This window comes from Thalassophryne amazonica, chromosome 16 (genome assembly GCF_902500255.1).
Source record: "Thalassophryne amazonica chromosome 16, fThaAma1.1, whole genome shotgun sequence".
NCBI classification, from domain to species: Eukaryota; Metazoa; Chordata; class Actinopteri; order Batrachoidiformes; family Batrachoididae; genus Thalassophryne; species Thalassophryne amazonica.
Window position 1 is genome coordinate 55,516,179 of NC_047118.1, and position 144,179 is coordinate 55,660,357.

Here is a 144,179-nt window from a genome sequence, read left to right on the forward strand (position 1 = left end):
GAGTGGGAGGAAACTGGAGTCAACGTCTGTGACCGAACTGTAAGAAACCGCCTAAAGGAAATGGGATTTACATACAGAAAAGCTAAACAAAAGCCATCATTAACACCTAAACAGAAAAAAACAAGGTTACAATGGGCTAAGGAAAAGCAATTGTGGACTGTGGATGACTGGGTGAAAGTCATATTCAGTGATGAATCTCAAATCTGCATTGGGCAAGGTGATGATGCTGGAACTTTTGTTTGGTGCCGTTCCAATGAGATTTATAAAGATGACTGCCTGAAGAGAACATGTAAATTTCCACAGTCATTGATGATATGGGGCTGCATGTCAGGTAAAGGCACTGGGGAGATGGCTGTCATTACATCATCAATAAATGCACAAGTTTACGTTGATATTTTGGACACTTTTCTTATCCCATCAACTGAAAGGATGTTTGGGGATGATGAAATCATTTTTCAAGATGATAATGCATCTTGCCATAGAGCAAAACTGTGAAAACATTCCTTGCAAAAAGACACATAGGGTCAAAAAATAGTCCGGATCTTAATCCAATTGAAAATCTTTGGTGGAAGTTGAAGAAAATGGTCCATGACAAGGATCCAACCTGCAAAGCTGATCTGGCAACAGCAATCAGAGAAAGTTGGAGCCAGATTGATGAAGAGTACTGTTTGTCACTCATTAAGTCCATGCCTCAGAGACTGCAAGCTGTTATAAAAGCCAGAGGTGGTGCAACAAAATACTAGTGATGTGTTGGAGCTTTCTTTTGTTTTTCATGATTCCATAATTTTTTCCTCAGAATTGAGTGATTCCATATTTTTTCCCTCTGCTTGGTCTAAAAAAGTAACCGTTAGTGACTGCCACAATTTTTTTTCCTGATTTCTTATAGTGTTTCTTAAAGCCAGAAAGTTGCCATTTGAAATGACTTTAGTTTTGTGTCATGTCTGTGATCTGCTTTTTTTCTACAAAATTAAACAACTGAATGAACATCCTCCGAGGCCGGTGATTCCATAATTTTTGCCAGGGGTTGTAGACAACTTGCCGTGATGTAAGCAAATGCTAAGAACTCGCATCTCTTCCAGCGGCCTGCAACGACCTGAAGGCAGGAAACGCCCATGTTTACTCCTCTGCACATTCCTGCGAGGCATTTATGTGCAGCACTACTTCTTGCGTGGCATGAAAGAGCTGGCGGTGCAAGTCTTCGAAGTGTACTGTAGTTTCTGGAGTATAAGCTACACCACGGTTGGGCAACTTGTTCCAGAAAGGGCCAAGAGGGTGTAGGTTTTCTTTGCACCCACTGACTCCACCAGGTGATTTCACTGATTAATATCACTTTGAACACATGGAATCAGTTAATCAGTGAAATCATCTGGTGGAGTCAGTGGCTGCAAAGAAAACCTACACCCTCTTGGCCCTTTCTGGAACAAGTTTCTCACCCCTGAGCTACACCAATGTGTAAGGTACAGGACCTCCCAACCTAGTCGCTGGACCTTCCAAAATATAGTAGTTCTACAGAACGGCCCAGATCAGGTTAAGCTTGCTCAGGTCGCTTTCAGCTCCAGTTGTTAACTGGTAAAACAGCTGATGAGGAACTAATGAGGTTCTGCTCTGATACATGGGCCCTGCAGTCCAGCCTGAATGTGGCACACATCAGGATCATTATCACAATATTGAAGGTGACTTAACCTGTTTATACCCAGATTTTTTTTTTTTATAAGTGGAAAAAGTTGCATTAGTACCTTTCGGATTTTTTATTGTGAGTAGAAAATGACAGTGATACGCTTCGGCAAAAATTGTTGCCAGTGGGGCAAAACGAGTTAACAGGGCTTCGGTTCATCCTCTTTATTAACTGTTAAAAATCCTGCCAAAACCAACATTCCCACTGTAGGACCCAAACACACATCTGTCAGGCAAAACGTTACATTGGCCATGGCACTACATACGCTAACCAATGTTCTTCCACATGACATAGGTCAGCGCAGAAGCAAAGAAATTGTATTCTATATAGGGTTGGCACAACAGAAGAATTTCAAACAATAAAATGTACTGATACTTGTATCTCAGTGCTGCGTTTGACATCGTTGATCACCATATTCTACTTGATAGGTTGGAAAATCATTTTGGGATTACTGGAACTGCCCTTGCGTGGTTGATGTCTTATCTGTCTGGTCATTCCCACTGTGTTTTGTGCAATGACACTACCTCTGATTTTAAGGGAATGAAGTTTGGGGTTCCGCAGGGATCCGTTCCGGGCCCCCTGCTTTTTTCCCCGTATATAGCACCCCTTGGGAACATATTGCGGCATTTTGGGAATGCTTTTCATTGCTATGCTGATGACACTCAATTATACATGCCGATAACTGCTGGAAATCTTTTCCACATAAAATCTTTAGAAGATTGCCTTGCAGCAGTGAGAAGTTGGATGTCTATTAACTTTCTACTTTTGAACTCTGATAAGACTGAAATGATGGTTCTTGGTCCAGCAAGACATCAGCATCAATTTGATCAGCCTAGGTTCATGTGTTATACATCATACTGACAAAGTGAGAAACCTTGGGGTAATTTTTTGATCCTACATTGTCCTTTGACCTCCACATTAGGGACATTACGAGGACTGCTTTCTTCCATCTAAGAAGTATAGTGAAGATTCGCCCCATCCTATCTATGGCTGATGCTGAAACTCTGATTAATCCTTTTATTTCTTCCAGATTGGACTATTGTAATATTCTGTTTTCTGGTTTACCGAAGTCCAGCATCAGGGGTCTTCAACTAGTTCAAAATGCTGCTGCCAGACTTCTGACACAAAGCAGAAGGTTTGACCACATTATGCCGTCCCTTCACTGGCTTCCGGTCTCTTTGAGATCGGATTTTAAAGTGTTATTATTGGCCTACAAAATTGTTCACGGACTGGCACCCACCTACCTAGCCGGCCTGGTTAAGCCCTATGTACCGGGTGCAGGCCTACTATGCATCCCTAGGGTGAATAAAAAGTCATCGGGTTACAGAGCCTTGTCCCACCACGCCCCAGCTCTGTATAATGATCTGCCTGTGCAGATCTGACAATCAGACTCCGTGGAGATTTTAAGGCTAGATTGAAGACGCACTTTTTTCCCTGTTTTATCATTAGCATTTTATATGATTGTGTGTCTTCTTTTATTCCTTTTACTTATTTATGTTTTACATTTTTATATTGTGTTTTTAATCTTTATTTCATTTTAATTTTCATTTTTATTTTGAATTTTGAATTTGATACGTGGGAAAATACTCAATGTCCTATATAATTTTCAACACCATGAAATTACAAAAAAGTGTATTTTTAAATTAAAGATCATGATGAAACAGCAACAACACTACCTTCTAACTTGTCCAATGTAGTGCCAAAAAAGTGCACCCCCCTTCCTTAAAGGGGGTGCACTATGTTTTCAGAGTTCATCAAGTGAACACGGTTTTCAGAAGGTTCCAACTTGGGTCTTCAGAGCCATGTTGAATGCAGACTTGGCATGACTCAAGTATGAAGTTGATAGCGGACCTGGGAGTTCTGCTGTCGCCGACCGAATGGTCCCCCCCTAAAAATCAGTCCCCCCTAAAAATCGGTCCGCCTTTTGCATCTGTGCATGCGTTATTCATGAATTAAAACCTTGTTTCTGCTTCAAACTGCACTCCAGTCATCATCTATCTCAGTGACAGATATTTGAAGCTTTTGTACAACAATCATTTCCACATAAATTCAGCTTTATTTCATCATAAAAGGTGGTGGAAGCAATCAGAGTGCCGTGGCTAAACGAGCTGCTAGCTGATGTGTTCACTACATGTCGTCATTTCAAAGCGCCATGGATTTTCGCAGAGTTTCTGCTTAAAACATCCCCATTTCTGCTTAAAACTGACTTTAGAATGATTTAAGAGGTTTTACCTTTATCATCTGATGGTTAATAATCCCATTAATCCATTAAATCACTTTGGGTGAAGAGACTGTCTCAGACGTGCTGCTGTGGTCCAAAATGACGCATGTGCAAATGTAAAAGGTGGGCCGATTTTTAGGGGTGGACCGTTCAGTCTGCGACACCGGCATCCACACCAAACAACACTTTGAACTGAATGAACTATTCCATAATAGTTTCTTTCAAAAAAGAAGTACTTAAGTGCACTTGAGGTGGTGATACTTTTCATAACAAGTGAACACGGCCCATGGGGGAACTCGGCCCGGGTTAAAAACTTAGGCATAGGAGTAGGTTTAGCCAACCAGTTCACACCTGGGTACCGAGTTTGCATCAGGCCAAGGTCTCCTGTGTCGATATGTTTTGTAGAGCAGTTATGCAGTGGTGCCACTGACGTCAAAGTGTCGAAATGAAACCACACCTGCAGAGGGGGAAAAAAAAACAAGAATCCAGTAATAAGATAGTTCTTTGTCTGTCTGTTGCCCTACACCTCCAAGGCCATTTGACCTTGGAGTCCTTAGTCCTTCCACCAAACTTGGCATGAGAACAGCCAACCCCAGAATTCCCCTTAAAGGGTCTCCTTTGATATGAACAATCAAAATTTTTGATTCCAATGCCCCTTCTGTTTCTTGTGCTCAACAACCTTCACAGACACATGTAGGCACTTCAATCTTGGAACTGTCCAGGGTTTGAACAGAGAATCTTCTGCACTGGAAACAAGTGCACTTCATCACTTGGCCAGTGCCAGGCAAAAATCATCACACATTCACAGGCAACAGCACTGACAAGTACTCAGTTCAGGACTGATTGACTCGCCAAAAACTTACCTCAGAAAGAAAGAAATTCCTGTGCATGACCAAGCATCAGAGATTATGAGCCACTTAATAGACAAAGCAAAAGACTGCCTTGTGCAGTGATCCAGGGTTTTATGCGACACAGAAACCTAAGCAAATTTAGAATGTTTTTATTCACTATTTCAATAATACCCCTCATGTCTCCCCCTTGAAGAGTTTTATGGTATGCTTCCCAAACTCAGAGAAAGCCCAGTTATCTCCTGGGTAAGATTGAACAAGGCAGTCAAACCCGCTCTTGAGGACCTGCATGGACAAGGGAAGATGACAGAGAACATAACTGATGACATGGCTCTCATGTTTGTCAAATGCTGCCCTCACCCACAGCTGTCCTACAGCCTAAAGTGTAAACCCCTTCATGAGCGGGCCTGATGTTGTCCCACTGAAAAATATTGTCAGAGACACTTTCGTTCCAGTGGCAGAACTGCTAGTGCTTGACAGTTGAACAGTCATATTACCTCAGTTACCCCTGAGCAACAATGTACACTATCAACAAAGCAACTAACCCCCCAACAAGACCACAGGTCAAGTATCGCGTCTTCCCCTCTTCAATTCCAGCATCATGTGTGCCATCTGCCTTGCCCAAATCCTGCCCCTGTTCAAGATAATTTCAGCCATATTGCAAGCAGTTCCTATGTACCGGTGATGCTGACCAAACGGCCCCCTCTAAAAATTTGTCACTGCGCATGCGTCATTTCGGACCACAGCAGCACGTCTGAGACTGACTCTCTGAGTCTGACTCCCTACACCCAAAGCAATCAAAGGGAATAATGTGATTATTAACTATCAGATGACAAATTTAAAACCTAAAATCATTCTGAAGTCAGTTTTATGCAGAAACTAGGTGATAATTGGTGAGTTGCTACTGACACACTGAAATGACGTAGGCACAGCAACACGTTAGACTCAGACGTGCTGCTGTGGCGCTCTGATCGGTCCACCATCTTTTATTATGAAATAATGCTGAATTTATGTGGAAATGATTGTTGTACAAAAGTTTCAGTTATCTTTCACTAAGATAGATGACAACTGTAGTGCAGTTTTAAGCAGAAAAGAGGTGTTAATCGGTGGTTATGGGTAGGTCAGTGAATCCAAGTGCCATGTTAGACATTGCATTGATGGCATTCAGCATCAATGGGAAGACAGAGAAAATACTGAGAGAAGCAGGAGTGATAAATGACCAGAAACAGATTGATGTGAATGTTAGTCTTGTCGGATGTCATGGACTGTGCGTTAAATCCAAGTGTACTTTTGATGTGGAAAAGAAAATGTATGCTACAAATTGTTGGTTCCTATGCAGCATGCTGTCCAGGGACAGCATGATGACTTGATACTGGGGATCAATGTTGTGAAGAATATTCTCTGTCAATCTAAGTCATGTGAATCCTATTGAAGTACTGCGTCCAACACTTACCCAAACAAAGAACCTGAAACCAAACATTTCCTGTCTATAGTATCTGGTTTGAACCCCTGGAGGGATGGAGATGTGCCCAGCAAGGTTGGTACCATCAGGTATAACTCGGCTATCTGCCTTAAGCCTGGTTGTGAATACCTCATTTTGGGAAAGGTACCCAAGAACACTGTAATTTCCTCAGGCATTACTATGTTGATGATGTCCATGTCGCCCCACTCAGCTCCCAGAGGTGTTTTAGTTGCCAAGATTGTAACGCCACTGCTGGGGCACCAGTGGCCCCCACTAAAGCTCAGTAATACATCTGACCGGCCTGTGTTTTTGAGGTGGAGTGCAAAGCTGGCTGTTATTTACTCCTGCATTGCACTTGAAGACTTGGATACTGAGCAGTCCATTGTTCTGGTCAGCTGCACACACTCTCAAATAGTGCAGCAGATAAGTGAATATTTACTGAGGGATCCTTCAAATGGTGATGCAAGCACCAAATTTGGCACACATACTCCTTAGACATTACTCTTTTAAAAATGCTGGGTACCCATGTGAACTTTCAATAGGCGGCCAAGAAGGGGTCAATTGAAGTATTACACAGGGGTCAACATTTAAAAATGCTAGAATCATATTGAAATGTATTCCATATTATTTGTCTGATCATAAAGATTCCAAAAAGGTATAGTTTGGACTATCTGTGAATGAATGTTCCAGAGTTATGGTGTAAAAACAGCAAGAACAGTGACAAAGGTCAATTTCAGTTTGTACAGGGGTCAAAAGTTAAAGTTGCTCCAATTTTGGTAAAAAGTGATGCAAATTATTAGTTGGGTGAATACGGTTTTAAAAAGGAATAGTTTGCATCATGTATGATGCTTAGTTATCATGTTACAGGGTAACATATGTCACATGTCATAGAATCCAATGGATGCTGATATTGTTTAACCTTTACTTTGCAAACCAAGCATGCAACACAGTCAAAACTATTCCATTTATTAATCCTATTAGCTCAGCCAGTAATTTGCACCACTTTTTACCAAAATTGGAGCAACTTTAACTTTTGACCCCTGTACAAACTGAAATTGACTTTTCTCAGTGTTCTTGCTGTTTTTACCCCATAACTCCGGAACATTCATTCACAGATAGTCCAAACTATACCTTTTTGGAATCTTTATGATCAGACAAATAATATGGAATACCTTTCAATATGATTGGAGCATTTTTAAGTTTTGACCCCTGTGTAATACTTCAATTGACCCCTTCTTGGCCGCTTATTGAAAGTTCACGTGGGTACCCAGCATTTTTAAAAGAGTAATGTCTAAGGAGTATGTGTGCCAAATTTGGTGCTTGCATCACCATTTGAAGCATTTTTTTCAGTTATCCGCTGCACTAAAATGTCATCCGTTGCCGATGTAACTTCTGTAACAGTGACACTGATGTTGAGTCATGTGAAGCATCTGTGGAATGTATGAGGAAGTTGGCTGACCTTGCTTTTCAGAATATGTTGAACACTTTTTTCACACCACCATCTTGACTGTGGAGACAAAAAAGGCTTTGTGCACCACATACACCTTTCAGACAAAAGACCATTCAGGCTTCCCTTCAGGTGAGTGCCCCCTGGTCAGTATCAAAAGTTGTGCTAGGTACTGAGTGAGATGGAAGAAAAGTAAGCTATCAGAAAGGCTACAAGTTAATATGCATCACCTTTAGAAATAAAAAAAAGATATTGCTTCACATCCCACTTTTGCTAGGTGACAAAGAAGATGGTTTCTTGGTGAATTCACAGATGGGAAGGTGGACATAGCAATGACTGAACTTTAAGGACATTGGTGGGAGGATTCCATCCTCTTCCTCTATAGCTAAGCCCCTGGCCTGCACAGTCTATGAGCAGAAAGAATGAAGAACTGTTATGATCCAGCCCTTTAGGGCCAGTTGTTATAGTTCTGGACCTCTTTCTGTTCTCATGCTCTGAGCCTTCAGTGATTTTATTTATGTCTTGTCATGTCTGTCATGGTCATGCTCATCTTATCATTGGTTTTGTTTGGTCACTTAGTCATTCCAGTCTTAGTTTTATTGTGTTTATCACATTTATTGTATCATGCTTTAGTCACAGGTTTTTGTTATTTTCAGTGTTGCTTATCTGATTTTGTTCCATATGTTATTTATTGCATTTTCTGTCATCTTGTTTTATTTATTGCATTATTTTGTAGTCACTGGGTTTGTTTAGTCTCTGTTTGCATATAGGTTGTTTTGCCACCTGGTTATCTTTTATTCCTTCCTGTAGTCATGATTTGTTTCCATGTTAGTTTTGTTCTTATTCTGATGATTCACTTTTCTGTTCATATGTCCATGCTTAGTTCGTTCCTGGTCGAAGTTGTTTTGCATTCTGTCTTCAGTTTCTGATTTATCTTTGTTCTCAGTTTTTGCCCTTCTTATTTGACTGCCCCTGCTAGTCAAGTATCGGCCCTTGTCTTTGTCTCTTTCATCACTCCACTCTGTTTTCCTGCCTTCACTATCTTGCCCCATGCATATCTTTGTTCACTAGCCATGCCCCCTTCGAGAACTTTCACTGACACCTGCATCTTGTTTCACTAATTGCACCACCAGTTATTTAAGCCCTCACAGTCTCACAGCTCACAACCAGATCATTGATTTTGTGTCACTTTCCAGCCCTGTTCCTCACTCTGTTTTTGCCTGCATGTATTTTGACTCTGCCTTGTTTTTTGACCTTGATTTTGCATTACACTGTGTTTTTTGACCTGTGCCTGTTTATTGTACCTCGTCTCAGCCTCTCGCCTTTTTGCTACCTTTGCCTCGCTGCTGGACCACCCGTGTACCGAACCCCTGCCTGTTATTAAACCATTTCAACTTTATTAGTCTTGTGAGCTTGCATTTGTGTCCATCCAGTTTGTGCCACGCCTGATAACTTGTGTATTTATGTTGACTTGATTGACAGATAAGGTTTTATCCATGCTTTTATCTTGTGACATCCTCAAGAAAAGACTGCACATTTAGAAAAAAAAAGAAAAACATGAATATTTTAAAAATAAGTATAAAACAATTCCAGAATATGACTTCTTTAATAAGTTGCATGTTTCTTAATGGGATAAAGTTCGTGACCCCATGTGCCCTCTGTCACATTTGCAATATCTGCATTTCTACCTGGATCTGGACAAAACTGTACTGCATTGGTGTTTTGCAGGACTTTTTTTTTTTTTTAAATGATGAAAACAAAGAAAATGTTAACTCCTCACATCATCATGTTGCTAACAAACTGAGAAGAAGGGAAAAAATCTATTTTTCTTAACAAGCATAAACCAAACTGCTGAGGCAGGTTTATTACAGCAGAACATGTCAATCGTTTACAGGTCACCTGCTCAAAACGGTGGATGTTTCTCAGAGATCAGTAATTTTACTGCGAAAGTGGCCTCTCGTGTTTGTCACGGTTGGAGACAAAGGTCAACTAATCTTCTTGCACTCTGCCACAAACACTTAGGATGCTGAAAACTCCAGACATGCTGCTCCTCTTCCTTCTCGTTGGGGCGGCAAACGCCCTGTTCAAGCAGTGGATTCCTGACAACAACTATGAGAACAAAACCAACTGGGACAAGGGATATGTTCCATGCGGTAATGACAAAGTTCAGTTTCCACTCCAACGAAAGACGTCCGTGTTCGTGGAGACTGCGCACGCTGTGCGGGAGTTGACGTTGCCACTTGATGGAGAATTCATTCTGAATCCAAAAGCTGGATTTTATGTCACAGATGTACCGGATCCAAACTGCGGACAAGGTGTCACAGCTCAATTCAAAGATTCTGGGTCCCTAATGTGGTTCAACCCCAATCTGTGGCAAGTGGCGGCAACTCAGGAAGACTTGCAGATGGAGAACTTCCTGTTCTCAGTACATGAAGAGAGTGTGCCTTGCCAATATGATGACGTGGTTTTCAAAGCCCAGTCCTCCTTCAGCGTGGACACCACATCCAACCAGCAAAGTATTGCTGTGAAAAGTGTGTCAGTATTTGGGAAGATACTCAGCGGGCTCGACTTCGCCTTGTACCTACAATCAGCCTCAGGACGACTGCAGTTCCACGGATCCTCAAAGGTCACTCCTTTAGGTGTGGTCTGCGATGATCCTTCTGGCTGTGTCTGTGAGAATTCTGTCAACAAAAACCGGATCTGTAGCAGCGTCACATGTCCCTCACTGAAGTGTTTGAAGCCTCTTCAACCTTTAGGTCACTGCTGTGAGGTCTGTGGCGCCATTGTTACCATCTCCTACAGCCAGGGCTTTGACCTGAACTTTTACAGAGAACTGATCAAGCTCAGGTTTCTTGGACAGCCAATGTATAAATCCATTCAGATGGGCATGTCAAAAGTTGTCAAACCCACACGGTTCATGGGGATCCCGTTCGGAACCTCAGCACAGATCCAGGTGGTCCTCGTGGATGGAGACGGACAGTCGCAATCAGCCAAACTCGCCCGTGATATTACAAAACACGCACACTCTGAAGGCCAATACTTGGGAATTACTGGAACTGAATTTCAAGCCTCATCTGGAGAAATCAGCATTGATCCAGGACCCAATGTTGGCATGATAGTTGGAGTTGTGATTGGGGTACTCACTGTAATTACACTCGTTCTAATGATAGTTGTCCTGATTCATAAGGGTATTGTTCAAATTCCGCCTCTGAGGATCTTGAGGAAAACCAGTGATTTTGTGGACCTTGATGGGCCTCTGGACCATGGCTTTGAAAATCCCATGTTTGACAAACCTACCATGTTCCCACATATTCCTGGTCTGTCCAGCAATGACATGAAAAATTCAATCTCCTTGACTCAGACAGGTGTGTACTTTATAAATCCAGTTTATGATGACAGTGAAACTGATTTTAATGCCTAAGATCGACTGAAACAAACTTTAGGTTTGTTAATCATTTCCAACAAATGAATTAAATCTTTGAATTAAAGGCAAAGACAAACTTGATGATTTACAATGCTGTGAAGTGTAAGAATAGCATAACTTTATGAAAACTCAACATGTTCAAGAAATGTCTGGCAGATACTGATAAATTTTAAAACTTAAGACAAAGAGACAATTTTGAAAAATTCTGGAAGAAATTGTACTTTTAGCTTCCATGTCTCTCAAATTAAAGACAAATACAACTGTGATCAAATCCATATATATATTATCTCTACCAAACAGGTTCTGAAGTTCAGCAGGTTTAAACTTTAACAACCAGGACCAATGATCAGAAATCAGGAATTAAGATAAGGATCACAGATCAAAATAGAAAATCTGTAATCAGGATGTAGATCACGATCAAAGCTCAGAGATCTGGATCAACAGTCAGTGGTCAGGTTCAAAGAAAGGCTAAATCCAATAGAGAGAATGTAAACAGAGGGATGTTGGGTCTTGGCAGTGCCCTGCTGCTCGTCTAACACTAAATTATTACAGGGATTTTGCACGACTGTAAATTTAATCTTCTATGACTCGTATATGGAAGACAAATTGTGCCAAACCGTCTATTGTTTACAATGTTATGTAACTCCAATAAAACATTTATGAGTCACACTGCCTGGGATATGAATGACATATTCTGCAGCATCACACAGGTAAACATCATCAGTTCACATTGACCAAACAAACTACACTGTCTTTCTTTGACAGCCAGGCGCTGATGTACAACGGTTCCATAAAGTCAACTTCATACTTCTGCAGAAGCCTCATAGCTCCGCCCACATCATAGAATGCAACACAGCTTCTGCAAAAGTCAACAAACATACCAATTCTTTGGATATTTGTGACTTCCAAGGTTGTCTCCTGTGCAGCATGTCAAGCAGAGACACCTTGGCTGATTCTTCCCACAGACCATGAAAAGTCACTCCCAGTGATGCAGTCAACGCTTTGCTCTGACTTACGATCAATGCTCTTGTACGTGATGCCAACATACACCTCTTTGCCGCTCAGCTCTGTTTGAACATAATGTTGCCCGATGTAAAGGCTCTCTGATGTTAGCGCCTGGCGCCAACGCAGGGCTCTCTGGATAGCTGTGCTGCCAGGGGCTGGTGTTTGTCAACTTCCTGTTGTTATCTGTCAACCATAGGGCAGTGTCTGGGTCAAAGGTCAAACTCTTCGCATCTAAAGCACAATGAAAACATATTTTTAGTGCTGATAAAAACAAGAAGCATTATAGGACGTTATGTGAATGTCAAGAAGAGTATTTACAGTTCAAAAAGTCTTGTGTTTCAGGATCAGACTGGAACATTGGCTGAATTTCTGGTATCTGGACTGTAGCACCTGGGTGATCAATTTTGAAAAAAACGTTAATCTCCATTTTTGGTGAAGCATTGCAGTTTCTACAGTTATACTAAAATACGAAATGTAATGAAATGGAGTGAAATGGGGGCTGATGATTATGAAATGTGGTTACAATGTAACAAAATGGAGCAATATGGGTTGTGACGGTTTACCCAAACTGACCCCAACTGACTGACTCCAAATATGAGTAAATGAAGTACTTTTATTTATTTTATTTTTTTTTTGGTGACATTTTGGAAATGTGCTCTTTACTCAAAAAGGGCAGGTGTGCCATCTAGTGTCCAAGAGATGAAACTTCAGCCACTGACCCAACAATGGACTCATTTACATGAACATAAAATTTCAATTCATTTCATTATATTTTACCCCATTTCATAATTAGCAGTCCCCATTTCATTCAATTTCACCCATTTCGTATTTTAGAATGGTCCCAGTTTCTACAAAGTACAAAAACAAATTAGTGATAGCACTTGTATCATGCAGGTTATATTTTCACTTTTGTCTCTTTGTAGGTTTGTCAGATTAGCAGATTAAACCAATGACTTCACCTAGAATACAAACTATTACATTTTTGGGCATATCCATATAAATGAGTTGCATCTTCAATCTTATCACCTACAGTTTGCCCTTAAATGCTTCCAGTAGGTATAGAATTACAGTTGTATGGGAAGGGGTTATTCAGTCCAGACCCTGAGCCTGCAGGACCAGATGATTGTCTTCTAGGCCTGATGTTAATTCCATCCACCCAGGTTTGATATCTGAATTTTCATCTCCTAGACAGGCTGTTGTCTTAATCTTCACACCTTATCTGTGCCAATCACTCACCATACACTTACTTAATCTGTCACAGCCACTCCACAACATGCACACTTGCTAGACAGGTAATGCTGTCAACCTCAGGCATATCAGAAGCACTTTTTAGAAGTTGGACTCCCATTTCTGGGCCAATTTTGATATATAAATAGATGGAGTTATGAACCTTTGCAAACAATTCTCCCATATTCTGTAACATGTATATGTCACGGACGTGACGAGCGAAGCTCTTCAGCATCTGACCATGTCATTTAGGTCCTTCAGACTTTTTTTGAGTAAATGCTTCAGTGGATCGTGAGCATGGCTAAAACCTTTCAGCGTCACCTTTTAAATTATTATTATTATGCCTTTCAGCTTCTGGGGGGGGGGGGGCTACCCAGAATCGTTTTTCTTTTTTGCCTACAATATGGCCAAATTATCATATTGCAATATTGTCATATCAATATGATATAAGATATGACTATGATTTCACACAAAGTGCAGCAAGAGTGAAAATTAAACATTCTTAAACAAACAGTAATAATACCACACTCATTTTGTACTCATCATCTTAGGAATACAGGGGCCTCCAAAAGTATTGGAACACTTGGTATTTCACACATATTATGTTACAAAGATTAAAAAAGAAAATAAGATTATAAAATCAAACCTTCACTGTGCCTTGTGATAGAATCACTACGATGACTGCTCCAAGATGGCGGCCGCATTTCTTGCACCACAGCAACCAATGTTAGTACAGCAGGTAACTAAAAATAGTTCAAATCCGGTTACAAGCACCAAAATTTGACTGTGTATACCTTTTGGTACATATTGTAGAAAAATAACTTTAGCCATTTGAATTTTCAATAGGGGGTCAAGTAGCAATTGAAGAATTGCACAGGGGTCAAAATTAAAAAATGTTCCAATCATATTGAAAGTGATACCACATTATGTGTCTGATCACACAGATTAAAAAAAATGAATACTTTGGACTATCTGTGAATGAGTGTTCTGGAGTTATGGGGCAAAAACAGCAAGAATGGTGACAAAGGTCAGTTTCAGTTTGTACAGGCATCAAAAGTTAAAGTTGCTCCAGTTTTGGCAAAACGTGGTGCAAATTATTGGTTGAGCTAATAGGACTGATTAACAAATGGAATAGTTCTGACTGTGCTGAATGTTTTGTCTCCAAAGTAAAGGTCAAACAATGTCGACGTCCATTGGATTCTATGACATGTGACATATGTTACCCCGTAATATAACTAAGCATGACACATGGTGCAAACTATTCCTTTTTAAAACCCTATTAACTCAACCAATAAATTGCATCATGTTTTACCATAACTGGAGCAACTTTAACTTTTGACCCCTGTACAAACTGAAAGTGACCTTTGTCGCCATGCTTGCTGTTTTTACCCCATAACTCCATAGCATTCAGTCACAGATAGTCCAAACTATACCTTTTTGGAATCTTTGTGATCAGACACATAATGTGGTATCACTTTCAATATGACTGGAACATTTTTATTTTGACCCCTATGCAGTTCTTCAATTGACCCCTACTTGGTCCCCTATTGAAAATTCAAATGGCTAACATTATTTTTCTAAAATATGTACCAAAAGGTATACACAGTCAAATCTTGGTGCTTGTAACCGGATTTAAAGGATTCCTCTGCAAATATTCTGTTATCTGCTGAACTATGTGGCAATGTCTACTCTTCTTTATAATGTCTATTTTCATCGGCTTGTGGCTTTTTACAACAATGGTGTGTGGCTTTTTCCCCACTGCGGAGATTTTTTGTGCCATTTCCGGTTTGTGCCTTCGTCTACCAAAGAGCGAGCCTCGCACCGCTGTTTGGGCATGTTTGAAGTAGCTTACATTGTATTTTGCCCTGGTATGCATCGGAGGGCTGATACAAACCCTGTGAGCTGTGGACACTAGGATATATTCATGTTTAATAAACAAACTTTTTGTTAGTTAATATAAACTTTATGGTGCCTTTACACATAGCAGGACGCGTTACGAATGTCATATTTGCGTCATTCTTGGCACATTCCTGACATTCTTAATGTGACTTAATGCATCTGAATAGGTTTCTTAATAGTGCATGTTGGTGCGTGATATTCATGATTTTCGTGGAGCATGTTTTTGGCTGTCAAAAAATCTTCCACAAATGTCACGCACCACCCTCATTTCGCCTCATGTTGCGAAGGTCTCAACTAAGTGTGTTGATCCATCTTGATTAGTGGTGATCCTTAATAGATTGTAACAGCGTTCTTCTTTGACGTGCACACAATTAAACTGCACCGCATTTAGTTTCATTGCTACAGTATGCTGAAGAAGGATGCCAAGTCAGCTAAAAGCCGCGTTCCAATGCTCATCAGCTCACTCCTGCAGGTGTTCCACCTGCAGCACCTGCCTGATGTTTGGGAAAATGCGCTAGACGAGAGCCACGTGTAGCCACACATCTGGCTCTCTCGCCATCTCCTCCTCCTCTCTGTGCCACTCCATGGCACAGAGCCCAACTAAGCATGCAGTCACAAAGTTCTTCTGGTGTGGATTTTGAGGAGCAAACTGGAGCAATCTGAATTGTTCAGCAGCTGATGGATGAATATGGGTGTGTGTGTGGAGACAATTCGCTTCATTCACAACGTGACAGAACGTAATGATGTGCTGTTTCGCGCAACAGCGCGGAACATTATTTTTGACCGTGCATAATGGTTCCTGATAATTCTCCAGCAACACGTGCCATTAATCCTAACGCGTGGTAGCAGGTTGCAGCAGTTCCTGAGGACACTTGACGCCTCTGTCTCAAATCATCACATTCGTGATCAGCGGCCAAGAATGTATACTTCGTGGCATTTGTGACTTGTCATCGTTATGTGTAAACACAGCATTAGCTCATATCTGTAGTGCTATTGGTTGCGGTGATATATCATGAAATATGTTTTTGTGTCTTGAAGCTTCATTACCAACAACGACTTTTAAACAAAGTATTCCAGTAAGCGTGTTCAGTATTTTTCCCTGCGTCATTCCATTTTATTTTGCATAACTTAGTTTCTGTACTTATTTAGTTTGGTTTATTTGCATCTATAGATTACTTGGGTTGTTACCGACATCTGGTGAAAATTTCATGTCAGTAGCACATTTAGAAATATATTTACTGAGAAAAATGTTGAGCAAACACTTATTTTACCAGATGTACTGTATAACCTGCTGAGGATGTACTTGAAGATTCAACCTGAAGCTCATATCACCACATACCACCAGCAGCAGATTTGTACATCCGGCTGAGTTTTTGACTGGAGGTGTGGATGAGACGTGACTCCTTTTCTCTGATCCGTGATCCTTTTCTGCAAAATATTTGTATGCTGGCACGTTGTCACTGTGTACACTGTCAACATGCTGCAACACAAAACATTCTGTAGTCATACCATTACATTGCATTGGGCTGCATTTCTGACTTCATCAATAACTTCACCTAAAAATTTATGTAATTTTACCTGCAGAAAGTCAATACTGGACTTGCTCCTGGACAGTGTGTTCAGCTGATCCAATCCTTCTCTCAGCTGTGTCATCCTCTGCTCCAGATGTGCCTGTATCCCTTCTGTTTGCCTGAGAGCATGTTTCTGCTGTCCTTCTAAAATCTCCACTGCTCCTCTCTTGACCTCCTCCACACTCCTCTGCAGCCTGTTAAACTGCTGGTCAATGACAGCAAAAATGTCCTCCACCAAAGACTGCAGAGGACGAACAGATCAAAGTGACAACGAGAAGGGACACTCACTGAGTGCAATGCCGTGTGTTTGATACGGAGACAGGCACATTCGGTGATTCCATATTATATGATGCCTAAATAGATTTATCCCATTGCATTTGTGAGGTCACTAGTGTGCATTTTTGTACTAGTTACTGTGCATTTTTCTCCCTTCTGTTTCACTCTACTGCACGGCTCCACTGGGTTTTCGTAAAAATATTTCCACAATGTGAGGAAGCTAAGTCCAGCAGCCACAGTGTGCATGGGGACATCTTTAGTGGCTGCAGAAGCTCTTTTTTGCAAGATTCTGGGAAGCAGACATGTTTCCACAGATATCACTGAGCTCTTCAGTGCTGTAGGCTGTGTCCTGTTGGCTCCCTTGCCTACCGGCCGGAGTGCACTACTGATAGGACACAAAGCCTACTCTACATACATACATACATATAATAATAATCATAATAATAATAATAATAATACATTTTATTTAAGGATGCCTTTCATGGAACTCAAGGTCACCTTACAACACATACATTAAAACATACATTAAAATAACAGCAATAAAATCAAAACATTACAAAGTATACAGATCTATACAATGGATCAAACAGAATATGCAACACGAAATAAATGTGTTTTGAGACCGGACTGAACAGGGGAAGTGACCTAGTGTTGCAGAGGTCAGGAGGGAGTGAGTTCCAATTGAATGCTTTGCTCCCCATGGTAACAAGGCAACCAGATGGAACAGTCAGATAGATAGAAAAGGAAGATATATATATATATATATATATATATATATATATATATATATATATATATATATATATATATATATATATATATATATACACAATGTACAGAGACATCCTGGATGAAAACCTGCTCCAGAGCGCTCTTGACCTCAAACTGTGGTGATGGTTCATCTTTCAGCAGGACAATTACCCTACGCACACAGCTAAGATATCAAAGGAGTGGCTTCAGGGCAACTCTCTGAATGTCCTTGAGTGGCCCAGCCAGAGCCCAGACCTGAATCCGACTGAACATCTCTGGAGAGATCTAAAAAAGGCTGTGCACCAACGCTCCCCATCCAACCTGATGAAGCTTGAGAGGTACTGCAAAGAGGAATGGGCAAAACTGCCCAATGCTAGATGCATCAAGCTTGTGGCATCATATTCAAGAAAACCTGAGGCTGTAATTGATGCCAAAGGGGCATCAACAAAGTACTGAGCAAAAGATGTGAGTACTCATGTAAGTAAGTATTCACACAGTGCTTTCCAAATCACATTCAATCAACTGAATTTACCCAGGTGGGCTCCAGTTAAGCTGTAGAAACATGTCAAGAATGATCAGTGGAACCAGGATGCACCACAGCTCAATTTTGAGCTTCATGACAAAGGCTGTGAATACTTTTTTTTATCATCAATAAATTTGCAAAAATGCAAAAAACAAAACAAAACAACAACAACAACAATTTTATGTTGTCATTATGGGGCATTGTGAGGAGAATTTTGAGAGAGAGAAAAAAAAAGAATTTCATCCATTTTGGAAAAAGCCTGTAACATAACAAAATGTGGAAAAAGTAAAGCACTGTGAATACTTTCTGGATGCACGGTGTATTTGTGCTACTTACTTTAATTATTTTTTGGTTGATTTGCAGTTTTTCTATCATCTTTTTGGTTGCTGAGGCGCTCTGACTCATCTTGTCTCGTAAATTCTGCACTTCAGTCTGCAGGTAGTAGCAGAGAAACATCACCATAACAAATGCTTGCACCAGTTATTCAGAAATGTGAAAATAACACTGCAGCGACTGGCCATGGCCCATTCAAAATGGTATTAATCAGCTCGATTAGTGTTGAGCAAGTTAATCTGACAGTCTAATAATGTTGATTTAACACAACAAGAGAGTTTGCTAAATCAAAATTCCAACATTGATAGGATTAGTATTTTTGGAGAAACCACACATACGTATTAGCTAACAACACTGAACAATGGATGTTGATAATTACATTCTGGACTCACGCCATTCCAGCCGGGGCAGTAAATCATCTATATATTAAAAGCCAAGTCGCATCTGTGCATGTGTATGCATGTGTGGGTGATTTTATTTAGTAAATTCAATATAAGTACATAATATAATTGTAAATACATGAAAAATACATGGATGACACAAGAAAGTGAAAGCACGTATTGCCATTGTGGTGCATTTAAAAAGCAAACAGCAAAACAGAATTTAAAAATAAAATAAAATAATAACAATAATAATAATCACAAGAGCAATTAGAGATTTCTGACGTCTGCCAATCTGGATCCGGATCACCTCTAAAATTCAGTGGCGCCTTCGTGGCCTAATATCTATCTGTGGTGGAAATTTGGTGAAAATCCGTAAAGTAGTTTTGACGTAATCCTTCAAAGCCTATATAATGTGAAACTTGATCCAGAATCTGGATCTGGATCACCTCCAAAATTTAATGGAGTCTTCTATTGCCTAATATCTGTCTGTGGTGAAAATCTTGGCAAAATCCCTGCAGTAGGTTTGACGTAATCTTGCTAACAGACAGACAGACAAATACATAAATAAATAAATGCCCATGATTTTATTACGTCCTTAGCAGACGTAATAACAATGTGTATATATAATAACAAGAACCTAAACAATTTATAAATACATTAAGACAGTAAATTTAAAAAAATTCTGTACTTAACAGGAAATAAAAGAGCTGAGTTCTTCTAAAAACTGTTGAGGTATAAGGTTCAAAAAACATTCTGGACTCACACGCCATTCCAACTCATTATAGAAATTTTGCTGAATTTATTGCCATCCTTGAAAAATGTCAGCTACCTTTTTAATAAACACTACTACATGCATAACAATCTGTGCTGTGATGCAAAACACATTGCAGACATTAATCACACTTTTCAACCTTTAACAGAATAAAAAAAGATTATGTCTACACCAACGCGCACATGATGCATGACAGCAAATTCCCAACTTTGGGAAAACAGGTTTCCTTTAAACTGCTGCAAGCTGCAGCTGACTGGTTTTGGACTGGGGAATTTGCATGTGAGGTGCATCTCAAAAGCCATTCGAAACATCTTACGTGCACAGTCATGCATGGTGGTTAGTGCACATTCTTCACTGCTTACACATAGCGGTTACAACAGGTGCGAAAAGATGCAATATTCACATACATGCTTATCCAACTGGTAATGCAACATCCAGCATTTTTTCACTTCTACCCACTGTGTGCATGTTGCGTGCACAAATTGTTCTCTCAGGAGAAAACCACTCAGTTCTGTGTTTGGCTTTTCAAAAGCAATGCTCTAGCTTTTAAAGGGGATCACAGGATTGATGAGAACATTTTCTGATATGGCTACAAAACAGTTTGTGCTGACATACAGTGGGGCAAAAAAGTATTTAGTCAGTCGCTGATTGTGCAAGTTCTCCTACTTAGAAAGATGAGAGAGGTCTGTAATTTTCATCATTGGTACACTTCAACTGTGAGAGACAAAATGAGGAAAAAAATCCAGGAAATCACATTGTAGGATTTTTAAAGAATTTATTTGTAAATTATGGTGGAAAATAAGTATTTGGTCAATAACAAAAGTTCAACTCAGTGCTTTGTAACATAATCGTTGTTGGCAGTGACAGAGGTCAAACGTTTCCTGTAAGTCTTCACCAGGTTTGCACACACTGTAGCTGGTATTTTGGCCCATTCCTCCATGCAGATCTCCTCTAGAGCAGTGATGTTTTGGGGCTGTCACTGGGCAACATGGACTTTCAACTACCTCAACAAATTTTCTATGGGGTTGAGGTCTGGAGACTGGCTAGGCCACTCCAGGACCTTGAAATGCTTTTACGGAGCCACTCCTTTGTTGCCTGAGCAGTGTATTTGGGATCATTGTCGTGCTGGAAGACCCAGCTACGTTGCATCTTCAATGCTCTCACTGATGGAAGGAGGTTTTGGCTTAAAATCTCACAATACATGGCCACATTCATTCTTCCTTTAACACGGATTAGTTGTCCAGTTCCCTTTGCAGAAAAACAGCCCCAAAGCATGATGTTTCCACCCCCCATGCTTCACAGTAGGTTTGATGTTTGAAGACATTATCTTAGGAATGTACAACAAAATCAACAGAAATAAGCATTTATTTGTCTGTGGAGATTTCAATATAGATTTTTTTAAACCCTCACAATCATCCACAAATTACCTCATTTATAAACACCGTGTACTGTTTAGGACTGTTTCCAACCATCATTCATCCTAGCAGAATAACTATGGATACAACAACTCTCATTGACAATATTTTAACTAACGTTATATCCGGTAATCTTAGTGGGGGACTACTGGTCAGTGATATCAGTGATCACTTGCCAGTTTTCTCAGTCTTTGCATTGGAGGGATGTTGTATGTGATGATGTTGACAGGTCATATGATGCATTCATTTCCATTTTTTCCAGTTTGTATAATAAACACTGTCCATTTGTTGACAAAATATATAGAAATCAATATAGCAACAAACCATGGATAACTAAAGGGCTTCAGAGGGCATGTAAAAAGAAAAACGTACTATATAAACATTTCATAAAACTACGAACTAAGAAAGCTGAAAGTAAGTATAAAACATATAAGAATAAGTTAATCAATATCATGAGACTCAGTAAAAAAAAAAATATTATAATGAGTTACTTGTCAAAAACAGAAATAACATCAAAAACACATGGAACATATTAAATGAAATAGTAAAAAAGAATAGAGTAACTAGAGATTATCCTTCATTTTTTCAGAGTAACAACTACATCACGATTGATAACGATGAGTCTATTGCTGAACACTTTAATGAATACTTCGTTAATGTGGGTAAAAATCTTGCCAGTAAAATTGACTCAACTAATCACTTCTGGGTAAATAATTCAACGTTTAACAAATCTGTTTCAATGTTCATTGGTGGTACTCATGAAAGGGAAATACTTGATCTGGTTCATGGTTCAAAAAGTAAGAAATCGACTGATTTTAATAATTTGGATATGGCTTTATTAAAAAAAGTTATTGATTGTATAGTAAAACCATTCAATTATATTTGCAATATGTCACTAAGTACGGGTAAATTTCTGTTGTGGCTGGGGTGCCTGGCGTGCCTGGCTGGCTTTTGTTTCTGTCTTCTGTTTTCTGTTTTTCCTTCCAGGTGGCATGCGTTCAGGACTGAGTGGCTGTGTGGCTGAGTTATTAGGACCTCACCCTGATCACCTGAGGCTGGTCATGTGCAGCTCGTCAGGACTCACAGCTGTGGTGCATCTATATGGATTGGGGCATGGTTGCATTTAAGTCTGGAGTACACAGTGTGTATTTGCCAGAGACTCGACCTTGTGACCAGACGGGTGAGATCGACGTTTAGAGAACCATCTCATCATCATGGACGCAGAGACTGTACCAGGTTTGATGCCATGGTCTGTGAAAGAGGAGGGGGTGAGGTCTCACGCTCGTCAGCACACTTCCTGAGGTACTTTAGGTTTTGTGACTAACATGAGTACAGTCAGTAAATGTGGTGTCCCTCACACCTTATTATATTGAGCTGTTATGTTAGTCATTTAATCAGCTTCCACTGCAGTGGAGAATTGAACTGGGTGTTCCATGCCTGCAGGGTGGGAAGCTGATTGGTGATTAAGCCAGGAAGTGTTTGCTGTTTATGTACACCTTTGAGTGGTCTCTCTGTGTGTGGAGTGGTGGACTCACATGATGGTTTCTTCTTTCACAGACTCGGTTGGTCGTGGCCACCTGGGGGGTGTCGGCGGGGTCCTTGGGTCCGAACTGTTCTGGCTCCGGACCGTTTGTGCTGCTGGGAGCGCACCGTTCTTCCACCTCGCCAGACCGCGCACTTATTTGTTATTAATTAAGCACTCACTGTTATGTCATTAAATTCTGTTATCTTTTGAACTGTGCTCTGTTTCCTTTATGCTGGGACCTACTTCAAACGCTGGTCGGTACTCCGACTGCGTCCGACACATAACAAATTTCCTTCTCAAATGAAAATAGCCAAAGTAATTCCTCTGTTTAAAACTGGTGACAAACACACATTTTCTAATTATAGACCTATATCACTCCTGCCACAATTTTCCAAAATTTTGGAAAAAATATTTGCTAAAAGATTAAATGATTATTTACTGAAGCATAACATCATTTGTGAAGAACAATATGGATTCAGAAGGTCTCGAACTACATCACATGCTTTGATGGACTTTGTGGAAAGTATAGCAACTGCAATTGACAATAAACAATACACAATAGGTGTTTTTTTTTTATTTACAGAAAGCGTTTGACACAATTAACCATGGAATACTATTAATTAAACTGCAGAAATATGGAATCAGAGGTCTGGCATATGAATGGATAGCTAGTTATTTACAAGGCAGATTTCAGTATGTTCAATTCAATAATACAAATTCTGAACTCAGGGATGTCACATGTGGGGTGCCGCAGGGCTCAGTGCTGGGTCCTTTGTTGTTTATAATCTATATAAATGATATAAGTTGGGTGTCGAGTTCACTGAGATGTGTCCTTTTTGCGGATGATACAACTGTGTTCTGTAGCGGTGAAAAGGTGTTATAATTGATAATAAACTTAGCTGGAAACCACATATAAATTATGTGAAATCAAAATTGTCAAAAACTATAGCCATTTTGTATAAAGCCAAAGACCTACTGCCGCAAGAAGGGTTACTTACTTTATATCATTCTGTGATGGTACCATATATGACATATTGTGTTGAGTCATGGGGAAACACTTACAAATCAAATACCAATCCAATATTCCTTTTGCAAAAACGAGCCATACGAATCATCTGCAATAAACAATATCGTGAACCAACTCATTCTCTATTTGTGTCTTTAAATTTATTAAAATTCATAGATTTGGTCGATTACATTACAATTCAAACTTTATTTCGAGCGAAAAACCAAGCCTTACCGAGACATGTCCAGAGTCTGTTCCGATTGAGGGAATCCAGATATAGTTTAAGAGGTTGTGCAATTTTTATGAAACCACCAGTAAGAACAAATGTAAAGGGTTTTTGTGTGTCTGTGGTTGGGGTGAGGAAATGGAACAAATGTTCAACAGAGGTTAGAATGAGTAGTACCTTAGTAAGATTTAAGAAACTACTCAAAAAGAACATCATGTCTAAGTATCATAAAGAAGCAAATATAATTTGATTTATATGGAATGTTCAATTTATAAGTGGGACTTATTGTATATTTGAATGTGTGGGTATGTATATGCGTATGTAGATATATAGATATGGGTAGGTGTATATGTATATAAGTGACTGTGTATATGTATGTATATATTTATGTTTGTAAAGTATATACATATGTATATAGGTATATATGGCACAGCCCAAGCAGAGGGTCACCCCCAAGAGCCTGGTCTGCTTGAGGTTTCTTCCTTATAGGGAGTTTTTCCTCACCACAGTTGCCTAGTGCTCGCTCTGGGGGTTGGTAAGGTTAGTCCTTACTGGCGTAAAGTGCCTTGATTCGACTTTCTTGTGATCTGGTACTATATAAATATAATTATAAGTGAATAGTATATTGATGTGTATGTCTGTGTGTCGACATGTAGTAGTGAATTTGTATTTATGTAAATATGACTGATTAGAATTGTTGGACTTGTACTAGCAGGGGTGGGCGCTAATAAGCTTTGCTTCAGCCCACACCCTTTCGGACTCACTAGTTTTGTCTGTGTTTGTTTGTGGAATTGTTCATTTTTTTCTATTTGAATATTTTGTGTGCCGAATAAAAAACTTTGTCACTTTGTCATGTTCTTGGAATGCAAGTCAGCATTCTTCTTCCTCCAAACATGAGGAGTTGCATTTTTACCAAAATGTTCTATTTTGGTTTCATCTGACTACATGATATTCTCCCAGTCCTCTTCTGGATCATCCACATGCTCTCTGGCAAACTTCAGACGGGCCTGGACACGTACTGGCTTAAGCAGGGGGACATGCCTGGCACTGCAGGATTTGAGTCCCTCTCTGTGTAGTGTGTAGCCTTTGTTACTTTGGTCCCAGCTCTCTGCAAGTCATTCATCAGGTCCCTCTGTGTAGTTCTGGGATTTTTGTTCACCGTTCTCATGATCATTTTGAACCCACGGGATGACATATTGCGTGGAGCCCCAGATCGAGGGAGATTACCAATGGTCTTGTATGTCTTCCATTTTCTTACAGTTGCTCCCACAGTTGATTTATTAACACCAACCTGCTTGACTATTGTAGATTCACTCTTCCCAGCCTGGTGCACATCTACAATTTTCTTCCTGGTGTCCTTTGACAGCTCTTTGGTCTTGGCCATGGTTGAGTTTGGAGTCTGACTGTTTGAGGCTGTGGACAGGTGACTTTTATACAGATAACGAGTTCAAACAGGTGCCATTAATACAGGTAACAGGTGGAGGACAGAAGAGCTTCTTAAAGAAGAAGTTACAGGTCTGTGAGAGCCAGAAATCTTGCTTGTTTGTGGGTGACCAAATACTTATTTTCCACTATAATTTACAAATAAATTATTTAAAAATCCTACAATGGGATTTCCTGAATTTTTTTTTTCTCTCATTTTGTCTCTCATAGTTGAAGTGTACCTATGATGAAAATTACAGACCTCTCTCATCTTTCTAAGTAAGAGAACTTGCACAGTCAGGGGCTGACTAAATACTTTTTTACCCCACTGTATCCAGTTGCTTCAATACAGTTTTTGCCGATTGCTTTCACACATTTTGCAAAATTTGGCTCGCTGTGTCAAAACTCTACACACAAGCAAGATAAGACACAACACGTGTTGTAAAACACCTCACAACTCTGTAATGATCCCCTACAATCAAAACCTAACAATCCCTTCTAAAAATGTCATTCTAGCAACAAAATGATACACACATGCACCATTTTGAAACACTTTCAAATCAACAGCATCACACTGATGTGTTTTACATAAAACACTGAAGTCAATATATTTTATTTACTTTTCTCAAACAAGAGTTGAACGCTACAGTAGTTGGCAATAAAAGTGTTATTTTCCTGTGGTTTATTTTTCATTTACAAAGAAACAGAAATTTCTTACGAATACCTAAAGAAAGACAGACTGCAGTTTACATACATGGTACAGTAACATCAGAATATGATATTGCACTTGACAGTACTACCCACTGTGTGGCGGCTGAAGTTTGAGTTAACCCTTTGTCCACACTAAAAAAATGAACCACTGTCTCAATGAGAAATGTGATGTAACAATTTGCATAGATTTTCTTACAGTTTTTCTCAATTGCTAAGACACATTTCTCTAAATCTACTCTCCTTTTCTCTAAACTGTGAATACAAAACCCAATTTTCAAGCTACAGTGAGGAAAATAAGTATTTGAACACCCTGCGATTTTGCAAGTTCTGCCACTTAGAAATCATGGAGGGGTCTGAACTTTTCATCTTAGGTGCATGTCCACTGTGAGAGACATAATCAAAAAAAAAAAAAAAAAAAAAAAAATCTGGAAATCACAATGTATGATTTTTTAATAATTTATTTGTATGTTACTGCTGCAAATAAGTATTTGACCCCTACCAACCAACAAGAATTCTGGCTCTCACAGACCTGTTAATTTTTCTTTAAGAAGCCCTCTTATTCTGCACACTTTACCTGTATTAATTGCACCTGTTTGAACTTGTTACCTGTATAAAAGACACCTGTTCACACACTCAATCACACTCCAACCTGTCCACCATAGCCAAGACCAAAGAGCTGTCTAAGGACACCAGGGACAAAACTGTAGACCTGCACAAGGCTGAGATGGACTACAGGACAACAGGCAAGCAGCTTGGTAGAAGACAACTGTTATGATTATTTATTAGAAAGTGGAAGAAACACAAGATGACTGTCAGTCTCCCTCGGTCAGGGATTCCATGCAAGATCTCACATTGTGGGGTAAGGATGATTCTGAGAAAGCTCAGAACTACACAGGAGGACCTGGTCAATGACCTGAAGAGAGCTGGGACCACAGTCACAAAGATTACATTAATAACACATGATGCTGTCATGGTTTAAAATCCTGCAGCACAGCAAGGTCCCCCTGCTCCATCCAGCACATGTTCAGGCCCGTTTGAAGTTCACCAGTGACCATCTGGATGATCCAGAGGAGGCATGGGAGAAGGTCATGTGGTCAGATGAGACCAGAATAGAGCTTTTTGGAATCAACGCCACTTACCATGTTTAGAGGATGAGAACAACCCCAAGAAAATCTACTCTGCAAATCATTTATTATGTATTAGGATTTCGGTAATGGATTCGGGATTTGACGCACATTAGTGGAAATACCCTGGATCTGGTTCTCGCACGTGTTATTGCTGTCACAAATATTTACATCATGCCTCTTACATCAGTGGTGTCTGATCACTCACTTATTAAGTTTACAGTTTCGCTGCCGTGTTTAGTGGAACAACCTTATATATCTTTACGGCGATGCATCAACTCCTCAACTAAGACTGAACTCAAAGCTAGACGCTAGACTGCCTGATGTCTTAGCTTCACATTTGACAAATACCCAGTCAGTAGACAGACTTGTGGATGGTTTAAACTCAGTGCTCAAAACTACACTCAACATGATTGCACCACCTGTGTTAAAACCGCGCTCCCCCAAATCACAGTCACCTTGGTTCAATGATTATCTGCATGACCTGAAGCATAAAGCAAGAGGTCTAGAACGGAAATGGCGTCGTTCAAAATTAGAAGTATTTCACCTTGCGTGGCGTAATGCTATCTTAGACTATAAGCATGCATTATTGGCTACAAAGCGGACTTACTACTCTGATTTGATCAACAAAAACAAGCATAACTCAAAGTTCTTGTTCGACACGGTGGCAACACTTTTGCATGGACAACCACCTGTAGTTTGTTCTCCTTTTACAGCACAAGATTTCCTGGATTACTTTGGGAAGAAAAAAGATGACATCACGTTAAACATATCCCGGCATGCCTTAATCCAGCCACTACACCCTGCTATTGGTGTGAGCGCCACTACTGAGGTATTACCTAGATTTACAGAATTTGACAGTATCTCACTAGGCATGCTGACAAAACTTGTAATGTCAACAAAAAGCACAACCTGTTTATTTGATCCTATACCAACAAAACTGTTTAAGGACCTGTGGCCCACTCTTGGGTCAACTGTGCTGGAAATGATTAATCTTTCTTTAACTTCTGGATCTGTTCCTAAATGTTTCAAATCTGCAGTGATTAAAGCATTACGTAAGAAACCTAATCTTGACCCTAGTGTATTGACAAACTATCGGCCGATATCAAATCTATCATTTTTTTCTAAAATTCTGGAAAAAAGTGGTGTCACGGCAGCTCGTAGACTATCTTACTGAGAATAATCTCTTTGAGCCACTGCAGTCTGCTTTTAGAAAATATCATTCCACAGAGACGGCTCTCACTAAAGTGATGAATGATCTTCTGCTTACAATGGATTCGGACACCACTACGGTTCTGTTGCTGTTAGATCTCAGTGCTGCATTTGATACAGTGGATCATCATATTCTACTTGATAGGCTGGAAAATCATTTTGGGATTACTGGGAGTGCCCTTGCATGGCTGACGTCATACTTGACCAGTCGTTCTCACTGTGTTTTGTACAGTAACACTACCTCTAACCTTAGTGACATGAAATTTGGGGTTCCACAGGGGTCTGTCTTAGGCCCCCTGCTTTTCTCCCTTTATATGGCACCCCTTGGGCACATATTGCGGCGTTTTGGGATTACCTTTCACTGCTATGCAGATGATACTCAGTTATACATGCTGATAACTGCTGGTAATCTCGTTCACATAAAATCCTTAGAAGATTGCCTTGCAGCAGTGAGAAGATGGATGTCTAGAAACTTTCTACTTTTAAACTCTGATAAGACTGAAATGATGGTTCTTGGTCCAGTGAGACATCTGCATCAATTTGACCAGTTAACGCTCAGCCTCGGCTTGTGTGTCATACATCACACTGACAAAGTGAGGAACCTTGGGGTAATTTTGGATCCTTCGTTGTCCTTTGGCCTCCACATTAGAAATATTACTAGGACTGCTTTCTTCCACCTGCGAAATATAGCAAAGATTCGTCCCATCCTGTCTATGGCTGATGCTGAGACCCTGATCCATGCATTTATCTCTTCTAGATTGGACTACTGCAATGTTCTATTTTCTGGTTTACCGCAGTCTAGCATCAGGGGTCTCCAATTGGTTCAAAATGCTGCAGCCAGACTTTTGACACGAAGCAGAAAGTTCGACCACATTACACCCATTTTGGCATCCCTTCACTGGCTTCCTGTCCCAGTGAGATGAGATTTTAAGGTTCTGCTACTAACCTATAAAATTATTCATGGACTGGCGCCTTCCTACCTAGCTGACCTAATTAAACCTTACGTACCGGCCCGGGCTTTACGTTCTGAGGGTGCAGGACTACTTTGTGTCCCTAAGGTGAATAAGAAGTCTGCGGGTCACAGAGCTTTCTCTTATCGTGCCCCTGTTCTGTGGAATGATCTCCCTGCGTCAATAAAACAGTCAGATTCTGTGGAGACTTTCAAGTCCAGACTTAAGACGCACTTATTTTCCCTTTCATATGGCTAGCATACTGGTACAGTTTTGTTTTTCTTTTTACTCTTTTAATTCATCTTATTAGTAATTGGAGCGGGCCGCGTCCTCAACTTTACCTAAATTCTGGGTCTTTTAGTGAAGTTTAGGGCTAGTGGCCGGCGATCACCTTAGTATTTCTCTGTTTTTCTTGTTGTTTAATGCTGACAAATTATATAGTATTTTTTGTCTTTCTGATGCCTGATTCTGTTTTTTCTCTCTGTTTAAGGTGCAGCTCCATCCAGAGATGGGATTTGTGTTCGTGTTGGCGATCCTCCTGTCCTGTGCGCCAGTTGCATTTCTTGTATATTTGTCCATGAATTTTTCTGTGAATTGTTTTGTAATTTATGTTTGTAGCATGGCCCAACAGAGAGTCACCCCCTTGAGTCTGGTCTGCTTGAGGTTTCTTCCTCAGAGGGAGTTTTTCCTTACCACTGTTGCTCTGGGGGTTGGTAAGGTTAGACCTTACCTGTGTGAAGTGCTTTGAGGCAACTCTGTTGTGATTTTGCGCTATACAAATGAAAATAAATTGAAATTGAAAAACAGAGGATGAGAACAACCCCAAGAAAACCATCCTAACCGTGAAGCATGGGGGTGGAAACATTATACTCTGGGGGTGCTCTTCTGCAAAGGGGACAGGACGACTGCACCGTATTGAAGGGAGGATGGATGGGGTCATGTATTGCGAGAGTTTGGCAAACAACCTCCTTCCCTCATTAAGGGCATTGAAGATGGGTCATGGCTGGGTCTTAAAGCATGACAATGACCCCAAACACAGAGCCAGGGCAACTAAGGAGGGGCTTTGTAAGAAGCATTTCAAGGTCCTGGAGTGGCCTGGCCAGTCTCCAGACCTGAACTCAATAGAAAATCTTTGGAGGGAGCTGAAACTCCAAACCTGAAAGATCTAGAGAAGATCTGTATGGAGGAGTGGACCAAAATCCCTGCTGCAGTGTGTGCAAACCTGGTGAAAAACTACAGGAAACGTTTGACCTCTGTAATTGCAAACAAAGGCTATTGTACCAAATATTAACATTGATTTTCACAGGTGTTCAAATACTTATTTGCAGCAGTAACATACAAATAAATTATAAAAAAAATCATACATTGTGATTTCCGGATTTTTTTTTTTTAGATTATGTCTCTCACAGTGGACATACACCTAAGATGAAAATTTCAGACCCCTCCATGATTTCTAAGTGGGAGAACTTGCAAAATCGAGGGTGTTTAAAAACTTATTTTCCTTTTGTACATTCACAAAATCCCTGCCTCTTCTTGCAAAACCAAACTTTCACCTCAAAACAGTTCAATATGTGCTCAAAACTGAACTATGTTGTCAAATCGTGCCCAAGCCAATCAAAATGAAAAACACTACTGACCAGTCTCTAAACATTACATAGAAAAATAGAAAATACAATGCTCAGGACATGAAGCTGTAGAAATAAATGTTTATTGTTCACTGTAGGCTAAAATGCATGTTGCAAAACAAAAAACCTATATAGTAAAAAAAAAGTACAAATAACAGAAATCCTGTGTATTCACACGTAGCAGTTGTACAGTACAAAAACACAGAAATCATGTGCATTTAGCACTTGTATGCAGTAAGCCTACGTAAAAATAAAGTACAAAAATATACATGGAATACTAGGCCATAAAAACAGTTATACGAACCCTCCATTACAATACTACAGTACACTGGCACAGTGTGTACTGAAACATGTATTTACTTACAGTATTCTGTGGTACAGTATATAGTATAGTCATACAGTAATTCATGTCAACATTTACATAGTATAATGTCAGAAAGGTAATTACCTGTTCTCTTCTCTAAATCTTCGGATTCTGGTGGACACAGTGAATCTACTGATGTTTGGTTGGATTTCATCAGATATGACTGTTCTTTGTCTTTGCTGACCACTTCGACCACCTCTCACATGAACGCCTCCTTTGAGATTTCTATCCATTGTGGTGCCTCACAAACCAGTGCTCTCTGAACTGGCTTATATATGTTCCCTCACATCATTGGCCACAAGTGTGAGTGTGAGTTGTGTTCAACCGGTGACACGAGTGCTTTAACTGTGTTTGACTTTTGCCACTTGTGCTCACCATTATGCAACACAGGTACTGTACATTACAATGAAAATGTGTTGGCAAGTTGTGTCTAAACAGGTGAAAAGTTCTTTTGGTTTTGTCAAAAGAGTGACTGATTCAATCAGTGGGTTCAAGCATCTGAGCATTTGGTTCAGACAATCGGGTTTATAATGTTTTAGCAATTGAGAAATGGTGTAAGGTAACTTTACTACATAAAGTTATTTCAACTTACATAACTTGAGAAGTCTTGTGGCATTATGAAATAACTAAATTGAAATAAAAGAAAAAAATATATGTAAATTGTTACATCAATTTTTCTCATTGAGACAGCACCTTTTTTAGAGTGCAGCTTCCCTCAGTGTGAGGCTGTGGTTGATCACATGGTCCACCAAAGTTGCTTGAATTTCATCAGAAACATTTCTCCTTCTTGCTCTTCTTTGTCCATGTCCACTTATCTCTCTTTGTCTTCCTTGTCCTCTTTCTCTTTTCTGGGTCATATTGTGTACATGATTGCAGATTTGGCAAAATGTCTTACCTGAGCTCTATTTGTAGTGCCAAAGGTCAGACTGATTGGTGGTGAGTTTTCTGTGTAAGTGTTTTCAGATGTGTGCATAAGTGTTTCCAGTTGCCAGATGTGTTTTGCATTTTTATTAAAAGTGTTTTCCCAACGATAACAAGGTATTTTATCTTTGAGTTCACTGTCTAATGTAGGAGACTCTGTGTAATGCTCTGCAACAACTGTGTTGAAGAATTGCAAGCAAAGTGCAAAGCAGAAAATGTGTTTAAGGTATTGTCACATTGTGTTTTAGCTATTGTTACAAGACGTTTAGGATTTGAAGTTTTAGTCTAAGCATTTGTTTTGGCTGCTGCTCGTCTGTTGCCGCGTCAAATTTTTGTTTTGGTTCTGATCGTGTGTGCTGTTATATTAGCTTTGACAGGCAGCGGTTGTGTCTGTGCTCTAAGGACTTACGACCGCAGCTCTCTTTTCAAAATTAAAGAGTCAGTGGAATGCCTCTTTAATGACTGGGATCGCTACAAACAAACTTTTCCTCCCCCGTTCGTCTGCCCTCCTTCCTCCCAGGAATACCTGATGTTGTTGCGATGTCCAGGTAATCCTAAAAGGAGGAGAAGAAGAGGCTGCAGAGCAGGCGTCCAGGTTCGGGTCAGGCGTAAAGTATGGGCGGCGGCCCGTATACATCGGAGGTGTAGATGGCTGCGCCCGGTCCTCCTCCTGCAGGATATGGCTGGCTGTGCTGCCCTGTTTACACATCCCACCACCCATCTGCATAACGAGGTTCGGCCTGTACGTCCCTGGATTCCTGATGGATGTGCCTGGACTTCGGGTTCATCTTGGCTCTCTGTGTGTACATCCACGGAGCAACGTCGGTCCTGCTGGTACAAACCAAATATTATTACCAAATATCGAAAACATGTACAACAAAATGGATTTAAACTAATGTACAGGCACAGGCAATGCAGGCACATGAAGTGGTAGAATTTACCCCACAGGGGTGAACATGTTCAGGAGACACCGGGCGTCCCCACAATCAAATCTTTCAGGTTCATCATGAGTTGGTTGACATTCACCTTGGGTGTCCAGGAGTTACCAGGAGAGGTAAACGAAAAATTCCTTCTTGTTCATACGTGACATTCAATCCATTTTGGTGCACTGATGACCGCACAGATGATCACCAACAACTATCTGCAAAACAGAATAATGACAAGAGAAGAAATTCAGTTTCTAAAACATAATGCTTTTTGCATGAATATCGACAGTGTGGTGGCCAAGCGGTTAACATGCTTGTTTCCAGAGTAAATGGTTCCCAGTTCAAGGCCACTTGTGCCCATTATCCATTACTCTGGAGTTGCATATGGTGTAAAACCTGTGCCAAATCAACATGCCCATCCATACTAGATCTGCTGTGGTCAGCCAACGTGGACAAGGGGAGAACCCGAAAGAATTGACTTCATCACACAATATCCCCCGATGGCAAATACTGCTTTGGTGCAAGGGATGGCTACTTTCTGATAACGTTTCAAGGACTTGTACTAGTTTTTACGAAATTCATCCTAAATATGTGAGGAGTTGATAACAGAATGCAGACACCAACTCATGAAACTGACAGGGTCTAGGTTTGTTAATCAAGGGCCATAATTTTGCCAAAATGTGTCAATATTGTACAATATTACAATATGCATATAATCAACCTATAACAAAGATTTGTACAAAGTTACATGAAATTCCATCTAAAAGTGTGAGAGGAGTTGATCTCAAAACGCTTATACCCTTTTGGGACGGATGGACAGACAGGAGTAAAACAGTAGTCAGATAGTGCCAGTTATTACCAAGGTCCAACAGTCCCCTGTTTCTGTTGACATTTTCCTTTGATCTCTTTTTTTTTTCATTATGAAAGTGATCAAGTAGGCTGAGTTGAGCAACTGGACTTGTTTTGTTCCTTGAAAACATTTCACTGTTCAACAGAAAAGCTTCACCATTTCTAAGTTACAGTAGTCAGAAGCTGAAATATTCATCCTCTGTTGGGTCACTGATGTCACAGTGATACAAAGAAAGGTGTTGAGCCATTGGTCACCAGAGATCACTTGGTTCAGGCTTTTTTGTAAGAAGAGCAAAACCTTTTGAAGGAATAAAGCAGTTCCAGCTGAGCTGACTCATCCTACTTGAATACCATGAACTGGATGACTCAAAAGTTCCAAAGACATTCAAAGAGTTATTCCTTTGATCACATGTCAAGCATTCTTTGATCCTGATTTCTCATCTGTGATCCTTATCTTTGTTCCTGATCATTCATCTTTGATTAATGAATCTTTGATCTTGACCTTTGATCATGATTACATGTCTTTGAACCTTACCAAATTGGTTATGTTACTGTGTTTTTTGTCTGTCTTATTAGACCCTTTGATCAGAGGAATCAGAACAAAGTTACAAATCCTTGACTTTTATCCTTATCATTAGACATGGATGCTGATGGCTGACTGCCGTGATCCTGCAATCAGGATCATCACACATAGGATCAAAGTCAAGATCACAATCAAAGAAATAAGAATTAAAATCAATGATCAGTGCAAGAACCAGCTATTAAGCCAGATTATGCCAAAATTACTATCCAAATTCAATAAAATTTGTTCATGTCCTTTTGAGATAATCTGCTGCCTAACTAACTGAGTCATAAACTAAATAACTAACAGACAGTGAATTAACTCACAACTTCCCCTGTGGAGGCAACTAAAGCTCCAAGTCAACACTCTGACCTCTTGTTTCTACAATCCTTCATTTGGAGATATAAAAGAGCAACAGTTATGTCGAGATCTCAGTAATGTACACGTACACACTGCAACGTATAATTGAATTAAGTCAACACTTACAGTTCTGTGTCTTCAATACAGTCGGGGTCTTCTATGGTCTCCAAGTGTCTCTTACAGGCATCTAAGATCTTTTTCCTTGGTCCTAAGGGGATGTGGATGCTCTTCAGGTCATGGTCAGAGCACAGCAATAGTGCTTCCAAATCAATTTTCTCCCTCCTGAAGATGGTTAAAAAGTCGCTTATGCTCTGCGTGGCCAAGAAAACTTCCAGAGGGCTCGTCTCTGGCTCATCATCATCATCAAGCCCTAATTCTATCTCTTCCCACGGTAGCTCCTGGATGTTACTCTCCTGCAGGCTGCGTGCACTGCCGATGCTATCTTCATCTATATTTGGGTACTGCTGCAGCCTACTGCTCAAACGCACAGTATTGCTGGTCCGGTCCACACTGGCTTCATCTCGTCCAGCAAGGTCAAACATCCCCCCACTGACATAGTTCCTCCTGAAAACCATAGTGCCAAGACCTGGACAGTTGAACAAGGAATCATGTCCTGAGTCCGTGCTGATCTCAGAATAGTCCACATCAGGACCGTGGAGGTCCGGTTCACTCATGGCACGTGAAATGGCATCATCATTGTCTCCAGAAAACATGTGGCGAATGTTACGGCAGTCACGATCCTTTGGGTTCACGTAAGTCCCCTGTTTGACAAACATGACATCATTTCCCAGCTGAAGGCCAGACAGGGAGCGCACGCTTTTCCTCCCATCCTCATAGATTTTAAAGGTCCCATCTCCTTGTTTTCTCCTCTCCAGCTTCTTCTGGATTTTTGTCTTCCCTCGGTTTGTGGCATGGAGAGTAGCCTAGGCACAAGAAATCATACGATCAAATGTTAAGAGCTGTTCATTTGTGTTTGAAACTGATTGTGTTTCCTTATCTTCTAAATTATTTCTAGTTTCAAAGATAGAATTTTTATGGTGATTAGTGTAGAATAATTAGACATTTTTAAAGTGCATATGGTACATCCCTCATAGGATTCTTCTATGTGAGACTTAAGCATACTACACTGTACATGTACAAGACAAATCCCTTGTAACATCACCCAGAGGTTTTCTAAAGCTCAAACGTGGCAGCTCTAAATGTCGCCATCTTGGCAGTTCCTCCCTCTATCTCTGAACCAATCCATGGGCAAAGAGGTGGCATGTGGGCAAGACTGTCGTGACCTGGGAATGAAGCCTGAACATGTCCCCATCAGGTAGTTACCAGCTAAATAAGCTAAGGCTAACATGCTAACTTTGATTTGGGTGTTTGATAATGCATATTTTTGTGGACTGGGTGGTGGTTGGGTTTAGGTACTTGACAACCTGCTTGTCCATCTCCGAAAGGTGTTGCTTGCTGCCTTAATGCCTTTGAGCGATGTTTTGATTTCGATTGTATTACTGGATTGGATTAGTGTAAAAACTCCAACAGCAACAAATGTGTTTTTTTTATAGTTTACTAACATTTTTGACCATTAAATTTTGAACAAAAACATGTTAGCTGATTTAACGATAGCAGATGCTAATTGGTCCGCAAATGGTTTTCAAAGTTAGCTGAAAGGCTAATCCATTAAAGGTAGATTTGCTTATTCGCTGACAGCATTTTTGAAAAGGTAGACAAAAGAATTTTGCGTATTCGTGTTGTGACTCGTGTTGCTCACCTCGATCTGACTGCGAGCGTCCTCCAGCGATGCACTCACGTGCCCGCTATGTTCCTGGTTGTTGCAGTCTGGACACACACAGCAGCCGTCTGTCAAACAGAAGCGCTCGAGAGGAAGGCGATGAACCTCACAGGTCTGACGGCTGAAGTCATGGAGTGGATCCACCAGACGATGCTTTGCTGGGCTTGTAAAAGCTTCCGTTTAAACAAAGTCTTGAGAATCCTCCTTCCTGTTTTCCCCCTGAGATGTAGATGAGTGCATAAGGAAACAATTCTGAACTACGCCTCAGACTTTTTATAGTCATCCTGCTGAAGGGTTCTTGTTTTTCCAGCCATCCCCTGTTTTGTCTTTTCCTTGAGACAGAAACCAGATGGAACATTGAGCAGATGTGGTCAAGCCAGGGAGGGAAATCACTTTTTAACCCCTTAACGCCTATTGTCGCATATATGCTACAATATTTGACTCAAATATACAACATACCAAATTGACCAGTATGCCTGTTGTCACAAAAACATACCATTATTATTATTATTATAACATTATAACATAAAGTCATTACCAAAATACCAAAATTACTATTTTTTTTTATTTTTTTTTGCAAAAGTGAAATTAATAATCTCAACATTATTTACCATCTACTTAAAGGCAAAAACACACACAAAACATTTTTTTATATACAGCTATATAAATTCAGGCGTTAAGGAGTTAAAAGCTTTATTCTGACATCTATTTTGACATTAAGCAGGTGTATATGTCAGTACATTTTGTGAATAATCTATTTTTGGGATGTTTATTTGTTTTTTTTTCCTGAGACCATTAGGATCCATGTGGGAGAGGTGGATACCATTTCCGTTTGATAACACAGGAACTCTCAGATGACGCGTGACGTTTCCAGACCGTCAACATCACCTCTTCCTGACTTCACATCCTGCTGTAACACAAGACTGACGCTTCTCAGAAATCTACGCACGGAACATTGTCACACCAAAACAAATCAGTTTCTGCTCTCTGTCTCATTCAGAGACGCCAAATTATTAGCAAGCAGGATAAAAATAAGTGCATTAAAATATGATTACAGGCAAATACAAGATATGATTGTTTTGGTTTTTTTTTTTTTACATTTTTGATAAATATATTCGCTGTTTTGCAGTTGTGAATCTCACGCCGTCTCGTGGGCCGTGACTCATGCAAGAGGTACCGGTTTAGGGCACAATGTAAAAACCCCTCGTTAAGTATGCACAACAAAAATCGGTCCGCCTGCCTTCACTGCACATGCGTCATTTCGGACCACAGCAGCACGTCTGAGACGGAGTTTCTCACCCAAAGCGATCAAATGAATTGATGGGATATTAACCATCAGATGATAAAGGTAAAACCTTTTAAATCATTCTAAAGTCAGTTTTAAGCAGAAATGAGGCCATTTTAAGCGGAAACTCTGCAAAACTCCGTGATGCTTTGAAATGATCGACGTGCAGTGAACACATCAGCTAGCAGCTTATGTAGCTGCAGCATTCTGATCGCTTCATCCATCTTTTATAATGAAATAATGCAGAATTTATGTGAAAGTGATTGTTGTACCAAAGCTTCAGATATCTGTCACTGAGATAAATGATGACCGGAGTGCAGTTTGAAGCAGAAACGAGGTGTTAATCCATGAATCGCGGCTAATGACACATGCGCAGTGAAGGCAGACAGGGACGATTTTTTGGGGGGGTGCATTCAGTCGGCGACACCGGAACTCTGCTGGCGCTGTGGTGCATTCTGGGAAGCGCAGGGGAATTATGGGAAACGTTAAAGTACCGAATTAAAGAGTATCCAGTCTGCTCTGTGTCAGCCTGATCCCATCAGGTCTCAGACGCTAAGCAGAGCAGGATCTGGTTAGCACTTGGATGGGAGACCTCTTTGGAACACCAGCGGCTGTGTGTGTTTCTCCAGGTGAAACTGGAGTTGCATCACGAAGGGCATCCAGCGTAAAAGTTGTGCCAATTACCAATGCGGATCTGGCTGTATCCGCTGTGGTGACCCCGAACAAAAACCGGGAGCAGCCGAATGAACAACAATAACAACATTTAGCTTATAACGGCACATCTCACAATATAGTGATAAGTATTATAAAGTTGTCTGGGAGCATGCACTGATCCCGTACTTCGCCGCATCCACAACACCACAGAATCACCTATCCCAGCAACGACTGTTGGGATAGGCTCCAGCTCCCCGTAACCCTTAATTGGAGTAAGCGGGGAGAGACTGTGGATGGATGGATGTGAACATCGTTGGTTTGTTGGTGAGCAGTGTGGCTTTGTGGTTAGTGCTGTTGCCTCACAGCAAGAAGGTCCCAGGGTTGCTTCTGACCTGGTCCTTTCTGTATGGAGTTCGCATGGGTTCCCTCCAGGTGTTCCGTCTTCCTCCCACATCCAAAGGCCTACCACCCAGTGACCCCTGGGATAAGCTTCAGCTCCCACTCCCGCAGGTGACCCTGAATGGGAATAAGCAGGTTCAGAAAATGAATGGATGCTTTGTTTGTCTGTTTGGTCCTCTACTCCTGCCAAATTCTTTGGCCGTTTTTCACCTATCTTGGTGTGTGGTGGAAGTGCCCAGATTAGTGCCCCAACCAGTCCCAGCAGAAGACTGCCCCTCCCTGAGCCTGGTTCTGCTGGAGGTTTCTTCCTGTTAAAAGGGAGTTTTTCCTTCCCACTGTAGCCAAGTGCTTGCTCACAGGGGGTCGTTTTGACCGTTGGGGTTTTACATAATTATTGTATGGCCTTGCCTTACAATATAAAGCGCCTTGGGGCAACTGTTTGTTGTGATTTGGCGCTATATAAAAAAAAATTGATTGATTGATTGATTGATTAGGACAGATTTTCCAGTGGTCAAACACGAGGGCAAAGGTCAAAGTTTTGGTCTGTCATTAAGTCCTTCTTTGTTGGGTTCCTCCTTTCAAATTCTTTCTACCAATTTTGAGAAGTGCATGATGGGAGATAATGGAATGACCCTTAAAGGGTGAATCTGAGTAGCTGGGGTGAAGGATTAGTATTTCTGGCTTTCATTTTCTTATTTTGTTTTCTTTATCTTTTGTTTTATTACATTATTTTATTTTTATTTGTGATTTTTTAAACACAATTAAATAAAAAAAATGAAGCAAATTGATTTTCAACAGTTTTAGAACCATACTTGGCAGAGATAGGTAGGTGGATTCTACAATTGCCCAGACAAAATCAGCCAAAGGTCAGTTATTTTGGACAAGGTCAATGTCATTGAGGTCAAGGTCACTAGAATCAAAGATGACATTCCTAGCAGGTAATGAATTGTCAAAAATCAAAATGGACATTGGTGGAATGTTATAGTATCAAGGTGCACAGGTGATCCATGTCAGTGGGTCTAATACACTAGTTCATACATAAAAAGACGCTGAACCCAGAACTCAACACCGAGCCAGACTCTATGCCCTGCACTGAAGTGGAGTAATGCAGTGACCAAGAAGAAGATATGAAAATGAAAACTGACTACACACCAGTCGTGATTCTTTTGGGCAATTCAATGTGACTATTATATATCTAAATTTGCAAAAATCTAAAAAAACAAAAAAAAAAAAAAAAAAAAAAACCTTTTTTCACATTGTCATTATGGGGTATTGTGTGCAGAATTTTGAGGGAAAAAATTTAATTTCAGCCACTTTGGAATAAGGCTATAACATAACAAAATGCAGAAAAACTGAAGCGCTGTGAATACTGACAGTTTGTTGTGGTCTAAAAGCATGATGTCATATTTCCTCACTGTTTGTGCGCCAGGCCATCAAACAACTATGCTGCACCTCTCCTCACTGAGAGAGAGTGAGAGAGAGACTGAGCTGCATGTTCTGGCTCAGTTGGTCCTTTCTTCACTTTGAAAAAAATCTGACTACTGGAATGAAATCTGATTACTCTGTTATTGGATTATTGTGGTTATGTAAATGGACCAGTTTGGTGATATTTTATAGATAAAACAGTATAGCTTTATGATACACTCTCGTGTGGATTGAATAGTGAAGCAACATCAACATATTCAATTATCTGTTTTATTTGTAAAATACAATTTCATTTTTTTTTTCATTTATTATGGAAGGGTAGGGATAAATAAGCTGATGCTTCACCCTACCCCTTTTCGGACATGTTGGGTACACAGTAGTAACTTTTTGTTGTTGTCTTTACTGATCTATCTTGTAATTGTTGTTGTATCAAATGTTCGAAATAAACAGTTTTCATTCATTCATTCAAGGTTCACATTAAATTAAAAACTACTGAAAACGCAAACTGTTGTAAGACTTTCATCATAATGCTGTATATGTGAACATTTTCAGACAATTCACATTTGTATAAAGTTTAATCTACTATAAATTACAACACAATTAAATGTTTTTGTTCAGGAATGTGACAAACAATTGGCCGGCACTGTCAGTGATTGAGAAAAAAATATTGAAATTTACAAAAGCATCACTGATGTAAATGTTGAAATCAATATCGAAAACATGTACAACAAAATGGATTTAAACTAATGTACAGGCACAGGCAATGCAGGCACATGAAGTGGTAGAATTTACCCCACAGGGGTGAACATGTTCAGGAGACACCGGGCGTCCCCACAATCAAATCTTTCAGGTTCATCATGAGTTGGTTGACATTCACCTTGGGTGTCCAGGAGTTACCAGGAGAGGTAAACGAAAAATTCCTTCTTGTTCATACGTGACATTCAATCCATTTTGGTGCACTGATGACCGCACAGATGATCACCAACAACTATCTGCAAAACAGAATAATGACAAGAGAAGAAATTCAGTTTCTAAAACATAATGCTTTTTGCATGAATATCGACAGTGTGGTGGCCAAGCGGTTAACATGCTTGTTTCCAGAGTAAATGGTTCCCAGTTCAAGGCCACTTGTGCCCATTATCCATTACTCTGGAGTTGCATATGGTGTAAAACCTGTGCCAAATCAACATGCCCATCCATACTAGATCTGCTGTGGTCAGCCAACGTGGACAAGGGGAGAACCCGAAAGAATTGACTTCATCACACAATATCCCCCGATGGCAAATACTGCTTTGGTGCAAGGGATGGCTACTTTCTGATAACGTTTCAAGGACTTGTACTAGTTTTTACGAAATTCATCCTAAATATGTGAGGAGTTGATTTCAGAATGCAGACACCAACTCATGAAACTGACAGGGTCTAGGTTTGTTAATCAAGGGCCATAACTTTGCCAAAATGTGTCAATATTGTACAATATTACAATATGCATATAATCAACCTATAACAAAGATTTGTACAAAGTTACATGAAATTCCATCTAAAAGTGTGAGAGGAGTTGATCTCAAAACGCTTATACCCTTTTGGGACGGATGGACAGACAGGAGTAAAACAGTAGTCAGATAGTGCCAGTTATTACCAAGGTCCAACAGTCCCCTGTTTCTGTTGACATTTTCCTTTGATCTCTTTTTTTTTTCATTATGAAAGTGATCAAGTAGGCTGAGTTGAGCAACTGGACTTGTTTTGTTCCTTGAAAACATTTCACTGTTCAACAGAAAAGCTTCACCATTTCTAAGTTACAGTAGTCAGAAGCTGAAATATTCATCCTCTGTTGGGTCACTGATGTCACAGTGATACAAAGAAAGGTGTTGAGCCATTGGTCACCAGAGATCACTTGGTTCAGGCTTTTTTGTAAGAAGAGCAAAACCTTTTGAAGGAATAAAGCAGTTCCAGCTGAGCTGACTCATCCTACTTGAATACCATGAACTGGATGACTCAAAAGTTCCAAAGACATTCAAAGAGTTATTCCTTTGATCACATGTCAAGCATTCTTTGATCCTGATTTCTCATCTGTGATCCTTATCTTTGTTCCTGATCATTCATCTTTGATTAATGAATCTTTGATCTTGACCTTTGATCATGATTACATGTCTTTGAACCTTACCAAATTGGTTATGTTACTGTGTTTTTTGTCTGTCTTATTAGACCCTTTGATCAGAGGAATCAGAACAAAGTTACAAATCCTTGACTTTTATCCTTATCATTAGACATGGATGCTGATGGCTGACTGCCGTGATCCTGCAATCAGGATCATCACACATAGGATCAATGTCAAGATCACAATCAAAGAAATAAGAATTAAAATCAATGATCAGTGCAAGAACCAGCTATTAAGCCAGATTATGCCAAAATTACTATTCAAATTCAATAAAATTTGTTCATGTCCTTTTGAGATAATCTGCTGCCTAACTAACTGAGTCATAAACTAAATAACTAACTGACAGTGAATTAACTCATAACTTCCCCTGTGGAGGCAACTAAAGCTCCAAGTCAACATTCTGACCTCTTGTTTCTACAATCCTTCATTTGGAGATATAAAAGAGCAACAGTTATGTCGAGATCTAAGTAATGTACACGTACACACTGCAACGTATAATTGAATTAAGTCAACACTTACAGTTCTGTGTCTTCAATACAGTCGGGGTCTTCTATGGTCTCCAAGTGTCTCTTACAGGCATCTAAGATCTTTTTCCTTGGTCCTAAGGGGATGTGGATGCTCTTCAGGTCATGGTCAGAGCACAGCAATAGTGCTTCCAAATCAATTTTCTCCCTCCTGAAGATGGTTAAAAAGTCGCTTATGCTCTGCGTGGCCAAGAAAACTTCCAGAGGGCTCGTCTCTGGCTCATCATCATCATCAAGCCCTAATTCTATCTCTTCCCACGGTAGCTCCTGGATGTTTCTCTCCTGCAGGCTGCGTGCACTGCCGATGCTATCTTCATCTATATTTGGGTACTGCTGCAGCCTACTGCTCAAACGCACAGTATTGCTGGTCCGGTCCACACTGGCTTCATCTCGTCCAGCAAGGTCAAACATCCCCCCACTGACATAGTTCCTCCTAAAAACCATAGTGCCAAGACCTGGACGGTTGAACAAGGAATCATGTCCTGAGTCCGTGCTGATCTCAGAATAGTCCACATCAGGACCGTGGAGGTCCGGTTCACTCATGGCACGTGAAATGGCATCATCATTGTCTCCAGAAAACATGTGGCGAATGTTACGGCGGTCCTTTGGGTTCACGTAAGTCCCCTGTTTGACAAACATGACATCATTTCCCAGCTGAAGGCCAGACAGGGAGCGCACGCTTTTCCTCCCATCCTCATAGATTTTAAAGGTCCCATCTCCTTGTTTTCTCCTCTCCAGCTTCTTCTGGATTTTTGTCTTCCCTCGGTTTGTGGCATGGAGAGTAGCCTAGGCACAAGAAATCATACGATCAAATGTTAAGAGCTGTTCCTTTGTGTTTGAAACTGATTAATGTGTTTCCTTATCTTCTAAATTATTTCTAGTTTCAAAGATAGAATTTTTATGGTGATTAGTGTAGAATAATTAGAAATTTTTAAAGTGCATATGGTACATCCCTCATAGGATTCTTCTATGTGAGACTTAAGTATACTACACTGTACATGTACAAGACAAATCCCTTGTAACATCACCCAGAGGTTTTCTAAAGCTCAAACGTGGCAGCTCTAAATGTCGCCATCTTGGCAGTTCCTCCCTCTATCTCTGAACCAATCCATGGGCAAAGAGGTGGCATGTGGGCAAGACTGTCGTGACCTGGGAATGAAGCCTGAACATGTCCCCATCAGGTAGTTACCAGCTAAATAAGCTAAGGCTAACATGCTAACTTTGATTTGGGTGTTTGATAATGCATATTTTTGTGGACTGGGTGGTGGTTGGGTCCAGGTACTAAAAGCAGGATGGACGTATTGCCTTAGTAATCATTGCTCCATCAGTGAACCTAATGCCACCAAGCTACCTGGTAATTAATGCCAACCTGCTGCTAACACATTAATTAAATAACACTAAAATTTCACTCAAAATACCAGACGACTGACTTCTTTGATGGTCTGTAAGGACATACAGTCAACTCAACCGGGTGGAGTCCATAGTAGCTAGCAGCCCAGCTATCACTCAATGCAACCATGTACCTAATTATTCCTAACTTTATTTGTTTTTGTACCAATCTGTAAACATGTTACATTTTGAAAAAGAAACATTTTCATATGGGGGGGTCAGGGAATAGTGACTTGCTTTTGGAGCCAGTGTCAAGCTGCCATTCAAGGAATTGCTGTTTATTCCTTTTCAGGTTAGGCTTCATTTTAGATGACCGGAGGTGTTTGGACTATGGGGAGTGAGCTGCTTTTGGAACCAATCTGAAGTGGCCATTCAAGGAAGTGCAAGATTTACTCTTTCTGCTTTGGCTTAAGTTCTCAGTACCGCAATTTACTTCTTGGATTTAAGATATTAAGACATTTGTGAAGAAATCAAATAGTTTCGTGTAATAACAACGTTGCTTCTCAGAAGGTAAGTCATAAAGGTTAGATTTTCCTCAAAGGTACTTGCTTTCGGCAGTCGACAGCTTTCCTGGTCTGAATCAATAACAGGTTTGACAAAGGTAAATGTGACTATTCATAGTAATGTTACAGGAACAACCTCATCGAGAAAGTTGCACAAGTCAAGTTGATGGCAAGTTCTAGCATGAAAACAACCAAATGACGAGCCGTAAGGTAGGAAGAACAGACAAGGGATGGATCACAACTGCATGTGTAATGATGGGCCAACAGCCTGGGATCTTGTTAGAAATGAAAACAGATTATTTCACTAATGAGTACCACATTAATAGGGCAGCACGGTTATGTTTGAACCCCTGCGTGATATTGCGGGATTTGACCACATCCGGGAACAGCTGGCATGAACACGGCAGAGACTAATCCCCGGGCGGAGTGTGGGAGTTTCAGCACAAACCATTCGGCCCAGCTTGGTAAACTTTAAAGCATACTTGCCATCGTTTAAGACGTCCCGATTTAAGATAGTTTGCGCTGAAACCCCCATCCTCCGAATAGTTAGCGCTGACACTCCCACACTCGGTCTAGTATTAGTCTGTCCCCACAAACAGCGTCACTTCTAACGGAAAAATGGTGTACTTTTTGGTTTTCGGCTGCAATCACCAGTCGCAAAAAGTGCAGTTTTTTTCAGTTGCCAGTGGAGGAGGGAAGATGAGGCAAATGGGAGAGGTTGTGGCAGTAAGTGTTAGCCTACACAGCTAACCAGAATAGTTCGCTTGCTTGCACAACCGCCTCGACATGTTTGAGCTCTGGTGTCACAGACTGAACGGTCCGTCTCTAAAAATTGGTCCGCCCTGCCTTCACTGTGCATGCGTCATTTCCAAACTGAGCCACTCGTCTAAGACAGTCTCTTCACCCAAAGCGATCAAATGGATTAATGTGATTATTAACCATCAGATGATAAAGGTAAAGCCTCTTAAATCATTCTAAGGTCAGCTGCAAGCAGAAACGAGGTCGTTTTAAGCAGAAACAAGGCGATACTCTGTGATGCGTTGAAATGAGCGACACGCAATGAACGCATCAGCTAGCAGCTCATGTAGCCGCGGCGCTCTGATCGCTTCCTCTTTTATGATGAAATAATACTGAATTTATGTGGAAATGATTGTTGTACAAAAGCTTCAGATATTTGTCGCTGAGATAGATGATGACTGGAGTGCAGTTTGAAGCAGAAACGAGGTGACAATCTGTGAACCGCGGGTAATGACGCATGTGCAGCGAAGGCAGGGCGGACCGACTTTTAGGGGGGACCGTTTGGTCTGCGAAACCGTAACACGTCCACTTTCCACTGCATCGTCACTTTTTCTTTGCATTTTCACTTTGTTTGTGTGTAATTTGGTCAAAAAATTGCACCATATATGCGTCATATTTTACCCCTTTAGTGCCCGCCCTCAAACGAGACTGTGCTGCTCAATTCATCAAGTAATTCACCAGCTGGGGTACTTTCCTACATTGAACAGGTTACTAATTTGCTGTGAAACCGTGCATAGCGCATGGCCTTCATGGAACATACTTGGCAACCCTTCTCTCAGAAACATAATCCTGTTTTTTTTTTTTAATGTTTGACAGCATCCTGAAGATGATTGAAATGGACTGAAACCAAACCCAAAGAAAACACATGAATATGAAAACTCCTGACCTGAGAATATGGCACGCTGACAGTGGCTGCATTGAAGTTGTGCAACTTGTGGCTAAGAGAGCTGCTGCTGTAACTGGAAAAACTGACAACGTCTGATACAGAAGCTTCAGACGCCTCCTTCTGAAACTTCCGCTCCATACGTTTACGGTGCTTCTTCTGCAGCTTCATGCACTCTTTTATTCGCCGCTCAGCCTCATGGAACGCCCTGTCCTTCAACTTGCTGACCAGCTTGGAGTTGAGACCCGTCTGCTTGACAGCAATGGAATCCAGGTAGCGGACACAGTCCATGTGATTCTTTGTGGCAGCCATGTCCAATGGCGTGTGGTAGTCGTTGTCCAGACACCATATGTTGGCACCAAAAGACACCAGGAAGAAAAGGCAGTTAAGGTGACCATTGGCAGCTGCTAGATGGAGTGGCGTGTTCCCCCACATATCACACTGGTCAGGGTTCCCTCTGTGTGGAAACAAACAATTTCACTTTGAGAACATGTATGATGATACAAGATACAAGAGATTGATGAAATAAATTGCTTGTTCATTGCAAAGATTAAGTTGACTACAAGCATGTCTGTGATTTATGTACTTGAACTTGGAAAGGTTGTGTTTTACATTTTAGTGTGGACGGTTTAACCCTTTAGCAGTTTATGCTGTTCTGTGAGTTAATTTTTAAATAGGAAATAGTAAATTAGTTTTTTTTTATCATTAAGAAATTTACTACTATGTGCAGTAATTAACTAAGGTAACACAGGTCTCCCAGCAGGGAAACATAAAAAAAACATCCGTCAGTAAGTTAATGGGGGAGGGTATGAATTTTTTTTCTTTTTTCTGACTTAAAAACTGGCGTTTTGACCATACAAGCATAGGCAATGAGTTGCGCTTGAATATACTGCAAATATACTCAGAATTCCTAATCTGTCATACTTTCTTTGGGGGGAAAAGTGTATTTTTATGAACAAAAGTCTTATTATCCATTCACCAGCTGCTACAGTACTTGAATATCAACAGTGAAATGAAACTCCTTCAGAATAGCGAACACAAATTCTGACCTATGGTATCTTTGATCAGCCTTGGTCTTGTGTCCATATAGTTATTTTTATTTTCTGTCAGATAATTGCTGTGAGGACACTAAAAAAAAAAAATGCTTAATCCCGGTGCTTCACCTCAATGCTTTAGGATTTGATTTCATGACAAACAACTCATTTCATTTCATTTATTTGTTTATTTGACAGAGACAACATAGATCAAACAATATCTGTGACTGATGCAATGCACAAAGAGTTTATAGCTTCAACCAATTCACAACTTTTGTCCCTGGTTGGGCCTTTCTACAAATTACATGATTCATAATTCTACAATTTACATCATTTGTAATTCTAAAATTTTATTAAATAATTAACAACCTCATTCATCATTTCATTTGCTCATCGACCCACATTCTCCCATGTAAAAATTTCTTACATTTCCATACCTTCCAACACACATCCATAATTTACAACGACTTAAGAACTGAATTTCTGTGGGTTAGCACACTCACTCCTCCATTCAATCCTTCCTTGACCCACTTTTTTACTCACAATGCTATGTCTGCACATGGGGGCAACATTGGTGACTTTTAAGACAAAACTTGAGCCTCTGGTGACTCTACCTCCACTTGGTCTCTGAACAAATGAACTGAGTGGCTCGGGTGCTTGATTATTAATACATTTAAATAACAATTTCATGACAAGCTTCTAATGCATATAGTGATAAAAGCACTCACCCTCAGCTGGAACACAGAGTCTATCCAAACTGCTATCACAGAGGCTTTTATGTTTTTATTGTGACAGATTTTGGACGGCAAAAGCAATCGTAATGGTTGCCTGAGAAGACAGTGCAGTGATGACAGTGCCATTCTGAAAAGTTTAAAGATTTTCAACTTAAAACACTTGGAGTGGTCGCAGAAAAAAGCTGACAAGCTCTGAAGAAAAAGCATTACACACGGTGGTGCTTCTCTAAGTGGCTGCATGCATTCCATTCACATTAAGAACAACTGAAGAAAGATGCTGGCATTAAGGAACAAATGTTATATGGACACGCAGCAGGTGACTGATAGTTTCCAGTTAATAATTCCACACTTGAGTGTGCGTGGTGTAAAATAAGATGGGGGAAAGTCCACATACCAGCCAAAACAACAGCCTTGTGTGAGCCATGCAACAATTGCAATGACTGGGAGTGAAATGGAGCAATGCACCTGCGACATGGCCTACCTGGTCTGATTAAAAAAACACTCTCCACTTCCTATTGTTCAGTACATGTGCTGAGTTCACCCCAGTGTGTTTAATGGCTCCCAACAATATGACAAGGAAACAATATATATTTTTATCATGCTAACATACCAACACAAATGGAAGAATAAAGGGTATCACTTTACAATAACACTACCCTTGTAAAGGATTTATAAATCCTACATATAAAGCTCTTTGTCTGTTGTCTGTCTGTCTCTCTCTCTCTTTGTGTATTTTGGGGTCCACAGCCCATATATGGATAAAGAGGTGGCGCATGGGTGAGATTTTATGGCCTGGGCAGGTGAAGTGAAACCCAAACAACAAGCTCAGCTAACAGGCTAACCTTGGGGTGTTTATTAAATTTTTCATATTTTTTAAGGGGGCACATCCTTTTCTTTAATGTGGCCATTAAAAACTATGACCTGCTTTATTTCCCAGCAGTCGTGGATTAACTTGACCCTTCACCGAATGTCTTCAAGCTAATGAAAGCTGCTTCAAATGCTAACACCATGAGAATCTTCCTGACAAGCTCAGTTAACCCTCTGGGGTCCGAGGGCATTTTTTTGGACAGTTGACTCACCTGGCATAAATGTTTTATTATTACTGTTAACAGCTCTCCCTGCATCTCACAATCAAGTTTTATGTCTCTTTTTTTCAGGACCTCTGCTTTCATAATATATATGCTTTTGTTGTGTTTTATAAGTGTAATAAAGGTTTACAATCAGAAATAAGAAAGGAAAAAATAAAGCGGATAATAATTTTCCACACACATTTATTCAAAACACACAGCAAACTATAATAAACAACTGTTTTGACACTTTATAAAGGTCATTTGAGGTCTTGTGTGAAAGACTGTACAACAAAAAGGTTCAAACAATAAACACAAATGCACATTTTGAACAATATATACAAAATGGTCTATGCATTTTGTTTGTCTCATCTCAAAGCAATTTCTGTCTGCTATTACACAAAGGCTACATCACAAACTTCTACTTCTGCTGTGTTTTGGAGTGTTCTGTGCTGCAGCTTTCATTCACACTTTGGCCCACTTTGGCTCCTTACAGTCTGAGGAGCGGCCCTCCTCCTTGCTCCATTGATATGGTAAACAGTGCTTTACGCCGAGAAAGCAACAGAGTTATCCAGTAACATTCACATGCAAACTAGTGGAGCAATCCTGATAGATACACACTCTTTGTTTGAGCACGTGAGATTGCTATCAGAGGCACTCTGTCTGCTCTGTATTCTTTCACTGATCACTGTGCGTAATGGCGCAGGGCGCATAGAGCCCAATAGTATGTACTCATTGGAGCACCCAGGGGGCTATTCAAATTGGGCCAACTAGTAACATATCACTCCTGAAAACGATCTTTGGCTTTTCACGTGAGGTAAATCTGCCCTATGATTGGATTTTGGAAAACCATGTGACAGTGAACCAATTCCGATTGGACACTCACATTGCACACATCATCACACAGCTTCTATGAGGAGTACAAAGATGGCTGATGGTTGGCTCCAAAGTCCGCGGAGTTAACTTTTCAGCAAAAAAAAAAGTAAGTTTCTATCTCATATCATTAAAAAGTTATTTATAATTTAGTGAAGCTTGGTCTTAGCTGTCGTATACAATGGTGTCGGCCCCAGAGGGTTAACAGGGTGACCTCAGGTCAGGTGTTGTTACATCCTATTTTCGGGGGCATCCATAGTAGCTGCAGCCTGAATCTCTAGCCAATCACAGTGTCAACATTAGCCCACAACCGGCCCGGTTATGAATTGGCTCGGATACTGGACTCCATTTTGGAGTGAGATTTCCCACTCCAAAACGACCAATAGGAAAGCAGCGCTCGCACCACACCCCCAAACTTAACCAAAGTGAGGCTGACCAATGCTGACGTCAGCGTCTCGGCCGCCAGCCAATCACAGGCTAGGAGAGAGAGGTCAGTATCTGACCCAATTCAGGGCCGGTTGTCGGGCTATGTCAACACAGGAGCTGTCATGCAAAGTGGCCACACCCTTAATGTGCTAGGATAACTTTAGTGAATGTGATAATGAACAATGATCATACACGTACTTTGATACAAGATGTATTCATTTCTTCAAGCTTCTGTTTTCTCAAAAAGACATGACAGCATTCATAGCCAGTGTTTACAGTCTTTTGCAATCTGTTCAGTCTCTGACTAATATAACGTGGTCACCCCATTAAATTATTTTTTTATTAATATGTATGTGTTGCAGACATGAACAAGTGAAGCTCTTCAACATTTCACCATGTCATTTAGGTCCTTCAGACTTTTTTTGAGCAAATACTACAGGGGAGCATTAGCATGGCTAAAACCTTTCAGCTTCTGGGGAGCTCCCCCCCCCCCCGACACCCCACCTTTTAAGCATTTTAATTTTTTTGCCTTTCAGCTTCTGGTGGGGGCTCCACCCCCCCAAGACCCCCCGAATTACAGGGGCCTATCAGTCAATATGTGTCACTGATTTCAAAATGCAGCTCTTTTCAACCAGATGTGTGGTGCAGTGACATGTCAATCATCTGTGTCCAATCAGATTTCAGGGGAGTCCAGTGCAACCCTGACCTCCGCTCTAGCATTACCCATGCTAGGAAGTGTTCAACATTTGACATTTCATGTTTCACTGTGGACTCAAAATTTGGCACTTCCTGTTTCAGTGTGAACTTGCCACTGTATTACAAGATTCCATGAGATCTCGTCTGTCAATACAGGAAGTGTCAATCCAGAAAGTGTTTGATATTTTACATTTCCTGTTTCACTGTGGACTCAAAATTGGGCACTTAGTGTTTGGGACTCCCTGTACCATGAGCTCGCTTCGCGCCGCTGCGCATCGCTTCGTGCCGCTGCGCATCACTTTCGCTAGTATTATTATTTTTTTTGCATTAAGCATTTCAACGCTTTGACCAGTCAGCTAAAAACTGGGCTCTGGCCTAAGTGGCTAGAGTATCCTTGGGCTATCAGGGGAGTGCAGCCTATTGACTATGACATGCACAGTGACTCCTGCTGGCCTCTATTGTATAAAAAAAAAATTATGACCAATATACTGCCTACATAACCACGACAACACAAGTGGACCTAACGTCACTAAGTTATTTATTCCTGCTAATTACTTCTAGTCATGCTAACATACAAATTACATAATACAAAAATTTCATTCAATGCAAATACTGGAGCACAGACTTCTTAGATAATCTGTTAGTACAGTCAACAGTTATCCATATTATGTCCGATATTTGTAATGAAACACCCAGATAGGACAAGGACGGTTGTATCCACAGCAGCTAGCAACCTCTTCTAGTGGAACCCTGGACCCACAGCAGACTAACTGGCACTCGGCATGACCATGTTCCAAATTATACATGATTTTATGGCTTAAAATTGCTTAAACTGATAAATTATATAAAAATTGATCCCCATACAGTTGTCATGAATAGGAAAACTACAGAAACCAAAGCCTTTTTTTGGTACCATGTGTATATATTTTGATGTAAAGTTTGACATTTTAACATGCACTTGTATGGGAAGTGGCTCACTTTTGGAGACAGTTTAAAGTGGCCATTCAACGCCAATTTTTGGCACTTCTGCATTTGCTTCATTTTTTCAGCCCTGGAGGTTGATGCTTGCTTGTAATGTGGAGAACAATTGTTGCATACTTATGACTTTATAATATCTTTAACTGCCAAAAGGTAACTTTATTGTAAAGTGTACAAAGGACACTGGCAGATGGAAAAGACAACTTTACAAAGATATGTACTTTTTGAAATATGGAGGTAAAATGAAAAATAACTGTCGCAGTGTTCACCCTTTCACTCAGACTGCAACTGATGTTAGAGTGACCTTTACATGTGCTGCACTGTTGCTTTTTTTCTGTAATATGACCACAGGCTTAGCAACACCACTAGCTGTATCCAGTTTCAGGAGATGAATAACAGGTTCAGATTGAGAAGCACAAACACACACAGCAACAAACAAAAACGTATATAACAAAACCCATTCTACACACACACAAAGGGCAGCCAAAGATGGAGTTTCACTTTCTTCAACATCATATCATTATACTACAACCCCAATTCCAATGAAGTTAGGACATTGTGTTAAATGTAAATTAAAACAGAATACAATGATTTGCAAATCCTCTTCAACCTATATTCAGTTGAATACACCACAAAGAAAAGATATTTAATGTTCAAACTGATAAACGTTATTGTTTTTGTGCAAATATTTGATCATTTTGAAATGGATGCCTGCAACATGTTTCAAAAAAGCTGGGACAGTGGTATGTTTACCACTGTGTTACATCACCATTCCTCCTAACAACAATCAATAAGTGTTTGGGAACTGAGGACACTCGTGATTGGGTATAAAAGGAGCATCCCCAAACTCTGAGCCATTCACAAGCAAAGCACTGTTACATTGTTTTGCACTGTTACATCACCCCTTTGTGAACAACTGCGTGAAAAGATCATCCAACAGTTTTAGAACAATATTTCTTAAGATTCAACTGCAAGGAATTTAGGAATTCCATCATCTACAGTCCATAATATAATCAGAAGATTCAGAGAATCTGGAGAACTTTCTACACATAAGCGGCAAGGCCGAAAACCAACATTGAATGCCCGTGACCGTCGATCCCTCCCTGCATTAAAAACCGACATCATTGTGTAAAGGATCTTACCACGTGGGCTCAGGAACACTTCAGAAAACCATTGTCAGTTAACACAGTTCGTCGCTACATCTACAAGTGCAAGTTAAAACTCTACCATGCAAAGCGAAAACCATACATCAACAACATCCAGAAACACCGCCACCTTCTCTGGGCCTGAGCTCATTTGAAATGGACAGACACAAAGTGGAAAAGTGTGCTGTGGTCTGACGAGTCCACATTTCAAATTGTTTTTGGAAATCATGGATGTCGTGTCCTCCTGACAAAAGAGGAAAAAGACCATCCAGATTGTTACCAGTGCAAAGTTCATAAGCCAGCATCTGTGATGGTATGGGGGTGTGTTAGTGCCCATGGCATGGGCAACTTACACATCTGTGATGGCACCATCGATGATGAAAGGTACATCCAGGTTTTGGAGCAACACATGGTGCGATCCAAGCAACGTCTTTTTCAGGGATGTCCCTGCTTATTTCAGCAAGACAACGCCAAGCCACATTCTGCACGTGTTACAACAGTGTGGCTTCGTAGTAAAAGAGTACGGGTACTAGACTGGCCTGCCTGCAGTCCAGACCTGTCACCTGTTGAAAATGTGTGGCGCATTATGAAGCACAAAATAGGACAACAGAGACCCCGGACTGTTGAACAACTGGAGTTGTACATCAAGCAAGAATGGGAAAGAATTCCACCTACAAAGCTTCAACAATTAGTGTCCTCAGTTCCCAAACACTTATTGAGTGTTGTTAGAAGGAAAGGTGATGTAACACAGTGGTAAACATACCACTGTCCCAGCTTTTTTGAAACATGTTGCAGGCATCCATTTCAAAATGAGCAAATATTTGCACAAAAACAATTAAGTTTATCAGTTTGAACATTAAATATCTTGTCTTTGTGGTGTATTCAATTGAATATAGGTTGAAGAGGATTTGCAAATCATTGTATTCTGTTTTTATTTACATTTTATACAACGTCCCAACTCCATTGGAACTGGGGTTGTATCATTGCAGTCAATTTATCATTGTGTGCTTTACACTGCATGATGAAAATATGTCTGTTCTGGTATTTTTGTTGCTGTATGACTTCTCTGTGAGTTTATTATGAAGTCATTCATACCAGTTGACCACAAATATTCTGCTGAGCAATATGTGCTTCCGATTGTTCATTTAGATTTCTTGGATTTGAGACACACAAAAAAAAGAAGGTGTTTTTGGACCATGTTTTCCTTGGCCTTTGATTAGACTGTGATGGCATCACAACAATGGTTTTAATCTATGAGTTTGTGACAGCGGGGCAGCACGGTGACTTAATGGTTATCACTCACAGCAAGAAGGTCATGGGATCGATTCCCACCTGTGTGGACTTTGCATGCTCTCCCCGTGTTTGTGTGGGTTCCCTGCTCCAGCTTCCTCCCACATCCAAAGACATGCAGGTTAGATAAACTGGAAACATTAAATTGTCCGGAAATGTGAATGTGTTTGTTTGTCTGTATGTGATGCTGTGACAGATTGGTGTCCTGTACAGGATGTGCTGATGAGTGTTGTTAGAAGGAAAGGTGATGTAACACAGTGGTAAACATACCACTGTCCCAGCTTTTTTGAAATGTGTTGCAGGCATCCATTTCAAAATGAGCAAGTATTTGCACAAAACAATGAAGTTTATCAGTTTGAACATTAAATATCTTGTCTTTGTGGTGTATTCAATTGAATATAGGTTGAAGAGGATTTGTAAATCATTGTATTCTGTTTATATTTACATTTTACACGATGTCCCAACTTCATTGGAATTGGTGTTGTATACACATGAAATACACAAAGGTTTTTATTCAAATTCCTCTGCTCCAGTATTTATATATCAGACCCAAAATGCAGTGACATCTATTCCAACTTTCACAACAAGTTTTATTAAAATTGGTTCTATCATGTTTGTTTTACAAAAACAACAACAACAACAAAAAACCCCAACCACATAAACAACATAATAATAAAAATAATAATAATTCTGACATTTCTAATCCACACTAAAATGTAATAGTATCTCTCCAAAATGTAGTAATAGTAAGACCCTTCGGCTGCTCCCTTGTTTGCACTCGGGGTCGCCACAGCAAATCCAAGGTGGATCTGCATGTTGAATTGGCACAAGTTTTACACCGGATGCCCTTCCTGACTAGAGTTGCCAACCGTCCCTTGAAAAACGGAATCATCCCTTATTTGGAAATAAAAGTGTGCGTTCCGTATTGACCTGAAACGGGACGCAGTTTGTCCCGTATTTCTGTGAGAATCAAAAAGTCTGTAAAATGTCAATGGAATTGACCGGCACTTTATATGGAAACTTAGAGTAAATTTGATCCCAGCCTCTCTCCTGCTTTTCACCAATGAGCTGACAGACACAAGTTGACAATACAGAATCACTCTTATCTCATTGGTCGAGGGACATGAAGCTCGCAAGAAGATAACGGCGTCATGAGCCGACGACGGTCGCTGGACGACAATAACAAATCAGCATGGCTGATATCGATGCAGACACCGACACTGGCACTGCAGATAAGCCTACGGACAGCAATATCTGTAACGTCGTCACTACTCCTCCTAAAAAAACAAACAAAAAAGAATGCAAAAATACAGGGGAGAATGAGAAAAGGAAAATGGCTGGGTGGAAAAGGTGTGCGACAACAGCTAGTATTGTAAGTATTGTTTACTTTTCAGACTTTATTTTTTTGCACTTTTTATTACACTAAATGTGTAAATGTGCACTGTTACATTGTTTTGCACTGTTACATTGTTTTGGATGATGCAAATTTTCAATTGTTTTTTTGTTAATTTATACAATTTTAAGTTAAGCAATAGCACTACAGAGAGATTTATTTTTAAATAATTTTTTTAATTTGATGCATTGAAGCAGGACAGAATGCTCATATTGAAATTGTGAGTGAAAATTTATTTTGCACTAAAAATAAATTGCTAAATAATAATTTGTTTTCCACGTGTTCATATCAGAACAAATGCATGTATGCATCTACTTAAATTCAGGGTCAAGTCAACAGTCAAATGGTTAAAAATCATTTCACACAGACGCTGGGAAGGGTGAAAGCAATGGTCAGTCGGCCGGCCAGCGGTGAGGTGTCCCTTATTTATTTTTCAGAGAGTTGGCAACCCTATTCCTGACACAACTCCACATTACATGGAGAAATGTGGCAGGGGTGGGATTTGAACCGGGAACCTTCTGCACTGAAACCAAGTGTATTAACCACTTGGCTACCACCCCTGCATCTCTCCAAAATGTAGTAATATCTTGCAGTAATTCCCAAACTGTGGGCCTCGGCACCATGGTGAGCCTCAAAGTTACTGCAGGCCGGCTATGATGAAATAGATGAAAATACCTTTGATTTTTCATTTTTAAATAAAGTCTAAAATGACCCCAAATGTATTTATGATTATTTAAAAAAAATGTAAACAAGTAATAAAACAAAAACCATGGAATTTAAATTTTTGTGCATTTCTGCATAGAAATAAACTGTTATTTTCTGATTATTTAACAGCGGCCAACATTCTAGAAATCAAATAACATGGTGCTAAATTCATAGAATCCTGCAGCTTCTCTCCGATATGTGTGTGCGCGTTTGAAGTTACATGTAACTGTTTGTTGTAAAGTGGTTTTATGTAATCCTGCCAATAAAAAACAAAAAGAGGCGGTAAAAATGTTATTACAAACATCTTAACTCAATACTGAACAACTTGAAACTAGATAGGAACACAAACAAGTGCAAAGCCGAATGAAAGAATGTCGCATTCAAAGTCATACACAGTGAAATGTGATGGTATGCCAACCAGCCAGCCAGGAGCTGTTCATCAGTATGTCTGGTATTTATATGATTTTCAAACTGTTTTTTTTTTTTACTTTCACTTTTGATACTTTGTGTGCTTCTTACCCTGTATGCTGCCATACAATGCTGCTGAAACCTCAATTTCCCTGAGGGAGTCTTCCCAAAGGATCAAAAAAATTCTATCTAATCTAATTTAATCTAATCTAATCTCTAATGTTTTGAAAGGCCACATTTGACTTCCTATTTGTTTCTAATGTCTCTGATTCTTGATTTAAAAACCTTAGAAAAACCCTGCTTACTTTTTACTACTGTTAAGGCCCCTTCATACATAGTGCGAAGTTTGGCCAAATACAGCGAAACAGTTCGAATTAGCGCACCACAAAACATTACGCCGACGGGCAGGCTTGCACGGGTTTGTGCACGTGACAGTGTCTTTCGAGCAGGAACACAGTGCGAGGTGCACCACATTGTGCCGCTGATGTGGAATAAATAAAAAATTAAAACCAGCTGACACGTGTGGAACCACATCGCGCCACTTACGTGGAATATATAAAACATCAAAATCAGCTGGTACCTGTGGCACCACATCGCGCCGCTGTTGTGGATTAAATAGAAAATAAAAACCAGCTGGTATGTGTGGAACCACATCGCGCCGCTGATGTGGAATAAATAAAAAAGAAAAACCAGCTGGTATGTGTGGAACCACTGCGCCGCTTATGTGGAATAAATAAAACATAAAAACCAGCTGGTACCTGTGGCACTACGTTGCACCGTTGTTGTGGAATTAAAAACAAAAAAACATATCTCCCACGGGATTCATACCTGCACTGACTGCCAGCCCGAAACTTTACCACTGAGCTACTGTCACTGGCCTGTAAAGATTGCGGGGAAAATTCCTGAAATCAACAAAGAGATGGAGGTATTAAAAAAAAAAAAAATCATTAAAAAAAAAACAGCATTTTATACTGAATCCCTCTTATCAAGTGGGCAATACAAATATGATACGTCTGTTCCTCTGTTGATAACCCATGGTCACAGACATACAGTAGTGTTCAGAATAATAGTAGTGCTATGTGACTAAAAAGATTAATCCAGGTTTTGAGTATATTTCTTGTTACATGGGAAACAAGGTATCAGTATATTCAGTAGATTCTCACAAATCCAACAAGACCAAGCATTCATGATATGCACACTCTTAAGGCTATGAAATTGGGCTATTAGTAAAAAATGTAGAAAAGGGGGTGTTCACAATAATAGTAGCATCTGCTGTTGACGCTACAAACTCAAAACTATTATGTTCAAACTGCTTTTTTAGCAATCCTGTGAATCACTAAACTGGTATTTAGTTGTATAACCACAGTTTTTCATGATTTCTCCACATCTGCGAGGCATTAATTTTGTTGGTTTGGAACCAAGATTTTGCATGTTTACTAGTGTGCTTGGGATCATGGTCTTGTTGAAACACCCATTTCAAGGGCATGTCCTCTTCAGCATAAGGCAACATGACCTCTTCAAGTATTCTGACATATCCAAACTGATCCATGATACCTGGTATGCGATATATAGGCCCAACACCATAGTAGGAGAAACATGCCCATATCATGATGCTTGCACCACCATGCTTCACTGTCTTCACTGTGAACTGTGGCTTGAATTCAGAGTTTGGGGGTCGTCTCACAACCTGTCTGCGGCCCTTGGACCCAAAAAGAACATTTTTACTCTTATCAGTCCACAAAATATTCCTCTATTTCTCTTTAGGCCAGTTGATGTGTTCTTTGGCAAATTGTAACCTCTTCTGCACGTCTTATTTAACAGAGGGACTTTGTGGGGATTCTTGCAAATAAATTAGCTTCACACAGGCATCTTCTAACTGTCACAGCACTTACAGGTAACTCCAGACTGTCTTTGATCATCCTGGAGCTGATCAGTGGGTGAGCCTTTGCCATTCTGGTTATTTTTCTATCCATTTTGATGGTTGTTTTCTGTTTTCTTCCACGCGTCTTTGTCCATTTTAAAGCATTGAAGATCATTGTAGATGAACAGCCTATAATTTTTTGGACCTGCGTATAAGTTTTCCCCTCTCCAATCAACTTTTTAATCAAACTATGCTGTTCTTCTGAACAATGTCTTGAACGTCCCATTTTCCTCAGGCTTTCAAAGAGAAAAGAATGAGCAACAGGTGCTGGTTTCATCCTTAAATAGGGGACACCTGATTCACACCTGTTTGTTCCACAAAATTGACAAACTCACTGACTGAATGCCACACTACTATTGTGAACACCCCCTTTTTCTACGTTTTTTACTAATAGCCCAATTTCATAGCCTTAAGAGTGTGCATATCATGAATGCTTGGTCTTGTTGGATTTATGAGAATCTACTGAATCTACTGGTACCTTGTCTCCCATGTAACAACAAGAAATATACTCAAAACCTGGATTAATTTTTTTAGTCACATAGCACTACTATTATTTTGAACACTACTGTACAGTCATGAAATGACATGAATGAGAAGCAGTTCGCTTTTGTCATGTCCACATCTGCTGGCGCGTGTCCTGCCAGCCCACGTCCATGTCCTGCCCAACACGCGTGCCTTGTGGACGGCGTGCCTGACACTGCGTCATATTGAACAGAGCTCACATGGGTGATGTGAAAGTCAGATCACCCGCTGTGTGTTCTGGTCTGATGGTTCGTTTCAGCCTGGGGGCAGCCTATCAATTGGCAGTGAGGGCGCATGCACATGCTGCTGCTCACAGTATATATTGCCACAACGATATATATTTTTATTTATGTCCACGTGATGACAACAAGCAGACACACGCGTGTCACAGTGGCCAGTTGTTAGTCCATGTCTGTCCAAACATAGTACATGTTGATCAGCTGGGATGTCCAGAATGACAGCTCTCCACAGCCGAAACAGTGGGCGGACACACCTCCTGTCAGTTCAGCGCACACACCAAACCCACACTCGTGGGGAACTTAGACAAATTTCACTGCCAGCACGACAGTGATTGTCTGCAGACTGTTGTCATGCCATGAGTGTGAATGGCCACACATTTTCTAAGTGCCAAATGAGCGGTGTTAGATGTCCGTGCGTGTCAACTGGAATTTGGCAGACACCTGCCTTGAAAGGAATCGATGGGTTTGCACAGCGCACACTCTGTCTTTCAGCCACTGGTGTGTGCAAATAGTTGTAGCAACAGGTGTACACGGCATTCAAGGCAGGCGTGATTTTACACGTTTTGCACATGATTCCTTCTTCATGCGCACTTCGACCAACTTTGCACTATGTGTGAAGTGGCCCTTAGTGTGTAGTTTTTGTGTCCTCCTCAAAAGCAGTCACCAACATGCTGATAAATATTTGATAAGTTGGATGTGACGTTGTTGCTGAACTGCAGATGCATTATTGATAGGCAGCGTTGTGAGGTTTTCACAGCTCATGTGGGACAGATCTGCCAGATCCGAATGGGACAGCAACTAACACCATTCAAATGTGATTTCCAACCTGACGTCAGAGGAAAAAACAGCTTTCAGAGGAATCATAGTCTCAACAATCATATATACTTAAGAATATGGCACTATTTTCTGATTTACATGCACTTGGCTGCACAAAGTAACATCATGATGATGTCACATACAATTCAGCACATAGCAATCTGATTTGCGACTGATATGTACTTGAGATGAGCTTTCTAGGTCTCTTTGAGTCAAAGGTATTGAGGAAAAAGTGATTTTTACCCGAGGCCATCAAATATAGCCATCAGGTATTGCTAGGGTTGCCAACTCTCTGAAAAATAAATAAGGGACACCTCACCACCAGGGCCGACCGACCATTGCCTTCACCCTTCTCAGCGTCTGTGTGAAATGATTTTTAACCATTTGACTGTTGACTTGACCCTGAATTTAAGTAGATGCATACATGCATTTGTTCTGATATGAACACGTGGAAAACAAATTATTATTTAGCAATTTATTTTTAGTGCAAAATAAATTTTCACTCACAATTTCAATATGAACATTCTGTCCTGCTTCAAAGCATAAAATTAAATAAATTATTTAAAAATAAATCTCTCTGTAGTGCTATTGCTTAACTTAAAATTGTATAAATTAACAAAAAAAAAAACAATTGAAAATTTGCATCATCCAAAACAATGTAACAGTGCACATTTACACATTTAGTGTAATAAAAAGTGCAAAAAATAAAGTCTGAAAAGTAAACAATACTTACAATACTTATAGCTGTTGTCGCACACCTTTTCCACCCAGCCATTTTCCTTTTCTCATTCTCCCCTGTATTTTTGCATTCTTTTTTGTTAGTTTTTTTTTTTAGGAGGAGTAGTAACGACGTTACAGACATTGCTGTCCGTAGGCTTATCTGCAGTGCCAGTGTCGGTGTCTGCATCGATATCAGCCATGCTGATTTGTTATTGTCGTCCAGCGACCGTCGTCGGCTCATGACGCTGGTATCTTCTTGCGAGCTTCATGTCCCTCGACCAATGAGATAAGAGTGATTCTGTATTGTCAACTCGTGTCTGTCAGCTCATTGCTGAAAAGCAGGAGAGAGGCTGGGATCAAATTTACCGTAAGTTTCCATATAAAGCGCCAGTCAATTCCATTGACATTTTACAGACTTTTTGATTCTCACAGAAATACGGGTACGAAGGTTTTGCATCCATTTGTGCGTCCGTCTGCCAGAGTCTTCAAATTCACAGGGAACATTCTTGGGACACAGACCTTGGACAAGTTCAAAGATGGCTAACCGTGACCTATTTTAAGAGGTATTTTAAGATGTTAAAAAGTCACATTCTGTTTCAATCTGTTCTTTTTTTTTTTTTTTTGAGTGGCAGGAGTGACAGCCAATCAGAGTAGAGCTGTACTGCGACATCAGTGGCTGGTCTCTCCAAAACAGCTTTGTTTTTTGAGTTTATATACAGGTTTCTCATATATTATGTAAAAGTTAGTGAGAAATAAACACTTCTACAACTGAAAACTCTGTTTTTGGAACATGATAACACCTCTGAAGAGATTTACAAGACATTTTGCGGACATTAGCATGGTGACGTCACAGGCTAGCTGCAAACCTTTTGTTTGTGTGCAAATGTAACCTCTTTACCATATATTATGTAAAGGCTACCGAGAAATAAACACTTCTAAAACTGATAATGCTGTTTTTGTAACCTGATAGCACCTCTGAAGAGATTTACAAGACATTTTGCGGACATTAGCATGGTGACGTCACAGGCTAGCTGCAAACCTTTTGTTTGTGTGCAAATGTAACCTCTTTACCATATATTATGTAAAGGCTACCGAGAAATAAACACTTCTAAAACTGATAATGCTGTTTGTGTAACCTGATAGCACCTCTGAAGAGATTTACAAGACATTTTGCGGACATTAGCATGGTGACGTCACAGGCTAGCTGCAAACCTTTTGTTTGTGTGCAAATGTAACCTCTTTACCATATATTATGTAAAGGCTACCGAGAAATAAACACTTCTAAAACTGATAATGCTGTTTTTGTAACCTGATAGCACCTCTGGAGCGATTTAGAAGACATGCTGTGGACGTCAGGATGCACGCTGATTTCCGCAAACTGAAAGCTAACTTCCACGCTTCTCAAAAGCTGATAAACGTAAATACTGTTTATGATTGACTGATTGATTGATAGAGGAGCTTTACTGAACAAGTACAAATTGTAAGTAAGTGAATAGAATGTTAATAATTAATGTAAATAACAAATATATATATATATATATATATATATATATATATATATATATATATATACGAGGGCTGTCAATAAAGTTACGGTCCTTTTTATTTTTTTCAAAAACTATATGGATTTCATTCATATGTTTTTACGTCAGACATGCTTGAACCCTCGTGCGCATGCGTGAGTTTTTCCACGCCTGTCGGTGACGTCATTCGCCTGTGAGCACTCCTTGTGGGAGGAGTCGTCTAGCCCCTCGTCGGAATTCCTTTGTCTGAGAAGTTGCTGAGAGACTGGCGCGTTGTTTGATTAGAATTTTTTCTAAACCTGTGAGACACATCGAAGTGGACACGGTTCGAAAAATTAAGCTGGTTTTCAGTGAAAATTTTAACAGCTGATGAGAGATTTTGAGGTGATTCTGTCGCTTTAAGGACTTTTCACGGTGCGAGATGTCGTGCAGCGCTCTCAGGCGGCGTCATCAGCCTGTTCAAGCTGAAAACCTCCACATTTCAGGCTCTATTGATCCAGGACGTCGTGAGAGAACAGAGAAGTTTCAGAAGAAGTCGGTTTCAGCATTTTATCCGGATATTCCACTGTTAAAGGAGATTTTTTTAATGAAAGACGTGCGGGCGGGTCCGCGCGTCGGGACGCAGCCGACGCGGTGCGGCGGCACAGGAAAAACACCTCCGTGTTGATAACCATTTGTAAAATCCAGGCGGCTTTTGATGGCTTTCAGTGGAGTGAGTATATGAGAAATTGTTTAACAGGCAGGACATGTTCCAACTTGTCCTTAAGGCTTTCAACAGAGGTGTTTTTCCTGTGGCGGAGCGTCGCGGCGGCTGCGTCCCGACGCGCGGACCCGTCCGCACGTCTTTCATTAAAAAAATCTCCTTTAACAGTGGAATATCCGGATAAAATGCTGAAACCGACTTCTTCTGAAACTTCTCTGTTCTCTCACGACGTCCTGGATCAATAGAGCCTGAAATGTGGATGTTTTCAGCTTGAACAGGCTGACGACGCCGCCTGAGAGCGCAGCGCGACGTCTCGCACCGTGAAAAGTCCTTAAAGCGACAGAATCACCTCAAAATCTCTCATCAGCCGTTAAAATTTTCACTGAAAACCAGCTTAATTTTTCGAACCGTGTCCACTTCGATGTGTCTCACAGGTTTAGAAAAAATTTTGATCAAACAACGCGCCAGTCTCTCAGCAACTTCTCAGACAAAGGAATTCCGACGAGGGGCTGGACGACTCCTCCCACAAGGAGTGCTCACAGGCGAATGACGTCACCGACAGGCGTGGAAAAACTCACGCACGCGCACGAGGGTTCAAGCATGTCTGACGTAAAAACATATGAATGAAATCCATATAGTTTTTGAAAAAAATAAAAAGGACCGTAACTTTATTGACAGCCCTCGTATATATATATATACACACACATGCACACACTTTGCACTGGGATACCAATTAAACAACTGCAAATTATAAAGAAGACAATGCCCATACAGCCGAGGGTATTTTAGCATTGCGTTATTTTTTAAACACTGGAAATCTTCTGAGGACAGTGACTTCCATTAAATGAACTGAACTGTGCACTGTAGTAATTATTCTGCATACAACAGATTTATTTCCTATATTTTATCACACCTTTGATCAGCAACTCTGGGATTGGGGATGGGGTGGGTTTGCAACCCCTTCAACCTCTCACTGATGAGTTTGTCGAGTTCACCAGTGACCAAGGCAGAGAACACCGTTAACCCCACACTGAAATAAATGAGAAATCATAAAAGAACTGAACGTAAGAGATAAACAGTCATCAACAGAACAGCACATTAAAATTTTATTTCCAGATGACGTACGTATTTATCACAGTCTGAAACTCAAAAGATACAATATGCTTGTCATAGATTGGAGCCATGGAACTTGAATCTTTAATGTTTCATAATTTATATCTTTCCTCATAACATTCTGACCAAAGTAGCAACTGGTCACCTCATATTTTTTCCCCTCCCATGGTTGCTTTTTTAAAAATCACATTGTGAGCTACACACTCACTAACACCATACACTTCAACACGACATCGTTCCCATGAAACTGTCCGGCATCATTAAACGTGTCTTGATTGCCTGTGTGTCTGTGAAATATTATGGCAGCTTTTAATCATTTTAAATCCACATGTCAATCAGGATCAGTTTTCTGCTATCTGCAGCAGAATACTTCACTCTCCAGTGTTTGTTCATTCCGTGGGAAGTTGTGGGTTTATTTATTTATTTTTTGAGACATAGGAAGTCTTCCTTGATTTGTTGCGTGTCTGAAACTTCACTCTGTTAAGCAGATTGTCACAAAGGGCCCATTTATCTGCCGGCTGTGCAAACAGTCCAGCCAGAAGATGTGCTGGAAAAATGAGCTTCGACCTGTTTCGTTGTCACATTTTTTAAATCTGATCCATCTGTGTCTCATTGTGATGTTGCAGAATTAGACCCGAAGTAATTAAATGATTATCCCATTTGTCAATCAACAGAAAACTGAGGAAACAGAGAACCGCCTCGGGCAAACACCCAGGTGACTGTGATCCAGGTGTGCTCAATCATAGCCAGAGGAATGTGCCACATGGCCAAAATGTCATAGCTGCCTCAAAGTCATTCCAACTGTCCCCAAGAACCCTATGAAGGCACCCAGTACCAAAAACATCAGCGTGTTGCCTTTGGTCACTGGTTGGTATCCAAGTATGACAACGGTACAGTGAAACAGGAAGCACCCGGCCCATGAAGACTTGGACCTTCATTCTTTGGTTTTTCCAAACACCTCTGTCCTGGCACCTTGTAGCTCCATCATCTCTTCCCAGGCTTCTCTCAAAGGCAGAGGACCCAAAGACCTTGCTCTGTTTTACATCACTGTAAAAAGTAGTTTGCTGATGTTCAGACAAAAGAAACAATTTATACACTTGCACTGGACTGGGCAACTGTGGACAATTTAAAGATACGCAACTCATCTTCAACTGCTTATCTGGGATCAGGTCACGGGGACAACAGCTCCAGTAGGAGACCCCAAAATGAACTCCTTCACTTGGGACAAGACTGCATTCCCTACCTATTGTGATGTACAATTTAAAGATGACGTAATTTATCAATCAAAGGTATCAAAGGGCTGATGATGGTCTAGTGGTTAAATGTTAGGCTTGAGACCAGAGGATCCTTAGTTCAAAACCCTGTCAGATTGGAAAATCACTTAGGCAAGGTCCATTATCACCCAGTTGCTCCCGGTGTGCAGTTCAGTGCCTTGCATGGCAACACTCTGATGTGTGTGAATGTGAGGCATCATTGTAAACTCATTGGTGCTTCTGATTCAGATGGAATGCACAACCCCAATTCAAATGAAGTTGGGATGTTGTATAAAATGTAAATAAAAACAGAATACAATGATTTGTAAATCCTCTTCAACCTACATTCAATTGAATACACCACAAAGACAAGATATTTAATATTCAAACTGATAAACTTTATTGTTTTTGTCAAAATATTTGCTCATTTTGAAATGGATGCCTGCAACACGTTTCAAAAAAACTGGGGCAGTGGTATGTTTACCATTGTGTTACATCACCTTTCCTTTTAACAACACTCAATAAGTGTTTGGGAACTGAGGACACTAATTGTGAGTGTCATGATTGGGTATAAAAGCAGCATCCCCAAAAGGCTCAACTGTTCACAAGCAAAGATGAGGTGAGGATCACCACTTTGTGAACAACTGCACGAAAAAGACAGTCCAACAGTTTAAGAGCAATGTTTCTCAACTTTCAATTGCAATGAATTTAGGGATTCCATCATCTACAGTCCATAATATAATCATAAGATTAAAAGAATCTGGAGAACTTTCTACACGTAAGCGGCAAGGCTGAAAACCAACACTGAATGCCCGTGACCTTCGATCCCTCAGCTGGCACTGCATTAAAAACTGACATCATTGTGTAAAGGATCTTACCACGTGGGCTCAGGAACACTTCAGAAAACCATTTTCAGTTACCACAGTTCGTTGCTACATCTACAAGTGCAAGTTAAAACTCTACCATGCAAAGTAAAAGCCATACATCAACAACATCCAGAAATGTCGCTGCCTTCTCTGGGCCCGAACTCATTTGAAATGGACAGACACAAAGTGGAAAAGTGTGTTGTGGTCTGATGAGGCCACATTTCAAATTGGTTTTGGAAATTATGGACGTCGTGTCCTCTGGACAAAAGAGGAAAAAGACCATCCAGATTGTTACCAGCACAAAGTTCATAAGCCAGCATCTGTGATGGTATGGGGGTGTGTTAGTGCCCATGGCATGGGCAACTTACACATCTGTGACGGCACCATCAATGCTGAAAGGTACATCCAGGTTTTGGAGCAACACATGCTGCCGTCAAAACGTCTTTTTCAAGGACGCCCCTGCTTATCTCAGCAAGATGATGCCAAGCCACATTCTGCACGTGTTACAACAGCGTGGCTTTGTAGTAAAAGAGTGCGGGTACTAGACTGGCCTGCCTGCAATCCAGACCTGTCACCCACTGAAAATGTGTGGCGCATTATGAAGCGCAAAATATGACAACGGCGACCCCGGACTGTTGAACAACTGGAGTTATACATCAAGCAAGAATGGGAAAGAATTCCACCTACAAAGCTTCAACAATTAGTGTCCTCAGTTCCCAAACACTTACTGAGTGTTGTTAGAAGGAAAGGTGATGTAACACAGTGGTAAACATACCACTGTCCCAGCTTTTTTGAAACATGTTGCAGGCATCCATTTCAAAATGAGCAAATATTTGCACAAAAACAATTAAGTTTATCAGTTTGAACATTAAATATCTTGTCTTTGTGGTGTATTCAATTGAATATAGGTTGAAGAGGATTTGCAAATCATTGTATTCTGTTTTTATTTACATTTTATACAACGTCCCAACTCCATTGGAACTGGGGTTGTATCATTGCAGTCAATTTATCATTGTGTGCTTTACACTGCATGATGAAAATATGTCTGTTCTGGTATTTTTGTTGCTGTATGACTTCTCTGTGAGTTTATTATGAAGTCATTCATACCAGTTGACCACAAATATTCTGCTGAGCAATATGTGCTTCCGATTGTTCATTTAGATTTCTTGGATTTGAGACACACAAAAAAAAGAAGGTGTTTTTGGACCATGTTTTCCTTGGCCTTTGATTAGACTGTGATGGCATCACAATAATGGTTTTAATCTATGAGTTTGTGACAGCGGGGCAGCACGGTGACTTAATGGTTATCACTCACAGCAAGAAGGTCATGGGATCAATTCCCACCTGTGTGGACTTTGCATGCTCTCCCCGTGTTTGTGTGGGTTCCCTGCTCCAGCTTCCTCCCACATCCAAAGACATGCAGGTTAGATAAACTGGAAACATTAAATTGTCCGGAAATGTGAATGTGTTTGTTTGTCTGTATGTGATGCTGTGACAGATTGGTGTCCTGTACAGGATGTACCCGGCTTCACACCCTATGACTGCTGGGATAGCGTCCTGGTCCCCCACCCTCACCCCCTCCCCATGAGGATAAGAACAGCAGAAAGGAACCACTTGAGGAGGTTTGAGCATTTGTTTAGGAGTTCTCCTGGGTGCCTCCTCTGGAGGATTTCGGGTCGTATCCATTTAGAAATAAACCTCAGGGTAATCTAAATGGATGGGATTATCAGGCCTGGGAGGGCATTTGGGATCAGGTCAGAGTTAATCCAATGCTAAATTCATGGAGAGTTAGTGTTTGACATATGAACTCTCTTAGTGTCCCATTAGTATTGCCATATGAATTATTTTTCATTAAACTCTCAGGTGTACAGACATTTTTATTTTTAGTTCTGCCAAAAAAAGTGAAGTTTTCGACCCGATATACCTGTCTTGAGTCCACAGGTGGGACGAAGTCACTAGCAAGTCATCCTCAAGTCATCAATCTGCAAGTCCCAAGTCAAGTCTCAAGACAGCTTGCAAACAATTGGTGGTCATTATGACTTGAGACTTGCTGATTCATGACTTGAAAGTGACTTGATGGTGACTTTGTCCCACCTCTGCTTGAGTCTAGGATTCCACAAACCATACAGATTTTTGTGAAACCTGATGGGCTATCAGTGAACAGAATCACAAGTCACCAATTAGGATCAAAGAAGAATATTAGGAACAAAAATCAAAAACATAGGCTAGCAGTCAGTATCAAAGAACAAGGTAACCAGTCAGGATTGAAGAACGAGCTCAAACGTCAACAATTAGGATGGAGAACAGGATCAACTGTTACCAATCTGTACACAAAAGAGGAATCTGAAGTAGCAAACCTCAAGATTAAGATCACAGGCCAGCAGTCAGTATCAAAGAACAGGATCAAAGGTCAGTAATCAGGATAAAAAAAATGAGTGACAATGAACAAAGCTAAAGATCACAGGTGAACAATCAGTATCAAAGAACAGGATCAAAGATCACCAATCAAGATCAAAGAAGAGAAATCAGGAGGAACAAAGTTCTAGACCATGATCATAGGCCTGTATGAAATAAGAGCATCAAAGGTCATTAATCAGGATCAGAAATGAGTGATAAGGAACAAAGACTGAGATCAAGATCACAGGATAGCAATCATTATCAAAGAACAGGATCAAAGCTCAGTATCAGGATAAAAAAAGAGTGACAATGAACAAAGCTAAAGATCACAGGGGAACAATCACTATCAAAGAACAGGATCAAAGGTCACCCATCAGGATCATAGATGTGTGATCAGGAATAAAGTTGATCATTAAATTGTGGGTGGATCTGGATCAACTGGTTGATCTCAGAATTGATTCCCCCCCCCTCTTTAACACTGTGAGATAGGGCATTTGGACATTTTTATTAATATCTCAGGAAATCTTTATTGAAAGAAAAAAAAATCAAGCAGTGCTAAATGTGTTGGATTTAGTGCCGACCTAAAAGTTCGGACGTGTGTGGGGCGGGGCTAAGTATTGGTCTAGGCAGATGTTTGCTCTCTGAGTGCCTTGTTTTTTGTATGTTTTGTTTTTGTCCTCTCATCATATTTTGCTGGTCAGTCTGACTCTGACAGCAGTGGATAATGACTTGAGCTGGTGTTCATACCGACCCCCTGCCGACGATCAGCCGCAGAGCCTCCAGGTTCCCGTGGTAAGCCGCCCACAGCGTCGGTGTCATTCCATCCTCATCACGGGCGTTCAGGTCCTTCCGAGTGGCCTCCTTCAGCAGGTCCAGGTATCCGTCCCGGGCCGCCCTGTGGTACCTGTCATTCATGGCGCAGTTTGAATCGGCCCTCGGCTCCGTTCCGCAGCAGCACCGCCATCATCATCATCACGATCACGATATCGTGGGTTCAAACCAACACGAATTTACCCCTTCGTGTCCTGATCGGGACACGGGAGCGCGCACGGCGCGTCCCTGACACCGGGACGCAGTGAACACTGCTTCCGGTGATTAAAGTGGTCCAAAAACAAAACAAAACAAAAGCAACAACAACAAAAAAAACAACCAAAACAAAAAGCAAAACAAAAACAAAACCGGGATCTGACACGACAACCGGCAGACGGGTTGGAAAACTCTGAGTGAATTCGAACTTTTTTCTTTTGACGTCAAAATGCAATTCATAATAAAAAACAAACAAACATAAGTGAAAACTTTATCGAAAATAACAAAAACAAAAACTCAAATAAACGTCTTTAATTAACCGGTTTTAGTTTAGTATTTTCTTTCAATTTATTCTTTCACTTAATTTCCTTTCACTTTGAGATTAAACGTATTTTTTAACATTATTATATACAAAAATGCCACTGCTTCCCAACAACAATAATTTAATAACAGTAATAAATTAGTTCAAAGTTTTGTGTATTATTCAGGAATTTTTGCTAAATTTAGAATGTTAATTTTCTACAAAATAACATTTCATTGTAATATAATTGCATGTATCCAATTCATGCAAAACCAACATTGGTTGGCCTTAGTTTGGGATTAATTCATGGCTCCTCAAAGGAAATAATCTCAGCAACTCTGACCTAAACAGTTCTTCTGTCATTTGGAAACAATTAAGTAGCCTACACCAACACCTCAAAGATGAAAAATAAGCACATTTTCAGAATTAAGCCTATTACTTTTGTCAAAATCCTTCTGGTATTGTATTTGGCAGTTTGGTGGAATTCTGTATTCATGGCTGAATTCTGTCATGTTATTTCAATTTTTTAAATGTATTGTTCTTAATGATAGAGCACAGAGTTTTGCCATTTCAAGTTAAGTTCTTATTGATCACACAAACAAGCAAGAGCAGTGCTCCCTAGAGGTGGGCGGATTGATCTTAATATCAATAATATCAATACCAACGCTGGTATTGATACTGAATGATCCTCGTGTAAAAAGATCGATACTCAAGCTTTTTTTCTCTCCCACACGCACTGACTGCTGTGCACGCAGATTCATCAAAGTCTACTCTCTGTCTGTAAGAGCAGCGCTGCGCTGTGTCACACAACACGGAGCAGCGCACCCTTTTAGTGTGGTTTGTCAGCCCTCTACCTCAGGAGATTTTGTTTTAAGTTGTGTTGAGTGATATTGTTTTAAACAAAAATGTTGATTATGATAATAAATTATTTTGTTGTCACGTACAATGTTTGGCAAAATTATATCCTAGGTCTTTTGGATCTTTTGGATCTATGAAGCTTAAATATGAAAAAGTATCAGTATTGGTATTGGTATCGATATCAATATCGGTGATACTGGGCCTGTATTTACTTGGTATCGGATCAATACCAAAATTCCCGGCATTGTCCACCTCTACTGCAGTGCTGGATCCAGAGTGAAAATGTGACAGATGCGTTTTTGCCCAATGATAAAATAAAAATCGTACACTTCTTGTTATTCAATAATCCTCATTCTTTTATTCATGTGCAACATACACTGTCACACTTCTTTTAATATATTTATTATACTTCATGTACTTCATGGACCATAGTGAACACTTCTTATTTGTATAAATATGATGTCCTAAAAAAAACACTATAACAAAAAATGACTGTAAACAGCATCAAATTTATTCCCAAAATCTTTCAATTATACCTGAATATATGATTTTTTTTTCAATTGAAAAAATATGACTGCATATATTCTTAATAATAATAATATCGATACACAGACAATTCACAGAATACATTTTCCATTGATACCAATCAAAATTAGAAACAGTCCAGCAGGTAACAATATTCATCATGTCCATGACTAAATATACTAAAACAAATACATCACAATTGTACACTTATCACAATTGTGATAGGTGTACAATTGTGATGTATTTGTTTTCGTATATTTAGATTTTGTTGTGATTTGGCACTTTATAAGCCGATTAAATTGAAATTGAATTGAACATTTTATTGAGTCAAAGTAAATACATATGAAATTGGTCACTGGATCCTTAAACTTTGGACATAATAAACTCTATATGGTGGATCTGTTATGTGGGCCACCTGAAGAGGAGGTACTGCTGGCCAACGCCAGAGGGCGCCCTGCCTGTTGTCGGGTTTCAGGCACCAGAGGTCGCAGTCACCACCCAGGAGCCAGGACTTCCAGCTGTCAGTAATCATCTCATCACCATCCCATCCCATATAAGACTGGAGGAGACACCACATCTCTGCCGAGATATCAGTTTACCACTCAGCTAAAACTCTCAGCCATGTCTGTGCTGAACGCACGTATCATTGTCTTTTGAAAACCTTTGCAGGAGTACCAGTTATCTTCAGTCAGCTGGGAGCTGGGTTTTGGACATAGAAGAGTGACGGACTTCACTCCTCTTTCCAAACCAGAGAAGTAACAGTTGGTCTCTGCACGTTTCTGTGTTTTTGTGTCGGAGGTGGAGATTCTCCCACAAAAGGAACTGAACTGAATTGCTGATTGTTCTGCTGGGTGCGCACATACCCACCATTAACCTGTCTTCTGTTCCTGCCAGCAGTACCGGATCTGACAGCTGAAGTAGAGGCCACCTGGGGACTCAGGACTTGGCGGCTTCGGTTTGCTGCAGGTCTTCGTTGGCGGCGGAACCTTGTGGGCCCCGGCTCTTCTCTGGATAGGCATCTCCTACCCTCGGACCTGCCACACGTCACCTGTTGACTTTTGTAATTGACTGTCTAAAAATAGTATTCTACCTGTTGTGCACATTTGCCACAATAAATTGTATTTATTTGACTACCCATTGACTGTTCATTTGCGCCCCCTGTTGTGGGTCCGTGTCATTACACTTCCCCAACAGGATATCTCGGCCAACGTCATGGATCCCGAGGGGTGTCAACCACCAGTTGAACAGCCAAAAGAAGAACAGGGTGCACAGGCGTCTGCAGGAGGCGTGATTGGTGAGTTGCAGCAAATCCTCACCGCCTTTACTGCTCGGTTGGATCTAATGACCGAGCAGGACGTCATCCTCAATCGTAGAATGGAGGCTCTCACCGCGCAGGTGGAAGCGCGCACTCGGCGCTGCTGCAGCTCCTCCAACTGCTGACCCGGTGTTGAATATAGACTTTCCACTGGTCATTCAACGACCCCACCCACCATCCCCTGAAGCATACATAAGTTCCCCAGAGCCGTACGGGGGTTGTGTGGAGACGTGCGCGGACTTTTTAATGCAGTGTTCGCTCGTCTTTTCACAGCGTCCCGTGATATACGAGTCAGACACCAGCAGGGTGGCTTATGTAATTAATTTGGTTCGAGGCGAGGCACGCGCCTGGGCTACGCCGCTCTGAGAGCAGAATTCACGACTCCTTACCTCTTATACTGGGTTTGTGAGGGAGTTCAGAACAGTCTTTGATCACCCAAACAGAGGCGAGACTGCTTCTACGACGCTGCTGTCAATGAGACAGGGGCGTCGGAGTGCAGCTGAGTATGCGGTCGACTTCCGCATAGCGGCTGCGAGGTCCGGCTGGAATACCGCTGCACTCCGCGCCGCCTTCGTAAATGGACTGTCGTCAGTCCTGAAGGAGCATCTGGTGGCTAAGGATGAGCCGCGGGATTTAGATGGGCTTATTGATCTGGTTATACGGTTAGACAACCGATTGGAAGAACGTCGACGGGAGCGAGACGAAGGACGTGGCCGGGCACGCGCCGCCCCTCTCCCTTCCCGTTCCGAAGCAGCCCCGCCTTCCCCATGCTCCAGAGCCCGAATGCTCCGTGTGACAACAGCTCCCCCTGCTGACGAAGCTATGGACACGAGCAGGGCCAAAATAAAATTAGAAAACAGAGGAGGCTGGCCCGCGGAGAGTGCTTTTTCTGTGGCTCTAATGAGCATCTGCAGAAACAATGCCCCAAGCGGTCAAACACCAACGCTCACCCTTAGAAACTGGGCTAAGGGTGGGCCATAACACATACGCGGGTACTGCACGTAAATCCGCACGAATCCCAGTTGTGATCCTGTGTGGGGATTTAACCCTTCAAGCCCCAGCACTGATTGACACGGGGTCGGAAGGGAATCTGCTTGATAGCAGATGGGCTACAGAAGTAGGGCTCCCTCTAGTGGCTCTTCCTTCACCAGTGAGGGTATGGGCACTACATGGCACCCTTCTTCCATTAATCACACACCAGACACAGCCCTTAACACTGATTGTGTCTGGGAATCACAGGGAGGAGATTGTGTTTTTTGTGACACCTTCTACCTCCAGAGTAATTTTGGGCTATCCATGGATTAGTAAGAACAATCCCCGGATCGATTGGCCATCTGGGCTTGTGGCTCAATGGAGCGAAACCTGCCACCGGGAGTGTTTACGATCCTCGGTTCCACCCGGTGTGACTGCTAAAGAGGAGGTTCGAGTCCCCCCCAATCTCACGATGGTGCCTGTTGAGTACCATGATCTTGCTGACGTTTTCAGCAAAGATCTGGCACTCTACCCCCGCATCGACAATACGATTGTGCCATTGATTTAATCCCGGGTGCTGAGTATCCGTCCAGTAAACTGTACAACCTCTCACGCCCCGAGCGAGAATCAGTGGAGACCTACATCCGGGACTCTTTAGCTGCCGGGTTGATCCGGAACTCGTCCTCCCTGTTAGGTGCTGGTTTCTTTTTTGTGGGCAAGAAGGACAGCGGACTCCGTCCATGCATTGATTACAGAGGGCTGAACGAGATCACGGTTCGCAACCGATACCCGTTGTCCCTGTTGGATTCAGTGTTCACGCCCCTGCATGGAGCCAAAATATTCACTAAATTGGATCTTAGGAATGACTATCACCTGGTTCGGATCCGGAAGGGAGACGAATGGAAGACGGCATTTAACCCCCCGTTAGGTCACTTTGAGTACCTGGTCATGCCGTTCGGCCTCACTAATGCCCCCGCGACGTTCCAAGCATTAGTAAATGACGTCTTGCGGGACTTCCTGCATCGGTTCGTCTTCGTATACCTAGACGATATCCTCATCTTCTCTCCGGATCCTGAGACCCATGTTAGGCATGTACGTCAGGTCCTGCAGCGGTTGTTGGAGAACTGGCTGTTTGTGAAGGGCGAGAAGTGCGAGTTCCACCATACTTCTTTGTCCTTCCTGGGGTTCATAATCTCCTCCAACTCCGTCGCCCCTGATCCGGCCAAGGTAGCGACGGTGAGAGATTGGCCCCAACCGGCAAGCTGTAGGAAGCTGCAACAGTTCCTCGGCTTCGCTAATTTCTATCGGAGGTTTATCAAAGGCTATAGTCAGGTTGTTGGTCCCCTTACAGCCCTGACCTCCCCAAAAGTTCCCTTCACCTGGTCGGATCGGTGCGAAGCCGCGTTTAGGGAGTTGAAACGCCGGTTCTCTACTGCGCCAGTTCTGGTGCAGCCTGATCCTAGCCGCCAGTTTGTTGTGGAAGTAGATGCCTCTGATTCAGGGATAGGAGCTGTGCTGTCCCAGAGCGGGGAGTCCAATAAAGTACTCCACCCCTGTGCCTATTTCTCCCGCAGGTTGACCCCAGCAGAGCAGAATTATGACGTCGGCAGTCGGGAGCTCCTGGCGGTGAAGGAGGCCCTGGAGGAGTGGAGACACTTGTTGGAGGGAGCTGTGGTTCCATTCACGGTCTTCACCGACCATCGGAACCTGGAGTATATCCGGACCGCTAAGCGTCTGAACCCCAGGCAAGCCCGTTGGTCTCTTTTTTTTGGCCGTTTTGACTTTAGGATCACCAATCGCCCCAGGACTAAGAACCAGCGGTCGGACGCACTGTCCCGGGTGCATGAAGAGGAAGTCAGAGCGGAGCTGTCGGATCCACCAGAAAACATCATCCCGGAGTCCACTATCGTCGCCACACTGATGTGGGACGTGGAGAACATCGTCAGGGAGGCCCTGACGCGTCGCCCGGACCCTGGCGGTGGACCACCTAACCGTTTGTACGTCCCACCAGACGCTAGGACTGCAGTTTTGGACTTCTGCCACGGTTCCAGGCTCACCTGCCATCCAGGGGTGCGGAGGACCATGGCAGTCATTCGGCAGCGGTTCTGGTGGGCGTCTTTGGAAGCCGATGTCCGGGAGTATGTCCGGGCCTGTACCACCTGTGCCAGGGGCAAGGCAGTCCACCAACCGGAGAAGGGACTCCTCCAGCCACTGCCTGTGCCTCATCGCCCCTGGTCCCATATCGGCCTGGACTTCGTCACGGGTCTCTCTGCATCCCAGGGTATGACAACCATCCTGATGATAGTGGACCGGTTCTCCAAGGCGGCCCACTTCGTGGCCCTCCCGAAGCTCACGTCGGCCCAGGAGACTGCAGACCTCCTGGTCCACCACGTCATATGTCTGCATGGTATCCCTACGAACATCGTCTCGGATCATGGTCCCCAGTTCTCCTCGCAAGTCTGGAGGAGTTTCTGCAAGGAACTGGGGGCCACCATGAGCCTTTCGTCCGGGTACCACCCACAGACCAACGGACAAGCAGAGCGGGCTAATCAAGAGCTGGAACAGGCCCTGCGGTGTATGACCTCCGTGCACCCGACGGCCTGGAGTCAACATCTGGCCTGGATCGAGTACGGTCATAACAGTCAAGTTTCCGTTTGAGGCGTGTTTGGGGTACCAGCCCCCATTGTTTCCGGCGGTGGAGGGAGAGGTCGGGGTTCCCTCGGTCCAGGCCCACCTCAGGAGGTGCTGTCGGGTGTGGCGTACAGCCCGCTCTGCCCTGCTGAAAGCCCGGACGAGGGCGAAGAGCCATGCAGACCGCCGACGTGACCCGGCCCGGGAATATCAGCCTGGGCAGGAGGTCTGGCTGTCAACAAAGAACATTCCTCTCAACACGGAGTCGCAAAAGCTGATGGACAGATATATCGGACCATTTCGGATCACCAAAATCATCAGTCCAGCCGCAGTGAAGCTGAAACTCCCGGCTTCACTGCGGATCCATCCTGTTTTTCATGTCTCCAAGATCAAACCATACCACACCTCGGACCTTTGCACCCCTGGACCTGCGCCGCCTCCTGCCCGCATCATCGATGGCGAGCCTGCGTGGACTGTTCACAGGCTCCTGGATGTTCGCCGGAGGGGTCAGGGTCTCCAATATCTGGTGGACTGGGAGGGTTATGGACCTGAAGAACGCTCCTGGATGAAGAGGAGCTTCATCCTGGACCCGGCCCTCCTGGCCGAGTTCTACCAGCGACACCCCGACAAGCTGGGTCGGGCGCCAGGAGGCGCCCGTTGAGGGGGGGTCCTGTTATGTGGGCCGCCCGAAGAGGAGGTACTGCTGGCCAACGCCAGAGGGCGCCACTGCCTGTTGTCAGGTTTCAGGCACCAGAGGGCGCAGTCGCCACCCAGGAGCCAGGAGTACCAGCTGTCAGAAATCATCTCATCACCATCCCATCCCATATAAGACTGGAGGAGACACCACATCTCTGCCGAGATATCAGTTTACCACTCAGGTAAAACTCTCAGCCGTGTCTGTGCTGAATGCACGTATCATTGTCTTTTGAAAACCTTTGCAGGACTACCAGTTATCTTCAGTCAGCTGGGAGCTGGGTTTTGGATGTAGAAGAGTGACGGACATTACTCCTCTTTCCAAACCAGAGAAGTAACAGTTGGTCTCTGCACGTTTCTGTGTTTTTGTGTCGGAGGTGGAGATTCTCCCACAAAAGGAACTGAACTGAATTGCTGATTGTTCTGCTGGGTGTGCACACACCCACCATTAACCTGTCTTCTGTTCCTGCCAGCAGTACCGGATCTGACAGCTGAAGTAGAGGCCACCTGGGGACTCGGGACTTGGCGGCTTCGGTTTGCTGCAGGTCTTCGTTGGCGGCGGAACCTTGTGGGCCCCGGCTCTTCTCTGGATAGGCGTCTCCTACCCTCGGACCTGCCCACACGTCACCTGTTGACTTTTGTAATTGACTGTCTAAGAATAGTATTCGACCTGTTGTGCACATTTGCCACAATAAATTGTATTTATTTGACTACACATTGACCGTTCATTTGCACCCCCTGTTGTGGGTCCGTATCATTACACTTCCCCAACAGGATCCTTGATCTCTGGAAATAAATAGGAATAAACAAAATTTGTAGTTTTTCTCAAAAGCATTTCCTCTCAGACATTATTGGCATTGGAAAAATGCCATTATAAAAAACTTTGCAGAATTTTTTTATTTTTAAAAATTTTAATAGCATCAAAGTCACAATGTGTGGTGTCACCAAATTCACTGCACACAACAGCCATGTCCTGTTGATTATACTACAGCACTCAGTTTGAAAAAAAGTAATTTTAAAAAAAATTGGAGAATTTTTTATTGTTTAAAATTTCAATAGCATCAAAGTCATAAAGTGTAGTGACACAAAATTTACTGCACACAACAGGGGTGTCCTGCTGATTATACCACAACACTCACTTTGGGAAAAAGTCATTTTTTAAAATTTTGGAGAATTTTTGATTGTTTAAATTTTCAATAGCATCAAAGTCATGAGGTGTAGTGACACAAAATTTACTGCACACAACAATGGTGTCCTGCTAATTATACTACAACACTCACTTTGGGAAAAAAGTCATTTTTATAAATTTTGGATAATTTTTTATTGTTTAAATTTTCAATAGCATCAAAGTCATAAGGTTTAGTGACACAAAATTTACTGCACACAACAGCGGTGTCCTGCTGATTATACTACAACACTCACTTTGGGAAAAAGTCATTTTCAAAAATTTTGGAGAATTTTTTATTGTTTACATTTTCAATAGCATCAAAGTCATAAGGTGTAGTGACACACAATTCACTGCACACAACAGTAGTGTCCTGCTGATTATACTACAACACTCACTTTTGAAAAAAGTCATTTTCAAAATTTGAGAATTTTTTTTTTATTTTTTTATTTTCAATAGCATCAAAGTCATAAGGTGTGGTGTCACCAAATTCACTGCATACAACAGCCATGTCCTGTTGATTATACTACAGCACTCAGTTTGGGAAAAAGTAATTTTTAAAAATTTTGGAGAATTTTTGATTGTTTTATTTTCAATAGCATCAAAGTCATAAGGTGTAGTGACACAATATTTACTGCACACAACAGTGGTGTCCTGCTGATTATACTACAACACTCACTTTTGGAAAAAGTCATTTTCAAAAATTTTGGAGAATGTTTGATTGTTTAAATTTTCAATAGCATCAAAATCATAATGTGTAGTGACACAAAATTTATTACACACAACAGTGATGTCCTGCTGATTATACTACAACACTCACTTTTGGAAAAAGTCATTTTCAAAAATTTTGGAGAATTTTTTATTGTTTAAATTTTCAATAGCATCAAAGTCATGAGGTGTAGTGACAAAATTTACTGCACACAACAGTGGTGTCCTGCTGATTATACTACAACACTCACTTTGGGAAAAAGTAATTTTAAAATTTTTTGTGCAGTAAATTTTGTGTCACTACACCTTATGCCTTTGATGCTATTGAAAATATAAACAATCAAAAATTCTCCAGTAATTTTTTAAAATGACTTTTTCCCAAAGTGAGTGTTGTAGTATAATCGGCAGGACACCACTGTTGTGTGCAGTAAATTTTGTGTCACTACACCTTCTGACTTTGATGCTATTGAAAATATAATCAATCAAAAATTCTCCAAAATTTTTGAAAATGACTTTTTCCAAAAGTGAGTGTTGTAGTATAATCAGCAGGACACCACTGCCGTGTGCAGTAAATTTGGTGATATCACTCCTTATTACAATGATTTATTCAATAATTTTCTGGTGTTTTTTTTCCATGTATGCACTTTGTAGATGGTCCCTAAGCTTCTGTTTCTCTGCCGGCTGCCCGTTCAGATCAGTGATATTTTTTTCAGCTCAGAGGACGGCTCATATGGATAAAAGTAAGGTTGTAGCTCGTTGTCTACCTTCCTGAGGTTAGAAACTAGTGGTGTTTGTCTTTCTACAACGTTTCTCTTCAGATCTATTGAGCCGTGAACTTCGAATCTGTGAATATCTTTCTAACTTTACCTAAGTTGAATATCCGACTTTATTTGTACATCCGTAAAATCCGTATAATTTACGGACTATAGGTTGACATGAAAACCACCGAAAAGCTGTGTTACCGCGGGGACACGTTCGGCACTATTCGGGATAATTCAAGATTTTTTTTTTTATTTTTTTTTTTACCGATGACGAACGATGCGTAAAAAAATTTGCATCGGTCCAAACCGGTCTGGATCCGGGCCTGTACTGCTCCCTATCTTGAATAGGATAAACAGATACTGCCATGTCCATTCATTACCTATGTAATTGTAAGTTACAACATCACAACTGAAAATATGATGACAGTAAATATACTGTACACACACACAGTACGTGTGCGCACAAACATCTGTCAATCTCGACACACGGGGAGCATGTGAAAGTTTTACTGTTGGAGGTGGTGGCATTAAAGCATAAATGTGAGCACAAGATAAACATTGTTGAACATAAAAAAAAAAAAAAAATCAAAGTCAGCTCAGTGGCTTTCTCATGCTGTGTTTTCATGAGCTTCTCAATAAGTTTTTGTTCTTGCTAATTTTCCATTTGTTGTCATGACCAGTGGGATGGGGCAAATCAATTCAGACAAGGAAAGGTTTCATGAATACTGGAATGTTATATAAAAAAAAACCTACTGCTTACAGCCCCACCCTGTTTGAGAAGAATATAAATGAACGCAAGTGATCTCAAATGAAGATAGTTGCACTGGCGACTCAAAGACGGTAAGTTTCCAGAGATGCTATACTGAAACTTGCACAACAATAAGGCTGAGAGGTATAGTTCTCAGACAGTGCCTCAGGCTTTTCAGTACAGCCATGAAAAGGATTAAAGGACTCCAAATTTTCCCCTCTGAACAAGAACAATGCATTGAAAAAGACGACAACGTTCGGATCGGTACACCTTTAGAAAGTAATTAGAAGCTATTTAGATTGTGATATCTGCAGACGAAAAATAAGCCGGCTTGTTGGCAAGGTGGAATTTCACGTTTTAACTTTCACGTTTGTCCTGCGATTGCTGTTGATACTTGTGTAACAAAGGCTTGACGTTTAAAGTGCATTGCATAACGCTAATATGATCAAATTACTCTCTGAAAAGGTTTCTTTTGGAACATGCAAGAAAAGGTTTTTCATGGAAGCAACGTGTGAACTTTACTTGGATATTTTGCGTTAAACACACTGTGTGCTGTAATAATATGTTGTTCACAACAGATTTATTGACATTTATGACTCTCAGCAGTAAACGCCCCTGAGGACGTATAAAAGCCATAGAGGCTCTGGCTGCATTGGAGGATCCCGCAGCATCAGGTATGTTTACCAAGTATTCCAAACCTGTATTATGAGATATATATATTTATGTTTCATTCCTCCCACCTCCCCTCGTCCCTTTGGGTAGCGTGCTTTGTTTGAACTGTGGCTTGACCTGAATTCTGGTCACGAATATCAGCTGATCCTGCACTGAGCTGGATCATCTTTCCTGACGGAAATATTGTTTTTAACAGATAATGAATGGGTTTAATTTCAATTTATTCCACGTGAAACTACCTGAGAAGTGTCTTTAACTGTCACCCCCCCCACCCCACCCCCACCAAAGCAAAGCTGTATTTGTTGCCATGAATTTGCTGTTTTTCACAGCAGTGGCAGGTTGACTGTGCTGATTTTGCATCCGTGGAAGGTTTCACCATGGGCGGGGTTTTCTGCAAAACCCAAAATAAGGGTACAGCAGGCTCAACCTGAACCGTCCGGTATAAAAAACATGTCTAGCAGCCTGTTTGTCAGCTCAGACGATATGTGTATGAACAGCGTATACTCTGGCGAGTGCTTGACCACCAGCAATCTGTGTGAACCATGCAGGATGATGGCCAAAGACAAGGAGATGGAGGAGGCCCACCTGTCCAATGCGGCCAGTGGATCAGATCAAGCGGAGACCTCCAGCGTATCCAACCTGAAATTATCGCAGATCGATGTCCCGACAAAGCATAGGGGTAACTGGGGATGGATGGTGTCTGCGCTTATTTGCCTAAATGTTCTAATCCTTGGCTGCACCTTGGTCAGTGGCAGCGCCTACAGCAACATTAACATCACCAACACAGATCTGCAAGTTTTCCTCATCATCCTCATCCTCCTCACTGCAATCTGGATGGTGTTTTATGCCATCTACGTGTCCAAGACAGAAGATGCTGTTCTTTTTAAGGACAGCCACGCTGGTCCTATTTGGCTGAGGGGTAAGTCAGCGTGCATTTGCATGGACATGTCCGGTTTTGAGAGGTTTTGTGATTGCACTGTTTTCTACCTTCGTGTTTTTTTTTTTCTTCTTCAGGAGGACTTGTGCTGTTTGGGCTCCTCAGTGTTATCATGGACATTTTCAAAATAGCTAGTTATGTTGGTTACTTGCACTGTGACTCTGGCGTCAAGGTTGCTTTCCCAGTGGTGCATGTTGTTTTCATCATTGTGCAGGTAAGAATGCTCAGTTTTATAAAATGCTCACAGTGCACAATGGTGTTTAAGGTACTAAAATATTACAAATGTGAAACCAATTTTCAGACATACTTTCTGTGGGTTCATGCCAAAGACTGTGCGCAGCTCCTAAGGAACCTTACATGGTAAGTCTTTCGCAGTATTTTAAAAACTTGTTACACCGTTGCAACTGTTCCTCAACACTTTACGCTTTAAACATGAGTTGTCGGAAAAACCAGGGACATAATTCAGCATATTGTGAAGTGACCTTTGACCCCCAGGAGAGAAGGCAGGCATGTGATGGCCATGGGTCAGTGGGAAGAATCGATCACAAAGTTTCAGTTGGGTTTCACCAATCAGAGTGCACATTTTTATCACGTGAAAAAATAATGTGCAAGGAGAAAAATTAAAAAATAACATTTGTAGAATATTTTATATCAATAAGTGGCAGCATATTTGTAATTAGTTATTTTGATATGGGATTTGTTTTATAAAAAAAATAATCACATTTTTATTATTAATTTTCACTGGCACTTTTCAGGAGAGGACACGTGTTTTGCACAAGTTATTGAAATAATTATTTTTTTCACTGATAATTTCTTACAGCTCATTTTGTCAAAAAAATAGTGGGAAAATCATATCATGAACTTGTATCGAATCGTGTAATAATGCCTAATTCTAAATAAAAAAAACAAACAAAAAAAACCCAGACATCATACAGCCCTTAACACCAACTAAACTGCATGAAATCATTCAGATACAATCGATTATATGGATCTGATGGGCACAAATGTGTGTTCTTCTTTTCTCAGAAACGTCAGATCTTTCACACTTATCTATTTTATTGAGCTTTTGCTTAACTTATTCCTAGTTGCTGAAAAATGCAGTGACTTAATGAACAATATAAAAAAGTCCATGCCCTCTAGGTTGTTAACTCAGTAACTCAGAAACAATAAATACTATCATCGTTTACATCTCAAAATTAAAATGCATATAATGAGGATAAACTGGAGAAAATGTGATGAAATATGATGCACGAGGTCAATCAAAAAAGTAAGTTTGCTTTGCTTATTGTTATGCCATCCACTCACCACTTACTCTTATTTATCATTTCCCCATGCCTGCTGACATGTCTGGGCATGTTGCACTTAAAAAAAAAAGAAAAAAGAAAAGAAATGATTATCTTTTATGCATGAGGGAAATTAGGGGCAGGTGTGATTGAAGTAACACTTCGCTTGAGCTTGTTTCTTTCTTTTCCAAAGCCTACATTTGGTGGTTACAAATGCCACCACTGCTCATTCCTTTTTCACGGTCATTACATAGATGGTTTAGCTATGTTTAACCCTATCTAGACTGGTGGTGGTGGTGGGGGGTAAAGTGCCCGCAGCAACTATCACATTGTATAATTTCTTAACAACTTATGCTAGGACTACGAAACTTGGTGACTTTTCCTAAAATTTAGTTGGCTACAATTTGGTACCAAAAGCTTAAGTCCATCATATTTGCTGTTTCCATGGTAATGGTTTTCTAACAGGTATGTCTGACCCAAAATCACAGATCTAAGTTTCATCAATGTTGTTGTTGTCCATTCAGCTGCTCCCGGTTCTTTGTTCGGGGTCGCCACAGCAGATACAGCCAGATCCGCATTGGTAATTGGCACAAGTTTTACGCCGGATACCCTTCCTGACGCAACTCCAGTTTTACCTGGAGAAACACACACAGCCGCTGGTGTTCCAAAGAGGTCTCCCATCCAAGTACTAACCAGATCCTGCTCTGCTTAGCTACTGACATCTGACGGGATCAGGCTGACACAGAGCAGACCGGCTGCCTAAGTTTCATCAATGTACGTTCCATATTTTCTACTTAACATATACTTATTCCATTATATTAACATGACTTTATATATTAACATAAGGGAGGTGATGGTCTAGTGGTTAAGCGTTGGGCTTGAGACCACAGGATCCTCAGTTCAAATCCCAGCATGACTGGAAAATCACTAAGGGCCCTTGGGCAAGGTCCTTAATCCCCTAATTGCTCCCGGTGTGTAGTGAGTAGTACCACATTGGGGTGAATGTGAGGCATTGATGTGTAAAGCGCTTTGAGCATCTGATGCAGATGGAAAAGCGCTATACAGTGGGGAATGAAAGTACTTGATACACCTGCGATTTTGCAAGTTCACCCACTTACAACTTATGGAGGAGGATGACATTTTCAGCGTATGTGCAGTTCTACTGTGAGAGACAGAATCTAAAAAAAAATCCAGGAAATCACACTGTATGAGTTTTAAATAATTTATTTGCATTTCATTGCATGAAAAAGGTATTTGATACATTCACAGACCTCTTAGTTCTCCTTTAAGAAGCCCTCTTGTTCTCCTCTCATTATCTGTATTACCTGCACCTGTTCAAACTCATTAGGAGTATAAAAGACACGTGCAGACACACAAACACACCCCAACCTCTCAAGAATGGCCAAGACCAAAGAGCTGTGTAAGAGCACCAGGGATAAAATTATAGACCTTCACAAGGCTGGAATGGGCTACAGAGAATAGCCAAACAGCTTTGTGAGAAGTCTACTACTGTTGGTGCAGTTGTCAGAAAATGGAAAGAGTTCAAGACAACAGTCAGTCTCCCTCAGTCTTGGGCCCCCTGCAAGATCTCACCGCGTGGGGTATCAATGAACTTGAGGACGGTGAGGAATCAGCCCAGAATTACACGCCAGGACCTGGTCAGTGACCTGAAGAGAGCTGGGAGCACAGTCACAAGGAGGATCATTAGTAACACACAACACCATCATGGATTAAAATCCTGCACCGCACGCAAGGTACCCCTGCGTGGGGGTACCTACATGGTGTAGATTTTTAATGATTCATCAGTTTATGTGTTCTTTTAAAGATATCAACATACCTACCAAAGTTCTTAGGTTTCCATTTGATAGCATAATGATTATACTTTTTATTTTCCTATAGTATGCTAGCAGAGTTACTTTAGATAGATACCAGTACACTCACACACTCATAGCTTCTGTTTCTATAATAAAATACCAGATTTATAGCTTAGCCTACTAAGTATATTTAATTTTACTACTAGTCTACATACTAAATTACCTATTCTGCAATCTTCTAATGTGATGTCTTATCTTTCTTATGTCTTATTATTTATTATATTATATATACTTTTTTCTTGAGCCACTTGGGTGGGTAGGGAGAGTTCCCATGGGATAAAAAAGCTTTTCAACCTACCACCCCTGGTTCTCAAGACCAGGCACCTAAGTGGCTCTACTCTACTCTTTTCTACTCTTCTATTTTACTCTTCCTTTTTAGATATTTAGATATACCTTTATATACTAGCATAGTTCCACCTTAGAATTGGAATATAATATATAAGCTATACCTTACTGAATTTTCACGTGGTCAGATGAGACCAAGATAGAACTTTTTGGTCGAAATGACACTCGCCGTGTTTGGAGGAAGAAGAAGGATGAGTACCACCCCAATAACACCATCGCTACTGTGAAGCATGGGGGTGGAAACATTATGCTTTGGGGATGCTTTTCTGCACAGGGGACAGGACGACTGCACCGCATTGAGGGGAGGATGAACGGGGCCATGTATGGTGAGATCTTGGCGAAAAACCTCTTTCCCTCAGTCAGAGCACTGAAGATGGGTCATGGCTGGGTCTTCCAACATGACAATGACCCGAAGCACACAGCCAAGATAACCAAAGAGTGGCCCTGTAAGAAGCACATCAAGGTCCTGAAGTTGCCTAGCCAGTCTCCAGACCTGAATCCAATAGAAAATCTCTGGAGAGAGCTGAAACTCTGTGTTGCCCAGAGACAGGCCAGAAACCTGAAAGATCTGGAGAAGATCTGTATGGAGGAGTGGGCCAAAATCCTTGCTGCAGTGTGTGCAAACCTTAAGACCTACAGGAAACGTTTAGTCTCTGTAATTTCAAACAGAGGTTTTTGTACCAAGTATTAAGTTCTGTATTTCTAATGTATCAAATACCTTTTTCATGCAATGAAATGCAAATAAATTATTTAAAACTCATACAGTGTGATTTCCTGGATTTATTTATTTTTTTTAGATTCTGTCTCTCACAGTAGAACTGCACATATGCTGAAAATGTCAGCCTCCTCCATAACTTGTAAGTGGGTGAACTTGCATAATCGCAGGTGTATCAAGTACTTTCTTTCCCCACTGTATAAATGCAGTCCATTTACCAGCTTTGTTAATTAGAATTAATTTATGCTAATTTGAGGATGTCATTATGGCATGATAATTTGTAATAATAACACTAATATATTTGTAGACATTATGTGTTTGTACATTATGCCCTGCAAATTTGGTAGTAATATATCATGTTGTTGAGGACAGTTTACTGTCATGTTATGAGAAATTGAAGCCACTTTGCCATATCAATGATGTCATTTTATGACGTCATTTTTCTATTTTTTTGTAGTTGCCATTTGCAGCAGAAATCATTGTGCTCTAAGGCACATAATCAGTAAAATTGATATGCATAACCCAAATTTGTTGGAAAATACGTTATGACATTTTGGGCATTACAGTCAGATTATAACATCATATTACATTATAATGATACCAAAACGATGCTCATGATTAAGTTTCACATGTAGATCATCACCTGCAAATTTGGTGGTCATACGCTATACTGTTCACTAGTTATAGGGGCCCAGGACTCCCCAAAAAGCCCAGTCTAGATAGGGTTAAATTGCAGTTTTTAATTTTTTTTTTTACTACTACTTAAAATGTCTCTTTTAATCATGTTTTTAATTGTACAATGGTTAGTTTGAATCTTATTACTATTATAGTCACTATTATAGTAAGCATTATATTGTAAATTATCATTATTATATTCATTCATTCATCTTCTACCGCTTAGTCCAATCAAGGGTCGCGGGGGGCTGGAGCCTATCCCAGCAGCCATAGAGCGCGAGGTGGGGTACACCCAGGACAGGACGCCAGTCTGTCGCAGGGCCACAAACAGACAAACAAACACAGACGCACCCACACACACACCTACGGACAATTTAAAGATTCCAGTCCACCTAACCCGCATGTCATTGGTTGTGGCAGGAAACCAGAGCACCTGGAGGAAACCCACGCAAACACGGGGAGAACATGCAAACTCCACACAGAAAGGCCACGGGAATTGAACTCACGACCTTCTTGCTGTGAGGCAACAGTGCTAACCACTAATCCACCGTGCTGCCCCCATTATTATTATATTATGTTATCAAATTATAAATGCTACTAATTGTATAATTATAAATAATTATGAATTATTATTATAAATTATATGCCTATTATAAAATCTGTTTTCACTTTATTTCTTGACTTTATGTAATCTTAAAGTGTGAAAAGTCATTTTAAATGATGTTAGTTTTACCTTGTAAAGTTTACCAACAAGATTTTAGTCCTTTATAACCCCTGTCTCTTGTTTCTTGTGCAGCTGTGGACTGATGCTGACCCTGTCCACAAATCTGGTCTTGTGGATGGCTGCAGTCACTGAGGAATCCCTTCACCAAACAATCATTCCAGATGATCCGCTCCATCCGAGCAACAGTACTAAATTTACAGGGCGAGCCAAGTACATCACTAAAAGTAAATAAAGTCGATAACTGAGTCAAGGAAGATTTGGGCCACAAATGAAATGCAATAATATAAATGATTTGTGTCCGCTTCTGCTTTATGTCTTTCAGCAACTTATGGAGATAGTAAGTGCATATGCAGTCATACTTCCTGCAGCATCTTCAAGGATGCCTACTACTATCTGTACCCCTTCAACATAGAGTACAGTCTCTTTGCTTCCACTATGGCCTATGTCATGTGGAAGAATGTTGGTCGAGTAACAAATCATCATGGCCACAATATCGCATTCCGTCTTAAGGATGTGTTTCTCGGCCCTGCGGCAGGAATGCTCTTAGTCATTGCAGGTCTGGTGACCTTTATCGTGTACGAGGTGGACATGAAAACTTACAACGATAAAAGGAGAGACAAAGTAGTGATGATGCACTTTGTCATGAATATTGTGATAGTGGTCCTGATGTCCATCGCCACTGTCATGGGTTGCGTCATCTACAAGTTGGACCATCGAGAACACGTGTCAGAGAAAGACCCCACGCGTAATCTTGATGTGGGGCTGCTGGTGGGTGCCTCTTTGGGACAATTCGTCATCAGCTACTTCACAATCGTAGCAATGGTGGCAACTGAAGCCAAGGGGTACCTGAATGGCCTTGACCTGGCCTGGGCTATCTTCATGGTGATCCAACTAGGCTTGCAGAATTTTTTCATCATAGAAGGTATGCACCGGGAACCCCACCACGAGGTGCACCCACTCGTCGTGGTTCAAAATCCATATGTGATCGAACCAAGCAAAGATCTATGCAGCCTTGAAGGAGGAGACAGCAGGGATCCAAAGTCCAGCCCAAAGGTTTCAGAGCATGACCCGCCCCTGCACAATACTGAGCACAGATATAAACTGGCGTGGAAGAGACGAGTGCTGAAAGAGGTCTGCAGCTTCTTGCTACTGGGCAACATCATAGTGAGTATTATACTTCACTTCAGACTCCAAATATGAATTACATCAAAAACACAAACACTAAACATGTTCTTTTTTGTTTTTTACAGCTTTGGATCATGCCAGCATTTGGTGCTCGACCCCAGTTTGACTATGATGCCGAAACAGACTTCTTCACATTTGACATCTGGGCTGCAGTTGTCAATGTTGGACTTCCTTTTGGAATCTTCTACCGCATGCATTCAGTCGCCAGTCTCTTTGAGGTCTTTGTGAAGTCATAACAGCTCAGGGAGCACAAATATATCCATCTGAATGTTTGAATATATGGGATGCTGTTGATATTGAATAAATAAATATATGATATTGAATAAATAGTAGGTTTATCTTTACATTTATACATTTCAAATTCTATCAGTCAATATCAAAGTAAGTTCTCTCAGCTTCTCCCTTTGTCACTAGTGGTCTCCACAGGAGATCCAGTACAGATCTGCATGTTGTTTTGGCACAAATTGTCAGTTAATATAATTTTGCCCATATTAAATGTGATCGCTGTGTGGCTATAATGTTCAGAAATGAAAAAAATGGCTCTGACTGAGAAGTGCTGCTTTTGCTACTTGTTTCATCTATATTTGCACAAAATAAAAGTACATTTTGTTAAAGTGACTATCAACTGCTGTTGTTATTACTAACAGCTAGTACAACTACCAGTACTAGCTGTATCCCTAGCTGGAGTTACCTATGATGCCTATAGTAGTTTAAAGAATTCATTAAAATGTAGATTTAGGTTATTTTGAAATTATTTTGATTTCAGTATTATTTATTGATTTACTAGTCGATTACTCACCCCAGAGGGGGTTGGATTTAGAAACTGAAATGAAATTTCATCTTCACCAACAAAGCTATTGCGTCCAATCTATCCCAGATTATAGAGAACTGTTGATGCACGACTAAAGCTGCCTCAAGAAGAAACATTGGCTATTACTACTACTACTACTGTGCTACCACTAATGTTACTGTTACTTGTGATAATGAAGAGATAAAAACTTCAAAGGAAAACGAGAATAGAGAAGTATGACACTAGCCTTTTAGTACACTTGCCTGTGATGATGCAGCACAAAATTGTCTTTCCCCTTAACAACTACTACTATGACTAAAGTGCACAACAAGCCTATGTCACTCCCCATATGTCAAAGTATACATGTGGAAAGTTTGGCTCAATTCTGCAGGACAAGAGTGTCTCTCTCTTTCAGTGGCGGTTTTTAGTACGGGCCATACGGGTCGCCACCCGGGGAGCCATTTTGACGGGGCGGCACCGTGGGCACGAGCACTGAACAAAAAATAGCAATAATAATAATCACACCGCAAAATGGTTTTCTTGTCACTGTGTGTGGAATTGGCAAATTGGCGTGCCCTGCAGGCAGCTGCAGACGCCCTGCTTGCTGTCAGAGTTCACAGAAGCAGTGAGAAGGTGAAAGAAATGGAGGAGCATGTGGTGGACAGTTCACCTCTTTGTAATGGAAGGGAAAAGGTGGGGGTGCTTCATGGGCTAAAGTCAGTTACATCTTGACTTTCTTCCAAATAACACACATCTCATTCATAATATTACAACCCCAATTACAATGAAGCTGGGACGTTTTGTAAAAAACAGAATACAATGATTTGCAAATCCTCTTCAACCTATATTCAATTGAATACACCACAAAGACAAGATATTTAATGTTCAAACTGATAAACGTCATTGTTTTTGTGCGAATACTTGCTCATTTTGAAATGGATGCCTGCAACACGTTTCAAAAAAGCTGGGACAGTGGTATGTTTACCACTGTGTTACATCACCTTTTCTTCCTTTTTTGATGAGAAGCTGAAATTTGATGTGAATACTGCAGATATTGTGAAGCGAGGGCAACAGAGAGTCTATCTCCTCCGCAAACTGAACTCTTTCTCTGTCAGCCGTTATAATGTGTCATTTTTATCAGTCTTTTATTGAAAGTCTCCTGTGTTTCTCTTTCATCTGCTGGTTTCCCAGCCTCGCAGTGAAAGATAAAAACAGCTTGTACAGTATTATAAAAATATGTTCAAAGATCACTTGAGTGAAATTTAGGGATCTAACCAGTTTTTGTGACCAGCAAATTTTGAGGAAAGTAAATTGTATTTTGTCTTCTCCTGGTCACGTGCTGGCAGGTGAATTTTCCCTGTTGCCTTCAGGTCATCGCTATGTTTCACCTGTCTGCAGTAGGAACCGGTTGTTAAAATCTTTTATTCCCTCTGCTATTCAACTCTTAAACTCTTTGTAGGGTTTATATATATATATATATATATATATATGTATATATATATATATATATATATATATGTATATATATATATATATATATATATATATATATATATATATATATATATATATATATATATATATATTAATTAGATGGTTGTGATAACACTGTATCCCATGGTATTTTTTTTTTATTTAATTTTTTTTTTTTTTTTTTGGATAACTTATTTTCTATGTATTTTTTTGTACTGGGTGGTTACTGTGTTTTGTGTGCCAGTACGCAAGCTGCTGAAACTAATTGCCCCTGGTGGGATGAATAAAGTCGTCTAAGTCTAAGACTAAGTCTGAGTCTTCTAACAACACTCAATAAGCGTTTGGGAACTGAGGACACTAATTGTTGAAGCTTTGTAGGTGGAATTCTTTCCCATTCTTGCTTGATGTACGAATTCAGTTGTTCAACAGTCCGGGGTCTCCATTGTCGTATTTTGTGCTTCATAATGCGCCACACATTTTCAATGGGTGACAGGTCTGGACCGCAGGCAGGCCAGTCTAGTACCTGCACTCTTTTACTACGATGCCACGCTGTTGTAACATGTGCAGAATGTGACTTGGCATTGTCTTGCTGAAATAAGCAGAGACGTCCCTGAAAAAGACGTTGCTTGGATGGCAGCATGTGTTGCTCCAAAACCTGGATGTACCTTTCAGCATCAATGGTGCCATCACAGATGTGTAAGTTGCCCATGCCATTGGCACTAACACACCCCCATACAATCACAGATGCTGGCTTTTGAACTTTGCGCTGGTAACAATCTGGATGGTCTTTTTCCTCTTTTGTCTGGTGGACACGATGTCCATGATTTCCAAAAACAATTTGAAATGTGGACTCCACTTTGCGTCTGTCCATTTCAAATGAGCTCGGGCCCAGAGAAGGCAGCATTTCTGGATGTTGCTGATGTATGGCTTTCGCTTTGCATGGTAGAGTTTTAACTTGCACTTGTAGATGTAGCGACGAACTGTGTTAACTGACAATGGTTTTCTGAAGTGTTCCTTAGCCCACATGGAAAGATCCTTTACACAGTGATGCCGGTTTTTAATGAGGGATCGAAGGTCATAGGCACTCAATGTTGGTTTTCGGCCTTGCCGCTTACAAAATTCTCCAGATTCTCTGAATCTTCTGATTATATTATGGACTGTAGATGATGGAATCCCAAAATTCCTTGCGATTGAACACTGAGAAACATTGTTCTTAAACTGTTGGACTATTTTTTCACACCGTTGTTCACAACATCATGATCCTCGCCCCATCTTTGCTTGTGAACAGCTGAGCCTTTTGGGGATGCTCCTTTTATACCCAATCATGACAGTTACCTGTTTCCAATTAGGTGTTCTTTGAGCATTCATCAACTTTCCCAGTCTTTTGTTGCCCCGTCCCAACTTTTTTGAAGCATGTGAGGCATCATCGTAAACTACTTGGTGCTTCTGATTCAGATGGAATGCACGACCCCAATTCAAATGTGTAAAATTGTGTAAAATGTAAATTGAACAATTGAATACACCACAAAGACAAGATATTTAATGCTCAAACTGATAAACTTTATTGTTTTTGTGCAAATATTTGCTCATTTTGAAATGGATGTCTGCAACATGTTTCAAAAAAGCTGGGACAGTGGTATGTTTACCGCTGTGTTACATCACCTTTCCTTCTAACAGCACTCAATAAGCGTTTGAGAACTGACAACACTAATTGTGAGTGTCATGATTGGATATAAAAGCAACATCCCCAAAAGGCTCAACCACTAACAAGCAAAGATGGGGTGAGGATCACCACTTTGTGAACAACTGCATGAAAAAAAATAGTCCAACAGTTTAAGAACAATGTTTCTCAACTTTCAATTGCAATGAATTTAGGGATTCCATCATCTACAGTCCATAATATAATCAGAAGATTAAGAGAATTTGGAGAACTTTCTACACGCAAGCAGCAAGGCCGAAAACCAACATTGAATGCCTGTGACCTTCAACCCCTCAGGCGGCACTGCATTAAAAACCAACATCATTGTGTAAAGGATCTTACCACGTGGGCTCAGGAACACTTCAGAAAACCATTGTCAGTTAACACAGTTCGTCGCTACATCTACAAGTGCAAGTTTAAACTCCGCCATGTAAAGTGAAAGCCATACATCAACAACATCCAGAAATGCCACAGACTTCTCTGGGCCCAAGCTCATTTGAAATGGACAGACGCAAAGTGGAAAAATGTGCTGTGGTCTGATGAGACCACATTTCAAATTGGTTTTGGAAATTATGGATGTCATGTCCTCTGGACAAAAGAGGAAAAAGACCATCCAGATTGTTACCAGCGCAAAGTTCAAAAGCCAGCATCTGTGATGGTATGGAGGTGTGTTAGTGCCCATGGCATGGGCAACTTACACATCTGTGATGGCACCATCAATGCTGAAAGGTATACCTGTTGTGTGGGCCGCTGAAGAGGAGGTACTGTTGGCCCACCACCACCAGAGGGCGCCCTGTCTGGAGTGCGGGCTCCAGGCACCAGAGGGCGCTGCCGCCTCACAGGAGCAGCCGGGGTGACAGCTGTCACTTATGTCTCCCTCTGGTGGCGCTTACCTCGCCTGTGCAGGTGCGGGCACTAGATGGCTCCCTACTCCCTCTAATCACACATAAGACACCACCAGTAACTCTGGTGGTGTCAGGAAACCACCGGGAGGAGATCGAGTTTTTCGTGACTCCTGCCACCTCCCGTGTGATTCTCGGGTTCCCTTGGATGTTAAAACACAATCCCCGGATCGATTGGCCGTCCGGGGTAGTGGTTCAGTGGAGCGAGACCTGCCATCGGGTATGTTTAGGTTCCTCGGTTCCTCCCGGTTCCCAGGCTAAGGAGGAGGTCAGAGTCCCGCCCAATCTTGGGACGGTGCCGGTGGAGTACCATGATCTTGTGGATGTGTTCAGTAAGGATCTGGCGCTCACCCTTCCCCCCCACCGTCCGTACGATTGTGCCATTGATTTGGTTCCAGGCGTTGAGTTCCCGTCCAGCAGGCTGTACAACCTCTCACGACCTGAGCGCGAATCAATGGAGACCTACATCCGGGACTCTTTAGCCGCCGGGTTGATCCGGAATTCCACCTCCCCGATGGGTGCAGGTTTCTTTTTTGTGGGTAAAAAAGACGGCGGACTTCGTCCATGCATTGATTATAGGGGGCTGAACGAAATCACGGTTCGTAATCGATACCCGTTGCCCTTGTTGGATTCAGTGTTCACGCCCCTGCATGGAGCCCAGATATTCACTAAGCTAGATCTTAGAAATGCGTATCACCTGGTTCGGATCCGGAAGGGAGACGAGTGGAAGACGGCATTTAACACCCCCTTAGGTCACTTTGAGTACCTGGTCATGCCGTTCGGCCTCACAAACGCCCCCGCGACGTTCCAAGCATTAGTTAATGATGTCTTGCGGGATTTCCTGCACCGATTCGTCTTCGTATATCTAGACGATATACTCATCTTTTCTCCGGATCCTGAGACTCATGTCCGGCATGTCCGTCAGGTCCTGCAGCGGTTGTTGGAGAACCGGCTGTTTGTGAAGGGCGAGAAGTGTGAGTTTCACCGCACCTCTTTGTCCTTCCTGGGGTTTATCATCTCCCTCAACTCCGTCGCTCCTGAGCCGGCCAAGGTTGCGGCGGTGAGAGACTGGCCCCAACCCACCAGCCGTAGGAAGCTGCAACAGTTCCTCGGCTTTGCAAATTTCTACAGGAGGTTCATTAAGGGCTACAGTCAGGTAGTTAGCCCCCTGACAGCCCTGACCTCTCCAAAAGTTCCCTTCACCTGGTCGGATCGGTGCGATGCCGCGTTCAAGGAGTTCAAACGGCGCTTCTCGTCTGCACCTGTTCTGGTGCAGCCCGATCCTAGTCGCCAGTTTGTGGTTGAAGTGGACGCCTCGGACTCAGGGATAGGAGCCGTGCTATCTCAGAGCGGAAAGGCCGATAAGGTCCTTCACCCGTGTGCCTATTTTTCCCGCAGGTTGACCCCGGCCGAATGGAACTATGATGTCGGCAATCGAGAACTCCTTGCGGTGAAAGAGGCTCTTGAAGAGTGGAGACATCTGTTGGAGGGAACGTCCGTGCCATTCACGGTTTTCACTGACCACTGGAACCTGGAGTATATCAGGACCGCCAAGCGGCTGAACCCCAGGCAAGCCCGCTGGTCACTGTTCTTCGGCCGTTTTGACTTCCGGATCACCTACCGTCCCGGGACCAAAAACCAGAGATCGGATGCCTTGTCCCGGTTACATGAAGACGAAGTCAAAACGGAGTTGTCGGATCCACCGGAACCTATCATCCCGGAGTCCGCTATCGTGGCCATCCTCACCTGGGACGTAGAGAAAACCGTCCGGGAGGCCCTGGCACGGAGCCCGGATCCCGGAACTGGGCCGAAGAACAGACTTTATGTCCCACCAGAGGCCAGGGCTGCAGTCCTGGACTTCTGTCACGGCTCCAAGTTCTCCTGTCATCCAGGGGTGCGTAGGACCGTGGCAGTTGTCCGGCAGCGCTTCTGGTGGGCGTCCCTGGAGGCCGACATCCGGGATTATATCCAGGCCTGCACCACCTGTGCCAGGGGCAAGGCTGACCACCGCAGGGCATCGGGACTGCTCCAGCCGCTGCCTGTGCCTCATCGCCCCTGGTCCCACATCGGCCTGGATTTTGTCACGGGCCTCCCGCCGTCCCAGGGCAACACCACCATCCTCACGATAGTGGACCGATTCTCCAAGGCGGCCCACTTCGTGGATCGTCGATGGCGATGGCTTGGACTGTGCGCCGGCTCTTGGATGTCCGTAGGATGGGCCGGGGCTTCCAGTATTTGGTGGACTGGGAGGGGTACGGACCCGAAGAACGCTCCTGGGTGAAGAGGAGCTTCATTCTGGACCCGGCCCTCCTGGCCGATTTCTACCGCCGCCACCCGGACAAGCCTGGTCGGGCGCCAGGAGGCGCCCGTTGAGGGGGGGGTCCTGTTGTGTGGGCCGCTGAAGAGGAGGTACTGCTGGCCCACCACCACCAGAGGGCGCCCTGTCTGGAGTGCGGGCTCCAGGCACCAGAGGGCGCTGCCGCCTCACAGGAGCAGCCGGGGTGACAGCTGTCACTTATCACCTACAACAGCTGTCACCAATCATCTGATCAGCAGTGGTATATCAGCAGGACGACATCTCCACCTCTTTGCCGAGATATCGCTCTACCTAGAAGGTACCGTACTCAGCTGACTGTGTTGTCTTTTTGACAGTAACCCTTTATTACTTTTGTGCGTTAAATAGCAGACATTCTTCCAACGAGAGGTGGAGGTGGTTTTCCCCGCCATACGGATTGCTGGGTGCAAACGCACCCACCTTTAACTGTTTTTGTTCCTCGCCAGCAGTACCAGATCCGACACGCGGAGGCAGTGGCCACCTGGGAGTTCGGGACTTGGCGGCTCCAGTATTCCCGGGGTTCGGTGGCGGAGGAAATCATGTGGTTCCGGTTCTGCTTTGGACAGACGTCTCTTATCTTCGAGCCTGCCCACGTGACACATTCTTGTAAATTGACTTCTTTGTTTATTGTTGTGATCCGTTGTGTTTGTTGTGCTTATTCACAACAGTAAAGTGTTGTTATTTGACTTCCTCCATTGTCCGTTCATTTGTGCCCCCTGTTGTGGGTCCGTGTTCCTACACTTTCACAACAATATCCAGGTTTTGGAGCAGCACATGCTGCCATCAAAACGTCTTTTTCAGGGACGTCCCTGCTTATTTCAGCAAAACAATTCCAAGCCACATTTTGCATCGTTTCGTAGTAAAAGAGTGCGGGTACTAGACTGGTCTGCCTGCTGTCCAGAACTGTCGCCCACTGAAAATGTGTGGTGCATTATGAAGCGCAAAATACAACAACGGAGACCCCAGACTGTTGAACAACTGGAGTTGTACATCAAGCAAGAATGGGAAAGAATTCCACCTACAAAGCTTCAACAATTAGTGTCCTCAGTTCCCCAACGCTCACTGAGTGTTGTTAGAAGGAAAGGTGATGTAACACAGTGGTAAACATACCACTGTCTCAGCTTTTTTGAAACATGTTGCAGGCATCCATTTCAAAATGAGCAAATATTTGCACAAAAACAAAAAAGTTGATCAGTTTGCACATTAAATATCTTGTATTTGTGGTGTATTCAATTGAATATAGGTTGAAGAGGATTTGCAAATCATTGTATTCGGTTTTTATTTACATTTTACACAATGTCCCAACTTCATTGGAATTGGGGTTGTAGAAATACAGGTCTATAATTCCTGCATGTTTTTCTGAATTGTGTGAAATGTCCTGCCACACATTGAGAGGATTCGGCTGCATCCTGAGCTGGGCGCAGCCGAATCCTCAGTGTGTGGCAGAAACCCGGGGACAGGCGCTCGCTCTCCTGCCGTGCGGTCCGCGGATCATCCAGCAAAAACAAGGCAGGCAGCTTTTGAAAGCAGAGAGAGAAGGTGTAAGAACAGGTTTGAATGTCACCAGAGAGAACAAAGTTCTCACTTGTTGAAAAAAAAATTTTCAGAAAGGAGAGCCTGCATATTTGTAAAGACGGCTTAGAACTTGTGCTGTGTTCACATTACTAGCTGAAGTGACTGAATGTGACCCTTTTTTGTGTGCCTGCAAGAGTATGTTTTTACAAAAATTTTCCAGCAGCTGGCAACTCTTTTTAATGTCATGTACATTGACAAAATAATAATTACAATAATAACAATAACAATAACAATAATAACGTTTAAAATTAGCCTTATCTTCATAATTAACTAGTTTATTTAAGGGAGAAAAAGAATCACATTTGATTTCATTGGCATGGGAATGCAAGTAACGTTTCAGTTTAGAATTTCTTTTGACCCACAGATGAAGAGCAAAAATTAGGGAGAAAAAAAGGCAAATACTACATTATCAAATTTCGGTCAAATCTAAACCTTTAGCAGATTAGTTAATGCTAAGTATTTGCACATTTAGCCTAATATTTACAAACATCAAGCTAAATATTTAGCTAAATATTGAGATGAATATGCACCTTAATAAACGAGCTAATTGTTTCTCACTGAAAGACAGATTTAAATCAAGCGTCTGATGACAGATATTTAACATGTAAAGGCGTGTTTATTTAAATTTGCAACTCATGGATGTTTTGAGCTATTTTGTAGCCTGCAGTCTTTTGATGTCAATTTCAATTGAAGGGGCACTTGTAAAATTTTAATAACAAAATAATAATTTTTAAAAATGGCTGTTTGTGCAAAATTTTGTGGCAGCAACGGTGGGGGTCCGGTGGGGGGGGCTCAGAGGGGGTCTTCCCCGGGGAGTAATTCAGTGTAGAACCGCCACTGCTCTCTTTTACTACCACCGCCACTAATACAGCTACTAATAATACTACAGTATTGCTACTAAAGTGCTCAATTGCCTATGTCACTCCCTATATGTCAAAGTATATGTGTGCCATGTTTGGCTCATTTCCAAGGTGCCATTTTGACAGGAGAGGGACATATACACAGACACCTACACACATACAGTTGTCTATTACTATAGAAATTTTACTTTATATATTCCTACAGTTACAAGTACAAATATTTTACTAGTATTTCTACTTCAAAGTCGTGTCCTTTATTATAAAAAACAAATCAACTGATGCAAAACCATAATGTTTTATTAGAATCACAGTCACATGAGCAATAGCATGGTGCTAACGCTAGTAAACTCAGTGTTACTGTTCATGGTGTTTACTTTGTGTTGATTGGAATCACAAATATAAGTGAACACACATGATATGGGATCTCCTAAGGATCATTTGGACCTCCTCCTTTCAACAGTTACATGCTTGCACTCACACAAATAATGCAGTAGTGCACTTACAGGCAATGTGCTGTTTGTTTTGTGTTCCTTTTCATGCAGCCTTGTGGAACAATGATCACAGCATGGATGTTTCAAAGGTCTTGAAGCTTTTGAAGCAGTGTTTGGAGTTCGCAATTTGCAGTTCCACCAAAAAGTTGTGGCATCATCCCCAGCCAAACATTCATTCTTTAATTCTGATTTTACTTTGGTGTTATATTCTGTATTTTGACACTTATTTACCCACACAGAGGTCATATTGGTTCTTTCCACAGTTCTTAGCTTAACTCATTAGCTGACACTAACACAAAAGGTGAAGCACACTGAGAAGCACAGAGCACCGTTTCAGCAAGCAGCAAGACAAACTACATGTAATTAACCACCAGTGATATTCATTTCCATACTGTATCCAGTAACCATCCAGCATGGGGCAGCCATGTTGATATTAGCTACATAGCAAAAAAAAAAAAGTTGCTTTTGGGATAGCTCTGGTACAGCAAAATTCACAACAAATCAATCAGTTCATCTTCAGTATGTGATTTATTTATTTATTTATTTTTATTTAGTGAGTTAGAAGATGATAGTATTTATTTGTTTTGAGTTATTGTGTACACAAGTTGGCTAGGATAGACTAAATGGTTCACCAATTCCTCTACATTTTTGCTGTCCCAGCCCTATGCTGTTCCCAACCTGTTGTTGACCCCCAAAATATGAATCTGCTGAAAACTGTGAATTATCCATGATTTGCAGCTGATTCACGTTTTGGGAGTTAACCGTGTTGTTGAGTTTCTTTCATACGAAGGAAGGAAATTATCATGTGTATCATATGTAACTATACATAACAAGGGCAGCAAACAACTGGCTCATTGGCCTCATCCAGCTCACGAGCCACCAGTTTGATGTCAGCACATAAAACAGTGTGCTTACTATTTAACAGAGTAATTTTATGTTGCTCTTTGTTATGTTATTATTTTATGTTTTTATGTTGCGTAAATCGGTTAAGAATATATTTGTAATTTTACGATTAAATTTTTAATGTTGAAGAAATTTAGAAAATTATTGTTTCTGTTTGTCTAAGCATAATGCCTTATTAATAGACTAGATTTTAGTCAGGCAAATCTTTTAAGTCACACTCTCATGGGGTCTTTAAGCACACTGGTTTGTTTACAACAACACGTCACCAGGAAATGCCGAAATGCTACGACAGGTAATCGAAGCTTGTAAAGGCCTTTAAAATACACGGTCATACCTTAGTATAAAGTACTTAAATTTAGGGACTGTGGTGTAACCAATAGTTCCTGTGTTATTTACGTTAAGTAGTTCCTGTTTTTCGGGGTTTGTAGGCCTCCACAGACGCGCCTCTTTTTGGCGACGATGACGTCACGGGCAGCTCAAAAAAGTCCAACATTCGGTGAGATTTCAAGTTTTACACGTTTATGGGATTTTTTTTTTTTCTTCAAAGTTTCTGGCGTGTCAATCAGTCTGTTAGTAATTTAAGACAGAAAAAGGCGCAAATCCTGACTTTGGAGAAGGTGGAACCAGAGTTTAGCATTTTTGCTTCTAAAATTCTTAAAACTAAGTTCATTAAATGGTATTAATCTGTAATTTTGAATGTTTCAAAGTATCGGCTTTATTATTTGTTGTATGTCAAGTTGACATATTCTTGTCATTTTGTGCCAGCAGTCAACAAACAACAGATATTTCATTTATTTCACAAACGTAAAAAAGGACAACTGGGGTTTTGCTTTGTAACTGATTTAAATAATTATTGGGTTTAGGGTAACAACTAACATTATTTTTCTAACTGGTTAATCTAATTTTTTTTCCAATCGATTACTAAAATAATCGATAGCTGCAGCCCTGGTAGACAGTAAATGCTGTCATCTTTTAATTTGTTTAATTAAAAGAACATATAATGAGAACAAATCCTGCTACAAATAGCAAACTTGGATGCAGCATATTGATTGAAATATTAATTCTGTTTTGCTTATATAATATCCAATAGATACTGTATGTCTGCCACCTGCTGGATGGTTAGTGGAATGAATTATTGGAAATTATGAATAACTGTGGCTGAACTCTCTCCGGGTACCATCACCTTATTATCATGGTGGAGAGGTTTGTGTGTCCCTATGAATGTGAGAGCTGTGTTGTCTGGAGCCTTTGTGCTCCTGGTAGGGTCTCCCATGCCAAGGAGCCAGACAAAGAATGGCTCATAAAGACTCCATGTACAAATAAGGCAGAGGAATCATGACCTGGCCCGGAGGAAGCCCGGGGCCCCTGTCTGGAGCCAGGCCTGGACGAAGGGCCCATCAACAAGCACCTGGTGGTCGGGCTTGCCATGGAGCCCAGCTGGGCTTAGCCTGAAAAGGCAACATGGACTTTTCATCTCCACCCTGTGGGCTCACCACCCGCAGGGGGAACAGCTGGGGTCGGATGCGCTGTCCCATGAGTGGTAGTGAAAGTTGAGGGCCTTGACACACCAAACACAGGTGGCAGAAGCTAGCTCTGGTGGCGTGGAACGTCACCTGTAGGGGAAGGAGCCAGAACTTATGTGGGAGGTGGAGTGCTACCAGTTAGATCTGGTGGGCCTCGCCTCCACACATAGCCTCTGTGCCGGAACCACTCTCCTTGATAGATGGACCTTATACTTCTCTGGAATTGTCCAGGGTGTAAGGCGCCAGGCTGGTATGGGGATACTCACGAGCCACCGGCTGAGCACTGCAGCGTTGGAGTTTACCCCCGAAGACGAGAGGGTCGCTCCCCTGTGCCTTCGGGTTGCAGAAACTGACTGTTATTTGTGTATATGCACGGAACAGCAGTTCAAAGTATTTGGACTTCTTGGAGTCCCTGGCTGGAGTCCTGGATGGGGCTCCAATGGAGGATTCCATTGTTCTGCTGGGGGACTTCAACGCGCACGTGGGCGACGACAGAGTGGCCTGGAGAGGCGTGATTGGGAGGAACAGCCTCCCTGATCTAAACCCGAGTGGTTGATTGTTATTGGACTTCTGTGAGAGTCATGGACTGTCCATAACCAACACCACGTTTGAACAAAAGGATGCTTGTAAGTGTGTCCCAAGTGAAGGAGTTCAAGTACATTGGGGTCTTGTTCTCGAGTGAAGGGACAGTGGAGCGTGAGATTGGTCGGAGAATCGGCGCAGCAGGGACGGTATTGCATTCACTCTACCGTATTGTTGTGATGAAAAGAGAGTTGAGCCAAAAGTCAAAGCTCTCGATGTACTGGTCAATCTTCGTTCCTACTCTCACCTATGGTCATGAGGTTTGGGTCATGACTGAAAGAACTAGATCACGGGTACAAGCGGCTGAAATGGGCTTCCTTAGGAGGGTGGCTGGTGTCTCCCTTAGAGATAAGGTGAGAAGCTCAGTTATTTGTGAGGAACTCAAAGTAGAGCCGGTGCTCCTTTGCATTGAAAGGAGCCAGCTGAGGTCTTTCGGGTATCTGGTAAGGATGTCCAGCTGGGAGGAGATCCTGGGGAAGACCCAGGACTAGGTGGAGAGATTATATCTCCACACTGAACACCGAACCTGCATATGCCGAACCTGCATTTTTTTTTTTTTTAATCTCTCCCTGCTCTGCTAAAAAGTGATCAGTGTATTCAGATGTGTCCAGCCAATCATTGGCAGTCAAGCTGTGGGTCGAGTGGGAAGTGAGAGAACATGTGCAGGTATCTGTCCCAAAGCAATGGAATTGGGATCCTAAGCTTCAAAGGATTTAGTGCCACCAGCTTCCCTTCTTCCAGTCTTCCTCACCTTCCCCACCTACCATTTTTTTTCAGTAAAATTCAGGAAGATCAATGATAAAAATTTGGACACTGAGCACTAAAGCAAACATTTAAACACTTATTCACACTAACTGCATAATGTGACCCATAATGTAATAACTTATTTATATGTATTTCAGGCATCCTTTGGCAACATTTTTCCATCTTTTCTTCCGAACAAGTGCAATCTTAGTGTACTTGCTGTGTGATGTCTTCAGTAATGGTTTCATCGGCTGTATGGTTACAATTATTCTGCTGCTGTCATGTGACTTTTGGACTGTCAAGGTGGGTAGCGCATGGATCTCACTGAGGCCAGGTTATGGTTAAATATCAGGCCTCCATTTAATGATATAATCCTGTATTTCTCAGAATGTTTCTGGCAGGTTGTTGGTTGGTCTGAGGTGGTGGAATCAAGTGGATGAAGATGGCAAGAGCCACTGGGTGTTTGAATCAAGAAAGGTAAACAATGAGGCTAACATACACATGTGAACTGCCCAGATCCTTTGGTGCAAAAACATTTTTATATCTGCCAAGGATGTAATAAAATAATGATTTATTTATTATTAAATTATTTATTTGTCTCTGTTTGCAGGATTACTGCAGAAGTTAACTACTGCAGAGATTTTGATGAAATTTTCAATACCGATACATATTAGGCCCATGAAAGACTATAGTAAATTTTGGAGGTGATCTGGATCCGGGTTCTGGATCACGGTTCACTTTATATAAGCTTTGAAGGATTATGTCAAAAATGACTTCACGGATTCTCACCAAATTTTCACCACAGATACATATTAGGCATGGAAGATGTCATTAAATTTCTAATCCAAATCCGGATTCTGGATCAAGATTTCATTTTATATATGCTTTTAAGGATTACATCAAAACTACTTCACAGATTCTCACCAAATTTCCACCACAGATAGTTATTAGGTCATGGAAGACTCCACTGAATTTTGGAGGTCATCTGGATTTGGATTGGTGAATGTCACAAATCTCTGTTTGATCTTGCTTTATATATGGGTGTGTATTGTGTAATGTCGTACAAATACAGTTGTTTGCAAACGTTTGGGCACCCCTGATAATTTTCATGATTTTCCTTTATAAATCATTGGTTGTCTGGATCAGAAATTTCAGTTAAATATATCATATAGCAGACAAATACACTGATATTTGAGAAGTGGAATGAAGTTTCTAGTATTTACAGAAAGTGTGCAATAATTATTTAAGCAAAATTAGGCAGGTGGATAAATTTGGGCACCCTTGTCATTTTATTGATTTGAATACATTTAGCACTAATTATTGGAACACAAAATTGGTTTGGTAAGCTCATTGACCCTTGACCTCTTAACTGGTGAATCCAGTCGTGAAGGGGTATTTAAAGTGGCCATTTGCAAATGTTTCTCCTCTTTGCATCTCTTCTAATGAGTGGCACATGGAAGCCTCTAAACAACTCTCAGATGACCTGAAAACAAAGATTGTTCAACATCATGTTTAGGGCAAGGATACAAAAAGCTATCTCAGAGATTTCAGGTGTCAGTTTCCACTGTGAGGAACATAGTGAGGAAAAAGAAGACTGCAGGCACAGTACTAGTTAAGGCCCGAAGTGGCAGGCCAAGAAATATCTCAGATAAACTGAAGCAAAGGATGGTGAGAACAGTCAGTCAACCCACAGACCTGCTCTAAAGACCTACAACATGATCTTGCTGCAGATAATGTCTCTGTGCATCGTTCAACTATACAGCGCACTTTGCTCAAGGAGATGCTGTAATGCAGCGGAAGCCTTTTCTGCGTACATGCCACAAACAGTCGCTTGAGGTATGCTAAAGCACATTTGGATAAGCAAGTTTCATTTTGGAATAAGGTGCTGTGGACTGATGAAACTAAAATAGAGTAATTTTGACATAGCATAGGGCGGTATACATGGCTGAAAAAGAACAGAGCATTCCAAGAAAAACACTTGCTACCTACAGTAAAATTTGGAGGTGGTTCCATCATGCTGTGGGGCTGTGTGGCCAGTGCAGGTGCTGGGAATCTTGTTAAAGTTGAGGGTCACATGGATTCAAGTCAGTATCAGCAGATTCTTGAACAATGTTCATGAATCAGTGACAAAGTTGAAGTTGCGCCAGGGCTGGATCTTTCAACAAGACAATGTATGTATTGAAAAATTATAGACCGATATCAAATCTATCATTTTGTTCTAAAATCCTGGAAAAAGTGGTTTTACGACAGCTCGTGGACTACCTCACTGAGAATAAATTGTTGGAGCCATTGCAGTCTGCTTTTAGAAAATATCACTCCACAGAGACAGCACTTACTAAAGTTGTGAATGACTTTTTGCAAGCAATGGACTCGGATACCACTACAGTCTTGGTGCTGTTGGATCTTAGTGCTGTGTTTGATACTGTAGCTGGAGAATAATTTTGGGATTACTGGAACTGCCCTTGCATGGCTGACGTCATACCTGTGTAGTCTTTACTGTGTTTTGTGCAATGGCACGTCTTCTGATCTCAGGGATGAAGCTTGGGGTTCCACAGGGATCTGTTTTAGGCCCCCTGCTTTTTTCACTTTATGTAGCACCCCTTGGGAATATACTGCGGCGTTTTGGGATTGCCTTTCATTGCTATGCTGATGACACCCAATTGAACATGCCGATAACTGCTGGTAATCTCATTCACATAAAATCTTTGGAAGATTGCCTTGCATCAGTGAGAAGTTGGATGTCTAGTAACTTCGTACTTTTAAATTCTGATAAGACTGAAGTGATGGTTCTTGGTCCAGCAAGGTATCAGCATCAATTTGATCAGCTAGCACTTAGGTTCGTGTGTTATACATCATACAGATAAAGTGAGGAATCTTGGGGTAGTTTTTGATCCTATGTTATCTTTTGACCTCCATATTAGAGACATTACGAGGACTGCTTTATTTCATTTGCGAAATATAGCGAAGATTCGTCCCATCCTGTCTATGGCTGATGCTGAGACTTTGATTCATGCGTTTGTCTCTTCTAGATTGGACTATTGTAATGCTCTATTTTCTAGTTTACCACAGTCCAGGAATAGGGTCTTCAAATGGTTCAAAATGCTGCTGCCAGACTTTTGACACAAAGCAGAAAATTCGACCACATTACGCCCGTTTTGGCATCCCTGCACTGGTTTCCAGTCGCTGCAAGATCGGATTTTAAGGTACTGTTATTAGTTTATAAGATTGTTCATGGACTTGCACCTCCCTATCTGGCTGGCCTGGTAAGCCCCTATGTACCAGCTCGGGCCCTGCGTTCTCTGGGTGCAGGACTTTTATGTGTTCCCAGGGTGAATAAAAAGTCTGCCGGCCACAGAGCTTTCTCCTATTGTGCCCCAGCTCTGTGGAACGATCTCCCGGCACACATACAGCAGTCAGACACTGTGGAGACTTTTAAATCACATTTAAAGACTCATTTTTTTCCTTGTTTTATCATTAGTGTTATGATGTGCTTTTATTCTTGTATTCTTTTATGGTATTGTCTTTTTATTGTGTTTTTAAATTTTTAATTCAGTTTTTTCTGTTTTAATTATGTTGTGTGAAGTGCCTTGAGACGAATTGGCGCTATATAAATTAATAAATTTGAATTTGACAATGACCCTAAACACTGCTCAAAATCTACTAAAATTTACAAGGTAGGGGTGGCCAACTTGTTCCAGAAAGGACCAAGAAGGTGCAGGTTTTCTTTGCAGCCACTGATTCCACCAGGTGATTTCACTGATTAACTGATTCCATCTGCTCAAAGTGATAATCTGTTGTGGCAGGGCCATTAATATTTGCCAGTTCTCATGTGGAAAAGGTGTATGTGTGGTTTTTGTGTGTACATATTGTTTATAAATGGGGTTCCATATCTCTTCTGGATTACATCTATGTGAACACTAACCGAGAACTACAAAAAAGAAAGTTGGATTTTTCAACAGTGATAAATTGCGAGTAAGATCAGTTCACCACTAAACTTTAACTGTATTCAGGGATGCTTATTCGCCATCTTTGGATGGTTTTCCATCTTTTTGTAAATTCTTGCCGTCTAAAATAAATGCAGGGCTGTGAAAAATATAACATACACCCAATACACATATTGGGTGTATGTTTTTTTACCTCATTTTGCATGTAGCTGAAGGTTCTTTATCCAAATCAAGAACTTCAGTAAATTATAATGTGTTTCCACTGGAATTAATCCAAATCAAACTTTCTTCAATCTTGCTGTTTAAAAAAACAAAACAAAAAAACCCCAAAATGATCAAGATCAAAACATCTCCTTGGTAGAGCTGATGAGACATTTCCCTGTAAACTATTAACAAAAGAACTCAAATCCTGGAATCCGAAAAGAAAAGCAGAAAGAATTTGATTGTGAAGGAAATATGAGGCATCAAGGTTACAGACTTTGTTCCACTTTGTGTTCTTAATCCAGTGTCATGTTGCAGTTTGAACAATGAACACACTGTGACGTAAAACAGTTCTAATCTCTTAAATCAGAGGTGTACAAAGTATTCCAGAAAGGGCCAAGAGGGTGCAGGTTTTCTTTACAGCCAATGACTCCAGCAGGTGATTTCACTGATTAACATCACTGTGAGCAAATAGGATGAGAAGAAAGTTTGATTTTGATGAATTCTACTGGAAACACATTATAATTTACTGAAGTTCTTGATTTGTATAAAGAACCTGCACCCTCTTGGGCCTTTCTGGAATACTTTGGACACCGCTGTCTTAAACCATCAGTGCGGTGTTGCACTTCAGTTGCAACACATTTTTGTGATTCTGTTTGTTTGGCACAGAGTCAGAGCACCACATCCAGTGCAGAGTCACGCATCTTCTGGCTGGGTCTCATCGTTTGCCCCCTTTTCTGGATGATTTTTGTGTTCAGCACCATCTTCAGTTTGAGTATTAAGTGGCTGGTCAGTTTGGTGCACCTTTACTTGCATACTTTTTTCCTCAGTCAACAGTCAATCTTTGCTGTTTAAAATCCCGTTGCTGTCTGTTGTCGTGTAAATTTTGTTTGTAACATTTGGTCCTCAGGCGGTGGTGATTATGGGTGTAGTTTTGCAGTGGGCCAACCTCTATGGATATGTCAAGTGCAAAGTGGGCGGAAAGTCCAACCTGAGAAACATGGCAACCAACTATTTTACAACCCAAATTTTTAAGCAGGTATGTGAAGATATTCTACAGGGTTTTTTTTGTCATGCATTATTGTAGAATGTTTCATTAAAGTTTGTATTTTTTCCCACTAAAGGCAGTGAAACAAACAGAAGCACAGTCCTGTTAACTGGGATGAGTGACTGCAGTGTGACTGACTACGCTGGATATTTGGGAAATTAATTAATTTTGAAAAGCTGGTTGGTCATTTCTAGGGTATTATGGGTGTTTGTAATTCTATTTTTGTTACAACGTTTTTGGGGTGGGGGGTTCTTCCTGTAAAGTTGTCATTTGATGAAGTACAATATATTTTTTCCTTTAAAAAAACTATGTGAAATCAAACTTTAAGAGTGATTACAGTGTAATGGATTGTACAAACAAAATTATAATTTCACTGGCATAATGATCCAGATACTTTCCAACAAGGAGATCAGTTACTAATATATTCTACAAAGATTTAATCTCAGAAGGTTAAGTGGAAAATATATATTATGGCCATATTTGTGCAGAATGGTGCCGGTTATTCATGTGATATTATTATTTGAGGCAGTTTTGGTTTAGAAATACAGATTGAATACATGTTTTGCATATAGACAAAAAACTTATCTGGCCTGTTGACTTGAGGGTTTTTGTTCACTTTTGTATCTTTTGCTCCTCGCTGTTACCACAGCTTTGAATTTACAGTTTGTTGTGAAAAGGGAAAGAGATTGAATTAATTATGAGGTAAATTTGGAAATAAAATGATTACACAACAAAACATTGCATGTGCTTATATTTTGTTCTCTTATTGTGGCTAATAGTTAAATGCGGGTTCTAATAATGAAAGGCACACTGGATTTTTCTGAATAAAATAATTTATGTAAACCTTTTTTAAAAATAATTAAAAAAACACTGTCATACATATAGACAGCAGGCCATGGGAGGGTTATGGCTTCATTTACAAAATAGCATAGTCCCCTGATTGGATAATGATAATATGGTTGATACTTCAGAAAAAAAAAACAGCATTGTTCTCGAAAATCCTCTGTCCCATTAATGAGATAATCCACTGATTGGTAAAATACCATTTCAGCAAGCATTCCTTTTGAATCAATCAATCAATCAATCAACTTTTTTTTTATATAGCGCCAAATCACAACAAACAGTTGCCCCAAGGTCTTTGTTTTCTTTTGAACAAGAAAACAAAGACTCTCGCGCACTGCCTCGCTTGCAACACAAAGGTGAATTTAATCAAGCAACGTTTCGGCCAATGGCCAAAATCAGGCAAATAATTTCTAGGAATGAAAAGCCATCTTAAATAGGGTGTGGCTGGTTACGTCACAGGATGTTGTCATAGAAAAAAACATAAAAACCTTTTCAATACACACATCCATATCCATAAAACTCATGCAATAATGTATACAAAATGGATATATACCACAATGAAACGTATTATATACATAAAAGACATGGATATATGACAGCTCAATATACACACACACACACACACATATATATATATATATATATATATACACATCAAGCGACATGCCTCAATATAAACATACCTATAAATAAACTAGACAGAGGAAATGGAGCATGTACTGTCTATAGGACTATAATAGAAAAAAGTCAGAAAGATTTTGAATCAGTTCATCATTAAGTCCCTTAGGTGCCAAAGTTTGTAATGTTTCAATCCAGTAGGTTTTTTTTTCCAAAAGTTTATCATGGTCTCCCCCTCTGAAGGGAGGAGGGACCTGTTCAATGCTACAAAAACAGTGCTTACATTGTGATGTGCATCATTGAAATGAACGGTTACTGGATAATTCCTGTCATTTCTGCGGATGGAGCTTTTGTGTTCACTTATTCTTTGCTTTAATTGTCTTATGGTCTTGCCCACGTATGCTAAACCACAAGGACAGCGTAAGAGATAGCACGTGTGGATGTGCAAGTTATTACATTCCGAATGGATTTTTTTTTTTTTATCACTGTGGGGGTGCTGGAAATAAATATTACATTGTGCACAATTCCCACACCGGTAATTTCCATTTGGAATAGGTGCCAGTAAACTGAATAGATGTGACTTTGGGGGTGCATTGGCACGAACAAGGTAGTCTCTAAGATTCCTACCCCTCCTACTACTAACAAGCATTCCTTTAAAAGGGAAAGAGCACTGTATCAGGGATGCTTATTCGCCGTCTTTGGACGGTTTTCCGTCTTTTTGTAAATTCTTGCCATCTAAAAGAAATGCAGGGCTGTGAAAAATCCGTGGATCTTGCGAAATTACGCGGATTTCATCACGGGAGAGAGGTGCTAGTGTTTTACTCTGTAATCATGATTGTCACATAGTTTTTAAAATGTCTATCGCAAAGTGTTCTTTTTTTAACGACATCGTGCAAATTTTATTAGACCGCGGCAGTCCGCGGACACCCTGGCTGTTGCGACAGTTGTCGCAAAGTGAGACTGGTTGGTTGCTGCGGCGACGCTGTATGTCTCCTGCACGAAGCTTTAGCTAAAGGTAGCATGTGGACATCGCAAACCTTTAGGGCGCTAAAGTTTTTAAAAGATGACTTGTGCAGCATGTCTCTGTCACGGACCGACGTCGGACAGAGAGAAGATGGCGAGAAAGATTGTTTGAAAAAGTCTGATAAGGACAAGAAAACGTGGAATTGTCGCTGGCTTCATCAACACCTGAAAAATAAAAGAAACGGGAAAAGTGAACTGTGCCCTCAGGAAACACGGTAAGAAGTTTTCTCTTTCTGGAAAATAAACATTATGCTGTTCAAACAGGATTTTAGAAAAGATTATGTGACTTTTTCATTAAACTAGACTTTCTGGAAAAAAGACTGGCTTTGAATGGATTTAGGTTGCATGAATTTACACAAGAATGTAAATGAGTTTTTAGTAATGTAGACAGTTTTCATGGGAAAAAGACACTGGCTTTGAGTTGATTTACAGGAATTTACACAAGAATATGTGGCTTTTTTACTATAAGGTATGTTAAGGTATGTCAATAAATAAATTTCTGTATAAAATAAAAAATAAATACATTCAGGTTCAGATTCTGAGAGGTGTTTGGGCTCAGACTGAGATGGATAATTGAAACAAATTTAACATTTTATTGTGCATTACTGAATGAATAATAGTAATCGAGTGGCTTCAGTATTATATCTCTTTATCTAGTCAAGCAGTTGTGAAGTTATAACATTTTCGTTGAGAGTTATGATTTTTAATTGCCTAGTCTTTGAGCCCAATCACAAACAAACTAAAGTTTTCATGAAGATTTAGCTATATTTGTAAACTGTTGTGGTGTTATATTCTGTACATGCTTCTACAGGATGGCACAACATGCATTCAAAAGCCACATGTTGTGCCATACTGCATGAGATCACAAGAGAAATTTAACAGCTGTTTCAGGTCCAAACTTAGTCCAAAGAATGCACCACAGGGCTTGTCTTCTCAAAATTTTCCCAGACCCCATCTTAGCTTTCCAAACGCCTATAGCATTCGGGGTAACTTGCTGTTTTGAATATTATAGTTGAATCACATTGCTGTCTTTTTTTTTTCCTCCTAAGCATCCATGACTGTATACTACAGATACGTTCTAACTGATATTAAATTGTTTTTTTTTTTTTTTTTTGGGCATCTCCAAGCGAGGTTAAAAATTTGTTTATTATATGGCTGTTATGAACTGTTTTCACCTTGTTGGTCTTCATTTTGCATGTCCACTTCAAGCTCATTTACTGTTAATTCCTCCAATTCAAACTCGTCGGTGTAATAAAATTCACTTGGACAACAGTCCTCTTAGTCGCTCATAATTTCTTTCCACTATTTTTTTTGCACCATGAAAATGGTAAACAAAGTTGCAAATCTGATATGCGATCCATACCAATTGTCATGGTAATGGTCTGATTTTCGGAAAATATCAGACGGCATGTACTGTGCTTTGATGTGATCTGCTGACGTCACCACTCGCTCTGTTCACTTCTTGTTTACTCCACTTGACGAGCTGCACGTAGTGTTGGAGATTAGATCGCGCCACATAGCACGACATTTGTGCATGAAAGATTTTTTTGAACATTTCAAAATTCTCTGTACGCAATAGCTCGCACCGGTGCCCCTCTGGCGTCCTGTCTGCACCCATTAAAGACAAGTTTACTCTCCAGCACAACACAACACGACACAGGTCGTACAGTTGCGTGAATCAAGGACATACTCATGTAAGTGCACCTTAAGAGGAACTTCACACCAAAAGGCAATCGTCAGACAACACAGGACTTTGTTGTCTGACGATTTCCTGTTGTCATGAAAATCGGAGTAATGGCTTCTTCTTTTCCAGAAGGTCTGTACTAACTGTTATAAATGTTATATTATGATGTATTTGAAATAAAATAATCTCATCTGTTGTGTTAATATAAGTTTTGATCTGAATAGAAAATGTGTATTTTCTGGAACTTTTAGATTTCTATGCCAGAGGTTCTCAGAGCCCTTTCTGCTCTTGAAATAATACTAGTTATCAAATCAATTTTATTTATATAGCGCCAAATCACAACAAACAGTTGCCCCAAGGCGCTTTATATTGTAAGGCAAAGCCATACAATAATTACGGAAAAACCCCAACGGTCAAAACGACCCCCTGTGAGCAAGCACTTGGCGACAGTGGGAAGGAAAAACTCCCTTTTAACAGGAAGAAACCTCCAGCAGAACCAGGCTCAGGGAGGGGCAGTCTTCTGCTGGGACTGGTTGGGGCTGAGGGAGAGAACCAGGAAAAAGACATGCTGTGGAGGGGAGCAAAAAGAGAAAGAAACACTGCATCATGGGAACCCCCCAGCAGTCTAAATCTATAGCAGCATAACTAAGGGATGGTTCAGGGTCACCTGATCCAGACCTAACTATAAGCTTTAGCAAAAAGGAAAGTTTTAAGCCTAATCTTAAAAGTAGAGAGGGTGTCTGTCTCCCTGATCCGAATTGGAAGCTGGCTCCAGAGGAGAGGAACCTGAAAGCTGAAGGCTCTGCCTCCCATTCTACTCTTACAAACCCTAGGAACTACAAGTAAGCCTGCAGTCTGAGAGCGAAGCAGTCTGAGAGCGAACGCTCTATTGGGGTGATATGGTACTATGAGGGCCCTAAGATAAGATGGGACCTGATTATTCAAAACCTTATAAGTAAGAAGAAGAATTTTAAATTTTATTCTAGAATTAACAGGAAGCCAATGAAGAGAGGCCAATATGGGTGAGATATGCTCTCTCCTTCTAGTCCCCGTCAGTACTCTAGCTCCAGCATTTTGAATTAACTGAAGGCTTTTCAGGGAACTTTTAGGACAACCTGATAATAATGAATTACAATAGTCCAGCCTAGAGGAAATAAATGCATGAATTAGTTTTTCAGCATCACTCTGAGACAAGACCTGTCTAATTTTAGAGATATTGCGTAAATGCAAAAAAGCAGTCCTACATATTTGTTTAATATGCGCATTGAATGACATATCCTGATCAAAAATGACTCCAAGATTTCTTACAGTATTACTAGAGGTTAGGGTAATGCCATCCAGAGTAAGGATCTGGTTAGACACCATGTTTCTAAGATTTGTGGGGCCAAGTACAATAACTTAAGTTTTATCTGAGTTTAAAAGCAGGAAATTAGAGGTCATCCATGTCTTTATGTCTGTAAGACAATCCTGCAGTTTAGCTAATTGGTGTGTGTCCTCTGGCTTCATGGATAGATAAAGCTGAGTATCATCTGTGTAACATTGAAAATTTAAGCAATGCTGTCTAATAATACTGCCTAAGGGAAGCATGTATAAAGTGAATAAAATTGGTCCTAGCACAGAACCTTGTGGAACTCCATAATTAACCTTAGTCTGTGAAGAAGATTCCCCATTTACATGAACAAATTGTAATCTATTAAATATGATTCAAACCACCGCAGCGCAGGGCCTTTAATACCTATGGCATGTTTAATCTCTAATAAAATTTTATGGTCAACAGTATCAAAAGCAGCACTGAGGTCTAACAGAACAAGCACAGAGATGAGTCCACTGTGTGAGGCCATAAGAAGATCATTTGTAACCTTCACTAATGCTGTTTCTGTACTATGATGAATTCTAAACCCTGACTGAAACTCTTCAAATAGACCATTCCTCTGCAGATGATGAGTTAGCTGTTTTACAACTACCCTTTCAAGAATTTTTGAGAGAAAAGGAAGGTTGGAGATTGGCCTATAATTAGCTAAGATAGCTGGGTCAAGTGATGGCTTTTTAAGTAATGGTTTAATTACTGCCACCTTAAAAGCCTGTGGTACATAGCCAACTAATAAAGACAGATTGATCATATTTAAGATCGAAGCATTCATTAATGGTAGGGCTTCCTTGAGCAGCCTGGTAGGAATGGGGTCTAATAGACATGATGGTTTGGAGGAAGTAACTAATGAAAATAACTCAGAACAATCGGAGAGAAAGAGTCTAACCAAATACCGGCATCACTGAAAGCAGCCAAAGATAACGATATGTCTTTGAGATGGTTATGAGTATTTTTTCTCTGTTAGAATTTTATTAGCAAAGAAAGTCATGAAGTCATTACTAGTTAAAGTTAAAGGAATACTCGGCTCAATAGAGCTCTGACTCTTTGTCAGCCTGGCTACAGCGCTGAAAAGAAACCTGGGGTTGTTCTTATTTTCTTCAATTAGTGATGAGTTGTAAGATGTCCTAGCTTTACAGAGGGCTTTTTTATAGAGCAACAGACTCTTTTTCCAGGCTAAGTGAAGATCTTCTAAATTAGTGAGACGCCATTTCCTCTCCAACTTACGGGTTATCTGCTTTAAGCTGCGAGTTTGTGAGTTATACCACGGAGTCAGGCACTTCTGATTTAAGGCTCTCTTTTTCAGAGGAGCTACAGCATCCAAAGTTGTCCTCAATGAGGATGTAAAACTGTTGACGAGATAATCTATCTCACTCACAGAGTTTAGGTAGCTACTCTGCCCTGCGTTGGTATATGGCATTGGAGAACATAAAGAAGGAATCATATCCTTAAACCTAGTTACAGCGCTTTCTGAAAGACTTCTACTGTAATGAAACTTATTCCCCACTGCTGGGTAGTCCATCAGAGTAAATGTAAATGTTATTAAGAAATGATCAGACAGAAGGGGGTTTTCAGGGAATACTGTTAAGTCTTCAATTTCCATACCATAAGTCAGAACAAGATCTAAGGTATGATTAAAGTGGTGGGTGGACTCATTTACATTTTGAGCAAAGCCAATCGAGTCTAACAATAGATTAAATGCAGTGTTAAGGCTGTCATTCTCAGCATCTCTGTGCATGTTAAAATCGCCCACTATAATTATCTGAGCTAAGCACTAAGTCAGACAAAAGGTCCGAAAATTCACAGAGAAACTCACAGTAACGACCAGGTGGACGATAGATAACAACAAATAAAACAGGTTTTTGGGACTTCCAATTTGGATGGACAAGACTAAGAGTCAAGCTTTCAAATGAATTAAAGCTTATAGAGGTCAAGATATGACTGACCAGTATGAAATACAAATTTCATTGAATAAGCTTAGTTTATCAACTGACCATGCATGGCATTGCATGTATTATGTTAATTTACTTTGTATACAGGGCTATACATGCACTACAATTACAGATAAAAATATACAGTGCCAATAGCATATATGTTTTGCAACACAACTGATACTGAGAAGAACACAAATTTTTAATGAGCAATCAGAGATTTCTGACGTCCGCTGATCCAGATCACTTCCAGAATTTAATGGAGTCTTCCATGCCCAAAGCCTATGTAAGGTGAAATCTTGATCCAGAATCTGTAGTCTTTCATGGTATCTGTGTTAAAAATTTTGTCAAAATCCGTGTAGTTTTTACATAATCCTTCAAAGCATATATAAAGGGAAATCTTGATCCAGAATCCGGATCCAGATAACCTTCAGAATTCAGTGGAGTCTTCCATGTCATAATATCGATCTGTGATGCAAATTTAATGGAGTCTTCCATGGCCTAATAAGTATCTGTTAAAAATGATGTCAAAATCCGTGAAGTAGTTTTGACGTAATCCTTCAAAGTGTATATAAAGGGAACTCTTGCTCCAGAATCTATTCAGATCCAGATCACCTCCAAAGTTTAATGAAGTCTCCCATAACCTAATATGCGTCCGTGAAAATGTGGTGAGAATCCATGAAGTAGTTTTGACATAATCCTTGAAAGCCTATATAATGTGAATCTTGATCCAAAATCCAGATCTGGATCTGGATCCAGATAACCTCCAAACTTTAGTGGAGTCTTCCATGCCCTAATATTTATGTGTTGAAGTTTGTTGAGAATCTATGAAGTAGTTTTGATGTAATCCTTTAAAAAGTATATAAAGTGAAATCTTGATCCAGAATCCGGATCACCTCCAAAATTTAATGGAGTCTTCCATAGCCTAATATGTATCCGTGGTAAAATTTGGTGAGAATCTGTGAAGTAGTTCTGACATAATACTTCAAAGACTATATAAAGTGAAACTTCATCCAGAATCTGGCTCCAGTTCACCTCCAAAGTTTAATGGAGTCTTCCATGACCTAATATATACGAGGTCTGTCAATAAAGTATAGGTCCTTTTTATTTTTTTCAAAAACTATATGGATTTCATTCATATGTTTTTACGTCAGACATGCTTGAACCCTCGTGCGCATGCGCGAGTTTTTCCACGCCTGTCGGTGACGTCATTCGCCTGTGAGCACTCCTTGCGGGAGGAGTCGTCCAGCCCCTCGTCGGAATTCCTTTGTCTGAGAAGTTGCTGAGAGACTGGCGCTTTGTTTGATCAAAATTTTTTCTAAACCTGTGAGACACATCGAAGTGGACACGGTTCGAAAAAGTAAGCTGGTTTTCAGTGAAAATTTTAAAGGCTGATGAGAGATTTTGAGGTGATACCGTCGCTTTAAGGACTTCCCACGGAGCGAGACGTCGCGCAGCGCTCTCAGGTGCCGTCGTCAGCCTGTTTCAAGCTGAAAACCTCCACATTTCAGGCTCTGTTGATCCAGGACGTCGTGAGAGAACAGAGAAGTTTCAGAAGAAGGTTTCAGCATTTTATCCGGATATTCCACTGTTAAAGATTTTTTTAATGAAAGATGTGCAGACGGATTGCAGCGTCGGCTTGCAGCCGCCGCGACGCTCCGCCACAGGAAAAACACCTCCGTTGGAAGCCTTAAGGACAAGTTGGAACATGTCCAGCTGTTAAACAATTTCTCATATACTCACTCCACTGAAAGCCATCAAAAGCCGCCTGGATTTTACAAATGGTTATCAACACGGAGGTGTTTTTCCTGTGCCGCCGCACCGCGCCGGCTGCGTCCCGACGCGCGGACCCGTCCGCACGTCTTTCATAAAAAAAATCTCCTTTAACAGTGGAATATCTGGATAAAATGCTGAAACCGACTTCTTCTGAAACTTCTCTGTTCTCTCACGACATCCTGGGTCAATAGAGCCTGAAATGTGGAGGTTTTCAGCTTGAAACAGGCTGACAACGGCGCCTGAGAGCGCTGCACGACGTCTCGCACCGTGGGAAGTCCTTAAAGCGACAGTATCACCTCAAAATCTCTCATCAGCCGTTAAAATTTTCACTGAAAACCAGCTTAATTTTTCGAACCGTGTCCACTTCAATGTGTCTCACAGGTTTAGAAAAAATTTTGATCAAACAAAGCGCCAGTCTCTCAGCAACTTCTCAGACAAATTAATTCCGACGACGGGCTGGACGACTCCTCCCGCAAGGAGTGCTCACAGGCGAATGACGTCACCGACAGGCGTGGAAAAACTCACGCATGCGCACGAGGGTTCAAGCAGGTCTGACGTAAAAACATGAATGAAATCCATATAGTTTTTGAAAAAAATTAAAAGGACCTATACTTTATTTGACAGCCCTCGTATCTGTTGAAACTTCCATCAAAATCTGTGAAGTAGTTTTGACGTAATACTTCAAAGCATAAATATAGTGAAATCTTGATCCAGGATTCAGATTCAGATCACCTCCAAAATTTAAGGAAGTCTTCCATGGCCTAATATGTATCCGTGGTAAATATTTGGTGAGAATCCGTGAAATAGTTTTGACATAATCCTTCAAAAACTATATAAAGTGAAACTTGATCTAGAATCCAGATCTCGATCCGGATCACCTCCAAAATTCAGTGGAGTCTTCCATGCCATAATATCTGTCTGTGTTGAAATTTGGTGAGAATCCATGAAGTAGTTTTGATGTAATCCTTTAAAGCGTATATAAAGTGAAATCTTGATCCAGAATCCATATCAGGATCACCTCCAAAATTTAATGGAGTCTTCCATAGCCTAATATGTATCCGTGGTAAAAATTTGGTGAGAATCCATGAAGTAGTTTGGACATAATCCTTCAAAAACTATATAAAGTGAAACTTCATCCAGAATCTGGATCCAGATCACCTCCAAAATTTAATGTAGTCTTCCATGGCCTAATATAGGGGTGGGCAACTTGTTCCAGAAAGGGCCAAGACGGTACAGGTTTTCTTTGCAGCCACTGATTCCACCAGGTGATTTCACTGATTAATATCACTTTGAGCAGATGGAATCAGATGGATGGATCTGGAACCAGGTCACCTCCAAAATTTAACGAAGTCTTCCATGCCCAAAGCCTATATAAGGTGAAATCTTGATCCAGAATCTGTATTCTTTCATGGTCTAATATGTATCTGTGTTAAAAATTTCATCAAAATCCGTGAAGTAGTTTTTACGTAATCCTTCAAAGCGTATATAAAGGGAAATCTTGATCCAGAATCCGGATCCAGATAACCTCCAGAATTCAGTGGAGTCTTCCATGGCCTAATATGTATCAGTGGTGAAAGTGAGAATCCGTGAAGTAGTTTTGACATAATCCTTCAAAGACCATATAAAGTGAAACTTGATCCAGAATCATGATCCAGATCACCTCCAAAATTTAATGGAGTCTTCTGTGGCCAAATATGTATCTGTCTTGAAACTTTCATCAAAATCCTTGAAGTACAACCCCAATTCCAGTGAAGTTGTGTAAAATGTAAATAAAAACAGAATACAATGATTTGCAAATCCTCTTCAACCTATACTGTAAAATATTCATCAAACTGAACGAATCACCAGAACAAGCAAAGGTTATGGCAATAAGGAACATCGAGGAGCTGGACAAATATGAACAATAGGTATGAGGACTCAAACACATCACAGCACCATGATGCAGACTGGAGCAACCCACTCATCCACATCATCTACACCCGGAGACAAGAGAGACATAATGACTAAGGATAATGATCCGTTTATTTCTGCCCAGGAGCTCTGTCTAGATACATTTAATTATAATAACTCTTCTAACCACCCCTTCGAATCTGAAAATGATCCTGATACCTTTTTCAGTGAGAATATTGTGAGACAGTGCAAATATTTTACAGAAGAACAATTCAAAAATTATAAAATCAATGATGAAGATTTTTCAATTATACATTTCAACAGCAGAAGTCTTTCTCGTAATCTGTCCACTATTAATGATTGTTTGAAAACATCCAAAAAACATTTTTCAGTTATTGCAATTTCAGAAACATGGTTAAATGAGGATAATAAAGATCTGGTATATCTTGATGGTTATGAATTGTTCCTGGTTAATAGGCAGACGAGATGGGGTGGAGGCGTTGCATTGTTTGTAAGGTCAGATTATAACTGTAAACTCATTAAAACGTCATTTACAGTGGACAACATCATGGAATGTGTTACCATAGAAATTACATCTATAAACTCCAAAAACATAGTTGTTAGTTGCATTTACAGAGCTCCTGGGACAAATATTGACACATTTGAAGACATTATCTTAGGAATGTACAACAAAATCAACAGAAATGAGCATTTATTTGTCTGTGGAGATTTCAATATAGATTTTTTTAAACCCTCACAATCATCCACAAATTACCTCATTTATAAACACCTTGTACTGTTTAGGACTGTTTCCAACCATCATTCATCCTAGCAGAATAACTATGGATACAACAACTCTCATTGACAATATTTTAACTAACGTTATATCCGGTAATCTTAGTGGGGGACTACTGGTCAGTGATATCAGTGATCACTTGCCAGTTTTCTCAGTCTTTGCATTGGAGGGTTGTTGTATGTATTGAAGCAATATCAAATTCATGAGTAGAAAAGTAACACCTGAAACAATTGATAATTTAAGGGAGGATTTATCAAGTCAGAATTGGTCAGATGTTTTTGTTGATGATGTTGACAGGTCATATGATGCATTCATTTCCATTTTTTCCAGTTTGTATAATAAACACTGTCCATTTGTTGACAAAATATATAGAAATCAATATAGCAACAAACCATGGATAACTAAGGGGCTTCAGAGGGCATGTAAAAAGAAAAACGTACTATATAAACATTTCATAAAACTACGAACTAAGGAAGCTGAAAGTAAGTATAAAACATATAAGAATAAGTTAATCAATATGAGACTCAGTAAAAAATATATTATAATGAGTTACTTGTCAAAAATAGAAATAACATCAAAAACACATGGAACATATTAAATGAAATAGTAAAGAATAGAGTAACTAGAGATTATCCTTCATTTTTTCAGAGTAACAACTACATCACGATTGATAACGACGAGTCTATTGCTGAACACTTTAATGAATACCTCGTTAATGTGGGTAAAAATCTTGCCAGTAAAATTGACTCATCAACTAATAACTTCTGGGTAAATAATTCAACGTTTAACAAATCTGTTTCAATGTTCATTGGTGGTACTCATGAAAGGGAAATACTTGATCTGGTTCATGGTTCAAAAAGTAAGAAATCGACTGATTTTAATAATTTGGATATGGCTTTATTAAAAAAAGTTATTGATTGTATAGTAAAACCGTTCAATTATATTTGCAATATGTCACTAAGTACGGGTAAATTTCCTTCTCAAATGAAAATAGCCAAAGTAATTACTCTGTTTAAAACTGGTGACAAACACACATTTTCTAATTATAGACCTATATCACTCCTGCCACAATTTTCCAAAATTTTGGAAAAAATATTTGCTAAAAGATTAAATGATTATTTATTGAAGCATAACATCATTTGTGAAGAACAATATGGATTCAGATGGTCTCGAACTACATCACATGCTTTGATGGACTTTGTGGAAAGTATAGCAACTGCAATTGACAATAAACAATACACAATAGGTGTTTTTTTTATTTACAGAAAGCATTTGACACAATTAACCATGGAATACTATTAATTAAACTGCAGAAATATGGAATCAGAGGTCTGGCATATAAATGGATAGCTAGTTATTTACAAGGCAGATTTCAGTATGTTCAATTCAATAATACAAATTCTGAACTCAGGGATGTCACATGTGGGGTGCCGCAGGGCTCAGTGCTGGGTCCTTTGTTGTTTATAATCTATATAAATGATATAAGTTGGGTGTCGAGTTCACTGAGATGTGTCCTTTTTGCGGATGATACAACTGTGTTCTGTAGCGGTGAAAATCTTGAACAGCTTCTGGACATAGTGGAGAAAGAACTGGAAAAATTTAAGGTTTGGTTTGACGCTAATAAGTTGTCGCTCAACCTTGGGAAAACTAAATGTATTATATTTGGAAATAAACAGGCACCCACATGTAAAAATGTAACTATAAACAATAAGGAAATTGAGTTAGTAACAGAGAATAAATTTTTAGGTGTTATAATTGATAATAAACTTAGCTGGAAACCACATATAAATTATGTGAAATCAAAATTGTCAAAAACTATAGCCATTTTGTATAAAGCCAAAGACTGCCGCAAGAAGGGTTACTTACTTTATATCATTCTCTGATGGTATCATATATGACATATTGTGTTGAGTCATGGGGAAACACTTACAAATCAAATACCAATCCAATATTCCTTTTGCCAAAACGAGCCATACGAATCATCTGCAATAAACAATATCGTGAACCAACTCATTCTCTATTTGTGTCTTTAAATTTATTAAAATTCATAGATTTGGTCGATTACATTACAATTCAAACTTTATTTCGAGCGAAAAACCAAGCCTTACCGAGACATGTCCAGAGTCTGTACCGATTGAGGGACTCCAGATATAGTTTAAGAGGTTGTGCAATTTTTATGAAACCACCAGTAAGAACAAATGTAAAGGGTTTTTGTGTGTCTGTGGTTGGGGTGAGGAAATGGAACAAATGTTCAACAGAGGTTAGAATGAGTAGTGTTATGTGTCGGACGCAGCCCGGAGAACCGACCAGCGTTTGAAGGACCCAGTATGAAATAAGCAGAGCACGGTACAAAGGATAACAAAATTTAATAAACATAACAGTGACGTGCAAAATATAACAAATTAGTGCGCGGTCTGGCGTGGTGGATTTGCGGTGCGCTCCCAGCTGCACAAACGGTCCGGAGCCAGAAACAGTTCGGACCCAAGGACCCCGCCGACACCCCCCAGGTGGCCGCGACAAACCGAGTCTGTGAAAGAAGAAACCATCATGTGAGTCCACACACAGAGAGACCACTCAAAGGTGTACATAAACAGCAAACACTTCCTGGCTTAATCACTAATCAGCTTCCCTCTCTGCAGGCATGGAACACCCAGTTCACATTACTCAACTGCAGTGGAAGCTGATTAAACGACTAACATAACAGCTCAATATAATAAGGTGTGAGGGACACCACATTTACTGACTGTACTTATGTTAGTCACAAAACCTAACCTACCTCAGGAAGTGTGCTGACGAGCGTGAGACCTCACCCCCTCCTCTTTCACAGACCATGCATCAAACCTGGACGTTCTCTGCATTCGTGATGATGAGATGGCTCTCAAGACGACGATCTCACCCGTCTGGTCACAAGGTCGAGTCTCTGGCAAATACACACTGTGTACTCCAGACTTAAATGCCACCATGCTCCAATCCGTGTAGATGCACCACAGCTGTGAGTCCTGACGAGCTGCACATGATCAGCCTCAGGTAATCAGGGTGAGGTCCTGATAATTCAGCCACACAGCCACTCAGTCCTAAACGCGCACCACCTGGAAGGAAAAACAAAAGACAGAAACAAAAGACAGCCAGGCACCCCCAGCCTCACAACAGAGTAGTACCTTAGTAAGATTTAAGAAACTACTCAAAAAGACCATCATGTCTAAGTATCATAATGAAGCAAATATAATTTGATTTATATGGAATGTTCAATTTATAAGTGGGACTTATTGTATATTTGAATGTGTGGGTATGTATATGCGTATGTAGATATATAGATATGGGTAGGTGTATATGTATATAAGTGACTATATGTATGTATATATTTATGTTTGTAAAGTATATACGTAAGTATATAGGTATATATGGCACAGCCCAAGCAGAGGGTCACCCCCAAGAGCCTGGTCTGCTTGAGGTTTCTTCCTTATAGGGAGTTTTTCCTCACCACAGTTGCCTAGTGCTTGCTCTGGGGGTTGGTAAGGTTAGTCCTTACTGGCGTAAAGTGCCTTTCGACTTTCTTGTGATCTGGTACTATATAAATATAATTATAAGTGAATAGTATATTGATGTGTATGTCTGTGTGTCGACATGTAGTGAATTTGTATTTATGTAAATATGACTGATTAGAATTGTTGGACTTGTACTAGCAGGGGTGGGCGCTAATAAGCTTTGCTTCAGCCCACACCCTTTCGGACTCACTAGTTTTGTCTGTGTTTGTTTGTGGAATTGTTCATTTTTTTCTATTTGAATATTTTGTGTGCCGAATAAAAAACTTTGTCACTTGTCACTTATATTCAATTGAATACAGACTTCAGACAGCTTTATTGATCCTAAAAAGGGCAATTACAATTAGATATTTAATGTTCAAACTGATAGACTTTTTTTGCTTTTGTGCAAATATTTGCTCATTTTGAAATGGATGCCTGCAACACGTTTCAAAAAAGCTGGGACAGTGGTATGTTTACCACTGTGTTACATCACCTTTCCTTCTAACAACACTCAATAAGCGTTTGGGAAACTAATTGTAACTAATTGAAACTAATTCAACTAATTGTTGAAGCTTTGTAGGTGGAATTCTTTTCCATTGTTGCTTGATGTACGACATCAGTTGTTCAACAGTCTGGGGTCTCCGTTGCCGTATTTTGCGCTTCATAATGCCCCACACATTTTCATTGGGCACCAGGTCTGGACTGCAGGCAGGCCAGTCTAGTACCCGCACTCTTTTACTGTTGTAACACGTGCAGAATAAATGGACTGCATTTATACAGCGCTTTTCCATCTGCATCAGACGCTCAAAGCGCTTTACAAATAATGCCTTGCATTCACCACGATGTGAGGGTGCTGCCATACTACACGCTCACTACACACCGGGAGCAATAGGGGATTAAAGACCTTGCCCAAGGGCCCTTAGTGATTTTCCAGTCAGGCTGGGATTTGAACCAATGATCTTCTGGTCTCAAGCCCAACACCTTAACCACTAGACCATCACCAAAAGCTAATAAAAGATTATTTTTTTCTCAGACAACTCAAAAAATTCAGATCAGCCACAACATCCTGCTTCAGTTTTACACCGCCATCATTCAAAGCATTCTCACCTCATTCATAATCGTCTGGTATGGAAATTTGGACTGCTATTCATGCAAAAAACTACAACGTATAATAGAAAAATCATCTAAAATCACAGGCCTCACTTTCCCTTCCATTAACACACTGTACCATAGACGCATCACACAACGGGCAGGAAAAATCACCTCTGACCCCTCACACCCTGCATATCACCTGTTCACACTGTTGCCTTCTGGAAGACGCTACAGGTCCCTGCCAACAAAATCAGTCAAATTCAAAAACAGCTTTTTCCAACAGCTGTACGGACACAAAACCATGTCATTAACTAATGTTTCTATGTGTATTTGTCTATTTATTGTTTGTTGTGTGTTGACACAGAGATGTGAGCATTTCATGCTGTACTGGAAACAAATTCCACCAACTTGTTGTGTGGTCATTAATAAATGAATCTTGAATCTTGCACTGGTAACAGTGTGGATGGTATTTTTGCTCTTTTGCCCGGAGGACATGATGTCCATGATTTCCAAAAACAATTTGAAATGTGGATTCATCAGACCACAGCGCACTTTTCCACTTTGCGTCTGTCCATTTCAAATGAGCTCGAGCCCAGAGAAGGCAGTGGCGTTTCTGGATGTTGTTGATGTATGGCTTTCGCTTTGCATGGTAGAGTTTTAACTTGCACTTGTAGATGTCGCGACGAACTGTTAACTGAAAATGGTTTTCTGAAGTGTTCCTGAGCCCACGCGGTAAGATCCTTTACACAATGATGTTGGTTTTTAATTCAGTGCCGCCTGAGGGATCAAAGGTCACGGGCATTCAATGTTGGTTTTCAGCCTTGCCGCTTACGTGTAGAAAGTTCTCCAGATTCTGATTATATTATGGACTGTCAATGATGGAATCCCTAAAGTCCTTGCAATTGAATGTTGAGAAACTTTGTTCTTAAACTGTTGGACTATTTTTTTTCATACAGTTGTAACGTGGTGATCCTCGCCCCATCTTTGCTTGTGAATGGCTGAGCCTTTTGGGGATGCTCCTTTGACACAGTTAGTGTCGTCAGTTCCCAAATGCTTATTGAGTGTTATTAGAAGGAAAGATGATGTAACAGTGGTAAACATACCACTGTCCCAGCTTTTTTGAAATGTGTTGCAGGCATCCATTTCAAAATGAGCAAATATTTGCACAAAAACAATAATGTTTATCAGTTTGAACATTAAATATGTTGTCTTTGTGGTGTATTCAATTGAATATAGGTTGAAGAGGATTTGCAAATCATTGTATTCTGTTTTATTTACATTTTACACAACATCCCAACTTCATTGGAATTGGGGTTGTAGTTGGGGAAACACCTTCCTGAGTACAAATAAATGCACTGGGGCACAACAGCGACCCATCCAAGATGGCGGCCAGCTGATACGTCAGCTTCAGTAGGCAGCGGCAGACCAGGAGGCATCTACGTACATAATGTCTATTGTTTTCATCTGGTGGCTAGTCACCAAGGTATGAATTCTCGCCTTTGGATTGGCCACTTCGCCAGAAGTGACGTGGCTCCGCGGCAACCCATATTGTACTAGACTGATGAGCCAACTCCCCTGAGCTGAACCTCAGGGAGAATCTAGGAGATATTATCAAGTGGAGGATGAGAGACACCAGACCCAAGAACAGAGATGAAACCTGGGTGTCCATAAGACTTCATATATGCCACAGGCTGATTGTCTCCGTGCCGCACTGATGCACTCATTCAGGCAAAAGGCCCAACCAGATATTTAGTGTATAAATGAACAAACTGTTCAGAGGTTCCACATCTTCATTGTAAATCCTTCTTTGTGTTGATCTAATTAACTATTCAAATATTTCTGTTTGTCCAACAGTTTAGTTTATATGTTCTGAGACGAGGTAGCTTCATGGTTAGCACTGTTGCCTCACAGGAAGAATGTCCTGGGGTTGAGTCCCACCTCGTACTTTCTGTGTGGATTTTGCATGTTCTTCCTGTGTTCACTCTGGGTGCTCCAGCTTGCTCTCACCTCCAAAGATATGCAGGTTCTGAGGATTATAAAGTCTAAACTGGCTGTATGTGAGTGAGAGTGTGTTTGTCTCACTGATCTCTATATATTACTGGATCGCTCAATGGCCGATATTTTTGAAGCAAACCGGCCGCCATATTACCACTCCGATGTCCTGCTCCTGAATGCTCTTTTCTGTTGATCTTTAATGAGGCGCATGCAACTTTATTCTTTGTCATTTTGTTAAAAAATATCTTCATGTGCAGCCACAAACTGCGCACATCACCAATTCAAGGCTGTAGACGAACCTGTGAGTATGATTGAAATGGGAAGAAATGAACAATAATTTGAAGAGTTCTATCTCTTACTCCAGCATATAGGCAAAAATAATAATAAGTGGCTTATTAACTCAACATGTATAGCCACATGTATTTTGTGTTGGACAAACTATTTTAAGACATTTATTAGGTTTACTTGTGCATAGTTTTGGAGCTTTAGGTGTTGTTGCTATGAGCTTTATTACTTATATTAGGCTGAAGCTCATGGAGCTGTGTGTAATAAATGTTGCCATTGCATTACTTGAAATTGTTGATGTTCTAATAAGCTGTCTATGTGTGACCCGCATAAATTGGGAATGGTAAGATGGCCGCCAGTTTGCTTCAGCGGATTGTACGGTATGTGTGGGCCAATGAGCTATCCAGTATTATATTAAGATCAGTGGTTTGTCTGTGACAGACTGGCGTTAAGTTGGTTCCACTCCTCCAGCCAAGGCAAAGGAGTCGGTATCGGGTTATTTGGTCACGTGACTTTTAGTCAGGATTCTGACATTTTGCTGATTGGCTGAGACACACCGCTCTCTGATTGGCTGCAGCCTTTGTTTACAACGTTTCTAAATCAAAATGGCGGCAATGCAAGGAGGATGGTAAATTGGTTCCACTCCTCAAACCTCCAAATGTTTCTGGTTGCCGTGTAAATTCCAGACACACAAAGCAAATACCTGGTTTCCATTTTGGTTTGACAGGGGTGAGATAAACTCCCACCCCCAACATTTGCGACATTTTGCAACTAGTTTCAAGTCTTTCGGTTTGTTTTTCACATTTTCGGTGGTTATGCCACAGCCAATCACAGAGCGAGGCGTGATAGCCAGTAGCGGCCGATGTATCAGATGGACCAATCACAGCCATGTTTTCAAAAACACGCAACCAGTCTCTTTGTACAAGAGACTGTGGTACCAGTACTAGAAAGGCGTCCTCTCTAGGGTGAACCCTGCCTCTTGCCAAGTGACTCATGGGACAGGCTCAGCTCCACCTCCCCCGTGACCCTGAACTGGTCTAAGTGGGTACAAAAATGAAAGAATGAAATAATTAAAAAATATATATATATAAAATGGTCACTTTCTGAAAAAAACATTGAAATTTCTACTGTGATAGTCTGTTTGCAGTCAATATCATTAAATTAACCAACAGCTTCATAAAACATCTTCCTGCCTCAAAACGGTGGACACACTATTTGAGACAATTACTTTATCAATGGGTTTATTATTTGAAAATAATATGATGGTGACTATGAAGGGTCAAAGTGATCAAAATTAATTGAAATATTGAATGTGGTAAGTATGAACGCAGTAAAACATAGATTGTGGTAAAAATGAAAGCAGTGAAACTTTGAATGTGGTAAAAATGAAAGCAGTAAAACAATTAATGTGGTTAAAAGTGAAAGCAGTAAATATTGAATGTGGTTAAAAAATCAAAAGGGTAAAACTGGACTTGATAAAAATGGAAGGTGTGAAGTACTAAACATGAAAATGAGTGACGTAAAAAAAACATCTGATTAATATTGCCCCTTTGAAAATTAGAATCGTTAAATTTGGATGCCATTAAAATCACATTATGGTAAATATTAATCTTATAAATATTATGTCTTAAAAATATAACATTGGCTAATTTAATTCACTGCCTCAATTTTAGTACCTCTACTTTACCCAGTTCAATTGTATCATTTGCTGTACTTGTTTTAATGTTGAATGTTTTCATTCACTGCCTCAATTTTAGCAGGTCCACTTTACCCACTTCAGTTTTATCATTCACCGCGTCAACTGCAATTTTGCTTACTTCCGGTGGATCAGAATACGGCAGCAGCCACTGTTGCGACAGCGGAAATTTGTAGTCCAGAGCCACTGCGCATATCACTGACCGCGGGGTGGCGCCACTGGGAGTCGCAGGCGAAGACCGCCCAAATCTAAAAGCGCTTTTCTACTTCACAAAAGTAGCACTACTCGGTTCGGTTCCAGGCGCGTCCTTTTCCATTACCTCTTCAACGTGGGCGGGGTCAGCAGAGCAAACTGCAGTGACGTCGTTTTACACGCGACACAAACATGGCGGACTCCGTGTGTTTGCTACTCTGTGAGTTTTTAAGAGAAAGTTGCTGGCGACGAGACGAAACACGCTTGAAAAGTACAGAAGACTTTGGGAATTCACACAACAATATGAATACGAGAAGATACGAGCTGCTAGAGACGAAGAGACAAAGCATGACGGTAAGCTAATCGTTAGCTCATAAGTAATAACAGTTGAAATTATGATGAATATCGTTTGTCTAACACCTTTGTGACCCTTAAAAACGTTGAAACACCCACAAAAGGTGGTTTATTTCCTGCCCAGGTCATCTGATTTGGATGCAAATCCTGTTTAATTCAAACTGCAATTTTGTTCCAGTTGTTGTTCCTAATTTGGTTTTCATGCCCACAGTTTGTGACAGATGTTTAAAATAACACAAAAATAATATTGATAAACCTATATATGTATGAGTCAAATATGCCAATTAAGCGGAAATGAAATAATTTAAGACTCATTTGCAATCAAGCATTTGTTCTGTACATTTTTGAAGAATTCATTAAATCAAAATTCTATTACCCCAGAAGATTTTTAGAAGTGCTTTTCAGTGATTTTTTTTTTTCTTTGTCGCATTTATCCATGTTAAAATGTTTTTCAGTGGATATATTTTAATTATTCCATGTATTTTACATAAAACAAGAAATATGTTTTATCCTTTCTTTTTAAAAAAGATACATTTGTGACACATTATACCTTGTTGTCAAGGTGACTGCATCATTAAATAAAAGTTAACGGTTCCAGCAGCAAAGAGTCAGAAGCAAAAGTTGCAGAGAAATATTGAGGAATAATTACGGTTAAAAACCTTTTTAAAACCAGCAAATAACGATGGAGAATGTGAGTCCTGCCATTTTTTTAAAAAATTTAAAATTTCATAAATACTGTTAATTAGCATCAATGTCTTCATTAATTAGCCTTGTCCTTCAGAGACAGCGACATCAACATTAAATTAAATTGAAATAACTGCAGTAATCAGTACAAAGACATCACATTGTTTTGGACTAAACACGTTTTTTTAGCTGTTCAAAGCTATCAGGTTATAAAGATAAACTTTATTGATCTCACAGAGGAGAAATTCACATGTTACATGAGCTCTTAAAAAAACACACAAGATGGGTGCAAGTAGAGGAAAATGTTCATCAAACAGCGTGTGCAAGGATAAACAATAATAATAATACTTGTGACAGCACAAGACATAAGAAATGATGTAGAAATAGAATGTATATGTGTGTGTATATATATATATATATATATATATATATATATATATAGTATGGCTTTTGCCTTACAATATAAAGCGCCTTGGGGCAACTGTTTGTTGTGATTTGGCACTATATAAATAAAATTGATTTGATTTGATATATGTATATGTGTGTGTGTATATTTATATAAATATATATAAATATATAAACGTGATTGGGATTGAAAAGGAGAGGAGCATCTCCTTTACAATATGTGAAATGGAGTTTAGGTGTGGTAGAGTGACATTAGTGCAGGGATTTGTAAACAAGTTGTTATTGCACATGATTTGATTTATTTTAAACCAAAAATAAAACAAAAACTCAAAGCTGGTCAGTCATAATTTTCATATTTTCAGCACAAAACACTGAGACAGCAGGAGTAAGGTGAAAAAATGATTAAAAAGAAAATTAATTGAGCTGCTGCTGAACACGTGAGCATTAAATGTCAGCAAAAGAAACCATGGTGATTAAATATGATGACTTTATTTTTACTGTTTTTGTGAAGCACTTTGTGTTGTCAGTGTGTTTCCTGGTGTTGATAAAGTCTAAACTAGCTCCTGTGTAGCCCCTTGAGGTGACTTATGTTTTAACTTGGTACTGTATCAATGAATTTAATCATCTTCCTGCTTCAGGTTGGTTCTGTACCATGGACAGTTATGAGGACAGGATCCACGACCCTAAAATTCAACATGACAATTAAAAAGGAGACCAACATCCCACAGAGGACGACAGCTCCCAGGCCAGAATCTGTGGAGAACCTTCCTGCTGGCATCAAAAGAAAATATGAGGTAGGGGTGTGTGTTTGTGTGTGTGTGGGTGTGGGTCTGGGAGGGGGGAGATGTAAAAGTACCCCATTAAAAAATTCAGAATAGCAAACAATAAGATCTGTCCTAGTTTAGTCTTAGCCTTCCATGTTCTTGTTGATCTGTTTCAGTTTTTACATTTGGTTCCTGGTTTGATTGTTTGTTCTTTAGATGTGTTGGTTTTGCAGTTATGTTGTATTACTGTTGGGATTCTGTCTTTGTGTTTGTCTTACTGCACTATCTTGCATGAGCTTCCCTCATCTTCATTGTAATTCTGTCCACTTTGTCTGACTGCACTCTCTTACCTCCTGTCTTCCCTCACTCTTTGATTCATCTGACCACACTCCCTTCCTGAATGTTCTCCACACCTGTGTCTAATTTTCCCTAATTACCACTAGTGTATTTAAACGCTGCTTGTCCATTGTTCTCTGCCAGTTCGTTGACCCTGATGTTCACAGTCCAGCTTTACCACAGCCTTGTTTTGCTTAGTACTACTGCCTGCCTGTGTTTTGACCCTGACTTGCTTTGTGACTTCTTTTTTTTGTCTCTGCCTCTGTACGCCGCCTCACCATGTCTCTGAACTCTGCTTGTTTTTTGAACCATGCCTCTGCCTCACATCTGCTTGTTACTTCCGCCTTGCTGACTGTACTGTGTACCGAACCTTTTCCCAGTGTTCCAGATAAAGCCTTTTTGATTAGTCCAATGTTTTTTGTGTGTGAGTCTGCATCAGTGGTGGGCACAGCTAACCAAAATGTTAGCTTTGATAACAGCTAATCAGCTAACTGAAAAGTTATCTTTTATAAAGCTAAACTGATAAACCACCCAAAAATTTATCGGAAGCTACAACTAACAGATAACTTTCAAAATTGAGTTTCAACACCACTTCTGTCTTTGTGCACCCTGCCCACTACTGGAAACTCCTGTTTGCTATGTACTTTGCAGCAGTGAAACAGTGGAGACGCGTTAAGCTCAACTCTACCGCATTCCAGATTGCCACAAAAAGAACAACAACAAAAAGTAATTATTCCTTACCAGTATACAGCAATGCCCCTCCCCGTGAGGCAGAGGTCTTGGAAAATAAAGCAGTTTTGACCTATGGTTTTAATCTATAAATCAAATTAATCCAGATAGAATAACATTCATGACAATTCTGTCATTTGTACAAAGTTAAAATATAACACATATCTTTTAATTTTAAATAATGCACCAATTCTGAAGTTTTGTAACAAACACACACAGATGCAAAATGGTAAATGGACTGCATTTATGTAGCGCTTTTCTATCTGCATCAGACGATCAAAGCGCTTTACAATTATGCCTCACATTCACCCCTATGTCAGGGTGCTGCCATACAAGGCACTCACTACACACCGGGAGCAATAGGGGATTAAAGGCCTTGCCTAAGGGCCCTTAGTGATTTTCCAGTCAGGCGGAGATTTTAACCCATGATCTTCTGGACTCAAGCCCAACACCTTAACCACTAGACCATCACCTCCCCTAAAAAGGGGATTATGGGTAAAATGAGCTTCCGCTAACACTGATAGGTTGACTCATTCATTCTATGTAAAAACCAACAAGTTAATGTGACGTGTGTGTTGGTGTTTACATACGAGGTCTGTTAGAAAAGTATCGGACTTTTTAATTTTTTTCAAAAACCATATGGATTTGAATCACGTGACTGCATCAGCCAAGCTTGAACCTTCGTGCGCATGCGGGAGTTTTTTTCAAGCCTGTCGGTTGCGTCATTCGCCTGTGAGCAGGCTTTGAGTGAGCACTGGTCCACCCCTCTCATCGTTAAGGAAATGGCGGAATGATTTGGAGCTTTGCTGCATCAGTTTTTTCCTGAAACTGTGAGAGACCTCCAGGTGGACACCATTCGGAAAATTAATATGGCTTTCAGGGACGATTTTATGGGGATTACACAGATTAAGGAGTGCTCCAGCCGGTTTAAAGACCACCCACAGTGTCTGAGAGCACGGCGCGCTCCGAGCGCCGATCGACAGGCTGACACCCCGCTGAAACAACCAGATCATTTCCAACGTGAAGGCTTTGTTGATCCGGGACGTCGTCTGACTTTCACAAAAAGGCAGAAGCAGTGCTTCGATCTGGTGATTTGTTTTATTTTGCTTAATCTTAATTTTTCCCCACTAAAACCCCAAAGAGCATATGTCTGTGAGTAACATTTACCTTTTTATGTTAATCTGACCTGTTATGGTCTTCTGAAACAGTTGATAGATGTATTTTATAACTTAAACGGGGCCGATGCTAATGCGTTAGCATGTCTATGGCGTTTTCAGTGCTGAAGTTAGCATTAAACTGTTGCAGCTGTCAGCACATTTGTTTTCTGTATAATAATTCATGGCTCAGCGTTTGTTGTCGTAAAAGAGTCAAATGTATTACAAATTGTAATATTTTATTCAATTATTTTTATTTATATATCAATAATAATAATAATAGAAAAACAACAATAATAGTAATAATAACTAATAATAATACAATAACATGCTTTTGGAGGGCGGTATGCATTTTCGACGACGTCCATCCCATCGGGAGAATAGCTGTCATTGCGGGCGACGGGATGGACGGCGGGACTCAGAAAAATGCATACCGCACGACAACAGCATGTTATTTGCATTATCACTTTTTACTGAGATGCACAACATGTGCCGCGTACATAAAAAGTTGGCTCACTTAACTTTTGTCTTGTTGGTTAGCTGGCGCGTGCTGCTCTCCAATTTAGCCAGTGCGTCGTCGTCAAGCTGGCTGCTTAGCTGCTGTTCATTGTCGTACTATCCATGAGAAAATCATCCGGAATATCCATATTGGGACCAAAACACACTTTTCATCTTTTCCTCTGCGGACAGTTTGTTTTTTCCCCCTCTGCGGACAGTTCTTGGGGTGCGCGCGCTATGACGTCATTTGTTTACACACAGCGGGCGGGTATAGCCAAATACCGTTGACGTAAATCTGTGATACCGGCCCAGCAACGCCCCGGTAAAGTGATGATAATGCCACAATAAAGTTTTAGAGAAATGGATAAAAAGAATCTGATAAAACAAAACAGATTAAACCAACTAACAATGAACATAAATAAATATAGAAATAACTGTTTCCTGTGAACACCTAGTGACCCTTAAACCTCCACTTCATCCCTGTTTTATTAAGTTTAATGACAATTTGTTTTGGTCAAACCACATCTAAGCTGTGTTTTTACACAAGAAAAAAATTAAATGCAGTAAACTGCACATTTGTGTCTTTTCATGAAAATATCTTATTAAATATAACATATTACACTTTCATCAAGCCTTTAAAATACTTTTGTGGACTCTTGCTGTAATATGTTGTCAGTGGTTGAGATAGTTGCTGTCGGCATCTAAAAATGGGTGAAACCTGATAGAAATCTCTTTGTGGTGTGTCGATGATGTATGTATGTGCAAAATAAAACAAAACACTACTCCAGGTATGTTGTTGATGTTGTGTGACAAAGTCTTTTTAATAATAACTCACTTAAAGAAATAATGGCAAAACTCATGTAAGTAAAAAAACAAAATGATTAATCAAAAAAATAATCAACTAATGAACTGATTAGTAAAATAATCGTTAGTTGCAGCCCTAGTGTTTAGGATGAAATAAAATATGTCTTTCCTAAAAAAAAAAATCAAAGTCCGGATTTCAAAAAAGAAGAGAAAAAAGGACAGGGAAAGAAAACTAAATGAGGGAAAGCAGCTGCTAACCAAATTATTTGAAAAGAGAGGTGAGCTTGAAAGCTAGCTATATTGAGTTGGGGGGGTCTGGGGGAGGGTTAGGGTTAAGGTTCATTTTCTAGAAAAATGGTGCGATGTGGTGCATTCCTGTGCATTTTAACAGACGGGAATGCACCACATTGCACCATTTTCTAGAAAAATGGTGTAATTTGGTCCCCCAGACCTCCAAACTCAATATAGAAATTTGGTGTTTGCGTTAATAAAAACGAACATAACTGGGGGGGGGTCTTCAATATGGCTAGTACCTAGGGCCCAGAATTTGGTGCTACACCCCTGTTGGGGGGTCTGGGGGGGTTTGCTTCCCGGTGCTCCTGGTTGGCGCCGCGGGCGTCCGGGGGGGATTGGGTCGGGTGCTGGACCGCGCTCCCTTCAGCTCCTCCCTTGCAGGGCATGGGTGCGCCTCCGTGTCTGGGGGGGGGGGGGGGAGGGCCTGGGTGGCTGGCCGGCCTGCCGCTGCGGGCTTCTGGTCCTATTGTCGGTGGGGGTGGCGGTGCCGTGGGGGGGAGAGTTTTGCGGCCATTGTTCCTTTTCAGTTGGGTCTGTCTGCTCTACCGTTGGTGGGTTGGGTCCGGTGCCTGGGCGGGGGGTGGTGCCTCTCCCCGGGGCTCGAGTGTGCATGGCCCCCGTTCCCCGGGCACTCCCTCCGGTTTGGTGGGGCCCACCTGTCTCCCCTTTGCTCCTCGGCTGCCCCTGCTGCTTCGGGGTATCATCCTGCACCTTCCATGGTTCGGAGACCTCCGGGCGGGGGGGCCCATCTACCTGCGGCTCCCTGGCCCCCTGTTCCCCCTGTTGGTTTGCTCCTCCCTGGCCTCCGGAGCTCCTCCAGGGCTGCCCGCCAACCCCGTCCCAAGGTTTCCCTAGCACCTCCGCCGGATCTGGGTGGCCTCCTCCCCTTGCTGCACCTCTCCCTCAGCCTGCTGCTTGGGGTTGGGCCTCATGTGTCACACCCTTTTAATGCACTTCACCAGGTTAGCACCTGCATGCACATCATATTGGGTTGTAAATAGCACATTGTAGCTTTCACATGATTTGCGGTAGGGTGTTGGGGATGGGTTTGCAGGGCAGTCTGTTGTGCAGCTGTGCGCTGCAGCCTTCCACTGTGATCTCCATCCGCCACTCCTGCCTTGCAGTTTTAATGCACACACCTTACTTCTACACATTTAGTAAACACCTTCACCAATTTAGAGTCAGGGTCACTAGGCAGTGGTGGGTTTGCAGGGCAGGCTGTGGCACAACGTTGTGCCATGGCCACCCACCGCCTCTTGCCCTGCTTTTAATGCAACACCTTATCTTTGCACACTTAGGGGGTCGTACACAGCAAGGGAGATTAATTGTAACAACTATGGTGGGGTTGGTAGGTAGGGTGAGTGTGGCATGTGGGGTTGGCCCTGGGTGGCTGTGGATGTCTGGGGTAGGGGGTCTGCCTCGCCGGTTCTGCTGTGGTCCCCTGGCCCTGCTCTGGGCCTATGGGGCCCGGGGTGCCGTGGCCCGTTGTGGGGGTGGGTGGTGGTGGTGGGGCACTGGTGTTGGCACTGGGGGGGGGATGGGGGTCATGGTCTCCACGGGATGGGTCTCGCTCAAGCGGTCTCCTGGTCATGGGCTTTGGTGGCTGGGGAGGGATCCGGGGTGGGGGGTAGGTTGGGGGGCACTGCTGGCTGCTCTGGGGGGTCTGGCTGTCGGGGGGCCTTGTGCTCTTCCTGGCCCCGGGGTCGGGCCTCGCCTCTTGTCTGGGGGCTGTGCCCCGCCCTCCTGTGGCTCGGTGGTCCCTACCTTGTGCTTTGGATTCGGTTGCGGTGTCTCCTTTGCTCCCTGTCCTTGCTGCCGCTCGCTCCCGACCTCAGGGGCCGTGGCCCGGGTGGTGTGGTTCTGGGGCTCCCCCTATTGGTGGACCCATGCCGGCACCCTGTGTACTTCCCTCGGGTTTGGGGCGGCTCCCTGTGACCCCGTGGGGGAGGGGGTTCCGGCGCTGTCAGGCCACTTCCCTGTTAGTTTGTCTTATGTCAACTGTCTGTCTTATGTCAACAGTGCGGGGTTCCGTCATGGCCCCGTGTAGCTCCGCTATATGAATTGTGACATCACGTGAAATCTCTCTATTTGAGTAGGAATTCCCCTCTATATGTAGCTTTAATTTATACAGTTATTTCTAAAATAATACACTACATACTCACAGTATTTAATGTATGAAGTTCCTATTTGTTTTTTTTTGTTTTTTTGTCAAAATTACTGTATTCTTAAATATTACAAATAGTCAGATACAACCCCAATTCCAATGAAGTTGGGACGTGTAAAATGTAAATAAAAACAGAATACAATGATTTGCAAATTCTCTTCAACCTATATTCAATTGAATACACCACAAAGACAAGATTTTTAATGTTCAAACTGATAAACATTGTTTTTCTGCAAATATTTGCTCATTTTGAAATGGATGCCTGCAACACGTTTCAAAAAAGCTGGCACAGTGGTATGTTTACCACTGTGTTACACTCAGTAAGTATTTGGGAACATCTATGTCCTTTTACGATATACAATGCATCCAGAAAGTATTCACAGCTCTTCATTTTTTCCACATTTTGTTGTTACAGCCTTATTCCAAAATGTATGAAATTCATTTGTTCCTTAAAATTCTGTACCCTCTATTCAGTTGAGCTCAGGTGCTTCCTTTTTCCACTAATCATCCTTGAGATGTTTCTGCAGCTTAATTGGAGTCCACCTGGTGTAAATTCAGTTGATTGGACATGATTTGGAAAGGCACACTCCTGTCTACGTATAAGGTCCCACAGTTGACAAGTATGAAGTCAAAGGAATTGTCTATAGACCTCCGAGACAGGATTGTCTTGAGGAAGAAATCTGGGGAAGGGTACAGACAGTGGTGGGCACAGCAAAACAAAAACTTAAAACCCCAATTCCAATGAAGTTGGAACATTGTGTAAAATGTAAATCCGAACAGAATACAATGATTTGCAAATCCTCTTCAACCTATATTCAACTGAATACACCACAAAGACAAGATATTTAATGTTCAAACTGATAGACTTTGTTTTTGTGCAAATATTTGCTCATTTTTAAATGAAAAAAAAAAGCTGGGACAGTGGTATGTTTACCACTGTGTTACATCACCTTTCCTTCTAACAACACTCAATAAGTGTTTGGGAACTGAGGACACTAATTGTTGAAGCTTTGTAGGTGGAATTCTTTCCCATTCTTGCTTGATGTACGACTGCAGTTGTTCAACAGTCCGGGGTCTCCGTTGTCGTATTTTGCGCTTCATAATGCGCCACACATTTTCAATGGGTGACAGATCTGGACTGCAGGCAGGCCAGTCTAGTACCTGCACTCTTTTACTATGAAGCGACGCTGTTGTAACACGTGCAGAATGTGGCTTGGCATTGTCTTGCTGAAATAAGCAGGGACGTCCCTGAAAAAGATGTTGCTTGGATGGCAGCATATGTTGCTCCAAAACCTGGATGTACCTTTCAGCATTGATGGTGCCATCACAGATGTGTAAGTTGCCCATGCCATTGGCACTAACACACCCCCATACCATCACAGATGCTGGCTCTTGAACTTTGCACTGGTAACAATCTGGATGGTCTTTTTCCTCTTTTGTCCAGAGGACACGACGTCCATGATTTCCAACAACAATTTGAAATGTGGACTCATCAGACCACAGCACACTTTTCCACTTTGTGTCTGTCCATTTCAAATGAGCTCGGGCCCAGAGAAGGCAGCAACATTTCTGGATGTTGTTGATGTATGGCTTTCGCTTTGCATGGTAGAGTTTTAACTTGCACTTGTAGATGTAGTGACAAGCTGTGTTAACTGACAGTGTTTTTTGAAGTGTTCCTGAGCCAATGCAGTAAGATCCTTTACACAATGATATCAGTTTTCATGCAGTGCCGCCTGAGGGATCGAAGGTCACGGACATTCAATGTTGGTGTTCGGCCTTTGAATGTATTCAATTGAATATAGGTTGAAGAGGATTTGCAAATCATTGTGTTCTGTTTTTAATTTACATTTTACACAACGTCCCAACTTCATTGGAATTGGGGTTGTAATAATAATAATGTTGTTTTTTCAAAGTATGAGAAACTGATTATTATTGTTGTTGTTACAGTTGTTATTATGTGTAAAAATGTATTTAAAATTTCTACAAAAGTGGACCTTTAAGGGGTTTGGGGGGGTTCCCCACACATAATGTGCACGCGTGCTGTCAGGAAAGCTTTGAAACTTGCAGCGATACCCCAAAAAAATAAACCAAATGATTTGACCACATTAGAAAGAAAAATTGGACTTCATTGGAGGTTTCAAATCCTGCTAAATCTCGCAAAACCTCGAAGAGTTCGCCGCTCTGCGGGATGTCAATAACATGAGAACTGTATTGAGATGCTCTGATCAGGCTGCACTTTAGCCGCTGCACACAGACAACAGTATTAACATCCCAACATAAAACTCGTTGTATGTTGTGCCTAAAACTCTCATGAATATATTATCTGGGTTTGCAGACGTTGTTATTGTGTTTGTTTTATGTGAACATACAAGAAGCTCAGGTTGTTTCTTATTATTTTCACTGAGAATCACTGTGAGCCGCAATCGCTTCCTGTCCATGTCGTTCTGGGGGGAAGTGAAGTTTGCTCTTTAATATTCTGCTTATTGTCCTTTACAACACTGTTTGTCCTCTTTGTTCCAGAGTAATATATAAAATGTCTGAAATTCGGTTTGCATTCATGAAGTTCTACGCAGGTTAAACATAGCAGGCACGGAATTTGGTTTAGCAAGTTTTCAGGGTCTCATTCAGCAGTCTGTTATTAACGTGATGAAATCATAAAAAATGACATTTTGATAGCATAATGTTCATTTGCAATTGTCGTCATGTGGATTTTCTATGTTGTTTGACTGCACCGACTCTCTGGCATGCAAGGGATTATGGGATATCTCAATAGGGCGAATGCCAAGAGCTGGCTGTGGATGAACTCCCACTGCAGAAGCGTCTGTGGTGACTGGAGGACACCACCAGCTGCAGTACCCAAAAGATTAAGAAAGAAGAAAATGGGGGAAAAAATGTTAATACGATTAAGAGCAGGGCACAGGTGACAGGTTTTGATTTGATGCTGTACAAATAAACTGAAGTTTGAACGTTGTATGTTTTTCCTTTTTCAGGGCAAAACGGCACCCACGACGGCCAAAAAACCAACGTGCCCCAGAAGATAGCAGCTCCTCCTCCAAAGTGGGCGAGGAAAATACGTGTTCTGCTGAAGCGCCGAAAAATTCAACATGGCATGATGTGCCTGAAACCAGAGTGTGAGTGTGAGTGTGAGTGTGAGTGTGAGTGTGAGTGTGAGTGTGAGTGTGAGTGTGAGTGTGAGTGTGAGTGTGAGTGTGAGTGTGTGTGTGTGAACAAATTATGACTAAATATACTCAACAAAAATATAAACGCAACACTTTTGGTTTTGCTCCCATTTTGTATGAGATGAACTCAAAGATCTAAAACTTTTTCCACATACACAATATCACCATTTCCCTCAAATATTGTTCACAAACCAGTCTAAATCTGTGATAGTGAGGACTTCTCCTTTGCTGAGATAATCCATCCCACCTCACAGGTGTGCCATATCAAGATGCTGATTAGACACCATGATTAGTGCACAGGTGTGCCTTAGACTGCCCACAATAAAAGGCCACTCTGAAAGGTGCAGTTTTGTTTTATTGGGGGGGGGGGGGGGGGATACCAGTCAGTATCTGGTGTGACCACCATTTGCCTCATGCAGTGCAACACATCTCCTTCGCATAGAGTTGATCAGGTTGTCAATTGTGGCCTGTGGAATGTTGGTCCACTCCTCTTCAATGGCTGTGTGAAGTTGCGACGACGAACTGGAGTCAGGTCGAGACCCCGATGAGGACGACGAGCATGCAGATGAGCTTCCCTGAGACGGTTTCTGACAGTTTGTGCAGAAATTCTTTGGTTATGCAAACCGATTGTTTCAGCAGCTGTCCGAGTGGCTGGTCTCAGACGATCTTGGAGGTGAACATGCTGGATGTGGAGGTCCTGGGCTGGTGTGGTTACACGTGGTCTGCGGTTGTGAGGCTGGTTGGATGTACTGCCAAATTCTCTGAAACGCCTTTGGAGACGGCTTATGGTAGAGAAATGAACATTCAATACACGAGCAACAGCTCTGGTTGACATTCCTGCTGTCAGCATGCCAATTGCACGCTCCCTCAAATCTTGCGACATCTGTGGCATTGTGCTGTGTGATAAAACTGCACCTTTCAGAGTGGCCTTTTATTGTGGGTAGTCTAAGGCACACCTGTGCACTAATCATGGTGTCTAATCAGCATCTTGATATGGTACACCTGTGAGGTGGGGTGGATTATCTCAGCAAAGGAGAAGTGCTCACTATCACAGATTTAGACTGGTTTGTGAACAATATTTGAGGGAAATGGTGATATTGTGTATGTGGAAAAAGTTTTAGATCTTTGAGTTCATCTCATACAAAATGGGAGCAAAACCAAAAGTGTTGCGTTTATATTTTTGTTGAGTGTATATTAAAGCCTCATGAAATAAAACTTTTATACAAAACAAGACAAATGTCATCTTTCAGCAAATAGTACAGTAAAAAAAAAAAACTTTATATGAAAAATGACCATCATACATTTGTGAGTTTTCATACTACATTGTTGTTTATTTGTGACCAACATGAAGGAGAACTCAGTTCCCAGCTGTAAAAATGGGTGCTGGTGTGACGGAGACCAGCAGGTGGTGCTGTGCAGAAGAAGTCAAGTAAACCTCCTTCCCTAGGGACAAAAGACACTGTGGAGTCCATGGGTTTTATCCTCGTAGGTCGAGCGCCAGTCTCCTGTCCCAGTAACTGTGAATTCAAATCCGGGATGGGACCAAGGAATCCAGTTTCCACTGGTCTTGACTGAGGACAAACCTGTGTTGGACTGGCGTTCCTGTCCAGGTGGAAATCCTCATCATGTTTCCTGAGATGAGCAGAAACAGGCCTCAGGTCCTATGCAGGACTTTACATCAGTCAGTCTGGACTGACTGAGGGATGAGTGGGACTGGGGTTGTTTCTGGAAGCAGCAAAATTATGAACGTTATTTAGAGTTTATAATCCAGATCAAGCTGCAGAACAAACCAAATGGATCAGAAAATAGTTCAGTGCTTTGAAACAGTCAAAATATTAAATTCATAAATTGCTGAATGAAACAATTTTAGTCCTTTGAAACACTGAATACACAGTTAAAAAAGTGACTTCATCAACCGATATAAAGTTTTAAGATTTTATGATGCGACACCTGGTGGTCTTTTTGGGTTATTTGTAATCAAGCATTTGTTCTGTAATTTGTTAAAGAATTAATTTACTCAAACTCAAGTCATCCTGAAAGAAGGATTTTTAATTGTGGACACCACCAGAGTCTCCAATTTCCTGATGCCAGTTTGATAGCAAGCAGCTCCCAAATTCCCACATCAGAGTTTAATTCTGCTGGGGAGAACTTTTTCAAGAAAAATGCATAAGGGTGCATTTTGTCGTCCTCAGGGGATCGTTGTGAGAGTCTTGCACCAACTCCCACATCTGAAACATCAACCTCCACCACAAATTGGAAAGATGGATCTGATGTGATCAAGATTGAAGCTGAGGTGAAGCAGGCCTCGAGTTTCTGAAGTGTTTTTTTGCTCTGAAGGTGACCAGATGTCCCACTTTGTGCCCCAAACTGAGATGGTTTTCAGCGTTATTGACAGACTTCAGTTTTGAAATGTGTGATGCAGTGAAGCAACCAAGATGCTATAATTGCTAATAAACCTACATTTGAAGGTTGTGAAGTTAAGGAACTGTTGAAACTGCTCGTCTCATGACTTGCCCAATCCTTGATCCAACCCCACCTTTCCAGGGGAGATCACAAAAGCCACAAATGAGAAGGTAGACTGGTTTAACTCACATTTTTTGGACTTCATAAAAGGTTTGCTGCCTAAAAGTTGCTGCAGAACGTTCCTGACATGATGAACACACTGACTGATCCACAGAAAAGATGAGAATGCTGCCTAATGAGAATTTCTATGATCCATCTTGGTGACATTCTGCAGAAACTCAAATGCTCAATCCTGTTCTTAATTTGAATATCGATGAGGCCCCTGTAATAAATACAAAGGGACAGAGACCTGTCCTTTTTCTAACAAAGCAAAATCCAGCTCCAGCAGGTGATAAAGATGGGCAGATGGCTCCAGCAGCTGACCCCTCCTGGATAGATTTGTCCATATCCTAGAGATCTGAGGTGTGGCCCAAGAGAGGAGATCATTGACACAGTCACAGCAGCAGTCAGGTGGCAGTGAAGTAGATCAATTCTGACTAAATATTTCTTTTATCTCCAAAGAATCTTCAGGGAAGAATCAGCTGGTAAAATCAGGAGGTTTAGTCCATGCTCCAAGCAGGCTGTCCGTACCGCTTGAGGAGGCCAAGCTACATTTACAATCCACACTTCACAAGCCACACAAAAATGTATGATCACCATCCCACGGTGGTAGCTTCAGGCAGGCAGGCAGAGAGGCCAGTAAAGGGTTGCACAGGGGTGAAAATGTACAAATGTTTCAGTCATATTAAAAACTAGAGCACATTATTTGTTTGATCATGAAGATTCC

At 41.1% G+C, this 144,179-nt stretch overlaps 5 protein-coding genes across 7 annotated transcripts; 3 read left to right on the top strand and 2 right to left on the bottom strand.

Moving 5' to 3' along the window:
• The first annotated feature begins 9,315 nt into the window (after positions 1-9,315).
• On the top strand, positions 9,316-11,478 carry amn (amnion associated transmembrane protein). Its single transcript, XM_034191312.1, has one exon. The coding sequence runs from the start codon at positions 9,677-9,679 to the stop codon at positions 11,072-11,074; it is 1,398 nt and encodes a 465-aa protein (XP_034047203.1). The 5' UTR covers positions 9,316-9,676; the 3' UTR covers positions 11,075-11,478.
• A 21,702-nt stretch (positions 11,479-33,180) lies between these two features.
• LOC117528684 (Usher syndrome type-1G protein-like) lies at positions 33,181-36,970 on the bottom strand. The gene is made up of 3 exons (XM_034191314.1): positions 36,774-36,970; positions 35,141-35,937; positions 33,181-33,458 (listed from the first exon to the last, which is right to left on the bottom strand). The coding sequence occupies exons 2-3, from the start codon at positions 35,788-35,790 to the stop codon at positions 33,455-33,457; spliced, it is 654 nt and encodes a 217-aa protein (XP_034047205.1). The 5' UTR covers positions 35,791-35,937; positions 36,774-36,970; the 3' UTR covers positions 33,181-33,454.
• Positions 36,971-40,920: 3,950 nt separating this feature from the next.
• ush1ga (Usher syndrome 1Ga (autosomal recessive)) lies at positions 40,921-71,687 on the bottom strand. 2 transcript variants are annotated; one of them, XM_034191309.1, is made up of 4 exons: positions 70,383-71,687; positions 46,813-47,266; positions 43,232-44,022; positions 40,921-41,549 (listed from the first exon to the last, which is right to left on the bottom strand). In XM_034191309.1, exons 1-4 carry the CDS (start codon positions 70,544-70,546, stop codon positions 41,546-41,548), a joined length of 1,413 nt encoding a protein of 470 aa, XP_034047200.1. In that variant the 5' UTR covers positions 70,547-71,687; the 3' UTR covers positions 40,921-41,545. The 2 variants fall into 2 exon arrangements, with proteins under 2 accessions (XP_034047200.1, XP_034047202.1); XM_034191311.1 differs by lacking the exon at positions 40,921-41,549 and having other exon boundaries at positions 43,228-44,022.
• otop2 (otopetrin 2) lies at positions 62,098-90,362 on the top strand. Of its 2 annotated transcripts, XM_034191308.1 has the most exons (9): positions 62,098-62,143; positions 62,209-62,339; positions 81,941-82,008; positions 82,555-82,925; positions 83,021-83,157; positions 83,245-83,303; positions 88,632-88,783; positions 88,882-89,723; positions 89,810-90,362. In XM_034191308.1, exons 4-9 carry the CDS (start codon positions 82,556-82,558, stop codon positions 89,978-89,980), a joined length of 1,731 nt encoding a protein of 576 aa, XP_034047199.1. In that variant the 5' UTR covers positions 62,098-62,143; positions 62,209-62,339; positions 81,941-82,008; position 82,555; the 3' UTR covers positions 89,981-90,362. The 2 variants fall into 2 exon arrangements, with proteins under 2 accessions (XP_034047199.1, XP_034047198.1); XM_034191307.1 differs by lacking the exons at positions 62,098-62,143; positions 62,209-62,339; positions 81,941-82,008 and having other exon boundaries at positions 82,454-82,925.
• Positions 90,363-100,960: 10,598 nt separating this feature from the next.
• On the top strand, positions 100,961-109,389 carry zgc:112148 (uncharacterized protein LOC550424 homolog). The gene is made up of 7 exons (XM_034191313.1): positions 100,961-101,064; positions 101,201-101,268; positions 103,780-103,924; positions 104,009-104,098; positions 108,436-108,555; positions 108,677-108,805; positions 108,891-109,389. Exons 1-7 carry the CDS (start codon positions 101,053-101,055, stop codon positions 108,921-108,923), a joined length of 597 nt encoding a protein of 198 aa, XP_034047204.1. The 5' UTR covers positions 100,961-101,052; the 3' UTR covers positions 108,924-109,389.
• The last annotated feature ends 34,790 nt before the right edge of the window (positions 109,390-144,179 follow it).

What these genes read in the sequence shown, in the direction of transcription:
- amn (XM_034191312.1), top strand. Translation starts at nt 9,677, where the DNA reads ATGCTGAAAACTCCAGACATGCTGCTCCTCTTCCTTCTCGTTGGGGCG.
- LOC117528684 (XM_034191314.1), bottom strand. Translation starts at nt 35,790, where the DNA reads ATGTTTGTCAAACAGGGGACTTACGTGAACCCAAAGGATCGTGACTGC.
- ush1ga (XM_034191309.1), bottom strand. Translation starts at nt 70,546, where the DNA reads ATGAATGACAGGTACCACAGGGCGGCCCGGGACGGATACCTGGACCTG. An exon ending in CGGCTGATCGTCGGCAGGGG is followed by an intron (nt 47,267 to 70,382) that starts GTCGGTATGAAC and finishes GTTTCCACACAG; the next exon opens with AGGGAACCCTGACCAGTGTG. An exon ending in TCAGCGTGCCATATTCTCAG is followed by an intron (nt 44,023 to 46,812) that starts GTCAGGAGTTTT and finishes TCTTGTGCCTAG; the next exon opens with GCTACTCTCCATGCCACAAA.
- otop2 (XM_034191307.1), top strand. Translation starts at nt 82,457, where the DNA reads ATGTCTAGCAGCCTGTTTGTCAGCTCAGACGATATGTGTATGAACAGC. An exon ending in TGGTCCTATTTGGCTGAGGG is followed by an intron (nt 82,926 to 83,020) that starts GTAAGTCAGCGT and finishes TTTCTTCTTCAG; the next exon opens with GAGGACTTGTGCTGTTTGGG. An exon ending in TGCTACTGGGCAACATCATA is followed by an intron (nt 89,724 to 89,809) that starts GTGAGTATTATA and finishes TGTTTTTTACAG; the next exon opens with CTTTGGATCATGCCAGCATT.
- zgc:112148 (XM_034191313.1), top strand. An exon ending in TCAAAAAAGTCCAACATTCG is followed by an intron (nt 101,269 to 103,779) that starts GTGAGATTTCAA and finishes TATGTATTTCAG; the next exon opens with GCATCCTTTGGCAACATTTT. An exon ending in GGGTGTTTGAATCAAGAAAG is followed by an intron (nt 104,099 to 108,435) that starts GTAAACAATGAG and finishes TGTTTGGCACAG; the next exon opens with AGTCAGAGCACCACATCCAG.